The sequence below is a fragment of the Phocoena sinus genome, chromosome 1 (assembly GCF_008692025.1).
Source record: "Phocoena sinus isolate mPhoSin1 chromosome 1, mPhoSin1.pri, whole genome shotgun sequence".
In the NCBI taxonomy this organism is placed as follows: Eukaryota; Metazoa; Chordata; class Mammalia; order Artiodactyla; family Phocoenidae; genus Phocoena; species Phocoena sinus.
Genome location: NC_045763.1, coordinates 39,121,250 through 39,265,428, shown reverse-complemented (window position 1 = coordinate 39,265,428; position 144,179 = coordinate 39,121,250). Strand labels below are relative to the sequence as shown.

General features: G+C 41.6%; 3 protein-coding genes across 8 annotated transcripts; 1 reads left to right on the top strand and 2 right to left on the bottom strand.

The window, feature by feature from the left end:
- Nucleotides 1-8,898: 8,898 nt before the first annotated feature.
- Nucleotides 8,899-10,374, bottom strand: FOXE3 (forkhead box E3). Its single transcript, XM_032640605.1, has one exon. It carries the CDS (start codon nucleotides 10,372-10,374, stop codon nucleotides 9,421-9,423), a length of 954 nt encoding a protein of 317 aa, XP_032496496.1. The 3' UTR covers nucleotides 8,899-9,420.
- Nucleotides 10,375-41,104: 30,730 nt separating this feature from the next.
- Nucleotides 41,105-75,237, bottom strand: CMPK1 (cytidine/uridine monophosphate kinase 1). The gene is made up of 6 exons (XM_032607912.1): nucleotides 74,892-75,237; nucleotides 48,688-48,834; nucleotides 44,830-44,982; nucleotides 43,504-43,580; nucleotides 43,165-43,261; nucleotides 41,105-42,182 (listed from the first exon to the last, which is right to left on the bottom strand). The coding sequence occupies exons 1-6, from the start codon at nucleotides 75,060-75,062 to the stop codon at nucleotides 42,141-42,143; spliced, it is 687 nt and encodes a 228-aa protein (XP_032463803.1). The 5' UTR covers nucleotides 75,063-75,237; the 3' UTR covers nucleotides 41,105-42,140.
- Nucleotides 75,238-75,443: 206 nt separating this feature from the next.
- On the top strand, nucleotides 75,444-137,729 carry STIL (STIL centriolar assembly protein). Of its 6 annotated transcripts, none has more exons than XM_032607272.1 (20): nucleotides 75,444-75,539; nucleotides 75,866-75,969; nucleotides 82,548-82,644; nucleotides 83,057-83,555; nucleotides 85,634-85,720; nucleotides 89,337-89,444; nucleotides 91,834-91,946; nucleotides 92,265-92,452; nucleotides 93,404-93,651; nucleotides 96,173-96,256; nucleotides 97,780-97,866; nucleotides 104,109-104,259; nucleotides 106,770-106,879; nucleotides 112,976-113,090; nucleotides 114,238-115,206; nucleotides 120,777-120,942; nucleotides 122,150-122,378; nucleotides 126,728-126,938; nucleotides 128,224-128,474; nucleotides 136,226-137,729. In XM_032607272.1, the coding sequence occupies exons 5-20, from the start codon at nucleotides 85,677-85,679 to the stop codon at nucleotides 137,013-137,015; spliced, it is 3,864 nt and encodes a 1,287-aa protein (XP_032463163.1). In that variant the 5' UTR covers nucleotides 75,444-75,539; nucleotides 75,866-75,969; nucleotides 82,548-82,644; nucleotides 83,057-83,555; nucleotides 85,634-85,676; the 3' UTR covers nucleotides 137,016-137,729. The 6 variants fall into 6 exon arrangements, 5 of the variants coding, with proteins under 5 accessions (XP_032463163.1, XP_032463153.1, XP_032463183.1 ...); XM_032607262.1 differs by having other exon boundaries at nucleotides 126,725-126,938; XM_032607292.1 differs by having other exon boundaries at nucleotides 91,816-91,946; nucleotides 114,238-114,330; nucleotides 126,725-126,938.
- Nucleotides 137,730-144,179: the final 6,450 nt, after the last annotated feature.

The window sequence follows — 144,179 nt, the reverse complement described above, 5'->3', positions numbered from 1 at the left end:
CCTCTGATTTGCTTTTTCTCACCTCTTCAGCTTTGCATGCAGCTCATTCCTTCCTGGCTCATTCCTCCTAATCCTCTGTCCATTTCAAATGTCAAGTTTTATAAGCTGCTTCCCCCGATAACACCCCACACTAGCCAGGCTGTGAGGGGCTCCTGCCTCTGCTCACAAAATGCTAATTCCCTCTCGTCATGATTTGTTTTCTAGTCCGTCACCCTCTGTAGACTGTGAGCTCCTTGAGAACAGGCATTCTATTGTCTTCATCCTCATCTTTCCTTCTCTATAAAATGGGGACAATAATGTACCTACCTCATTTGTTGTTGTGAAGATTAAATGAGATAATGCATAGAAGGCACTTAGCCCAGTGCCTGAAACTTTGAAAGAAGCTCAATAAATGTTTCTTATCACTGTCTTCATCATCATTAAACATTCTACCTCCTGCCAGGCACAAAATCCAACACATAATAGGTACTCAATTAATGTTAGATATGTGGAAACATGAATGAATGAATGAATGAGTGAATCATACAACATTTTCTCACTCTGCGACTCTAGATAAGGTTGTATCTAGCTTATGTCATCAACAGAGATACGTGTTCTCTAAGGTCAGACATCGTTTCTCCCCCATCAGTCCCCATCCCTGAAGGGAGGAGAATGTGTGCCCCCATCAGAGAGAGTTATTCCCTGGTCCCTGACCCCAGAAGTCACTGCATTTCTCTCTCATGCTCTCTACCTCAGTTTCCTTCTTTTAAAATGGTTCTGACCAATCAAACCAGCCAAACCCTGCCAAAATCTCCCAGGAGCTCTCCATTGCTTATGAGACAAAACTCAATCTCCTTCGCATAGTGAGCCGAACATGTTCAGTTTTGAGATGTCCCACCTCTCTGTTGGGTAACACTTCCCCTCCTGTATTCCATGTGGTCCTGATGGGACTGTCCAATCTCTGTACCCCTCACACTTACCTCCAGGAGCAGACAGGCAACCTGTCTGGATCAAACATAGCATTGCCCGTCCAAGGCCTGGTGATAGGTCTAGGCGGGAGTAAGTTTCCTAAGCTGAGCCAATCACTCCTTCTACAAGATTCGATATATAGACTCTGAGACGCCAGGATATAAGGACTCTGGGGCTCTGGGAGGGGCGCTTCTCCTTTTGGACCAGAAGATTAGCACGTAGGCCTAGCTGCCAGCAACCATCCTTCCTGTCCTGTGGAGAGAGCTGTTTGACAGCCCATCCACAGAAGAAAACACCCTAAAGGGACACAGCTTAGTAACAATGTTAAGTCCTCTGGCTCTGCCTGAAACTAGAACCCTTAGACCTCCCACATATTCTAAAGATATTCCCCTTTTTTGCTTAAGGTCGGTTGCATCAAATTTCTGCTTGGTTGAGTTTAACTTCACAGACAGCGGAGCCACGGGAACGAAGGATCCTGGGTTCCTGAGACCATTGAGGTGCCACACCATCCTGAACTGCCTGCACAGACTTTTTTTATGTGAAAAGGAAACAAACTTCAATCTTGGTTAAGCCACTGTTGTGGAATTTTCTTTGGTTGGCGAGGTTCCGGGGGAGGGGTGTCTGTTACTCACAGCTGAACTTAACCCTAATTAATACAGGGAGGGGTGGGGGAACGTCCCATAGACATAAAGGCCTGGTCTGGGGTGTTAGCCTGGAGAATAAAGGGCTCGGGGCTGACACAGCTGCCATCTCCAAACCTCTGCAGGGTTGACCTGGAACACAAAGGCCAAGGCAAAAGGGAGCCTGAAGGTTGTAAAGAGACTCAATTTCTGTGACTCCACGGAAGGAAAAAATTCCAACAGGGCTGTCCGTCAGAGATTCGATCTGCTACTTTGATGGTAGTGAGCTCCGCATCACTGGAAATGCATGAGTAGAGGCTGGATAATCACTGGGCAGGAATCTTAGAGGCATCCAGGTGTAACAGAAGGAGTACAGGTCTTAGAGCTGGGTCTTAATTGTGCTCTCACCACTTCTTAGTCTCAAATAATCTCAGCCTCAGTTTTCTCATTTGTAAAGTATCCAGATAGCTGGGTTGGAGACAGAGACCAAGGAAATTTCCTAGCGCTACCTCACAGGGATTCCTGAGACCCAGTACTCTAGTTGGAGCGAACTATGAGTCAGGAGGCCTTTGTGAGGTTCCTCGCTCTCTTCAACCTTGACATTTTTGAGCACGCCTGCTCCAAGCTGCCAAGAGAATGCACCTCCTCCTGGTTTGTCCATGAGACTGGAGAAGAGCAGTTGCACCTGAGTCCCGAGGCCTGGGATCTTCTCCCAGTCCTGCCCCTTTCTTCCTGTGTAACCTCTGTCCCTCCCAGGTCCTCAGTATCCTCATCTGACATGTGAGAAGTGCATCTTCTGTTCTGGACAGTCTGGATCCAGAATCAGGGCTCTTTTTTTTTTTTTTTTTGACTGTGTTGGGTCTTCGTTGCTGTGTGCAGGCTTTCTCTGGTTGCGGTGAGCGGGGGCTACTCTTCGTTGCAGTGTGCGGGCTTCTCATTGCAGTAGCTTCTCTTGTTGCAGAGCACGGGCTTCAGTAGTTGTGGCACACGAGCTCTAGAGCGCAGGCTCCATAGGTGTGGCACACGGGCTTAGCTGCTCTGCGGCATGTGGGATCTTCACAGGCCAGGGCTCGAACCCGTGTCCCCTGCATTGCCAGGTGGATTCTTAACCACTGCACCACCAGGGAAGCCCCACAATCAGGGCTCTTAACTACTGTGCCCTACCTATAATTCCAAGTGTGAGCAATTACCATTCACAGCAATACTAATTATCATGTTTCTGCACAGCCTGGCCTTACCCAGGTTCTCTCTCATTCCGGCCCAGGTCAGCCCCGAATGGCACGCTCTCTGCCACATGAGCTGAGGTCACAGGTCTGGGATGACCCCCAAGGTTCCCAGGCTGTGGAGGGATTTGCTTTCAGCCAGGAGTTTGTCTCCCCTTAGTCACATGCTTGCCTCTCAAGGGGCTCTGTTTGATCTTCCCTTGTCCACTCTGTCTCACAAAGCAGGGGCTACTCAGTTTTGGGGGATTAGAAGCAATGAAATGGGAAATCCGAGGCCAGAGAGGAGCAGATCTTAGAATGTGATTCTATGATCAGGAAAAGGGAGTCATGACTGGAGCCCGGATGGGGAGGGCCAGGAGGGGAGACGGCAGCATCTGGCAGGAGGCCTGGAGGCTGGAACAGTAGAGGTCCAAAGAGCTAGCTCCCTGCCCCTGTCAATAATGCCCAGGGCTTGGGGGCTAGAAGGGAGAAGGGGCCATCACCCTGCACAGGTTGACGGCCAGAGCACAGACCCCACCCAGGTGGAGGTGGCAAGTGCCCGGCCTTCCCAAATCCAGAGGCCAAAGCATCTGCGGGAAGGCCACTGGGGAGGAGGGCAGTGAGGGTTGAGAAGGTGAAATTCTGACCACAGTCACTAAGGGTCGCTTTGATAAATAAAAGAGGACAGCTGCCAAAAGAACCATTGTGACCACACAGGGAGGTTGGTGTCTTGATAAGGGCTGTGTGGAAATGCACTTCTAGGAAGTTTTCCTGCAAATATACCTGCACACATGATATATGTACGAGATCTCATTGTGGCTGGTTTGGGAATGTCAAAAGGTTGGAAACAATGCAAATACCCATCAACAGTGGGTTTATTAAGCAAATAATGGCACATCTACATAAGGGAATAGTATGCTGTGTAAAATAGAATAAGGAATTTCTTTATGTATTGATTTGGAAAGAGTTCTAAGATATATTTGGGGGGGGTGGGCTTGCTGTTGTTTGTTTTTTTGGCCGCACCATGCAGCTTGCGGTGACCTTAGTTCCCCAGCCAGGGATGGAACCGTGTCCCCTGCAGTGGAAGTGCAGAGTCTTGAGCACTGGACCACCAGAGAAGTCCCCTAAGATATATTGTTGAGTGAAAAAAGTCAAGATACATGACAGTGTAAATATTATGCTTCCAATTGTTTTTTTAAGGAGAAAATAATGTGTGTTTGTTTTGTTTTGTATATGCAACAAAAATATCTAGAAGGATGAATTAAAAACTAATAACTGATTACCTGTTGGGGCAAATACGGAACACAAATGGAAGAAAGACTTTTCACTGAATACTTTTTTATACTTTCAAAGCCAAGTAAATGTATTGCCTATTTAACAATTAAATAAATACTTTAAAAGAAACAGTGGAATCATTCCAATAATTAAGGCTGAGTGTGCAGCACATAAGAGTAATAAAAACCATTGCTGTGCACTGAACAGTTTCTCTGGGCTCCATCCTGAGGAAATGGGTGGCGGCTGCAGTGTGGAAAGCAGGGACGTCAGAGCCCCACCTAGTGGGTACCTGTGAGCGTTGGCCTGCCACCCTCAGGCAGAGCAGTAGGGAGTCTGGAAGCTAGGACCCCAGACTTCCTTCCTTCCTTGCCTTCCTTCTCTTCTGTTCCCAGCCCTCTGTCCTTGGGACCTCTTGGTCCCACCTAAAGGGTTTTGGAAGTAGTCAGACTTTTTCAGTTTGCCAGTCTGGACAAGGATTAGGATTGAGGAAAGGGGATTTCATAGGAACTGGAGCAGCAGACTCTCCCCTCCCTTCCTTCAAAACCCAAACCAAGCTCACCTCCTCCAGGAAGAATTCCTTGTGAAACTCACCAAGCCCCAGCCCCTCCTCAACTCAGGGAGGTGGTCTGATGCCCAAGATGGGGCCTGTGTCTCCCTGAAGCAGGGTTCAGGCCTCTTGTCTCTAATTCTCTTCATCCTCTAAACCCCAAGTCCAGCCTCTAGACAAGGGATATCTCAGGCCAAAGCCAGGTGTGCCCAGCCCTGGCCAGGCTGCCCAGTGAGGGAGATAGTGGACAGAAAAGACACAGACCCTGTCCTGGTAAGCCCCCAGCCAGGCGGGTCAGAATATCCTTACCCACGGTCGCAGTGGCTTGATTGGTTGCAAAGGCCATCCCACCCAGGCAGAGAGGCCAGGGCACATTCCCCCTGTTTCAAAGGAGCCTGAGGCTGGGCTCAGGGCAGAGACCCAAACTGGTGAGTGACCAAAGTGACCTAATAGCTCCCTCATCTTGTCGGCACTCCGCACACTCTATTGTCACCCGCTGATACTTGACTCTTCTGAACAGGGCAGTGTCTGATTCAGCTCTGAGTCCTCAGCTGGGGAGGGGCACACAAGCAGGGACCTTGGAGAGAGTTGTGAATTGCTGTGAAGGACAGAGAAAGGAAATGCCTTGTCTAAGTGTGTGACCTGGGACTAGACCCCAGGTTTCTGACCCCAGCCCAGCACGCTTTCTTCTCTTTCCCTCTTACAGAGTGGATCAATCCTCTGCGCCTAGGACTGCCCACCCCACCCACTTTCCAAGCCCTTCTACAATGGGTCAACATCAAGGGCTGCCAAGAAGAATGGGGGAGGAAAGAAGATCTGGGAGGGCTTCCCAGGGGAGGTGGGAACTACAGCCAGTTTTCCTCTTCTAAAACAAATCACTGGGCTCCCCATAAGCAAGTGCCTTTCAGCCACCAGAAGCCACCCCCAGCCCAAAATAGCATCCAAATGGATCCTGGCTTCCTTCCACTGATTTCCTGCTCAAATCAGGTGCATACAAGGTGGCCAATAGGTGGCGCTTTTGTCTCCACAAAATTAATGAGGGGAGAAGCGGGGAGAGAGAGAGGAGTTCAGGCAGAGGGGAGAGAGAGGGGTAGTGTCCAAGAGGGAGGAAGTGGAAAACTGGAAGAAAAAGGAAACCAGAACTTGTCATTTGGCTTGGAAAAGTAGCTTTCAAGATCAGGACTGTGGGTGTGAGTTGTGGGGACATGGATATTGGGGTGAGTTGAGGAATTTTATTGGTGTCTGGGGCTTTCCATCTAAGTTTCCACCTCCACTGGCCTCTTTCTCAGAGGAAGAGAATGACTTTGGAGCCAGGGGAAACTGGAGTCCAGTTCTGAGTCAGTTACTTTGCAGCTTGACCTGGGTAAGTCACTTAACCTTATGAGCCCCAATTTCATCATCTATTAAGTGGAGCTAAGAATTCTAATAATGCCACCGTGCATTCCAGGAATAAACTGTACTTGCTTGACTGCATTTTTGTAATACACTACTGGCTTCAATTTGCTGATATTTCATTGAGGAGCTCTGCATCTTCTTTCATATGTGAGAATGACTATTTTGCGTGTTCACCCCTTCTTTATCAGTTGTTTTTTTAAATATAAATTTATTTACTTATTTATTTTTGGCTGCACTGGGTCTTCGCTGCTGCACGCGGGCTTTCTCTAGTTGCGGTGAGCAGGGGCTACTCTTCGTTGCGGTGCATGGGCTTCTCATTGTGGTGGCTTCTCTTGTTGTGGAGCACGGGCTCTAGGCGCACAGGCTTCAGTAGTTGTGGCATGCGGGCTCAGTAGTTGTGGTTCACAGGCTCTAGAGCGCGGGCTTAGTAGTTGTGACGCATGGGCATAGTTGCTCCGCGGCACGTGGGATCTTCCCGGACCAGGGCTCGAACCCATGTCCCCTGCATTGGCAGGCGGATTCTTAACCACTGCGCCACCAGGGAAGTCCCACTTGGTGATTTTTTTAAAGACAGAATTGAATTAGGGTTTTGTTCTGTTTTTTCAACACCTCCCAAGGTGTCAAAATTCTTAAGGCACTCTATGACATGTAGCTTTCCAGACAATGAACTCCGTAAGGGCATAAACACTCTCGTATTTGTATCTGTATTGGCCTCAGAGCCCAGCACAGGGCCTGGCACACAGTAAGCCCTCAGTGCTGTTGAATAAAGGAAAATTAAAGAGGCATTTTTGAAATAAAATCTTTCTGATTTTCCAGTTCAGTAGTGACCTTTCTAGTATTTCTGTGCAGACATTTCCCGTCTTGTCCTCACTATTTCAAGATCCCAGGGACAGAGAGACCTACGTGGCAGAGGCAGGAATTGAATTCAGAACTCAAGAAGCACTTCCTGGCTTCAGTAGAGTAAGAAGGGTCCTCACCTTCCCTTCCGTGGAAATTTTTTGGATTTAGAAGGAATTTTTCAAGAAGTGCTGTGAGGCAGGAGGAGGGGCTGTAACACCATCTGGAGCAGAAGAAAGTTTGCATTTTCATCTCTGTGGAGCTCTACTCCTTAGAGAACTGAGAGCAGGATCTTCGATAACCTGTTGGGCCCCAGGGAGGGACAATTTTCTTATTGGACCAATGGGGACCTAGTCTCCACCTCCACCTCTTTCACCTCTTTTGCAGGTCACCACGAGGACTAAAAGTGAGAATGGGTAAGAAGGTGCCAAAGTACTGTCAACCCAATCATTACTCAGTAAGTCAGGCACAATATTAGACACTAGGGATTCATTCACTCAGTCAGTCAGTCATCAAATATTAAGTGAAGGGCCACTATGCATCAGGCAAATTAGATCTGACTCTTGCCCACAGGGGTTAATAGCTGAGGGAGCAGGGTCTATCCAGGGTATTTCATACCAAGACTGTGCATACCTACTGCCCTACCTCCAAAGAGGGCCTTCCCTGCCTTCTCAGATTTCCTGAACCGGTCTTCTCTATGAGCTGCCTACGCTCCGTGTTCACCCTCAATCACTGCCCTGGAGCCTTAAACTCTTGTATCTAAGAGAGGAGCACCAGGCACGTCCAACATGCAAATCACGTTCACCCGGGGCTCAGACACACTGATCCCCTCCCCCGCCCTTCCCCACACCTAATCCAGGCCCTACTAGACTGAAAACCCTGGGGCAAAGGAGCTTGGAAAAGCCTGATGCTTAGCATTTGGGTCAGCACCAGAGAGCAGGATAGGGTCAAAGGCCAACTCCCGCCCTCATGCTGCAACCTCCTAGTCTCTGCTCAGTGCTGCCCTGTCCTTGGTGCTGGGGACAGTCACGAGTCAGCTCAGGTCCCTGCTGCCCCAGCTCCCAATCCAGCAGGGGAGGTAAAACAGGGGACATAGCTGATGGTGCAGCCTCAAGCTTCATCCAGCGGGGCATGTGTGGTTCTGCAGCCTGGTCCCTCTCCTTAAGGTAGGGAGTAGACTTTTAAACTGAGCCCCAGTCTTGGCACGGTGCCTTTCCTCCAGAATACTGTGCATATACTAATCACCCGGGAACTTTGTTAAAATGTGGAATCTGATGATTCAGTAGATCTGAGTTAGAGCTTGAGATTACGCATTTCTAACAAGCTCCCAGGTCTCTGGGACCTGGACCACAGTTTGAGTGGAAGGCTCTAGAGCTCTTGTCTCATTTCTCTGAGAACTGATTGGTAATGTCTCTTCCCCCACGGATCCATAAGCTCCTTAAGGCAGGGATCTTGCCCATTTGTTTAGTGATATATTCCCAGTGCTTGGCACATTCAGTAAGTCCTTGTTGGAGGAGTAGCCAACGCTCCCTTATCCATGGGAGCTGGGAATAATCCCACACAGCAGACAAACCCACTGGCCAAATACACTCATTTGCACGCCCCATCTCATCTCTACCAACCTCCGCGGCAGGTGATGGCATTTTACCAGGCCTACTATGTGCACAGCTATGGCTTAATCACATCCTAATCCTACTTCATGAACCTCTGCCTAATAACTCACAAGGGGCTCACCCCATGTGGTGACCCAAGATCCTGAGCAAAGCTCCTCCACTGCCTCCCCAGACCACTCCCCCAAGTCACCAGCCGACACACCGGGCCCAGAGGAAGGTTTTTTCTTTCTTTTTAATTAAACTAGTTTTAATTAAAAAAAATAATAACCTAACGATTCCCAAGTTTTCCATATGGTGGGGCAGCCCACTAACTCCCCTTGCAGTCAAGGAACCCCTGATGCTGCTTGTCTCAGAGATGAAGAACTGTCCTCAGGGTCTGCAAGAGCTCAGCCAGGTGCGTCTGTGTGGAAGGGGAGCGCTCTCCCAGTAAGAAACCGAGAACGTACAGGTAACTGGGGGAGGGGGGGGTGCGGGGACAAACTTGTGGGGGGATGAAGGGACAACAGCAAGGGAGTCATAAACCTGGGAGTCTGACCTGGGTTTGACTCCTCGTCTTATAAAAACACCAGGGAAGGTTAAAGAAGTGAGGAGCCAGTCGGGAAGTGGCTTGAGATCGAAGGTCAGGCTTCAGAAGGCTTGGAGTTCACCAGAAACCCGAGGTGAGGGCTCACAGGTGGTGATCCAGGGTCTCCAGACGTGGGACCCAAAAGGGCGCTGGCGGGTGGGGGGCGTGCACAGTGGAGGGCGAAGAAACGGGGGCCTTACAGTTCGCGGTGGGGAGGAGGATTCAGTCCGGTGGAGAGACAGCGGGAGGCTCCCCAGAGATGGGGGTTAGAGACAGATGCAACAGGTGTGCTCAGTCCATCAAGCAGAACTGGGAGCTCCGAGGTGCGCTCCAAGCCAAGGGGGCACAGGTGGGGGCCCCAGGCAGCGCCTCGTCCTGGGGGAGAGGGGCCCGAGCCACTCCGCCGGGCTGGAAGGGCTCACAGGTAGCGCTCCAGCCCCGGCGCGTAGCCCGGCGGTCGCAGGTAGGCCTCCCCCGGGCCGAGCGGGCCGAGCGCGGCCGCCGGGCCTGCCAAGGCCAGCAGCGGCTCTGCGGGCAACGGTCCGGGGCCAGGACGCGTCGGGGGCAGCCCCAGGCGGTCGGGCGGCGGCGAGTAGAGAGGCGGGGAGGCGGCTGCCGCGCAGGGCGGGAAGGCGGCGTCGGGCGCAGCGCAGCAGGGCGGCTCGGGGGCGCCCAGCCCCGCCAGCTCGGGCGGCAGGCTCACCAGGCTGTCGACGCTGAAGAGGCGCGCGGGCGGCGTGGAGCCCGGAACGGCGGGAGGAGGCGGCGCGAGCAGCGCGGGGCCGGGCGCGTAGGGCGCGTAGGGGAAGGGCGGCGGGCCGGCGGCTGGGGCGGGCGGCGCGGCAGGGAGCGCGGGCATCTCGGCGCGCTTGAACCGCTTGCGGCGCCGCAGGAAGCTGCCGTTGTCGAACATGTCGGCAGCCGCCGGGTCGAGCGTCCAGTAGTTGCCCTTGCCCGGGTTGCCCGGCTCGCGGGGCACCTTGACGAAGCAGTCGTTGAGCGTGAGGTTGTGGCGGATGCTGTTCTGCCACTTGCGCGGGCTGTCGCGGTAGAAGGCGAAGCGCTCGGTGATGAAACGGTAGATGGCGGCCAGCGTGAGGCGGCGGCCCGGGGCGTGAGCCAGCGCCATGGCGATAAGCGCGATGTACGAGTAGGGCGGCTTCCCTCGCTGCAAGGGCCGGCGGCGGCGGCGGCCCGGGCCCGGCGCTGGCGCAGGTTCCGGCTCCCCGCGGCCCGCGGCCGCCTCCTCGGGCTCCGGCCCGGGCTCGGCTCCGGCAAGCGGCGACGGCGGCGGCCCCGACGGCGCGACCGAGGGCGGGGCCGGGAAGCCCGAGAAAGCAGCGGGCGGCTCCATGTCGCTGCGCCCAGGCATGAGAATGCGGCGGGCTGCCTGAGCTCTCGGAGAGAGCTGGGGCCGCTGACCCTCCTTATATGGACACGGCCCCCTCCCCCTGTGCCCCAAACCAGGGGCGAGGGCTCGGACCTTCTCCGCTGGCCAGCGCCTCCCCTCTAATTTGCCTTTCCAATCCTCTTACTCTTACTGCTGACAATTCTCCCCCATTCCCATCCCTACCCCCCAACGTTTCACCCCTCCCTTGGTCTCGTCCCTTTGGGTCAGTCAGCCCCAGACCCAGCCTCATCCCTTCCTCATCTCCGTGGGGTCAGTCCCTGGCCCTGGCCCCGGCCCTATCCCACCAGATTCCGTCAGCCCCCTTTCCTTTCTGCTCCTCCCTCAACTTCCACCCCTTTGGCTCAATGCCAATCACAAATCCACCCATTCAGAGCATTCTCTGGGCCCCCTCCCCATTATGCTTCTCCCAGCCAACTCCTGTCCCCTCCATCCTTCTTCTCTCTTAGTCCCCTCTCGGTCCCTCCAACCCCAGCTGGGGCAGAGATGAGAGCCACCTAGGGCTGGCCGCCTTGCTAGCCCTCAGCATCCCGCTACTGTGCTGGGCCGGGAGGTTCCAGGCCCACCCTGGGACATTAGGCAATGGAGAAAGGTAGGGTGAGGGAAGGGGAGAGCAGGAGGCCGGCTTGTCTCAGGGGACGATGTTTCCTGGCTCCAGGGTCAGCATCTCCGATCTCTGCTATCTCCCCCACAATCTTGTCCCATCCAGGCCAGCATCCTTTGAAAAAAACAAAATCGTGAAAAGTGGTCCAGCTAGCAGATTTGGGAACTGGAGGACTGACGGCTTTAAATCAAGAGCCCCCTGGAAAATCTATAACTTGGAGTTGCCTTCTGGCTGCCTCTTCTCCATGCACCTTCTCTTCTAGAAAGAGGGCTCCCTTTCTCACACACTCATGTCATGCACACTGGGAAGATGCACAAAACACAGCCTGCACAGCCCAGAGTTCCAAGGAGCAGTTACGGGGTCAGAGAGTGACCCCCAAGTGCTTCCACAGACTGGAGGTCTGAGAGAGCTGCTTACTGGCCCAGAAATGCCAGACTCGCATCTCACTGGGGAAGGCGGGGTGCTCTTAGTCTTTATTAAAACCTGGCTCTAGGAAATACCAGCACACACCACACGGTTCAGAAGAGATGCAACCCTGAGCCTATTTCAGGAAACTTTTCCAAAGTGACAGGAAAGCCAGACCCGGCTTGGAGGGAACTAAAGGATGAAAGAATCTTGTCTTAAAGAGACTTGTCTGTCTTAGAGGTAGGCAAGTTCAAGGGAACAGGGCTGGGAGTAGGTAAGGCAACTGAAGTGGCCCAGATTTAAGGGGCCTCTCACTCTTGGGGTGGTACAAGTGCAGGGTCGGCATTTGAGAGCCAGTGCCTCCTTAAATTTGGGGCCCTAGGTGCCTCACTCCAGTTCTGGCCCTGATGTGGAGTGCCCCTGGGTACAGATGATCAAAACTAGCTATAGCAGCCAGAGGGCCTAGGACTTCAAATTCCAAACTTGAAGCTCCAGGACTCCGCTCTCCCAGCTCCAATCTCAGCTGATAATGTATCAGCCACCATTACAGAGCATTGTGTATGTGGTAAACACTTACACACATTAGCTCACTTAAACGTGAACACCTTGACAGGTAGGTACTATTAATACCCCTGTTTTGCAGGTAAGGAAACTAAAGCTTTGAGAGGTTAAGAGACTTGTCTAACCTCACACAGCTGGTAGGTGGCAAATGGGATCAAACCCAGAGTTCAGTGCCCTGGCACCAAGACTAGGAACACCGTAGCTTAAAGCCGAGACTGTAGAAATCATTTACTCTGGAGGCCTTCCAGCTCTCACGACTTCAGCTGCAAAGTTGATGCCTAGCCGCTCTGCTGACCTCCAGGTCAGCATGTCCAAGTGTGCATTGGGCATGACGCTCAACCTCGTGCACCCCCGACCCCATCCTCCTCCCCGTCCTGCATTTCAAATCTCAGCCAGTGGACCCCTTGCCCCTCACCACCCAGATCAGAAATATGGACACCATCTCGGTCTCCTACCTGCCCCATCACTCCCCACGTCCAAGCGATCTGCAAGTGCTGTCAATTCTACATGAATCCAAATCCGTCCTTCCTTCAGTTCTCTTGGCCTCATTAGCCCACGTCATTCATTGAGCACTTCTGTGCCAGGCCCTTTGTCAGTGCTCAGGGGAGACAGAGGTGAAGAGACTCACACTCTGGTGGAGAGATGAACACACAAACAACTCGGGGAGAGGTAGGCAGAGGGGGCTGTAGAAGCAGAGAGGAAGGAGAAGATGACACTCGGAGATCTAGAGACAACCCCTCCCCCCGCCCCGCCACACTCACGACAGCGAAGCGTCAGCCTGGCTTATACACAAACAGACCTGACCTCAGTACCCTCTCCACCTTGCATCCTACTGCCTGACACAGGCCTTAGGAGCATAAGATGGTACAGTCGCAATGAACAGCTCACCAAAGAGGAAGGCAAGACAAGCAGCGGCAGCAGCAGGGAACCTGGCTCCGAGAGCCGAGTGACCTGGGCTGCCGATTGCTCGTTTGAGCCGCAGTTTCCTCGCCTGCCAAAGAGGAACAATAATGGACACTCTCAGCATTGTTATGAGGTTCAAATGAGATCGTGTATGAAAGGGCCTGGCCCACATTGGCAACTGGTAATAGGAGATTTCCTTTCTGCTACTCACCTGGCACGTCTGGTATTAAACCAGGAAGGGAAGGAGAGAGGCAGAGCCAGAGAAGTGATTTCAGAGCCTGCATATTTTCAGCCAGGTGCAGCAGAACCCTGCAGCTAGACTCAGGCGCAGAACCAGAGCCACCATCTTTCTCACCGTCCCTTAGGGCTGAAGCTCCCCTCCAGATGCCTCTCCCACAGCCTCCTGGGGTAGGGGGCGGGTTGTGGAGAATGGCTCTTATTACCTCCCCTGGCAGACTGCAATTTTCTTATACTTTCAATTTTCCAGTCCATGTGTAGAGACTGGGACATAGTATATGTTCAATAAATGATACTGAATGTGTGGTTGGCTGTGCTACTCTTGGGAAGGGTGGGGGCAGGGAGCTGGGCCAAAGGGGTGAGAACCCAGACTTTTCCAGTTCTCTGTGTCTGCCTGGCCCCCTCCATTGGGCCTGCTTCCCGGAGCCAAGCAGGCCGGTGTCAGGGAGTGGCCCAAGGGCTAATCCTTGTTTTCAGCGTGGCTGGGCCCTCTTTTCACAGGCCCTGGGCCGGACGGGATGCGGCTGAGCATCCGGGCATAAGATGGCCAGTGAAGGCGGCCCCTTTCTCATGGGCCTGGATTCCAGGCGGCCCAGCGTCTGAGTGGAGCCCCTGGGGCGGGAGGAACACAGTGGCTGGGCCGGGCAGGCCTTTGTCTGACCACGTTGGGTGGATATTCAGGCTGGCAGGAGGGATTAATGGCCAGGGATTGGCCCTGGGGCCGGCCTTCCCACTGCCCTTTGGAGGCCAAAGGCCCAGGTCAGGGCACACAGTGTTGATGGCTCCCTAGATAGGAGTGGAAATTCCCACCCTGTCCAAAGCTGTTAGCATCAGCCCCCAAGGCTCCCTGCCCCCAGCCCCACCTCTACAGAGGCACCAGGAGCCAAGATGGGCTTCGAGGCAAGGAGCAGAGAGGGTGGGGGACTGAGCTTCCCAGCCACTCCGCCTGGGAGAGAGGGCTGAGGCTGAAAGTCATTTCAGGTCCTTGGCCCAAGTTTCACAGCCACTGTAGGAGGACCCCCTGACTGCCCCTCCAGAGCTCTGGAGAGAAAGAACTATGTTAACCCAATGAGGGTTCAAGGGACCAGCCTGAGCTGTCACCAGACCCCATAAGGCTTCCTAGAAAGTTTCTCAAATACCCCTAGTTTGAGACCACTCTAGAGCCATTTATTTCTAAAGCAGTCCATCACAGCAGCCACAGAACCCATAGCCCAGAGGCTTCAGAATGGGCTCAGGAACTCAAGGAACTCTCAGAGACACCCTCACTTCAACCCCTGCCACCCAGGGATCCCAAGGGCTGCTGCAGGACCTCCTCTCTCTTCCAAGACCAGAGCTGTCCAAGATGGCGCTCCTTCCTCAGAAGCCTGGGGCAGGGACTTCCCTGGTGGTCCAGTGGTTAAGAACCTGCCTTTCAATGCGCGGGACACAGGTCCGACCCCTCGTCGGGGAACTAAGACCCACATGCTGTGGGGCAGCTAAGCCCATGCGCTCTAGAGCCCGCGTGCTGTAACTACTGAGTCCGCACACCACAACTAGAGAGAAGCCTGCGTGCCCCAACGAAGAGCCCTTGCACCACAACGAAAGATCCTGCGAGCAGCAACTAAGACCTGATGCAGCTAAAGAAATAAATATTAAATTTAAAAAAAAAAGAGGAGGAAGCCTGGGGCAGACAGTTGCAGCCTGGTGAGGGGGCATATTGGGTGCCCATTTTGGTGTGGCCTTTTCTAACCAGGCTTCTCCTGAACTAGGGATGAAAGCAGCAGCCCCAGCCCTACCCGCAGAGCCTGACCCCTGCAGCGCTCTCTGGGCTGAGGGGCCTGCGCCAGCCTCGGGAAAGAGAACAAGGGCAGGCCTGACTCTGGAGGCAGCATCAGAGAAGAACCCAGGAGGAAGATGCTCCTCTTGGTGCCTCTTCATACCTCAAGCACTTCCATTCAGCAAATCCCAAGGGTCTGTGTCCAGGCTGCCCTGGGTCCTGAGTCAGTGACGAATCAGAGTGTCCTCTCCCTTCACTGTGTGGTCGGTGTGTGATGCGGGCAGAGAAGGGACTGCAGGGACACAGAAAAGGGAGCCCACCCAGGCTGGCAAAGCCAGAAGGCTTCCTGGAGGGGGTAGAACTCCAGTTGCAGGGGTGGGGGGGCGAGCAGGCCCAAGCTGGATGAAGGCTCGTTCTCTGCGCCCCATCTCATCTCATCACTGCACTTACCTTACTGACTCTCTGTGTGTCTGTCTCCCACACTAGACTCTGTATACTTTGAGGGAAGGTACCATGTCTCACTCATATTTGGATCCCTAGCACTTAGTATAGTGCCTGGCACAAGCTGATGGCGGATAAATGTGAATCAGATGGACGGCTGGCTACCAGGACAAGAAAACCTCAGGTGCAAAGGTCTAAAGGCAAGGGGATATAGTCCATTCTGGGAAGCGCAAGACTTTCAGTATTTTTCTACTAAAAATTAGATGAGCTAATATGTGTAAAGTTCTTAGGACACTGCCTGGAACACATCAATACCGTGTGGAACTATTGTAGCTGTTGTTGCTGTTCTTGTTACTATTATAGTTCACTGTGGCTAGCATAGAGTGTCAGGGGACTGAGACAAAGAAGGTAGATGGAATCAGACTGTAGATGACTTATTTGCCGGGCTAAGGAGATTACTTCTTTCTAGAGACAACAGGAAGCCTTTGAAAATTTTTCAGCAGGGGAGTGACAAGATCAGATTCCTTGTTTAGATCAGTGTGACAGCAGAGAGACTGGAGAGTAAAGAGGCTGGAGGCTAAGAGGCCAGATGGGAGGCTGAGCATACGATGCCATGTGAACCAAGGCTCTGCTTCTGTGAAAGCATCAGACCCTTCACACCCATTCACTTCAGACCAGGGCAGAGAGAGGGCCTCCAGCATCCATCTCAGATGGTACCTTAAACCTCTACTTTGTCACACATCCAGGAACTGGCCATCACCCTCTACTCCTTTCTCTCCCTCTCTGACCACCTCCACTCACCAAGACCTGTTGGTTCTCAGAAGTTTCTCTCAGTTGTTGTCTCTTCTCTCGTCCCTCTGTCTCAGTTCTTGTTCAGGCCAGTGTCAGTTCTCACACTGCCGACTGCAGTAGCCTCCTGGCTGGGACCCCTACCTCCCACTCCGGTTCCTTCTCTCCTCAGCAGCTGGAGCCATGCCTCATCGGTTAAACACGTGCAGTGGCTCCCCATCAGCTCAGAAGTCAGCTGAATCCTTAACACGGCTGGCAGGGGCCACACGACCTGACCCACCCGAGGCCCCACCGCCTCCTTTCTCCCCCGTCCCCCTGCACCCTGTTTCCCCCTCAGCACACACACGTTCTCTACAGAGCCATTTTCAGCAAAGTGCGAGGTCCTCTCCCACTTGGAGCAAACCCGCTTTGCCAGCTTTGGATACAAAGGCAGTCTCATTTACTTTTCCAGCCAGCCCCTCGATCTCCTAAGACTTTAATTAACGGGAAGGCCCATCTTTCCCTCTGAAGGATTCCACCTAACCTGCCTGATAGACTCCTCCTTGTCCTTTGAGAACCACTCACAGAAGATAATCATTTTATCTTCCAGAAAACATTTCCCCATTTCTCCTTCGGCAGGCAAAAGGCCCACCCGCGCCTCTGGCCTGAGCCTTAAGCACGTGCTCTGCGTTTGCGTTCCTCTGTGCCCAGTTCATCCCTGGACCCTGTGCCAGGCTGCAGAGCTGCACAGCTCAGTAAGCATTGTCGAGTGACTGACTGACTACCTTGCTGAATGAATGAACGAACGAACGAACGAACAAATGACCACAAGTGTCTGCAAAGGGAGAAGATCCCTGTGCCTGATTTCCAGCTAGGAATCTGCCTCCTGCCCTTGCTGCCTCTCTGCTCAGCTCCGCGGCCCTGGGCTGAGACCCCCAATGCAGTCCTTGCCTCTGCAAGGTCCAGACTCGGTTCAGGCTCAGACGCAGACAAAGTTGGTGCAGCCCTGAGCGTGTAATTCCAGCTGCTCCTAAACCACACACCTGGCATCTGAAGCATGTTCCATGTCATTTGGGACTGTTAGCATTCTGCCATCCACCTCATCTGTACCCTAGGCAATCTCAGGGCTCTCGGGCCTCCCTGCTTCTCATTTCCAGGGTAGCTGAGAGAGAGCGGTGCCGTCAGCCAGGCCGGCTGAGCCAAGGAAGTCGGGCTGGAGAAGAGTGAGTTAGAATCCACCACCCATTCGCTGTGTGATCCTGAGCAAGTGGCACAGCTCCCGTGGTCCATGTTAGACACATAAACCCAGGGCCTGGAGAACTCTGAGAGGACCTGGGCCACTGATTCCCAACCGACAGGCCCTTTAGCTAAAGCACGTCATCTGGAAACCACGTGGCACCCTGTGTTGTCTGTAAAGAGGACGCACGATGTGTCTCACACACAGGTATGAATGCTCTGCAAATGGCTGTCGAAGCTGCTGTGACTGAGAAATACCCACAGTGAAAAGCTTTGTGGTCATTTTAATTTTTCATCCGTTGGTGGATATTAGAAGCACAAGTGCTATCATATGGAGCAGCTGAGAGGTATTTTTTAATCCCCATTCTTTTTTTTTTTTTTAAGCTTTTTTTGATGTGGACTATTTTTAAAGTCTCTTTTTTTTTTTTTTTTGGCTGCACTGGTTCTTTGTTGCTGCACGAGGACTTTTCTCCAGCTGCGGCGAGCAGGGACTGCTCTTCGTTGCAGTGCGTGGGCTTCTCGTTGCAGTGGCTTCTCTTGTCGCGGAGCACGGGCTCTAGGCGCACCAGCTTCAGTACTTGTGGCGCACGGGCTTAGTTGCTCCTCGGCATCTGGGATCTTCTGGGACCAGGGCTCGAACCCGTGTCCCCTGCATTGGCAGGCGGATTCTTAACCACTGTGCCACCAGGGAAGTCCCTTAATCCCCATTCTTAAACTACCACTTTAGTCCAATATACCTTCTTCACAGTTTTGGATATTGAGGTCCAGGAAGGGGAGAGACTTGCCTAAAGTCTCAAAGCAAGTCAGTGCAAAGCCAGAAATGGAGGCTAGGACTCTGTCCCCCAACTCCTCCTTCTCTGCACTTATTCAACGGTATTTACTAGTACCTGCCTGTGGCTGACTCTATGCTGGGCACCAGGGAGCCATTGATGGAGAACCACAGTCCTATCCTGAGGGGCTGACATTATCTGTCAGGGAGAGAAGACACTGAACAAAGACTTTATCCTAACTCCTCAGAGAAGCCATGGGAGGACTGGAATCAAGAAGTGATATGATAAGATTGCTGTTGTCTAGTAATCACTGCATTTGCAATGTGGATGATAGACCAGAAGGGTTTTATCATTTAGGATGTTTTGGGCTTCAAGTACAGAAAATCTCAACTCAAAGTGATTTAGGCTGTAGGGAAATATGTTTTCTCCCTAACAAGAAGGTCAGAGGCAGGATACAGTTAGGGCTCTGGCTCCCCTTTTCTGTGATTCTCTTGGCTCTGTGGTCCCTCATGGGTTGGCTTCATCTTCAGGCTGGAAACAGATAATTACAGCACCCAGAACTACAACACTGAGTTCCAAGTATCCAGAAGAAGAGAGGTTGTCTCCTTCTCTGCCTATTTCTTAGGAGAAAAAAGCTCCCCTCCCCCTCCCCCAATGTCTCCTCAGCTCTCATTGGCCAGAGTTGGATCACTTCCCCACTCCTAAACCAATCACTGGCAAGGAGGAATGAATTACAGTTTTGACTAGGACAAATCAGAACCTACCTACTCCCAGGAATGGGTCACTTTCATATGAAGTGGGTTGCTGTGTGTTAGAGAGTGGATACTGAAACAAAACAGGTTCCCTTAAGAAGGAGAAAGGGACAAAGTCTGCTATAAAGAGAGAAGCGAGGAGTCTGGAAGCCCAGCCTGGAGTCCACTGAACAGGGCAGCTTCTATAGAGCACTCGCCTCTCTGCCTCGGGTGTCTGCCTCCCTACGTGGCTCTCAGCTCCTTGAAGGCAAGGCCTGGGACCCAACCTCTTGTGGATCCAGGCACTGGAGTCACCAGAGAGGAAGAGGAGTGGTTAGAAAAGCCAGCGTATTCCCACAGTAGCAGGCACAGGCTAACATTGAGAAGTGCCCCCGAGCAGGGGCCAGAGAAGAATACCCTGTGAAGGATCACCTGGCTGGGTGAGCTGGGGCAATCATCTTGACCTCCCCGAGCCTCAGTTTTACCTTTAGAGACCTGGGAGAGGATGTTCTCGCTCTCTAGCCACATTCACATCCCACAGAGTCTTCCTTCTCTATCACCTTGGATGAGCCTCAGGGTGGGGGATGAATGGGGAGGGGTTAAGAAGAGGGAGAAGTGGGAGACGGGCAGGTGGAAAGACTAGAACTGGAGTGCTGGAGCTGGCTCCGACCAGCTGGTGAGAGTAGCGCATCTCCTCCCAGCCCTGCTTTCAGTGACATGTTGGTAGTTTGAAATCAGTCACGGTGGGAGGTTTTGCACCAGAAATTGACAAATGCTACAAATCAGAAGCTACTCCTCTCTACTCCGTGCCCCTCCCCCCCAATCCAGCTGTTAAACATTCACCAGCCCACGACTTGGCAAAGCACCAGTGATTAAAATAATAAAGCTCAGACAAGACCGAGACTCTCCTTTGTGGCAGTCGGAAGGCTCCAGGGAGGGAGGCCCTAGAGGGCAGGGCTCCGGGGGAGGGGGAGGAGCAGGCATTGACCTGTCCTCGCTCTGGGACCCCTTAGCTCACACTCCTGGAACCCTGTGTCTGTGTCCAGCACTAGGCCAGAGCCCTGCAGAACATCCCTAACACAGCAGCTCTGTGAGCCAGACCTGACCGCTCCCCGCCCCTCTCCATTTTATTCTGAGTTCTAATACTTAGTTCATATTATTTGATTCAGTAATTCCCCTGCTAGGAATTCACCTTGAGGGATGTGCTCAACGATGCATGTTCATTCAGGGGTGGTCATCACTGTGTTATTTATAATAGGGGAAAAATTGAACCTAATGTCCTGCAGTAGGTTTGCTCTGTTCCTTGAAACATTGGGCAAACGTTGAAAGTAGAACATTTTTGAGGACTTTTTAATGACATGAGGAAATATTTTTGATATAATGTTAGATATAAAAAACAGCATACAAAAGTCACACAGTAGGGCTTCCCTGGTGGCGCAGTGGTTGAGAGTCCGCCTGCCGATGCAGGGGACACGGGTTCGTGCCCCAGTCCGGGAAGATCCCACATGCCGCGGAGCGGCTGGGCCCGTGAGCCATGGCCGCTGAGCCTGCGCGTCCGGAGCCTGTGCTCCGCAACCGGAGAGGCCGCAACAGTGAGAGGCCTGCGTACCGCAAAAAAAACCCCCAAAAACAGTCACACAGTATGGTATCAATGTTTATGTATGTATACATACATAGAAAAAGAATGGGAAGAAAGTATACCACAATATCAACAGTTTTATCTCTAGGTGATAGATTGGGGTTATTTTTCTTTTTTTTTTTTAGGAATTAAAACTATAAACATTATTCACCAAGTTTTGCTCTTGAGATATATGCACTTTGCTGTGTTTATATGTGCTAATACCTCATTTAAAAGTTTTTAAAATTTATACATTTGATACACCAGAAACCAATAGCAGTTGCCAAGGTAGAAGAAAAATGGTGTGGTTATAAAACAGGAGTGAGAGGAAGACATTACCAGGGATTGAACCCGGGCCCTCAGCAGTGAAAGCGCAGAGTCCTAACCACTGGACCGCCGGGGAATTCCTCCATTTGCATCTCTTGAATTGAAATCATATGAGTGTATCACAAAGACGGGTTGATCACATATTTAAAAAATAGATAATAAGCATGCATGAGTTCTTTAACAAGAGAAAAAAATGTTAATTTCCAAAACCGTCCCCAGTTTACAGATGAGGGTATGGAGGTTCACAGAGGTGGGGCAACTGCCTAGAGTCACCCAGCCAGGAGATAGTTCCAAGCCCAGGGCTCGTCCAGTGGCAGCCATCGCTGAGTGTGTTTGGGGCTTCAAGTTTGCAAATTACTGCTTCCCTATAGACTCATTACTCATTATAGACGCAGAAGCTGAAAATACTCCAGTTTAGAGCTCACCTCCCTCACCCCAGCATCATCTAGAGCGCTGGCTCCCAGCTTCGCGCCTGGCACCCTTCTTCCCCCACCACACCAGGCAGGCAGGAAGGCACAGCCTCCACAGCAGTCTGTAAGGCAGAGATCCCCTAGGCTGCCCCTATGAGGCCCAGGAGGGCAATCACTTTCCCCACCCCAGCCCACCCCAGCCCACCATATGTCTCCCTAAGGACTAGAATCCAAGGAAAATTCCGGAACCTCAGGCAGGAAGAAGGAAGGGCTCTCCCAGAGACAAGAAGCAGCATCTGGAACAGTTTCTGCTTTGGAGCAGGCGTGCAGTCATTAGGAGGGCTTTGGCATGTTTGGGGGCAATAACTGCATATTTTCTCCAGGGTGCATCATTAACCGCTTTTGCTCAGAATGTAATGAGTGTGTTTCCTATGAGGTGGGGATGTTTACACTCCTCCCAGGCCTTCCTGGGCTGCTCTTCTGTCATCTGCTTGGCCTTAGGCTCCAGGCCTTCCTATTTTTAGATGGATCCAACAGCCTTAGGACCAGCCGCTGAATGCAACTGTGAGCGTGGATTTCGTGATGGGACCAAGGACCAATGGGGCAGCCTACTAGGGGAAGTATCATTCATTCCAGGGCTTTACTGTGGTCAGAAGTCACTTCTTTTCATCCCTGTTTAAATACTCCACCCTGGGGATTTTCCAAGCTTTAAAAAATGGAGCTTTTTCTTATTTTCCCAGAAGTTACATGGGTGGAAAATACAAAGAAGGTCATCTCCTGTGTCCCCTCCCCTCCAGCCCCAGGCAGCTACTTTCTCTCATTCTCTTTTGGGCCCTTACAAAGGCAGGTTCTTCTGCCTGGAATACTCTTCCTCCTCTCTCCGCGCCCACCCCCATCTGAAAAACTCAGCTCCTGCCACCTCCTCCAGGAAGACTTACAAATGAGGATATGTCTCCTTCTCTGACATCCCCACAGTTTTTGTGCTTCCCTCTGTCACAGCCATTACCACACTCAGTCCTGAATGGTTGCTTAACTCCCTCCCCTGCCTAACTCTGAGTCTTGAGAACCGGCGATGGGAATTATTCCTTTACCAAGAGTCTCAGTGTCCACTATAGGGCCAGAGACAGAACAGATGCACAAGGGATGCTGACTGACTAATTGATGGAAAGAATAAATTAATGAACATAGTAATAGAGCATCAGAGATAAAGGGGGAAGGATGCAGCCCCATTATTTTATAGAGAAGGATACTAAGGCTTAGAAAGGGAAGGGAGAAGGTATTATCAGGAGCCGTTGGTTCATGGCAAGGATGTAACTGGATTTAGTGAGGTCTGGAACCAAGTACTCAAACATCCTCTTCATGTCAGCATCACTTTTTCAGACCACTTTCTCCACAAGGTTGGGGACCTGGCTGTTGGCAAGCTTCCTGCTCTCACAGTTCTGCAAACAGAGACAAAAGGGCAGCAGTTGGAAAAAAGCCCCCGAGAAGCACTTTGAATGATCCAATTTGGGATCCATGCTCACTCCTTGCAAATCACTATCAGAGGACGGCAGCCCCCAACTAAAGGAGGAGCAATTCTCCCAAACACATGAGGGCATCACAGCCACGACCCTTGGGGGAAATCACTGTGAGCAGGGCAGCCACCCCAATTTAAATCTACGAGAGTCACTAGCATTTCTTGAGCATTTCTGTACCCCACGCTTGTTAGATATGTTCATACTCACTCTTACAATAACTCTGTGAAGTAGATATCATTATCCCATTTCATAAATGGGAAAACTGAGATTCAAAAAGGGTAATTGGCCCAAAGTCCAAGAGAGTTAGGGAGCCCAGTAGAACACTTAGACCCACCATCCTCTGTGTACAAATGAAGAAACTGCAACCCCAAGAGGAGGGTAGGGACTTGCCTGAAGTCGCAGAGTAGGTCAGTAGGATAGTCTGGAACTGAAATTCATGAGCACATAGTCACATTACATTATCAGATATGTAACAGGCACCTTTGGAGTATCTGCTCTGCTCATGACAATTCCTTTCTCTTAGAACAGACCACTCACCAACCCCCAGGACTGTGAGGAATGACTCCCAGAGGGGTAGCCTGGCAGCCGTGTTAGCACCATGTGACCCCATTCCCCTCCCAAAGCTGATTGGGCCAGAGTGGGACACCTGCTCCAATTGGTCCAATCACCCTCTCTTGAAAATGTGGAGATTCTTTCCACATGGCTGGATATGATGGGTGCTGTGAACTGTCATGTTTTCCCCCATCTGATCAGAAGGGCAGAGAAGGCCAGTCTGGGAAAAGAAAAGAGCAAAGAGGCTGAGATAGAGGTGGGGAGAACCATCCCCCTGGGGTCTTGAGCTAGGTCAAGTCCTTTCCTGCGTTAGGTCACTTGAGACTCTAAGTCCCTTGTAATCAATCTCCCTTTCTTTGTTTAAACAGACTAATGGATTTCTTTTTTTTAAATTAATTTTTATTGGAGTGTAGTTGATTTACAATGTTGTTAGTTTCTGCTGTACAGCAAAGTGAATCAGGTATACATATGCATGTATTAAACAGACTCTAGTGAATTTCTTGTTGTGAAAGTAGCATCATTCTACAGCATGTGACAAAGCACCTTTACTGAAAAGGGGTCATTGAGTGAACCACATGGTTACTTCAGGCATTTCAGGTGATCTGATGAGGAGGCCAGAGTGAGCTGGAGTGGTTAGGAGGGCTTCCCTGGAGGAAGCAGGACTTCCTCTGTCCTTGAAGGATGAGATGCATGCAAGCAGGGAGAGAAGAGGCAGGAGCACCTCCAGGGGACACTTGAGATGATGCAAGAGAGGCTAATTTGAAGGAGTCGAATGTAGGGCCAAGCAGGGCAGTGAAGTAGCAAACAAGAAAGACAGTGGTCTTCTGGTCCCCTAGGAGCCATCCAAAGCCATCCGAGGTGTCCGGCGGATGCAGGGAAGGATTGGGAGGCATTAGCCCCTGGGAGGGTTCCTCAGGGTTGGTTACAAACCGAATCGCTGTGGTGAAAGCAATTACATCCCACCTGTGCTCTAGGCTGACATCAGGCATTTTGCCATTTCCTGCCGGCCCCTCACTCTCCCACCTCTGTGACTTTGCGCAGTTCTACCAACCTAGGAGCCCTTCCATCCAATCTCAGCCCAGCTTAAAGGCTACCTTATCCCAAAGCCTTTCCTGTCACCACCCTCAACCCCCAAAGTGTAAGCCAGGTTTTCTTTCTGCAGGTTCCCTCTTGGATCCTCTGCTGTGTAGTTTATATAGTAATTATCTGTGCAAGTGTCTGTTGTCCCCAATAGAATGTGATCCCTGAGGCCAAGACTCAGATCTGATTCACTGCTTCTCCGCTGTTTAACCCTGGAGCCGGCCAACAGTACGGGAGAGTTTGCCACACGCCTGAGTGTAGCCACTGTCCACGCTAACCACGCGAAGAAGTGATGTGTTTGCTGCCTCCTACCAACCTCCCTCCCCCACTTACCAATCAGGAGAGAGAGCAGGATGTGAGGGAGCAGGGAGTTCGTCCTCCCATGGGGGTTGGCGGTGGGGGGGGGGGGCTGTGGAGCCAGGAGCTGTGTGTGGATATGCGTGTGCGTGTGTGTGCGCACGCGAACACGTGTATATGCGTGCATGGGTCTGTGCTGGGAGCTCTCTCTAGGTTGTCAGTCAAGGAGGGCTCCTCCCAGAGCCTGGCAGTTGGCAACACTAGTTGTGTCACTAGCTTTGTCAGCCATCCCCCACCCCAAGCTTCATTCTAGTCACATGGTCCCATGATGGGTCAGCAGGCATCGGCCCGGAGGCTGATGGGAGATGTAGTCAATAGCTCCAAAGCCGACCCTGTTTGGCCCGGAGCCCAGGAGGGGCTGGGGCTCAGCAGAAATCAGTCTAGTCCTCTGTCACATGCTGCCCCCAAAGGTCCTGTTCATTTCTGTTAACCTGCAGTTGACATTCAGGTTGATTAGATGCTTCCCTTCCTCATACTGCTCCCAAAGGCTGTGAGGGGCCAGGAGAGAAGGCGGAGCAGCCGTTTGAAAAGAGACTGGGTGTTGAAAAGTTCAACAAAGAAGAAAGGGGCCAGAAAGGCGCTGGCACTCACCAAGCATCTACAGGCTCCGGCTCTACCCGATATCTCATCCCTTCCTCCCGGCAGGCCTAGTTATCCCTTCTCCAGCCCACAGACAAGGAACCTAGTGCTCTGGCCCTGAGGTGGCTTGCCCCAGGGTGAGTGGCTGGGAAGAGGCAGAGGAGCGGGGACTTGAACCCAGTTCACGGATGGCCACCCTCTCGTCACAGAGTCCCGTTGCCTTTAGAGGGTCTAGAGGTGGCACCCCAAACTTCTCCAGCACCTTTTCCTCCCGAAGCTTCGCGGCCCAAACCCTCATCACCCTACATGTCCAATCCTCTCGCAAACAGGATTTTTGTGCCAAATTTCCGCCAACTGGCCTGTCTGGCCTGTGGTCAGATCACCCTCATTCCACCTGCCACGTTCCCACCAGCGTTTACCGCAGTTGAGTCACTTAGTCCTACAGGTGACTATTTGCCTAACGTCTGCCTCTGCCACCAGACTCTAAGTTCCACAAGGGTGGGGGCTTTATCTTTTTCTCTGCTCTCTCCACACGGTTCATTCACTCCACAGATATTTGCTGAGCACCTACCATGTGACAGCTGCTGTGCTAAGTGTTTTAATATAATCGTGAAAAAAAAAAAACCCACAAAAATCCCTGCCCTTTGGAGCTTACCTTCTAGTGTAGAAAGAGAGACAATCAGCAAATCTTAGAGTGGACTGTGTCTCAGAAGGTAATGAGCATGATGGACAGAAGTAAAGTTGGGGAGGATAATAGAGAGAGTAGGGGTGCGATTTTATGTAGGGAGGTCAGGAAAGGCCTGGAAGGAAGTGAGGGAGGGAGGCATTTGGATATACCGGAGAAGGGCCTTCCTGGCAGTGGGAACAGCAAGGGCAAAAGCGCTGAGGTGGGAGGGTCCCTGGTGTTTTCCAGGAACAGCAAGGAGGGCCAGCGTGGCTGGAGCAGAGTGGGTGAAGGGCGGGGCATGAGGGCCGTGCAGGAGCCGCCTTCCCTTTGATTTGGAGAGTGATCTGATTCAGGTTTTAAAAGCACCACTCTGGCTACTGTGGTAAGAATCGGTAGTTTCTGATGCACGTCAGGGATTTAATAGATATTTTTGAATGAATGAGTAGAGGAGAGTGAGAGGGAAGAAAGAAAGAAATATTGCTGTCGAGGGGAGAAGTTGGAGACGCAAACCCAGAGGACAGTTCTAACCCTGACACTCAGTGATTCTGAGTCGTTACGAGGCAGTGAAAGGCGAGAGACTTCTGCTGAGCTGAGCGTGAAGACTCTCCCTGCCAGGCTACCTTAGTAGATGTCCTGGGAGGTCAGAACACCTTGTCGTGGGAGGTGTGCAAATCAAGGTGGATGGCCTCAGGAGAACCTGAGAGCTGCGGCTTTCCAGTGACTAGGGGCAGCCTGTGCTCCCACCTCCGCATCTCCCCTCCCCTCCTGTCCTTTAGCTCAGATGTCGCTAGTGGGTGCAGCAAGATTCCTCTCTCTCCTCCTTGAGGACCTCCATCTGACCCTCACGGATGTCAGGCCCTCTGGCATTTGGTCTACCTTCCTTAGGCAGTACCAATGACAAAGAGATCCAGGGAGCAGACCTGTGAGGAAACACTGCTGCGGAGCATTTGGAGCCATATTTCCTTGAGCCAGGAGGCTGTCCAGGGTGGCAGGCTCTCTGTGGGCAGAGTCCTGGATTCCAGCGAGCCAAGGCCAAGGCAGGCCAGGAATTCCTTGCCTTAATTTTTGCCTCTAATTCCTCCCAGAAATGAGGCATGTCAGTCCTCAGATTCTTGGGTTTTTACGAGGCGATTATGGTGATCACTGTAAATCTCCCGTGTGTTGTTTTCAAAGGGGCAATTAAGTGGAGGAACCAGGCACCATTTTCATTTCTCATTAAGTGATTAGGGCTTGTTTGGCAAATCCCAACATCTGTGGCCAGAGGCAAGCTCTGCCGAGCTTGACTTGGGCAGTGCATGTCCTCCACACACTGTAAGCGTTCCAGCACTTCCCTTCTGCCCCAGCTTCTAACGTGAAGGAGTTGGAAGGAATCCTTTCAGTGTGCAGATAAGGAACCTGAGGCACAGAATGGGGAACTAACCCACTAATACCACACCACTAGCAAGCTCTAGAGCCAGGTTCTGCCTCCCAGCGGGGGACTCCAGGCAGTACACCATGCTTCCTACCTAAAGGAGTTTTCAATAAACTTGTTCCCACTGAGGCAGCTTCGCTTCTGGAAGGAGCAGTGAAGGTTCCGTCTTCGGCATGGGGTCATTTTCGCACCTGATTGTTCTTCCCCCTAGAACCACCACCACATCAACAAAGTATAGCCGACGCTGTTGGTTGACCAAACGACAGTGATTCCCAGCCTCCTATTCCTTTGCACCCAGCCTGTCTAGTGGTTAGGAGAGGCTGTGTGACCCAGTTCTGGCCAATGAGAATATGGGGGATTCTGCTGGGTGACTTCTGGGTAAGATATTCCTCCCCCTTAACGTCACTCCAGCAGAAAGACTTTGGTCTGTACTTACTTCTTCTGTTTTTAGATGTGGTTGTTTGTAATGATGCTCGTAGTTGAGGAGGCCATCTTGTAACTTGAGGTTACAGGCGAGAGGAAGAAAGCCAACTGTTCCAGTCATCTTTTCCTATGTAACAAATTACCTCCCCAAATTCAGTACCTTAAAACGACGGTTAAGTATTATCTTTCACCATTCTGTAGGTTGCCTGGGCTCAACTAGATGGTTCTCACTTGAGGTCTCTTGTGAGGTTACAATCTGGTGGAGGCTCGGGCAGGAGTCATCTGAAGGCTCACCTGGTCTGGATGTCCTAGACGGCTCACTCACATAGCTGACGGTTGATGCTGGATGTCGAGAGCTCAGCCGGGGCTCTTGACCAGGACACCTGCACATGGCCCCTTCATGTGGCTTGGGTGACCCCAGCATGGCTGCTGGTTTCCTAGGGCAAGTGTCTCAAACAGCAAGCATTTTAAGAGGCCCAGACAGATGCTGCAAGACTTATGACCTAACCTTGAAAGTTCAAAATGTCATTTCTACCACATTATATTGGTTAAGCTAGTCACTATGGCCAGCCCAGATTCAAGGGGAAGAGAATTAGATTCTACCTTTTTTTTTTTATTTTATTGAAGTATAGTTGATTGGCAATGTTGTGCTAATTTCTGCTGTACAGCAAAGTGACGCAGTTATATATATATACATTCTCTTTCATATTCTTTTCCATTATGGTTTATCACAGGATATGAATATAGCTCCCTGTGCTATACAGTAGAACCTTGTTTATCCATCCTATACACGCTAGTTTGCATCTGCTAATCCCAAACTCCCAATCCTGCCCTCCCCCACTCCCCCTTCCCTTTGGCAACCACAAGTCTGTTCTCTGTAAGTCTGTTTCTGTTTTGTAGATATGTTCATTTGTGTCATAGCTTAGATTCCACATATAAATGATATCATATGGCATTTGTCTTTCTCTGCTTGACTTACTTCGCTTAGTACGATAATCTCTAGGTCCATCCATGTTGCTGCAAATGGCATTATTTCACTCTTCTTTGGCTGAGTAATACTCCATTGTATATATATATATATATATATATATATATATATATACCACATCTTCTTTATCCATGACTCCACCTCTTAATGAAGGCATGGCAAGGTCACATTGCAGAAGAGCAAGTGGCATGGGAGATATTGCTGCCTCCATCTTTGGAAAATGTAATCTACCATACCTACACCCTGAGGACGATGATGTGGAAGATGGAAAGGGTCATGGTCCTTGTTAGCTATGAGCCACCACACAGTCTCTGGACTTAAGTAAGCAAATAATGTTCTAAAGGCTTAAGCCGGAGTGAGTTGGATTTTCTGTTAAAGTCCAGGCGCGGGGGCAGGGGTTGTAGTGCAGAGAAGCAGCAGCCGCTCTCCAGCCACAGTTGGGCCGTCTCAGTCCTCTGGTGGAGTCACATTCGTAATATTATCACCAGTGAGTAACATGGGAGCATTTTAGGGCCTCGAGGCATAGAAGACCCGCACTCACACTTGAGGTAGAACTTCCCTAAACTAAGCCCTAGATGAGATCCCACCATTCACTCTTCATTTGTTAGGTCTGAGCCAATGGGGACTGTGTTCTCTGAAGTTCTCACCCTCTGACAGGCACCCTCAGAGTAAAGGAGTTTACGGTCCTTTCCTGAGGAGGAGAGAGCCTTGATAGGTGAGGAAGAGGTGCCTGGGGCCAGGAGAGGAGAGTGTGCGCACAGGAGACACACTTGGAGGACCTCACAACTGGGCCAGTGCTGTAATTAGAGGGATAATAAGGAAGAGCTTGGGCTGACATGTCCTTGAGGATGATAAGTTGACTCTTGTTTTATGCCCCTTTTGCTTGAGAGACTTCTATTGATAAAATGACTATTAAGGAATACACAAAGGATGCAAACCACAACAATAAAGATAATGGGTGAGGTAACCTCAGTAGACAAGCTATTACAACAGAACAATAGAAAGCAGGTGGAGGAGTGGTAACTGATGCAGGAGGGCAGAGAAAGTCTTAGGACAGAGTGTGCGGAGAGGAAGATACAGCCAAGGAAGAAGGCAGCCTGTCTTGGCAGAACCAGCAAGACACAGAGCTTAAAACAGGGGATTAATTAAAAATCGACATTGGACAGTCTCTCCCCAACGCCAGGCACAGAGCACCAAGAGGTCAGGGTCTACTCTCCAGGGGGAGATCGGGGCGGGGGGGCTTCTGGAGCAACCTATTGTCCCCAGATGAAAGACCTTCATGTTCTGATATCGGGGTGGGAGTAGGGGAAGCAAGTCCTCTACTATAGACTGACTGACTGCCCAGTCAACCTGAGGCATGCACACTAGTTAATCAGCAAGCTCTTTGGTTCTTCATTTGTAAACATGAAAGGACATCCAAGGATTGCCAAACATCTGAGGAAAGCCACCAAACTGAAAGAGTAAGACAAACAAATAAAATGACCCCAAAGGAAATGGAAATAATGAAAGGACCAGAAAAGAACTTAAAAAAAAATGAAAAAAGTCTTACACTCAATAGAATCCTTATAGAGATTCAAGGAGACAGTGTATCCATAAAATAAAAACTAGACGGTATGAAGAAAAAAGAAACCACCAGAGAACAAGAGAGAGCTCTTGAAAATTTAAATATATATTTCAAATTTTAGTAGGTTTCAATGTTTTCAAGTTAAGGAAATTTCTCAGAGTGAAATAAAAAGATAAGAAGGTAGAAAATATGAGACATAAAGGATCAATACACGAAGTTAAAAATCTAAATGGGAATTCTAGCAAAAACAGATAAAAATGGAGAAATTTATATTTAAAAGTTACCTTGAACAAAGTTCACAAAGTCTCCATATTAAAAGAGCTCAATATGTGCACCCAAAAATGAATGAAAAAATGACCTGCCCTTGGGTACCATATCCTGACTTTTTAAATACAGGGAGATAAAGAGAAGATCTAAAAGCTTTCAGATGGGAGAAAGATAAAAATAAAGAAAAAAAGGTCATAAAGGAATGGTAATCAGAGTGACTTCAGAATTCGCAGCAGCAACACAGGATGCTATGTTAGTAGAGAAATGCTTCAAAGTGCTGAGGGAACATAGCCGTACGAACCATCAACTATACAGATATAGTGAAGACATAGGGAGACACGCCAGGAGTGAGAATATTTACATCCTATGCATTCTTCCTCAGGTGGTTACTCGGAGGGTGTGGGTGTGCTCTAGACAAACACGGACATAAACATGAAAGTGGGAAACATGTTTCAAAAAAGGGTGGACCCCACACAGAAAGCTGTGAAAGGAAGTTAAAGTGATGGATTTCCAGCAGGCTTGGACACTAGCTGATCACATTACAGCATGAGAACAGAGGGACTTGGAAGGAAGTCTCTGGTGAGAGAGGAAGACTAGATAAAAGAGAGACTGGATAAACATGAGGGAGAGATAAAGGCAGTTAGGAATTTGAGGAAGAGAAAAAGTGGTGCAAGTAAGAATATGCAATCCAGGAATCCCCAGATCTGCAATGAACAGTTATAACACAATTACATGAGAAACAGTTTACTCGTTTCTAAGTTTTCAGATGCATCTATAAACAAAGCATAAAAGATTCGCTTGACCAGCTGGTGACAGAAGTAGTCAGGGGTCTGAAGCACGGGGAAGATTCTGTCTGCCTTTCTTGACTGGAAAATGGAGGCGGCACATGGAAAGGATGCGAGCACAGCCTCTAGTGCCAAGAGCACCCCCATGACCAACAGTCACCAAGGAAACAGGAATCTCAGTCCTACAACCACAAGGAATTGACTTCAGTCAACAGTACGGAAGCTTGGAAGTGGATTCTCTCCCGAGCCTCCAGATGATACCTTGATTTCAGCTTTGTGATACTGTAAGCAGAGAACCCAGACTTCTGACCTACAAAACTGAGGTAACAAGTGGGTGTTGTTCAAAGTCACCAAGTTTGTGATGATTTGTTAGGCAGCAATAGAAAACTAAAACACCTGGCATGCCCTTCCCCTCCCTGCTGCCCCCAAACTCTTACTTTATTTATGTCGTATGAGGTGTTTTGGACTAGCGGCTAAGCTCTCAGACTGCAGGTAGGCAGACACGGGTTAGAATTAGAATTTCACCTCTGAGGAAGAGCAGTCACACACACAGCAAACATTCAGTTTACAGAACTATAAGGATTGTGCTTACTCACTTGGAGTCTCAGTTCAGCTCTCACTCCCTCCGTAAATGTCTCCCTGACTCCCCACCTCACTCCTCTGGAAAGTTCATCACACTCTCCCCTGCACTTTGTAATTACTGTACTATTGCATGCTTCATGCTGTACTGGTTAAACGCCCTCACTAGACTAATTTGTTGAAGGGCAGAGATCTTGTCTGTTCGGAGCCTGCCACAGCCCCTGTCATGAAGGAGCTCTGAGAATGTTTATGGAGAAGGAACACAGAGGAACTTTCTAGACCCAGTGAGGAGGGCTGTTCAGGAAGGGGTGATTTCTCTGTTACTAGGGTAGCTACCTGTCAGGGATGCTGAAAGGGGTTGACTTCTGCTTTGCTGTGTATTAAAGCTTGGATTTGTTTCATAAAAGCACATAAAAAGCCGGGAGGCAGGTACTAGAGGGTGAGAGACCTCTCCGGCTGGGGTCAGTGGACGAGGCAGAGTCAGGTGTTGAGCTGGACATGAACCCATCTATTCAATTATTTTAACACACATTGTTAACTTTGGCAGTCCTGCACAGGGAGATGCTGAAGCAGACTTTGAAAAATAGGTGGGATTTTCACAGCTGCTCCTGGGAGAGAAGCTTTGGTGGAGGCTACATTATGATCAAGACCTGACAGATCCACTTCTCCAAAGAGCAGTCTGAGGACTGAGCAGGGGGCTCTGAAGTATATGTTCAGCTGGGAGGGAGGAGGGATGGAGACCTGTGCTTGTTTCAGTGGTTTGAGACAGGGACAAGGTGAGAATGAATACGGTGGGTCCTAGAAGGTTGGAGCTGGGAGCAAGGAGCCTCTCAGCTCTGTTCAGGGATCCGGAACAGGAAGACGCAAGCTTGTGGGTACAAAAACAACTGACGTGCTGACAGAACCAGCAAAAAAGTGGATGCAGTATGGATCCTGGGTGCCCCTTGGTGGCCACACCGAATAACTACACCCGATACCACCCAGGCACAGCCAGTGCCCAGCTGAGTACTTTACTTACCTCTGGACTGGGAAGACCCACTCACCCACCTAGGAGGACCACTTGTTGCACTGGTGTCTGGGGTTGTGTGTCTGTGTGCTTTTGTGTCTGCGCGCTTGTGCTGCCCAACTGTGTAGGGGTATACATGTGCATGAGTGCATGCATGTGCATTTGTCTTCGTGTGTGAGTATGTGCACTGGTGCCTGTGACTGGGCACATGTGTTCGAGTTGTACGTCCACGTATGTACTAGGTGCTAGTACCCAAGCACGCATTTGTGTGCACTGGTACCAGGATGTGAATCTGTATATTTGTATGTATGTGTATCTGTTGTCCCCTTGCTTGTGTCTGAGTGCATGTGTATTAATGCAACTTTTGGGGCCTTGGCTTTCTTTTCTGTCACACATTGAAATAGTTAAGCTCCATAATCTTATTGTTTGTTTAAAGTTTGCTCTTGGATGCAGGCCTGTTCCAGAATAACTAGCAGATGCGAAAAGCATCCATTATGTATTTTTGCAATTAGCCGAAAACCCAGAAACTTTTTCATAAATAACAGACACAATTCTGTGGGTTGCTTATTGCTGGGAGCCGCCTCCTCTCCCCGGCTCTCCTGAGCCGGCCCTGGGCCCAGCCCCAACCAGGCCAAGCCAAGGAGGGTTTGCACACTGTCCCTAGTGAGATGGAAAAACCATTAAGAGTTCAGAATAGAACTCAAGGGACAGCTTACAGTGAGGAGGAGAAAGAGAAGAATAAAGAGGAGGGGTGAGAGGAGGAAAAGTGCAGCTTCCAAAATCTGAGAAGACTGTCACACTGGCTCATCCAGCCTAGCAGTTACCCAGCGTTCTGGTCTAGACCCAGCTAAACAGACACAGGACAAATCCACATTCTTTTAGTTGTCTTTAAGGTCCGTCCATTGTATTTCTCCACCTTATCTTTGCATACTCCCATCTCCCACTGTTTGGAACATGGTCTCCCCTATGCCTCACGCATTCTCACTGCCATCCTTTTGCTAGTGCTGTTTCCCTCTCCTGGAATACACTTCTCTTCTTCTCCAATGCCAACCAGGCACCTCTTGACCACCAACAGCATTACCATCAGCAAACTTCTTTGAGTACCTATCTCAGGCACTGGGGAGGGGACCTGGGAAGCAGAACGAAAAGCTTAGGGAAACTTCTCAGTATTTGAGTTAAGTGAAGGCACAGACCCTCATCACGTTCCTCAGTCTCTCCTCCCTGCTACTATGGACAGAGAGCTGTTCTGTGTCCTGGGTTTCAGGAGGGACCAGAGGATGTGGCTGGGCTGCCAGGTGGACTTCAGACTGAGACTACAACTTGAACAGGATGGTCTGTGAAAGAAAGAATCGCTGGGCTAGAAGACACTAAAGCATCCCGCGGAGTAGAGTCCTAGGCTCTGCTTCCTCCAGTGATCGGGAGCTCGTCAAGTCCTCAAGCAGATCAATTCACTGTTGGTCAGCTCTGACTTTCAAAGGTCTTCCTTATGTTGCTTCTGCTGCCCTTGCTCTGCCCTCAAGCCCACACTGAACACAGCTACTCCATCTTTCTTCAGAAGTCTAGAGAAAGTGACAGTGGTCCCCTGGGCTCGCCTTACCTTTCAAGACAGTGGCAGCTACTAAGAGAGATGAAGGCAGCTCTCCTATGTCAAGCTGGTGGCTATCTGACAACTTCCTTAGTGGGGGAACACTTGTGATCTTCTTGAAGTACTTCTCCTGCCTCAACCCATGAGCTTCAGGGATGGCAGGCTAGGCAACTGCTTGAGCTGTGAGCTTCCACTAAGGTTGTTATCAATTTGTCAATTCATCATGCACTGAGTACCTACACTATGCTAGGCACCGTGGAAACAAAGACCAAGAACACACAGTCCCTTGCCCGTAAAGATGCAAGGCTGGGAGTTTCCAATACTGCCTCTGGCCACTCTGCTTAGTACAGTGGTTCTCAAAGTATCAATATCAGCATCACCTGGAACTTTAAAAGAAATGCAAATTCTTGGACCATACCCCAGATCTACTGAACCAGAAACTCTGGGTGTGGGCCCAGCAATCTGGGTCTAAGAAGCCCTGCAAATGATTCTCATACACTTGAAAGTCTGAGAACCACTGGTTTAGATTCACCTGGGGAGCCTTTAAAATTAAATCAGAATTTCTGGGGTGGAGCCTGAGGCACTGGCTTTTAAAAAATGGCTTAAAAGACATTGACTAAAAGCTCAGCACACTGAATGAAATCCATTAAAAAGTACTGGTTCTGAAGCATCACAAGATATTACTTTGCCTTCCCAAATCCTTGTTAGTAATGACAGAGGTAAAAGCATATTGGTATTAAGGAATGGGAGCTGGGTTCTAGGCCTAGTTCTGCTTCTATGTGGGTGGGTTTGCTACTGCTGTTTCCCTCTCCCGGAATACACTTCTCCTCTTCTCCAATGCCAACCAGGCACCTCTTGACCACCAACAGCATTACCATCAGCAAACTTCTTTGAGTACCTATCCCAGGCACTGGGGAGGGGACCCGGGAAGCAGAAAGAAAGCTTAGGGAAACTTCTCAGTATTTGAGTTCTTATGTGAAGGCACAGACTCTCATCACGTTCCTCAGTCTCTCTTCCCTGCTACATCAATAGCCAATAAAATGTATTAATAATAAAACCTATTAAGAATATACTCTGTGCCAAGTCAGTAAGAGAATAAAAAAATACAGCTAAGACCTCTTAGAAACTTCTTTCCCAAAGACTCCATTGATCAAGAACTACAATGCATATTTGTTTTCTTTTTGTTGTTGTTGTTTTTTTTTTTTTTTGCGGTACGTGGGCCTCTCACTGTTGTGGCCTCTCCCATTGCGGGGCACAGGCTCCAGATGCGCAGGCTCAGCGGCCATGGCTCACGGGCCCAGCTGCTCCACGGCACGTGGGATCTTCCCGGACCGGGGCACGAACCCGTGTCCCCTGCATCGGCAGGCGGACTCTCAACCACTGCACCACCAGGGAAGCCCTACAATGCATATTTATTGAGTGACTACTATGTGCAGGTACTAGGAAACAGAGATGAACAAGACAGACAACATTTTTGCTCTCCTGGCACTTATAATCTAGCAGAGATCAGCAGGAAGTAAACAAAGAAACTTCACAAATTATGCATATGTGTAATAGAGAAGATAAATGTGGGTAATGGGCTAGAGACAGAGGAAGTCTGGTGGGGTATTAGAGGTCACACTTCAAAACTGGGCTTAATTACAGGTAGGCATGGACTACCAGAAAGACAGGAGGCAGATGTGGTAAGGCCCAGAGGTCTGGGCTCTGCTTCCAGACGCACAACTACTAGGTGCAGAGACTGTGGGGCAACTGACTTGGACTCCTTGGACCTCAGCTTAATCATCCATGAAACAGGTCGGTAAGAGAATCATCGCAGCCTGCCTTGCTGGGAAAACAAAATGAGATCAGAGGTAAAAAAGTTTGCCAGCATTAAAAGCACTCTACAGAAACACAATACAGTTAAGAAACCAAAGGTTGTATACTGTTGTATTCCTCACAAACCTGCATCAAACATATTTTGAAGGAACGGCCAATTTTTTTGTAATGTCATCATTTTAGTGCTACTGTCTTCTCCTGTAACTAACCCTCTGATCTCAGTCACAAGGGGTAGCATCTCCGAAATTTGGCTTGCTAATGTGACCAGCTAGCTCAATTAAGATGGCAGATCCTTGCATGAATGTGATTATAGACTGTACTAATGCCTCCTATATGCATCTATTATTTCAGCAACTGGCCATAATCTGTGTATTGTCATATAAAACAATGATTTAGCTCATGACTGTAAATTAAATAGCTCCTTTCCTAAGTCAAATACACAACCTAAACTCAGAAATATCCATGAAATTACTCAAACCACAGGATAAAGATAGAGGGTGTTAAGGACATCACCTTAACACCTGAAATCCATTATGTATGAAGCAGAACTGGGCTCAACCAGCTCTTGCTCCTCTATACAAATGATTTTACTCTCCCTACCCTCATCCCATCCCATCCCCTAAATTTCTGAATCTTCCATTAGTACACACTACCAGCAGCAGCCTCAAGTCAGCAGTTACCTTCTTTCCCTAAATAGCACTTATCCAGACCTAAGTAAAGGCCCTAAATAGAGGAAGGAACACAGATACAGTCTCTGCTCAGTCACGTTTGATACTGGATAGGACACAGACATTCTGACACAGAATTTGACACTAGGTGTTTGTTTTTTTGTTTTTACTTTTTGGCCCACCACGCAGCATGTGCAATCTTAAGTTCCAAGACCTGGGATTGAACTTGTACCCCCTGCAGTGGAAGCGCAGATTCTTAACCGCTGGACCGCTGGGGAAGTTCCAACACCAGAGGGGTTTTGATGCCGCTGTTTTAACTTGGTCATTTTGATGTGGGAATATTGACTCAATCGAAAAGTTAGCCATGAAACTTTAGCATTTTCCCCCTTAAATAATGTAAATAATGTGTTCATTTTGACCACCATCCTAGTTGAGGATAGGATGACAGTTGTGCCTTTTGCGCACATTACCTGATAACTTAAAAGAGGTTGGGACTTCCCTGGTGGTCCAGTGGTAAAGACTCTGCCTTACAATGCAGGGGACATGGGTTTGATCCCTGGTCAGGGAACTAAGATCCCACATGCCACAGGGCAACTAAGCCCATGTGCCACAACTACTGAGCTCGCGCGCCTCAACTAGAGAGCCTGCGTGCCACAGACTACAGAGCCCACGCGCCCTGGAGCCTGCACGCCACAACTAGGAGAAAACCCGCACGCCACATCTAGAGGGGAGCCCGCGCACTGCAACGAAGAGCCCATGAGCCGCAAGAAAAGATCCCACATGCCACAACTAAGACCTGACGCAGCCAAAACTAAATAATAGAATAAAAAGAAAACAAAACAGAGGTTTACATTTTGACAAAGCCACTTTGATGCAGCCTTGCAATGCTCATAGGGACTCTGGCCAAGTTCTGGCAGCTGCTTTGGAGCCACTTATAAAAATGCTTCTTTATAAAACTAATAAACAATCTAGGGTGAGCCACGTACAAGAGCTTTGTGCTTTTCAGTACTAACTGCTGGACCGATTCAACATCTTTCCCCTCTGGCTCAGGAAGCCCTTGGAGCCAGGTGGCTGTGAGACAGCCAGTTCCACCCGCAGTCCTCAAAGGGCTGCAAGTATTTACCAACTAGCAGGGAAACATCCAATTCAGGAGTTTTCTTGGAAGTCCATCCTGAGTCCACTGTAGCAATTTTTTCCCCTTAATTTCATAGACACTGCCACCGAAAGTATATTTCTTCCAGGGAGCCTTCTAAAGGGAACTATATGTGTGTTCCCAAAGCTCACATACATGGCTTTTTAAAAATTTTACATTCTCTTTTTTTTTTTTTTTTAAATTTATTTATTCATTTATTTATTTTTGGCTGTGTTGGGTCTTCGTTTCTGTGCGAGGGCTTTCTCTAGTTGTGGCAAGCGGGGGCCACTCTTCATCGCGGTGCGCGGGCCTCTCATTGTCGCGGCCTCTCTTGCTGCGGAGCACAGGCTCCAGACGCGGAGAGCTCAGTATTTGTAGCTCACGGGCCCAGCTGCTCCGTGGCACGTGGGATCTTCCCAGACCAGAGCTTGAACCCGTGTCCCCTACATTGGTAGGCAGACTCTCAACCACTGCGCCACCAGGGAAGCCCCATTCTCTTTTTAAATGTGGTTACTCAACCAAACAAGAATACATCTGCTATTCTGTAGTACGCTGCCTAACTGCTTGATTTCACTGTGTGTAAGACAGCTCTTAATATTTCTTAGGGTTATCTACCATTAGGGTTGGGATGTAGTAACCCACCTCTGCAGATGCTTTTCCTCTGGTTGGTTAGGGCATCAAAGACCAGTGCTAAGAAGTTGCATAAAGTTACTTCCAAATGTATCACAAAATTAAAAAAACAATTTTCTGTGGCTGCAAGAACTTCACCACCTAGAGAAATGCTGATTTATTACCTCTGTCTCACTGAACAGTACAAAATAATTAAGCCCACTTCTCTTATGCCTGAGTCTTAGAAGGACAAAGTCATGAAACAAAAGCCTCTTTGAAGAATGAATGGGATGGCAGAGATCCCACAGAAGTCTGAGCCCTGGGGATAGCCTGGAGCTGGTATGGCTGACATAGGGCATAGGGTGGTAGCCAGAAATTCAACTTAGTCCTTCAGCTCTCCCCAGAACAGGAAAGATGATGACCTGCAGAATTTAGCTAAAGTCCAGAATTAACATCACAATCAAAATAACCACACCCCTTCAAAGGAAAGCAGACTTGAATCCAAGGGAGTACTTACACTGAAGTCAGAGATCAAGAAATAAAGGGATAAGTGATTAGGACCATTTTTACCTTTTCCTTTGGTACACAATATATGAACTTCCTTTCATTTAAAAAAATTGCTTAGAATAAAGGAGTACTTAATTAAGCTGAAGTATGCAAGAAGGCTAGGGAGAATTGCAATAAGCTATATAAAAATGACTGAAGTTAGCCAACAGAAGACATCTGAAGGTCTGTCCACGTCAGACTGTTAGTTTTAGATAGAAAACTCTTGGAAGGCAGAGTATGTGTTTGTAGCACTGTGGCTTGTGCAATTAGTATATGTCTGCAGATGAAGGACCAAACCTCCAGGGAAAAGACGCTGACCTTGTCTGGCCAAGACTGTCAACCACTATTATCTCCAGGGACCACTGGAATGTCAGGCAACCACTTAAATTACATGGACAAAGCTACAAGGCCACAAAAAACCCCGCATCCTGATACACATTGCCTGCTGCCAATTTCCCCCTCAAAGAGACAAGCAATTAATGCTGCAGGCCAGTAATGAATTGGGCTACTTGTGCCTCAATCTGGATTACTTCTTGAAGGAACAGGATAAAGTCATGCTTTCTGCTTAATTCAAGACGCATACACATCATACACAGAGTGGAAAATTCTCTTGGATCCTGAACTCTGCTTTTGCCCTGTGAGGACCCACATGTTAAATATGATACTTCTTGATCTTCGGTGTGCTTGAGAGAATAGAAATCTGAACCAGCAAACAGCAAAGCCCACAGCACAGAATTTATTGGGATTACTCACTAAATATTGACAATGCATACACATCCAACATCATCGAATAAAAATAATGTTAGTTAATTTTTTAAAAACAGCAAGCCTTCCATTGGGGTCTTTAAAGTCAAAAACTCACTGACGACTGTATCTTTAATAAGTGAAATGACCAAAACTAGTGAAGTCAGATGTAACTCAATCAACTCTTAAACTCAATATTGCCAACATGTTTTTCTACTTAAAAAGCAAACAAAAAGGAAAGCCTCGTAATTTAGCAATTACTATGTTTCTGGGTTTTTGCTCTCAAATGCCACAGAAAGATATGTGATGAAAGGAAGCAAAGCACCTAGTCTCAGCAGTCTTCGTAAAAACCTTAAGTTTGCTTTCACAATATAAATATAAATATTTAGATCCCCATCCAATGGATTTCTTCACTTATGTGAGCAGGAATGTTCTCAGAATCTTAGTCTTTACTCTTGCTTCGTACTACAGCTGTCTGATTGAACTACCACTACCAGTAAAACCCCTCAGTATTGGCTAGATTAAATCACTAGATAAGAATTCATTACAATCTCTTCCAAGAAACCAAGATAATCTTAACACAGATTTTAGTGGCTAATATGTTACAGTACTTATGGATACTTTGTTTTCTATGGCAAGTATGTTGAAAATTCATCACTAATAAGTGAATTTCATAACACACACAGAAATAAATAAATCTATTACAATTTAAGAACATCCATAAGTTGTCCTCACTATTCCCAATGATTTAAATATAAAATGTAATTATACAAAATCAAAATTCCTTGCCCAGTTTAACCCTGTATACCAAACAGTATAAGTGCTGAAAATGAGAAAAATTTTAATAAATCTCACATTAAGAACCTTGGATACCACTTTGCATTAGTGATGGCAGAAAAAGGTAAGGAGAAAAATTTTCCAGAGATTTTTAAAGGAAGAATGAATGTAAGAGAAAATTCCTTTGGACTCTATACTTTTTAAAGAATTCTGTACCTTTTAATACTTCAACATGATGCCAAGAAAAGAATTTACTGAATAAAAGTAGCCAGGAAGGGAATCAAACATTTGTAAGATAAATTTATTATTTTTCTGACCAAAGTGCAATTTTTAAATCTTCTTAAACAACTACGAAAAAAAGTATTCAAGAAAATAAAATACAAATGGGAAATTTAACCATTAGATTTCTTCTGCTTTGTGCTAACCCTATGCTTAGTCTAGAAAACAAACAAAAAAAGCTTTGAAGTCTTACTAAAACACTAACCAAATCATTTTACCATAAATCTACATGCATTTCAAGGTTCCACTACTAGGAATTTTGTTAAGATCAGTTTAATCATTAATAACATTATATAACAGAGCAAAAGGAACACATGTCATTAGATGTGATCCTTGCCCCTTACCCTCAGATTTATGTCGAATAAAACTGACAATTCCACCAGGCTCTGAACCCCCAGTGCCCCCATCCCAACCCCTGGAAGCAAAGACTATGCCCTGCAAACAACTCTGTACAAACTGTAGTAAAGCAAAGCTTACGTTTTCTTACCTTTCTATAGGAAATGGTCAGCTATTTGATAAATACTAAAATACTTCTAGGAATTCATTTCATGACTTTGTTTACCAAACACATTGTCCAAGAACTCACTACACAAAAAGTTCCTTAGAATTTGGTCCATAAATTCACTTAACAGGTTGGAAATTTAAATCCTGCAAGAGAAAGAAGACGTGGGGAATCCCTAATCCAAACATGTTATAATTACTTAAGGGATATACGCACATACTAAAAAGTTTTGCTCACAGAAGGCACAAACTATAAAAGGGATATTCTTTTTGAATAAAAACAAAGAACTAGCTAACACCCTTCTTTGTTTTGTGAGCACCATAGCTAAGATGAAGTTAGACTCGAATTCACTGTCTACTCCTGTGACCAAAAAAAAAAAAATGAAGATAAAAAATCTGTCTTACTACATACTTTCCAGCCATTAATTGAGAAGTAATTATGAAAGATTAAAATTGCCTTAAAAAGGGGTTGTGACAGCAGCTATCAAAGCAATATTCAAGCCTGATTTCAAGGATGCTTTCAGGTTTAGAGTTAGCCTTCTTTGTCAAAAATCTTCACAACTTCATCAAAAACCTGTAAAGGAAAAGGATAATAATAATAATTTAAAAGGCAAATATTGTTAAAACACCATATGGCTAAGTTCCTGTTAAAAGTCAATTTTACATGAATTTTCAAAATGGATTATTAAAAAAAACACATTATAATTTCTTAGTTTCATCTATTTTACTTTAGACAGTAGTACAATACCGTAAATAATTATGAACGTGTTGCTTCAATAATTTTACTAGTGCTTTTAGGACAAAACAAACTTCTTGATAGGCTACCAATATTATAAAAAGTAAAAGTAAACTGAAGGGGCTTATCTTCCTAGTTCTGATTCTAAAACACTAAGTCTCCTGTATTACCTCACCTCTACAGGAAGGGACCATGGATAAAAAACCAAAAATGACTATATGATAAAAAAAAGGTCCAGGGGAAGATGATTCAGGGAATCAGGGAAAGATTAGGTGAATTTAAGCGACACTAGTAGCGGCTGGGCACTGAGAGTCCACAAACCACAGTACAGAGACCCAAGATTCATGAAGGAAGAGGCAAGCATTGGGTCGTGGAAACCCTGTACCTCTGGAGCTACATGCTCTGTGATGGAAGAGATGAAAGAAACCGGGGACTCTTCAGCTAGATGATTTGCTATTCATGTTACAGATTTTTAAAACATGATCATGGCCCAAAATGCGAATTTTCCAGTGCTTGAGAAAAGAGGTTTGGAATTAATACACCACCCACTTTTTACAAAGAACAAGTCTGAAATTGTAAAACCCATTTTAGACTCTATTCAAAAAGAAGTACACCTGAAACTAACACAATATTGTAAACTGATAAAATATACATACTTTAATTTAAAAAAAGAAGAAAAGGCCTAGCTTTTCATTCAGTCTCCAGTGTTTTGAAAAGCAAACTAATCTGTCACGGTATTTCTTTTTCTCCTGCATATTGCTCCCCTCCCTGCCCCAAATCACATTGTTACTTTACTACCAGGCAGGCTACGGATACTCACTTCATCAACAGATTTAGAAGCATCTATTTTCTTGACTTTCCCCATTTCTTCATATAAGTCAATAATTGGCTTTGTTGACTGAAGATAGGTTTGAATTCTGCAACAGAAGCAAATATTGCGAAGCTCTAAGCATACTTCTCTCCCCTGTTTAGGACAGATCGGGGGACAATACAGAATAAAACCCAGTTGGCTCCCTCCCTTATCAGCTTTTTGGACAAGCCATTCTACATATTTAAGCATGACATTTTCTTTTTCTGGTCCAAAATGGGGCACGTGTTTAATCTGTTACTCAAGTTCCAAACTGAGACGTGGTGGCAATGTGTAAAAACTGCAAAGTACCTCTTTTCCAAGCTCTCTCTGTTGTCATCACTTCTACCACTACTCTTTCCCCTCTCAAGGCATCGTTCAATACAGATCTAAAAAGAGAAATATATAAAAAGTTATTTTTAAAAAGATATGAATTTGCCAGTCTTTTAAACCTGAAAAGAGAAGTTCAAAGAGATTACCAACAAAACCCTGCATTAAACCCAATGTGTTTAATTCATTAATCAACATGCAAAGTTGAAACATGTGGTTCAATTTATATAAACTAGGTTAAATAAGTACAGAGCATAATAAGAATTCATTCATGACTCAGTTTTTCCTGTGTATTTTTTTTCAAACCGCAATAAAGAGATGATCTCTATGTGTATGGTTCCATCTATTATTAACTTATTAGGTATGAATTACATGCGTCAAACTTTGTTCCATTTTTGCTTACTTTTTGATAATGCCATAAATATCCAAATATTTAAGAGTTAACATATTTGCATTTGAATAAAGTATCCCTTGTTAATCGTGAATAAACATTCCTTAGTTATAAAGCTGTGGTAACATTCTAAAATTAACTCTGAAGAATAAGTGAAAACATATTTTTGGGGGTTGGAAAAAGAGAGTTACATTTTAAAACAACTCAAAGGCTGCAGCAAGTCTCTCCACCACAGGCACATTTGCAATTCAACCTAAGAATAGTCAACTTCCTTCAAGGCAGTACTGCTGATTCTTATTCTTTCAGGCCGTTGGCATTAATTTAATAAAGTTTATATTACAGCTGTCATACAGAGTCAGGCCTTTTAATTAAATGATTCCGGGGGAAAAAAAAAAAAAGATACCGAGAAATTCATTTAGTTATTCAAAAGTATGTCTGGGTATGTTATTAGAAGCACCAGAAAGAAAAAGACTGCTTTCCTGCTTTTTTTCATTTCACTCTTAGAAGACAAATCAGGCTATCATACATGTTTCTTTAAAGTTGAAAGTTTTCCCAACTTCCCAGAAATGTGTGTTTCTTTTCCAGTAAACGACATCCTAAGGCAAGATACTCTCTGATAATAGTGCCTACTCAAGAAGTAACAATGCAGCTTCATTACCTAACATGGTATGAGTCAATTCTTAACGCAAAACACAAATTCTTGTTATTTTGAAAATAAAGCAAGTTTTAGGCCCACAATATTGCTGATGCCAAATATCTTAAGATAGTGCTGTTCTGTGCATCCAACTTACCAATTCAAAAAACACTGCTGTCAATATAAAATGTAAATATAAGTGAAACAAATCACTTTCTTTTTCTCTAACAGTTGACCATCAGCTGTTTTAAAGCCCATATAGGCAGATAAAGATTTTCATTACCTCATTATTACAGTCAAAAAACAAAACGAAAGATACATCAGCCTTCCCATCCATGGTCTTGTTCCAACCTTGAAGGTTGTCTTGATTTCTTGGAAACCCATCAATCAAGAATTTATTCTTCTGAGCATTGGCCGCCATCGTCTGATCCATTTCCTAATGAAAAAGGGAAGATTTAAGTTCAACACTATATTAATGCAATTTCTTAAGCAGAGTGGTAGCTATATGGGTGTGTTTTATTATTATTCTTTGAATCATAAGCATGGAGGGTGCATAGGAAAAAAAAGACTTAAAGGAAATAACATGTTTGCTTCAACCTGGTAGAGTTATGGTTATGTATCCCCCATTTTATACACACACAATTTTTTTTCTGTAGTTTTAAAATTTTCTACTGTTAAGCATATATTATTTTCACGAAGTTATAAATAGCAAAAAGAGAAAAATAAGCATTAACCAGTATCTTTGCTCCAGTCAATAGAGACCCTTATCTTGCCTTCCCTTTCCTCATCCCAGGTCATTTTGCTATGGTAGGAAGTATGCTGCTTCTATAGGTACTCAGATTCTCTGCAATAATTCAAGTCCAACTGCAAAAAGCTTTGGATATATAAAGAGATTGCTAGCATTAATTATTAGTGTAGGAGTCAATACTCTTTTTTCTTTTTTTAAACTGAAGCTAATTTAAACCTAAATGCCACTGGCCACACCAAAACACAGGTAGCAAAGGAAACAATACATTCAGAAAGACAGCAAGAATTGCACATTTCACCATCCTCTTCCAAAGTCTGAATTTAGGTAGAATGCGGAAATGTGTGACTGGGAGATGCAGATCTCGAATCTCCAAATCCTTACCACTATCAAGCACCATGAGATAAGCACAGATGCATGCCTTTGACAAACTCCAGAGGAGCCTCTACTCTAAAGCAAACAGACCTCCAGTTCCCTCAGTGCTCAAACTTTCCTGGTTCAAGAAGAACAATGGCTGTCAGGACCCCTAATTCCTTTATCTGAGGGTTGGCTTTAACCCAGCATCTAGCTTCTCCAATATCCACAAAATTTCAGAATGCTTTTGGACTCCTGCTATAGCATTTCTATCCCAATTACGGTAGTAGAAGATATCTGAAGGGGTACATCGATATTCTACTCACTCAACATACTCATGCAAGGCCTACCATCAAGGAACATGAAGAGCAAGGTCATGGCCCCCGGCGGGCTCACAGTCCAGTGTGTAACAAATATGTGGAAGTAAATGTGCTAAGTTCTATACTGAGGTATGCAAGGATGCTGTGATAAAACGAAGAAGCAAGCACAAACTACCTGGGAAACTGCCAGGAAGAGCTTTACCGAAGAGGTGGCAGAGGAGCTGAATTCTGAATAATGAAATGGCAGGCAGACAGGGATCAAGGTACTCCAGATGGTGTCAACTGGATGTTAAAGGCTCAGAAATGAAGAAGCATAACAGCTTTGATGAATCTGAAATAAGCTGGTAGAGGTGAACCTTAGGATGCGTGTAGAGAGTGGAAGGAGAAATGACTAGAAAGTAGGTAGGGCCAAAATTAATGAAGAACTTGTTATACCACACTAAGGATTTGGTTTTTATTCTGCAAGCAATACAGGATCACTGAGAAATTTTAAGTAGTAGAAAAACATGCTCCCATCACCTTTAGAAAAAAAAAATCATCCATGAAGGATGGATTAGAAGGGGACAAAGATGGATTAAAGGCAAAAGACTAATGATAAGGCTCTAGTGATGGTCCAAATAAGAAAAAAAGAGGATCTTGGGACTTCCCTGGTGGTGCAGTGGTTAAGGATCCACCTGCCAATGCAGGGGACACAGGTTCGATCCCCAGTCCAGGAAGATCTCACATACCGCTGAGCAACTAAGCCCATGCACCACAACTACTGAGCCTGCGAGCCACAACTACTGAAGCCCGCATGCCTAGAGCCCGTGCTCCACAACAAGGGCACGGGCTTGCAATGGGAAGCCCACACACCACAACGAAGAGCAGCCCCCGCTCACCGCAACTAGAGAAAGCCCGCACACAGCAACGAAGAGTCAACGCAGCCAAAATATAAATAAGTAAAAAATGAAAAATATATTTCAGTGATTGATTTCCCAACATAATGTCTGCATTCTTCCCAATATTATTTAAAAAAAAAAAAAAAGACAAAAAGAGGATCTGAACTAAGATGATAGTACTAATAGAGGAGAAAAAAACTATCAATAAATAGAAGAGGATAAAGAGAAAGATAATTGAAAGGATCTGCTCACTGAGTGGATTCGGGAAATTGAGGAAGAGGTGGAAAATATAGGATGGCTCCCAGATTTCTGGCTTGGGCAGCTCGGTAGATGGTAGAACCATTAACCAGGATAGGAAATAAAGGGTGATCACATTTTAGATGATACAGTCAGACTCGGACATGTTGATTTTGAGATACTTGTGAGACATTCAGATGGATGCCTAATAGTTAGTTAGAAATATAGGTCTGGGGAATTCCCTGGCAGTCCAGTGGTTAGGACTCCGTGCTTTCACTGCTGGTGGTGCAGGTTTGATCCTTGGTCAGGGAACCGAGATCCTCCAAGAGGCGGAGTGCAGCCAAAAAAAAAAGAAATATAGGTCTGGAGTTCAGAAAAAGAGATTTGTGCTAGAGTTATAGATAGATTCTGGGATCATTAGCACAGTGTAAACCTTGGACATGGCTAACAACATCCAGCAAGAAATGTATAAAATAAGAGGAGGACCAAGGACGAAACCCCGAGAAGCATCATGGTTTAAGAAACTTGCAGAAGAAGAGTTATCAAAGGAGATTTAAGAAATAGCAGTCACTGAAGGAGGAAGAGAATCAAGAGAAATGGTGTCACAGAGAACAAAGGAGGAACGAGTTTCAAAAAGACAGGAAGTTAAAGGCTACAAGAAAAATGACTGAAAATATCCCCTAGATTTGATAGAGATCACTGGTAACATCAGCAAGAATAGTTTCAATGAAGATGGAAATAGAGTCTTAGTGCAAAGAGCTGAAGAGTAGAAAATGAAAAAGTAAAAAATGTAGACTATTCTTTCACAATTAAGCATAAAAGTGGAGAAAGGGCATTAAATCCAGAGAACAAGGAGGAGGATTTAGTTACTCTGAATGGAAGCATTCCAATCTCTGAAACAAGAGTTAAGAATGTGTGTGAATGAGCCACTCTTCAAGTTTCTCTGGTTCCAATCAGAAGCTCATGTATCTCTTCCATTGGGCTTCAACTATTTCTTGCTGTGCCCACTCTTCCATTTCTCCTTCACGTTTCTTGTATGTGAAAATATCTGTTAATGACTATAATCTTGAGAATCTATAGTGGAGAGATATCATGTAAATGCAAGGTATCTGTTTTTAGGTTGGACCTATTTTCGTTTGATAGCTGTTAGTCTCAGCATTTCACACTGAAGACTGTGACGCATGCACCAGAAAAAGAAACATCAAGACTGAGAGAATGGCAACGATGGGAGGGTCATGGGAGGGAGAGAGGAAGGGAAAGAAAGAGGGAGGGAGGGACAAAGTCTGGAAGAAAACGGAAAAGGGAAAGGAGGAAAAAGAAATAGAAATGGAAGGAGGATGGATTGTCTGCACGCTGGGAAGGGTCAAGTGTACACATATGAATGTTCAGTTGTAGCTGATCCTAGACCAAGGTAGAGAATGCTTCCTACTGTCCAATTTCTTCCCAGGTGAAAGTGGAACTTCCAGTTCTGCCATTCTCAAACACCATGACCACCCTCCACAATCAAGAAATTCAATACTCTGATTTTTTTCATTACTCAAAGGGAAGGCAGATTTAATTTCTCAGTTCCTTGTTGGTTTTAACTGGTTGGCATTCACACTCCTTACCCTCCTCAACAAACTGATGGTTATCTCAACTGGCACAATCTTTCCATCTTTAATGTACTTCTCAATGAGTTCACCATACTGTGAATCTGGGTTCTTCCTTTCATCACGAAGAAGCTCTCCTGCAGAAAGGTGTGTGTAGCCATATTTCTGAAAGAACAAACACATAGGAAAAAGATCAAAATACATTCAACCCAGGGTTAGGACTACTGTTTGTTTCCCTTCATGGTAACTTTTATATTCTAATTTTTCTATAATAAACAAGCTTTGCTTATATAATAAATAAATAATAAAGAAAAACTGAAGAGAGATTTCATACAATCCAGTTTGCTTAAAAAATATCCTTAACCTATGTAGCATATGGTAGCTATAATGTTCACAAATCATGCAATCAACCCGAAACTTATTTAACCATTCAAGGCATTAACAGCTCATCATATTCTTTCACAAACACAAAGTTTAAATGTTATTAATAATGCTCAAAGAAATGTCTAACAAAAATCTATATAATTCAAGGCAAAACCCCCAAAATCTTACCACAGTTGGCTGTACCCACCTTCTATAAGATCCTCCCTCCCTTAAACTCAACCCATCTAAATTGAACTCATCAGCACTTACACAAACCTCATTCTTCTGTTTTGTTCCCTTTCTCAGTAAACAGTACAAGTCCTACCCCTCCATGAAATTAGCTTTCCTGACCACTCTGGAGAGTGGACACATAATCAAATAGTGTCTTAGAATATCACTGTCTCTCCATCTAAGCCTGTATCTTCTTTACCACTCGCGAAAGTCCATTTCCCACCTCTCTAGTTGTGACTAGAGAGGTCTCATCTGTAAAATGGGAATATAGATACCTATTTTATAATTCAGTGGTGATGATTAAATGAGATAATGTATTTATATAAAATGCCTACCAAAGAGCCTGACAGGTAGCAGGAGATAAAAGCCATCAATTACCTCCTTGCCATCATGAAGATACTTATCTTAAATAACCTGGAAGCATTTTTATATTAAATATACACAGCATTTTTATATTATTACATACACGCATGTGTGTGCATGTGTGTATATATATATGTATTCACTTTAAAGGTTTTTGGGTTTTTTTTTTTTTTTTTTTTTTTGGCGGTACGCAGGCCTCTCACTGCTGTGGCCTCTCCCGCCGCGGAGCACAGGCTCCGGACGCGCAGGCCCAGCGGCCACGGCTCACGGGCCCAGCCGCTCCGCGTCATGTGGGATCCTCCCGGACCGGGGCACGAACCCGCGTCCCCCGCATCGGCAGGCGGACCCTCAACCACTGCGCCACCAGGGAAGCCCGTTTTTGGGTTTTTCTAAAAATAAATTTATTTATTTATTTTTGGCTGTGCTGAGTCTTCATGGCTGTGTGCGGGCTTTCTCTAGTTGTGATGAGTGGGGGCTACTCTTTGTTGCAGTGTGTGGGCTTCTCACTGCAGTGGCTTCTCTCTGCTGCAGAGCACGGGCCCCAGAGCGCACAGGCTTAAGTAATTGTGGCACGCAGGCTCAGTAGCTGTGGCTCATGGGCTCTAGAGCACAGGCTCAGCAGTTGCGGTGCATGGGCTTAGTTGCTTCGCAGCATGTGGGATCTTCCCGGATCAGGGCTCGAACTCGTGTCCCCTGCGTTGGCAGGCGGATTCTTGACCACTGTGCCACCAGGGAAGTCCGGCTTTAAAGGTTTTGACAGAGAGACCAATCAAAGGACTTAAGTGAGATAAAAGATATGAATACACTGTGAAAGGTCAGGAGTATAGTAGTATTACAATTGTGATGGTCATTATTAAGGATTTACAAATGATGTATTAGGTCAGGGAATAGGATAATAGTTGAACTAAGTCACATAAGATGCTATAGTGTTATTCTGCCATTTCCCCGTGGTTGGAATGAGGAAACAATACAGATCTAAGAGACAATTATGAATACTGAAAAGCTTCTTCCTCCACATGAACTAGCATGTTCCCTTTTATTAAATCAAAAGAACTATAAAATCTATTTTCATAATAATAATTTTCATAATAATAAAATAGATTATTTTTACTCTCAAATATCAGAATACTGAGATCTATATTCAATGTTCAATTACAGCAATCATCTAGTCCCAAATTTTTAAGATTCCCTAAATGGGATTTTATCTCATTCATAGTAAGTGTACCATAAGTATTTGATAACTTAAATTTTATCTTTAATTTCAATGTTAAAATTTGAGGCAGCCCACACTCCCACCCCTCCTTCCAGAACAGAATGTTTCAACTGCACAGTTTACAAAACTTAACTCTCTCAATTACTGAGGCTACAGTGAGTTTTCTCTCTCTCTCTCTCTCTTTTTTTAAGATTGCAGAAGCCATTCTTTACTCCTTTTCTATCTCTATTGCTGGCTAAACTTGTTCTTGTTTATTACTAAAGTAAGCCAACAATAAGGTAGTCAGCAAAGAAAAACTAAATAGCTTATTTGCTGACTAAAATTGGATATAAAGTTTGAGGAGAATAAACAAAAACCACAGTATCACTCATGTCTCTCTTAGGCATACAGCTCTTTGCATGAAAAGAAATGATCAAAAGTGTATTTAGTTGTTGTAATAGGCTTTTAAAAACACTCCCATCATTTACAGAAAATGGAAATAAATACAAAAGTACTTAATTATTTAAACTGTTATTTTAAAATTATTTTCACACCACACCATTTTTAAATGCCTACTTTTATCACCAAGTATAAATTTTTGAAAGACGGGTATGGATATGGAAAAGACTTTATGAAAAACAAGATGTGACCTACTTTCCCATTTACTATGTACAATTTTCAGAAAGCATTTTGCAACGGCTGTCCACAAAATTTTACAGCAGCTTCATTTTCCACTGCTTACTCTGGCTCCTGCTTGGAAGTCTATGCTTGCTGGATGCTCTCATCTGGTCTAGAGATTATAGCATATGGTAATATTGAATAAATGCAGAGACAAACAGTGCTAAACAACGGCAAACGCTCAGTGAAACACCAACAATACAGATTGCTCTGTACAGATTGCCTTGGCTGTGTGAACAACATATACATTTAGAAACCCAGCTAGTAATTTAGAAATTAGTACACACACTGTTTGTTTCCTGACATTGAAGAGCTCAAATCTGCAAGCTTACATTACATTACAATGGGTTTTGGCATATCACTTTTTTAAAAGAGAGACTAGTTGTAAATTGTAGAAGTGTACAAATGATATGTCTTTAAAAAATTACACAGAAAACAACCTTATCTGCAAAGTCCAAGGAGATAAGGAATTTAAATAAATATAATCATGTCAAATCTATATATGTCTATTTCTCATCCACATTCCATTTTTTAACATCCTCTATTTACCAGTTACTTTTTTATACTATATTTTTCTTAAGGATTTTGCTGAAGCTTTCCACTTACCACAGAGTTTCTACAACAAAAAAGCAACTATCACTTACACACTAGTTATTATGGTATTTAATTATAGCTAGACTTTAAAGAGCATGTTTTCAAAGCATTCTGCTGTCATTAAGTAGTCACTGATGCCAATTTTGAGGAAAGCAAGAATGGATATTTCCCAGGCTTAACCCAAACTTTTTCACATTCTCTGAAATTTCCTAGCAATTAAAATCTAGTGGGTCACTAATTACAGTCTTAAGACCAACATTTAAACCACAGCAAATTATAAACACTATAAACTATAATAGCTACAATTACAAGCCACTATTCAGCTAAAAATAGTAGTTTTCTAGTGACAAATGTATAAATTCAATTCATTTAGAGTAAACGTCTAAATTTTTTTACTTTCATTTTCTCCTTTAAGAAGTTGAAAAACAACTCAATAACTTCTGTGAATTAGACACTAAGATTTGGAGGGAGGAGAAATGCACCATATTCTCAACAAGTACAGAACAGCACTCTGTTACTACAGCTAAGCAAATGTTGACAATTTTACGGTATCAAATCTCAAATCATCTCGATAACTTCTCTCCCTTCTTAGCAATTCTCTTTCCTCCTTTCTAAATTTAGGTAATGTCGTTCTATGTGAATAGAAACAACAACAAAAAGAATCAAAACCAAAACAATAGCAAAAAAAAAGAGTTCAAGGTACAAATGATGTGTAAATGGCAAGTCCTTGGGGGCAGAGGAGATCCACATGCCAGGCACCTCCTCCTGTGAGTATGGCAATTAGAAAGTGCCATTGGACTGCTACTGAGCCTTGAGCTACATAGAGGGAACACAGCAGAGATAGCAGATACAAATATATATATATATATATTTTTTTTTTTTTTTTTTTTGCGGTACTCGGGCCTCTCACTGTTGTGGCCTCTCCCGTTGCGGAGCACAGGCTCCGGACGCGTAGCCTCAGCGGCCATGGCTCACGGGCCCAGCCGCTCCGCGGCATGTGGGATTCTCCCGGACCGGGGCACGAACCCGTGTCCCCTGCATCGGCAGGCGGACTCTCAACCACTGCGCCACCAGGGAAGTCCACAAATATTTTTAAAGCAACTGAATTAAAACTATTGGTGTCCTTTAAATAGCTGACACATCTATGAAGCATCTAAGACTAAGTTACTTTGCATTCCCCGTAAGATTAGTGAACCTTAAAAATCTAATTCTGATTATGTACTGTGAACAAGGCACCTTCAGCATAACACCTGGAAATGCTATCCGGAGCCATCCAGACTCACCAGTTTGGCACTGCTGCAAACAATGTCTTTAGAGCTTACAGCATCCCAGCAACACTTCACGTAAGGCTATCATTTATTTCAAAAGGCATTTCCAACAGAACTTTTTCTGATTACTTTGAGATGTCTGATAAGCACTTTCCAGTAACATTACCTGCCAGTCTTGGAGAACTTACTTTTGACTGTAAGAACTGCTGTACAGTGCCCAGATGCTTAAAATTGGTGAACTGTTTAGGGTTCCTTCCAGTTTTACCCACAGAGGGTTAGAAAAAGGATTTTTCTTATAATCACCAATTTACAGAGGTTAGAAAGAAAGAAAGAAAGGAAGGGAGGGAGGGAAGGAGGGAGGAATGGGAGTGGATAGAGAGAAAGGGAAGGGGTAGGGAAAAGAGGAAGGAAGGAGGAAAGGAGGCATAGGAAGGAAAGAAGACAGTGGGAGAAAGGTTAAATATAATATCTGACTTAAACTGCTCGCTGATTTCCAATCTCATTTTTAGTCCACCCTCATTGTATTTCCAAATGTGTACATCACGTTTGACCATGCCTATTTAATTACAAATCTACATATTAACTATAAACTATGAAAGTTATAAACCAAGCTAAATCTTTTCTTAGGCAAAATCTTTAGCAGACAGACTCCAAATTAACATGAAGCATATTTCTTTCTCTAATTAAAGAGTGATAGTTTAAAAGCTTATATCCTGCAAAGGAGAAAAGAGGAGGGATATAATCCATTCAACTGCAGACAATTACAGCACTATTTTATTTTCCTCAATGTTTTGCTCTTCATGTAAGAAAACCTTGATTCAGGCAATACATCGAACTTATTTTTTTTTTTTTTTTTTTTTTGCGGTACGTGGGCCTCTTACTGTCGTGGCCTCTCCCATTGCGGAGCATAGGCTCCGGATGCGCAGGCTCAGAGGCCACGGCTCACAGGCCCAGCCTCTCCGCAGCATGTGGGATCTTCCCGGACCGGGGCACGAACCCACGTCCCCTGCATCAGCAGGCGGACTCTCAACCACTGCGCCACCAGGGAAGCCCGGAACTTATTTTAAATCCATAAATATTTATTAAGTCTCTATAAAGTGCCAGGCAATGTGCTAATTTGGGGAAATAAATAGGTTATATTCACAAAGGATGAAATAATGACTTACATATTTACAGTGACTTGAGCCCTACTATTAATTAATAAAGTCAATTTTTCATATTTGCATTAACTTTTCCTAAGGAATTCAGTCTTTACCAGCACTGTCTGCTTGGGGAAGAGGTGATTCTTCAGAGGCAATGACAAGAAGGTAGAACAATAAATAAAACTTAAAGAAAGGGTGATTTAGAAGCCATGAAATAGACTGTTTTCTCATTTGTGTAAGGCCTCACTATCCCTCTGACATTTTGCAGAAGACTTCTCAGAATACTGAGGATTTTGGCATCTGTTCTACATCCCAAATGGACCCTATAGCAACTGTGAATTGGAATTTTCACACTCCAATTTCATTCCAGTTGGTCATTTCCAGTATTTTTACTTCTTTTAATTCATCTCAGCCATTCTGAATCAATCCACATTCCCTATAACAGAAAGGGATGGAAAACAGTCAAAGATGAAGATGAGGCCCAGAAGCCTCCAGGGATTCCAGGAGCTCACAGGCAATAATTTGAAAATTTCCAACATTAATGGATAGGTACAGAGGTCTTGTTAATCTTAAGAAACACTCATCTCATCTTGTTAATTAAATAATCAGTTCTTTTTTTTTTTTTTTTTTTTGCGGTACGCGGGCCTCTCACTGTTGTGGCCTCTCCCGTTGCGGAGCACAGGCTCTGGACGCGCAGGCTCAGTGGCCATGGCTCACGGGCCCAGGCGCTCCATGGCATGTGGGATCTTCCTGGACCGGGGCACGAACCCGCGTCCCCTGCATCGGCAGGCAGACCCCCAACCACTGCACCACCAGGGAAGCCCTAAATAATCAATTCTTACAGTCACTGCAGAGCCTACAAGCAACACACTCATATCACTACAACACAAACGCTGTTGCAGGTGGTCTAAGAGCCTAGAATTCACAGTTAATTCAATTCCTGTGATAACACTCAGAGGATATACATCAAACCACTCAAATGAATCTCTAGCCTCTATTCACTTTATGAAAGACAGGTTTCTTAAACACTAAGCAGTACAGTACGAACTGTACTTATTTTTTTTAAAAAAAGGTGAGTAACATTAAAATGAGAATATCATTTACCCAGGGAATACCAAAAGTAAGAAAGTCACCCTAAGAAATATAACTACTTGGGAATACAATTTGTAAAGAGCCTCACTACAAAATAACCACAACATTTTAACAGCTTGGGTTCTCTTTAAGAACTAGAATTTATTTGGATTTACCAATCAACACTTGAGAAAAATGTGCAAAGGATACCAAACACTTAATTCAGTAATATATGCAAACGTAAAATGTGAGCACTTGCAACATTATCAAACAAATAGAGAAACGCATTTAGAGAAACACAGAGGCTTCAGCAAGGATCAGAAGAACATAAGAACCGTGCATGAAGTCACATACTTAGAACACCGAACTAATAATGTGAGATAAGGGTTTTTTTTTTTTTTTTTTTTTTTTTTTGGTACACGGGCCTCTCACTGTTGTGGCCTCTCCCGTTGCGGAGCACAGGCTCCGGACGCGCAAGCTCAGCAGCCATGGCTCATGGGCCCAGCCACTACGCGGCATGTGGGATTTTCCCGGACCAGGGCACAAACCCGTGTCCCCCTGCATCGGTAGGAGGACTCCCAACCACTGCGCCACCAGGGAAGCCCGAGATAAGGTTTTATAACTAAACTCTGTCACAATCCACTGTGACTCTAGGAAATTTATTTAACCTTTTTTAGACTTCAGTTTCTTCATTTGTAAAACAGAAATAATATCTATACTACCAGAAATCATATCTATACTACATTACACTATCAGCCACAGCCAAATATCATTATTAGCTGTTAAAACTAGGAGTATGAAGAACATACTCCTAAAAACATGGTCTACGCTACTAGATTCAAGACCTACTATGAGAGCACTCAGACGGGTCAGGGAGGAGTTAGACTAACTCATATAGGCTATTCCTGGAGCAAAGTCCAAGATAATCAGTGCCTAAACTACTAATTACATAGCAATAAAGGAGTGAAGTCAAAGAATAACTATAGAACAAGGAAAATATGATACATGAAAATGCAATTCACTATGAAAATACCCTCAAACACACAGGCTCCAAAAACTGGCATCACAGATGTATTTGAGTACATTAAAAATCTTATGAGAACAAGAATGCTTACTATCTTCTTATAAACAAACAGATCAATAGCCTTCCAACCAATTAGCAATGGCTAATTAGAAAATATACATTTTAAAAGATCCTATTCGAGTCAATTGTACCTCAATTTAAAAAATCCTATACAAAACAGTACTAAAAACTTAAATTTAGGGATAAATCTAAAACTAGTATATAAGAATTATAAGAAGAAACTAGAAACATTTAAAATCAGTATCATAAAAAGAAGGCATTCTATGTTCCTGGATAGAAACATTCGATACTGTAAATATTTAAATTTTCCACAAATTAATCTATAAATTGATGGCATCCGCAATCAAACTTCACCTGGGATTATTTATTTTTTAATGAAACTTGATGAGTTGATGCTCAAGTTTATCAGGAAGGGTAAATGTGAGAGAATGACCAAATTCGAAAATAATATTAACAACTACAAATGGGAACGTGTCCTACCAGATGGCATAAAATATTATAAAGCTACAGTAATTAAAACAGCATGATACTGGTATAAAAATAGACAAACGGAAAAATGAAATTCAACAGAGTCCAGAAACAGACCCAAGTATAAATGGGAATTCGATAAGTGATAGAGTCATCATCTAAAAATCAATGGGGAAAAGATGAACTATTTAATAAATGATACTATGCAACTGGCTACCCATCTGAAAAAAAATTAGACTCTTGCATCATCTCATATGCAAAACTAAATTCCAGGTAAATTAGAGTTCTAAAACAATATAATATAAGCAAAAAACAAAAACAAAAACAAAACAACCCTAGGATAGTACCAGGGGAAGATAATCTTGAGATAGAGAAAGACACTCCAAAACAAGAACCAAAACAGCTAAGATTTATGTTTGACCACGTGAACAATAAAAACTTATCACAGATATAACCAAATGACAAGCAATAGCTTGGGAGAAAATATTTTCACCATACAAAGGTGATAGGGTAATATACGTTGTATACAAAGAGATCCTACTAACAAAGAAAATAGCTCAATACAAAAATGGGCAAAGAAAAAACAATTCAGAGAGAACAACAGATGCTCAACCTTACTGGTAATCATGAAAATGCAAATTAAAGCAACGTGATTTCATTTTTCACCCATCAGATTGGTTAAAATAAAGACATATCTGGCTATGGCAAGGGTGGGGGTGGGGAAGAACCAGCATCCTGACAGTTCGTGGGAGTGTAAATTGGTTCAGTCTTTTTAGAGGGCAATTTGGCAGAGTCTAACAAAATTTAAGTTTGCATACCCTTTGGCTCAGTAATTCCATTTCTAGGAGCTGTGCTACTGAAATAGTTGCACATGTGCACACAAAGACATATGTAAGGAATGTTTATGTCAGCATCATCTGTAAACAGAAAATCTAAATGTCCACAAATATATGAATAGTTAAATAGATTACTGTATATATTATGAATGGAGTTGAGCTATCTGCATGTTCTGAAATGGAAAGCTATCCAAGATACACTGTTAAGCAAAAAAATAACAATAGACAACGTTTGTGTGCGTGCATTTTTATCTGTGTATAAATACATCAAAAGAGGACCAGAAAGCCACACACAAAAACGTTGGTAGGTGATTACATAAGGAGAGTAGGCTGGGACTTCCCTGGCGGCGCAGTGGTTACGAATCCGCCTGCCAATGCAGGGGACACGGGTTCCATCCCTGGTCCGGGAAGATCCCACATGCAGCAGAGCAACTAAGCCCGTGCGCCACTACAGAGCTTGTGCTGTAGAGCTCACGATCTACAACTACTGAGCCTGTGTGCCACAACTCCTGAAACCCATGCGCCTAGAGCCCATGCTCCACAACAAGAGAAGCCACTGCAATGAGAAGCCTGCGCACCGCAATGAAGAGTAGCCCCTGCTCACCGCAACTAGAGAAAGCCCGTGCGCAGCAATGAAGACCCAAAGCAACCAAAAAAAAAAAAAAAAAAGAGTAGGCTAAGGTTAAGGAGAACTTTCACCTTACGTACTTTTGAATTGTTTGAATCTCAATGTACATGTATATAAACTTACTAAATTTTTAATTTAAAAAAGCATATATTCTACCCACACATCTCTAAATGGCAAATATCACAGACTGGGTTTTTTTAAATTTTAATTTAATTAATTAATTTTTTTTTATACAGCATCACAAAGTAAGATTGTTGATTTAAGTGTTTTATTAATATCAAATCCTAAGAGAACAGCAAAATGAACTGCCTCACATTAGGAATAAAAATCCTTACATAAAAAACATTGTCTAAGGGCTTCCCTGATGGCGCAGTGGTTAAGAAGCTGCCTGCCAATGCAGGGGACACGGGTTCGAGCCCTGGTCCAGGAAGATCCCACATGCCGCGGAGCAACTAAGCCCGTGTGCCACAACTACAGAGCCTGCGCTCTAGAGCCCGTGAGCCACAACTACTGAGCCTGCGATCCACAACTACTGAAGCCTGCGTGCCTAGAACCCGTGCTCTGCAACGAGAAGCCACCGCAATGAGAAGCCTGCACACCACAACAAAGAGTAGCCCCCACTCACTGCAACTAGAGAAAGCCTGTGCACAGTAACGAAGACCCAACACAGCCATAAATAAATAAATAAATAAATAAATAAAAGAATATACTCCATCAATAATGTGTGTAATGGAATGCTGTAAAAAAACATTATCTAAGTTCAAGAAAAAAGAAAAACAGTACCTGTACAATCACAAACTTATTTAAAATTTAAAACTAAATCACTGTAGAGAATAGCAGCAAAAATCAAGTCAAATGTTTAGATAAAAATTTCTCTGGAAAGTGATCCATTCCTTAAACAAAGGAGAAACAAAAGTATAATATAGCAACACTGAAACACACTGCATGGGCATGAAGTCAAGAGTTATAGAAAGAGACAGAAAACAGTCCAGTTTTATAGCCTAAAAACAGATGGAAATTTAGAGACATACTCAGTTGAGAGGATCCAAAAGGCACAGCAGCAAAAGTTTAAAAGGAAACATATTTCAGTGAAGCCTTACTCTAGACACTAGAGTTCAAAATTATAAGCAAGATGTTCTGGAAATGACACCTCCATGACAGACAATGTACCCACACTACTTCTAGTCTCCAGAATGACCCCTTGGAGCACTTTCAGAACTTTATTGTGCCAACCACTCTCAACTGACTTTTTTTAAAAAGAGAAAATTAATCTAGCTTAGACAACAAAGAATCATCTTCATTTTTAGTCCATCAACCTGTGCTAATAGGAGAAAGTGTGAGGAAAATCAATATTTGGCTTTAAAAAATAGCATGTTTCCAAACTTTTTTGGTGTAAAATTTACCTTCATGATTACATTTTTCTCAATCTAAAATTAAAGTCAGTCTAAGAATATACATTTTTGATGGTATAGCCATCATATCCTAGCCCAGCCTGGGATTCAACGTTGACCATAGACAACTGTACCCATTTATATAATGTAGAACAGGATATAAGGGATTACTGGTTCTTGATTAGAATCTAACTTCTTCACACAAAGGAAATGTCCTAAAAAGTGGTAAGCTTATGGGAAATTTTTATGGAAAGCTTTCTTTCCTGCCACGACTACACAACAGGAAGAATGCTGAAAACCATTTTGCAAAATGGACAACCTCTCCCTCCTCTCTAGCCTGACTTAACTTGGACCCAATTATGCCCTGGAATCAGTCAAGGAAGCATCAAGAATCTGTTGCTCCCACTCTTCCTTTCCATCTACCACTATCTCCTCTCTCTTCCACCCTCAACTCTCAGTCCCAGGCACAATACACTTACCAGTTATACCTTTTACAGTTCTGGCCTCACTTTATCAACCTTTTAATCTCTGCACCACAGGCAATAGAAAGCATACTGTATGTTCTAAAGTGCAAGATATGAGACCTCACCAAAATTTAAAACTTCTGTGCTTCCAAGGACACTACCAAGAAAATAAAAAGACAAGCCACAAGATGGGAGAAAATATTTACAAATCATGTATCTGGATAAGGGACTTGTACCAAAAATATATTTTTAAAACTTTACAACTTAGCAATAAAAAGATAAATAACCCAATTTTAAAAATTGCAAAAGACAGTTTTTTTAATGCAATATTCTGGGGGGGAAAAAAAAGGACAAAGGATTCAAACAGACATTTCTCCAAAGAAGATATTCAGATGGCCAGTATGGGAAAGTTCCTCATTAGTCATCAGGGAAATGCAAATCAAAACCATAATGAGATGCCAGTGCACCCTTCAGGATGGTTATTTAAAAAAAAAAAAGGACATGTGAGACAAGAAAGATGCTCACAACATTAGTCATTAAGGAAATGCAAATCAAAACCACAATGCGATACCACTGCACACCTAGTAGGGTGGTTATAATCAAACAAACAAACATAAAATGACAAGTGTTGGTGAGGATAAAGAAACCACATATCACGGGCAGAAATGTAAAATGGTACAGCTGCTGTGGAAAACAGTTTGGCAGCTCCTCAACAAGTCAGAATTATTATATGATCCAGCAATTTCACTCCCAGCTCTATACCCAAAAGACTCAAACAGATCCTTGTATGCCAGTGTTCATTGCAGCATTACTCACAATAGCGGAAAGGTGGAAGCAGCCCTTATCCAACAACAGGTGAATGCATAAACAAAATGTAATAAATACATACAATGAAACATTATTCAGCCATAAAAAGGAATGAAGTTCTGATACATGCTAACATGGATGAAACCTGAAAACATTACGCTAAGTGAAATAAGCCATTAAAAAAGAAGGACAAATGTATGATTCCACTTACATGAAGTACCTAAAATAGGCAATTCAGAGGCAAAAAGTAGATCAGAGGTTACTAGGAGCTGGGGGAAGGGAAGAATGGGAAATTATTGCCTAATAGAGTTTTTGTTTGGGGTGATGAAAACGTTTTAGAAATCGTGGTGATGGTCGCACAATGCTGTAAATGCAATTAATGCCACTGAACTGCACACTTAAAGTGGTTAAAATTTCATGATATATTTTACCAAAATTAAAAAAATTAATAACATAATATACCAAAAACACTGAATTCTATGCTTTTTAAATTTTATTTCTTTTTAATAATTTTATTTATTAATTTTTGGCTGTGTTGGGTCTTCATTGTTGAGTGCGGGCTTCCTGTAGTGTGGCAAGTGGGGGCTACTCTTCATTGCAGTGCGTGGGCTTCTCACGCACTGGTGGCTTCTCCTGTTGCGGAGCATGGGCTCTAGGCGCGTGGGCTTCAGTAGTTGTGGCACACGGGTTTCAGTAGTTGTGGCTCATGGGCTTCAGTAGTTGTGGCTCACAGGCTCTAGAGCTCAGGCTCAGTAGCTGTGGTGCACAGGCTTAGTTGCTCTGCAGCATGTAGGATCTTCCGAGATCAGGGCTCGAGCCCGTGTCCCCTGCATTGGCAGGCAGATTCCTAACCACTGTGCCACCAGCGAAGTCCCGAATTCTACACTTTAAATGGATGAGTTGTATGGTATATAAATTATATCTCCAAGTATTTTTTAAAAAACACAGAATACAACTTCTGAAAAGTCAGAAACAAAATTTCCAAAACAAGGAATCAATTAATTAAATAATGTATGTAATCTACAGAGTACAATATCATATAGATTATGTAGTAAAAGTGCATTTATTAACATGGTGATATGTTTGTGGTATTATAAGTACAAAGCAGGTTTCCGGAGTATGAGCCTACTAAAAAAAAAAAAAAAAAAATCTCTGGAAAAATATGTCCCGAAATATTGATTAATGGTGGTTTTCTCTGGATGGTAAGATTACTGATAATTTTTACACCCTTCTTTTTACTCATCTGTGTTTTCTAATTTTTCTATAATGTATGTGTACTACTTATATAATTAAAAAGTAACCAAAAGTGGGACTTCTCTGGTGGTGCAGTGGTTAAGACTCTGCACTCCCAATGCAGGGGGCCCAGGTTCAATCCCTGGTCAGGGAACTGGATCCTACATGCATGTCGCAACGAAGAGTTCACATGCCACAACTAAGGAGCCCATGAGCCGCACTAAGACCCGGTGCAACCAAATAAATAAATATTTTTTTTAAAAAGTAACCAAAAGTAAAAGTATGCATATTTTTAATAACAGGACAGGTAGGGTACATATTCAGGCTTAACTTATGAAACTTATCCAATCATTAGGTCATTAGCTCCATCTGGCAACTAGTAACCTATTTTGAATATAAAGAGCATGTATACTATAAACTTTTCCTTAAATCCACTTGCCCTTTCTAGGATTTTTAAATCTAAGTTAACTCCAAACATTTTCTCTAAGTAGAAAGACCTTTCATATATGATAGACTCTAAAATACCATCCTGGGTTTTTAAAAATCTGTAAACTGATTAGTGTGGGTAATCATTTCCTTATGCTGTAGTAAACAATGGGAATACAATGCTCCCCAAAACTACTTTAATCTAAATTACTCTTTGATCTCTTCACTGTAGATCTTTTCTAAAATAATGCTAGCCTTTAAGAATTTACTGAGTGCCATGTACTGCGCTGAACACTGTAGAAGCATTATGCTGTTTCATCTTTATAACAATCTAGTGAAGTTGTCATTATTATCATCAGTTTACAAATGAAGATAACAGAATCAGAAAAGTTAAGCAACATAGCCACAGGTGTTAGACTGAGATGTGAACCAACAACTGACTTCAAAGTCTACATTGTTTCTACTACTACGCTATATTGTAAGAAAGTTGGCTCCAATGTCCCATTTCTTAAATACTTTTAATTTAAAAAAATTCACACACAATTGTTCTACTTCAAAAAACTACTCCTTTTCCTGCCTTTACACGTTCTTTGTTATCACTCTGAAGTTCTATGTAAACATGAAATACAGTGGGAATTTATTAAATACAATTCCTTGGTGCTCCCATTCATACAGCATAGAATGGCAAAGAAGATACACATATTCATAATGATTGGATAACATGCCTCTTGAATGTGACTACACAGGATTACAACACTATCTAACAATGAAGTCTCAGTATACAGAACTGTTGTAGGGCTGGCAAGACCACCTATTTCCATACCTCTCATTTTATGAAAGGGGAAACTGAGATAAGCTGACTTGCTAGTTAGCAGACAGGAAACTGGCACTCAGGTCTCCTGACTCTCAGTGACGATTATTCCACAGTGGGCCTCTGAGGTAATTCCTAGGTGACAGACATGGAAATACAGAGTCTTGCCATCAAGCTACTATGGCCTTCTCATGACAGAATCTGCCGGTGGAAATTAAAAAGGAGACTCCAAGTTCATGGACTTTATCATTTTGTTGTATCCTAGCATGGAGAGAAGATCAGGAACTTTATCCACACACAGAGCCAGGCATATCTGACCCATCATTCAGCCAGATTCTGACCATCCTTCGTTTGCTTCGTTCTTGCCTTTCTCCACCTGTGACACCATTTCCATTTCCACTTGCCTCACCCAACAATCATTAAATAAGTAGCAAATAAAAATTTCCAGTTTAAAAACCTAAATTAACCATCAAGTCAATTCCCAATTACATAATATCAATAAAACATCTTCTGGACTGTCTCTTTACTCCCAGTAGACACCAAGAGAACAGAAATTCATGTTATTATCTACCTTATTATACTTAAAGTCTTATACGTTAAACACATAGAACTTTTCAGTGGCAAACATCAATGACTAATACATCATGGAAATTCCAAACACAAAGTGAGCAAAGAAGCAGTCTTTTGTAGAGCCCCAAACTAAGCATATTCAATTGATTGTTGGTATAGAATATACCCTAATGATAAATGGAACCAACTTACCGGTCTTCTGAAGATAACTGATGGAAACCAAGCATGGAACATGTGGGTTTTTTGGGATCCAGTTCCTCAAAGTGAAAGTTTCTAAGAATGGTACATAATAACTGGGGCTTCTTCCTTTACCAAAGTGCTGTTTGGTTAGCTTTGTTCACCAGCAGCAGGAAACTGTCAGCAAACAGTATATTCAGCCACACCTGTTCTCTATTAAGTTCTAAATGCTCTTATGTTCAGTCTATAAAAATGTCCTTAATTTAACTGAAATGTTAGAATAAATACATTCTCATATGCCAACTGGGCTAAAAGTACTAGCTTTAAGGTTAGCAAGAGTCAGTGTGATCAAGCTAACATGACACGAAGAGTAAGATGGTTATCCCGTCTCCACCTTTTCTCTCTTATCTAGTCTGAAAGTCCCACTACTAGAGTGGTTTCTCTGAAATGCTCTCAATTTCAATTCAGAAGGACAACCATTAAAATACTGTACTCCTAAGTGACTCTCCTCACGTGACCACAGTCCTCTCCTATTAGCATCTTTTTTTTTTTTTTTTTTTTTTTTTTTTTTGTGGTACACGGGCCTCTCACTGTTGTGGCCTCTCCCGCTGCGAAGCACAGGCTCCGGACGCGCAGGCCCAGCGGCCATGGCTCACGGACCCAGCCGCTCCGCGGCACGTGGGATCCTCGCGGACAGGGACACGAACCCGTGTCCCCTGCATCGGCAGGCAGACTCTCAACCACTGCGCCACCAGGGAAGCCCCTAGCATCTTAACTAGGATGTGGTGTTTAATCGATTACCATCACTAGAACTTTAATCCAAAGGATGTAAATCAAGTAGATTTCAATGGGAGTAAGCATAAGGGGAAGAACTGACATTGAAGAGGTGTTCTGAGCTAGGGCAGACTTAGGTAGAGGTGTCTAATTTTGATGGGGGTGGAAAATATACATTCATTCAGAGAAACTCCTCCCAGGACTTCCCTGGTGGTGCAGTGGTTAAGAACTCCCCTGCCAATGCAGGGGACACGGGTTCGAGCCCTGGTCCGGTAAGATCCCACATGCCACGGAGCAACTAAGCCCGTGCGCCACAACTACTGAGCCTGCACTCTAGAGCCTGTGAGCCACAACTACTGAGCCTGTGTGCCACAACTACTGAAGCCTGTGAGCCTAGAGCCCATGCTCCACAACAAGAGAAACCACCGAAATGAGAAGCCCACACACCACAATGAAGAGCAGCTCCCGCTTGCCGCCACTGGAGAAAGCCTTTGCGCCGAAGACCCAACAGAGCCATAAATAAATAAATAAATAAATAAAACGTACTAAAAAAAAGAGAGGAACCCCTCCCAGCACAGCACACTCATGTAGTTGGATACATATATATAATCTCTAATATTTGTATATTTATTAATATATAATTTTATTATTTTTTAATGTATGACTGAGCTGGCCAAAAATTAAAGGAGTAACTCAAATTCAGATAAATCAAGAAAGCACAAATCCAGAAGAGCGCGAGAGTGCTGGAGCTATGGCTGCCCTGGGGACTTTCCCATCCCCAAATCACAGGTGGCTAGAGCCCAGGATTTAATCAGCCACAGAGAGGGGAAAGGAGACAAAGACTGAGACCTAAATAGGATTGGAGGTCAGATCAACGAGCTCCACATAAAGTCAGGACCTCTCAAGGATGATACCCTAGGTGCTTGAACTAGGAAAAAAGAACCTACCATGTAAAGAGTACAGCAAAATTTCCTAACCACAAGCCCATACTGATTAAAGAACCTTCTGAAGGATATACTTCAAGAAAGAAAATGATCTCAGAAGGAAGATCTGAGGTGCAAAAATAAATGGTCAGTAAAGAAAATGGTATGTATGTAAGTTATTCTAAACAAACATTTGTTAAAAAACATTAACAGGTCATTTGCGGGGATTAAAAAAAAGTCAATATAGAATTAAAATCCTAAAAAAAAGAATAGGACAGAAAATAGAGTTGTGTCCTAAGGTATTTGTATTGTTTGGGGGAGAGTAAAAATATTAATATTAGACTTAAGTTAAATAATATGTGTGCTTAAAATTTCTAGGGTAACCACTAAAAACAGATCGTACAGCTTCCAAAGTACGAAGGAATAAATCAGGAAGGAAAAAAATCTTAAGTCAAAAGGGCAGGCAAAATTAACACAGAAAAAGTACGATGATGATGATAATAATAAAAATAATAGTTAACATTTATATAGGAATTATCACATGCCAGGCACTGCTCTAAGTACTTTACATACATTAGCTCATTTAGTCCTCACAACACCCCTCTGAGTTAGATACTATGTATTATTGTTCCCATTTTACAGATGAGGAAATTGAGGCATAGAGAAACTAAACCTTTGCTAAGATCTCACACATAGTAGGTGTTACGATAAGATTCAAACCCAGACAGTCTAACTCCGGAGTCTGAACTCTACATACTGCCTAGTAGACAATACACTGGTATGACACTTTGACATTTGTTCATATCCTTGCAAATCAATTTTTCTTCAGTCTACTGACTAAGAATGACCGCCAAAGTGCAGCTACTGACGCTGCTCAAGATATTTCTTTCATTGACTATTTATAGATAAGCACAGAATAGGCAAGGAGAGAGATGCTAACATATATGAAGTGGCAAACACAAAGTAGGCACTGTGCCAGACATTTTATTACATGGATTCTCTTGGCTAATCCTCATAATCACCCTGTAAAGTAGATTAATATCCCAAATTTTTAGGGGAGAAAACCAAAGAGCCAAAAATTTAAATAACTCACTAAATGGCAGAAATCCAGGTATGACTGGCTTCAAAATCTACTTACCAAATGTTTATTCAGCATCAATTTATGCCAGACATTGTACTAGACACTGAAGATATAAGAGTAAATATAGAAATCTAAGGTTCTCATCCTTATGGAGCTCACGGTGTAATGAGGGAGACAATCCAATAACCATGAAATTAAACGTGAACTACAAACATAAATGTTATAAATGACAACAGAATTAAAAACTGAAAGGACAAAAGAATAACAAACTGACAGATGTTTAGAAGTGCTTTGAGATCACATAATAGAGAAATCTGACCTAGTCTAAAAATGTGAGGGCCAGTTTCACTGAGGAAATCATTTTTAGCTCATGGTTCCCAAACTGAATGCCAAAGTACCCTGGAGCACTGCAGCGAATTCACAAGAGTGCCCTGGGTTTACATTTTTAAGGGAAACAGAGCAACACTGTTAGATATCATGTGAACTATCAGCTCAGGGTAGTTCACAATTTCAACTTTAGATCACACACATTCTTTTCGAAGACACATCTTTGTGACGCTGACTTTTTGGTGGGCAGTTGCTGTGATAAAAATAAGTACCACGTGAAAATTAATGTGGAAAATAAAATGAGTATGGAAGCGTCTAACCTGATTCCAAGGTTATGAGAAACTGGGCAGTGCCAACAGGCATTTACATCCAATTAGAAGTGACTGGGGTTACATAAGAATGAAATAAAGTTGCTACTTCTTCCTTTAATGTATATGTACTGTTTCTTCAAACAGCTACTAAGTTGTTAGAAAATACTTATAAAGTATTGTTTGGATCCAGTTACTCAATAAATACAACTGTTAGATACTTATTTTGGACTAAAGTGTTTGTGAAAAAAAATACTGACACACTAAAGGGACCATGAACTGAGAATGTTTGGGAATCCCTGTATTAAGCTAAGATCTTAAGGATAAGTAGGCACCTCAAACACCATGCAGTAGAATGAACAGGAGCAAAAGACAGGCTCCCCATCCTTGAAGACATTACAATCTAGTTAGGGAGGCAAATCTAAAAGATAAACAGTTTTGTTTTGTTTTGTTTTGGCCACGTTGCACGGCTTGAGGGATCTCAGTTCCCTGACCAGGGATGGAACCCAGGCCATGGCAGTGAAAGCCCAGAATCCTAACCACTAGGCCACCAGGGAACTCCTGATAAACAATTTTAAAACAATTTAATGTTAAACTTTAATATTTGCAAAAATCATATCTTTTCTCATGAAATTCTATTAAGTATGTGTCTTATCTCTACTCTAAATTGAGAACCTCTAGAAGGCAGTACCCCCCAACACAGAGCAAATAGTTTGCATTTAGGGAAGTGTTTTCTGGGTCAATCTCACTTGCGTCCGTTTACTCTCCTTAGCCTTTTCTCAGAATTGAAACCTCCAACTACCCTATGCAAGGGTCACTCTGCTTTAAGTGTTCTCCACTCCCCCACATCTCCTGGCTGCTTCTTTCCTGATGTCCTTCTAAATACAGCTCATACATATCACTGCCCCCCAGGAAGCCTTCCCTGACCCACTGAGCTGTAACTTAAATGTCCCTTATCTAAATGGTCTGTGTGTATATTTCTGTCATAGAACTTATCACTCTGTCCTGTCACAGTCACTGTTTAACGTCTATATCTCACAACTCACTGTAAACTTTTGACAGTAGGGTCTGTGTCTTATTCACCTTAGCAATTATCACGGTGCCTAGCTCTCAAAGAATGTTTTCTGAATAAATGACAAGTAAAGGGAAATTTTTTTTAAGTCTAATCATGCCTTTCACCTTAATGGACTTCTTGGAAAAAATGAGTAATTTACTCAGAAAAACTTTGAAGAAGAGATTACCAGATTTGAAAAAATTAAAATGATTGATAATCATCCAGTGCTAGTAAAAAAAAAAGCATACAACTGCTGATAGAAATGTAAGTATAATGTTTTTGAAAAGTAATCAAACAATTATCAATTAAAATTAAAAACGCACTTATCTTCTGACTTAGCAATCCCACTTTTAGGAATTTTGCTTGCAAGAATAAAAGCATCCATATGCAATATTATATTTACAAGGAAATTTATTGAAGCACTGTTTGCAATAGCAGAATAATTTCCTGAAAACTACCCTGGATGTCCATCAATGGGGGGAATGGTACAACTGTGCTATGGTAACATCCATATTATGGACTATTCTGCAGCTACTAATAAAAATAAGTTAAGTCTATGTGTAGAGGCCTGAGAGGGCCATGATACATTCAGTAAAAAAAAACCAGTACAGTCCCATTTGGAGGTTAAAAAGGTAACTATATGCACTTTTATTTGTAAAAATATTGAGAAAGAGTTAATACCAGACAGTTAATACTGGTGACCTCAGGGTTAGAGGTCACCAACAAATATGTATTACTACTGTAACTTAAAATGGAAAGAAAAAAATGAAGGTTTCAAAAGTAAGAATAGTAAATAATCTGAACATATTCTCCCCTCCTCCAAATTCTTAACAACAAAAATCCCACATTATCATTACCTTAATGAAAGGGTGGTGCTTCAGGAGAGTCGAGGATTCTGTGGACTCTCTTTTACAGATAATTTAAACTTTCCTTTAAAAAAAACAAAAAACCTATCTCTTACTCCAGCCCATCCCACCAAAAGGAGAAAGGCCTGTTCTGAAGCAAGCTTAATGTCCAGTGGATCTTCCTATCTCGTTTCTTTAATGAGTGGTAGTCTGCTTTAGGGATTTGTAATCAGGAGCTTAAAAGTTTTAGAATGCTCATCAGATTTTTACAACTATACCATTTATTCACTGAGAGTAAACTGAAGTGTTACATGAGAAATCAGAGTAAGACAGAGGTTTCATTCAAATACTTCTGGTCCTGAAATTGGGAGTACTAACTGCTCCTTGGGCGCCCCCTGGAGACCGAATTTTAAATTTTTTTACATCTTCAGGACAAACTGGTGCGCTATATATTCATTCAAAGAATACTTAGTAAGCACCTGTACGTCAGGCACAATGTTCAACACTAGAGACAAAAAGATAAATAAAATCAAATTTCTGATTTCTACATACTTAAAGTCAGTATCACCCAAAACTTTCTAAGCATAGCAGGTAGGGTACAATGTCTAAGTTACCCATACAGGTCCTGGAGGAAGTTAAAACACAAGATGATAAAAATGCTTCTGGGGTGCTACCGAAAGCAATTTGGCATGGATATAAACTTTAGCATAATTGTTCATTTAAGGAGAATGTTCACCATCTTTAAAAGAGAGTAGGTTTAAATATCCCAGCTAACACATGCAAAACTGTGGTTGTTATTTTCAGACAAGTTTAGGTTATGGCACTATAATTTTTCTTGGGCCAAAACTACAAATAAAGCTTAATTTAAAAAATTCAAAAATGACACAGTATCTTCCATCATGATTTTTTAGTCACAAGTTATTCCACAATAATAACTCCACTCTGAGCACTTGACTCCTGATTGCACTGCTTTAGAAAATGGCTAATTTTGAAAAACAAATTTGAGTGTGAGAAGACAGACTTAAAAATTAGTTAGAAAATAAAACAAAACTGAAAAAGATCAGTTCAACTAAATGGGCAAAATTCAATCTCAAAGCCTCCCTCAAACCTTTCCTTTCCAGTTCACAACACTTTCAGAAGATGCTGCATCAGATTTGCCTTTTCTTCCTCAAGGTCTGGGAGAGCAAGTAGTACAGGTAGAATTCACAGTTAGAAAAAAAAAAAAAAAACAAGCAACAGCTTCCCTGTGGTGACACCCTCAACCATAACTGCAATGTCCCAGGATATTAGAGGGCCAGATATTCTCAGGTTCTGTTGTAGCAAGGGTCCAAAGATGTACTTCTGGTGGCCTTAGTTGGAAATTAATGTAATCTTCCCAAAGAAACAATTCTGTTTCAGCCACATTTCAGGTACCCTGTTAGCTAAATTAGTAATGGCATGATAGTTGGGGAATTTAACCTTGATTTATATAACGTTTCCCCTACAGAAAAAAATTAGCTCCAAAAATTACAATCGTTTGGGATTCAGCTTACATTTGCCTGTATAATAAAACACTCAGTAAAAATGCAAGAGACTCACAAAAGAAACAAAACAAAAAATCCTCTGACTTAACTGACCATAGACATTCCATTGTTTAATCCACTAGAAGACAGCAACTGCTGAATTATAAGCTATTTGGAATTGTAAGAAAACAGTTGAATTTAAGCTCATATAAGTGTTGAAATCTTAAAGAATAAGATAATACATTATAGAACATATCTCATCATGGAAACCTTATAATTCTTAATTAACAGGTTTAAAATATTATCCACCATTATCAAACAGAGTAAAGAATAAATACTAATTACAGAATGTGGAGATTATTTTTAACCCATTGGAGTAATATGGGTATTATCAGTTTGGGTGTGAACACTTAAAAGTCACATTATGATTCAAAAACAAAATATTTAAATACATTCCAATACATCAGTCATAAACCAATTTATTTATTTATTTATTTTTTTTGCGGTACGCGGGCTGCGGCCTCTCCCGTTGCGGAGCACAGGCTCCGGACGCGCAGGCCCAGCAGCCACAGCTCACGGGCCCAGCCACTCTGTGGCATGTGGGATCCTCCCGGACCGGGGCGCGGACCCCCAACCACTGCGCCACCAGGGAAGCCCCATAAACCAATTTTTAAAAAGTAAAACTACAGTGCACTTCAAAGTAAAAACAACCAACCTCATAAATGAAGAACAGGAACTCTAAAACAGAGGAAAAAATTATTTGCATCTATGCATGCCAGATATTTTACCTCATTTCATATTCATAAATACCATACCAGACAGGTGTTATTTCTTCCTTCTTACAGAGGAACCCAAGGTAAAACAACTTCTCTGGGATTAAAGAGATAGTAAATGGAACAGTTAGGGTTTGAACCCATATCTGTTTGACTCTAGTAAAGTCTTTTCCCCCTCAGAATGGGAGAAAATATTAGTGACCGACAACAGATTCATCTCCAAAATATACAAACAGCTCCTGCAGCTCAATATTAAAAAAACAAACAACCCAATCAAAAAATGGGCGGATGATCTAAATAGACGTTTCTCCGAAGAAGACATACAGATGGCTAAAAAGCATCATTACATCATTGCTAATTATTAGAAAAATGCAAAATAAAACTACAGTGAGGTATCACCTCACACACATCAGAATGGCCATCATCAAAAAATCCACAAACAGGGCTTCCCTGGTGGCGCAGTGGTTGAGAGTCCGCCTGTCACGGGTTCGTGCCCCGGTCCGGGAAGATCCCACATGCTGCGGAGCAGCTGGGCCCGTGAGCCATGGCCGCTAAGCCTGCGCCTCCAGAGCCTGTGCTCTGCAACGGGAGAGGCCACAACAGTGAGAGGCCCGCGTACCACAAAAAAAAAATCCACAAACAATAAAGGCTGGAGAAGGTATGGAGAAAAGGGAACCCTCCCACACTGTTGGTGGGAATGTAAATTGGTACAGCAGCTATGGAGAACAGTATGAAGGTTCCTTAAAAAACTAAAAACAGAGCTACCATGTGATCTAGCAATCCCACTCCTGGGCATGTATCTAGAGATAACCATGATTCAAAAAGATACATGCACCCCAATGTTCATTGCAGTGCTATTTACAATAGCCAGGACATGGGAGCAACCTAAATGTCCTTGACAGAGGAATGGATAAAGATGTGGTTTATATCTACAACGGAATATTACTCAGCCATAACAAAGAACGAAATAATGCCATTTGTAGCAACATGGATGGCCCTAGAGATTGTCATCATGAGTAAACAAAGTCAGGCAGAGAAAGACAAGTATCATATTATCTCTTACATGTGGAATCTATAAAATGGTACAAATGGACTTATCTGTAAAACAGAAATAGAGTCACAGATGTAGAAAACAAGCTTATGGTTACGGGGGCGGGGGAAGGGAGGGGGAGGGATAAATTAGGATATTGGGATTGACATTTACACACTACTGTGTATAGAACAGATAACTAATAGGGACCTACTGTATAGTACAAGGAACTTTACTCAATACTGTGATGGCCTATATGGGAAAAGAATCTAAAATAGAGTGGATATACGTACATGTATAACTTATTCACTTTGCTGTACACCTGAAACCGATACAACATTGTAAATCAACTATACTTCAATAAAAATAAAAAACAAACAAAAATAAAGTCTTTTCTCCTTCCCCTACTATGCTATTTACATGTAAGAGGTTTCATATATACAACAAAAACCTGAAACCATCCAATTGTCATGTCTTTTAAAAAGTGAAAAGAACGAACAAAAATAAGGAGAAAAATATTTATGTATCTTTTGGTTGAATTAGCTCCACTTATAGTCTTACAAATGATCAACAATTATAAATACAGCTGTAAAACACATAATGAAGATTTTACCATCCGACTTTTTCTGGATGCTCTTTAGAGAATAAAATATAGGACAGGAGTGGGTTGTATGAACCTGGGAGAGGAGTAAAATCCCAAAGCTAATAAAAGCCATATCCTGGAAAAGAGGAGAAAACTATTTTAGAAGTTCTGGGTCAAAACTTTTGCTGGTCACCGAGTTTCACAAGGATTCTTTGGTGTTTTACAGCACTACTGGTCTGCTCTTCTGTTTCTAGATATCTTCTGTTTTCCTTCTCTCCCAAGCATTCCCCAGATTCTCCAATAAGCCTTTCACCCACACTGCAGCTAACCATGTATCTGTTCGAAAATTGTTAACGGAATTGAAGCATTAACCTTACCACGCTTTGGGGGAAAAAAGTAACACCATTTTAGACTTGGGAGGCATTTCATATTGAGTTTAAATCTGTGTGCACAGCCTCTACTGTTCTAGTGGGGGCAACCGAGACTCGGAGAGAGAAAGTGACTTGGCCATGGACTCAGTGTAAGTTGGCAGCCGGGCCAGAGGTTGAAGTTTGATCTCATACTCCACGGCTCTTTCCAACCACACCAACCCGGGCTGAGCCTCAGGGCTTGTACTGACTTGGACGGGTTCAGAACACCTAAAGTAACGCCCTGTCGCCCGCGTCTCCTTTCTAGGATAAAGACCAATTAGTAGACGGTTCAGAGTTTAGCGGGCCTGCAGGAATGGGCGTGGTGGAAAAACCGGTCTCCCCTTCAGGCAGCGCTGGGCTCATCCAGCCTCTAACCCAAATCGACGCTGCTGCCGCCTCCGGCCGCCCCACAACCAGCGACACACTGACCTCTGCGCGCTGGGGGCCCCGGAAGCGGACCCTCCCGGGATCCCTCTCCCAGCCCACTCTCGAGACGAACTTGGTCCCCAAAATGTAAGAAAAGAGGGGCGCAGGAACAAAGCAATCCCAAGCGGTCCCCCTCCTTTCTGGGTCCCCCCGAGGCGGGCGGACGTGGACTACCAGTTCCGACATGCCGCGCGCCGGCGGACCCTCGAACCACTGCCACGCCGACGGTGCGCCGGTCGCCGGGACTCGTAGTCCGCGGCTCCGGGGCGGTGGGGGGTGGGTGGGGTGGGGTGGGGCGCGTGGGGGAGGCGCGGACAGACGCGCGCTGCGGGACTGGCCGGCCCGGCGTCCGGTCAAGCACAGGGAGCCGCCGGCTGCCCGGGCCTCACCTCGACGATGCGGGCGCACTGGGTCCCCTTGCCGGCGCCGGGACCGCCGAGGACGAACACGACCTGCGGCCTCATGAGGCGGTGCGGGCAGAGGAAAAGCGGCCGGCCGGTCAGCAGCGGGAAGCTAAGGCCTAGGACGTACAGCAGCCGGCGGCCGCAACGGCGAAGCATGCACCGTGGCTCGGTAGGACGCTGATGCAGCTGACAGCGGCCGGTCAGGCGTTGGAGCGGGAGCGGGGCACGGAAAAGGGGGCGGGCCGAGCCGGCGCCAGCCGCGGTCCAGCCGCCGTGGCTGCCGAGGCGTCCGCGCCGCGGCCGGAAGGGGCGGGCTTCCGCTGCTCTCTCGTTAGCCGCGCCCCTACGTCCCCCACGCGGGGCCACGCTCGCGTCCGCCCCGCCCCTCTGCTGGCTCATTGATTCTTTCGGTCCACGGGTCTTTTATCCTGAGCCTCCTGGTGTCGGGCCTGTGCTGGCGTAAGGGATGTGACCCACGGGAGAGCAAAGCCCATTGTCCCTGCTCGCAAGTTTAAATTCCAGGGGCCAGGCAGCCGACTTGAACAAGTCGACACACGAATAAATAAATGCAAATAGCAATATCGGCTTTGAAGGAACCAAAAGGAGGAATAACAAGAGATGAATGTAATTTGGGTAAGGTAGTCAGACCTCTGAAGAGGTGACATAGAAGCCAAGGCATAAGGATAGCAAAGAGCAAAACTAGGCAAAGACTGGGATAGAGTGTCCCACAAAGAGAGAAAAGGCGAGTGCAAAAAACCTAAAACTTTCAACTGTTAGAGCAATTGAAAGGCCAGTGAGATCAGAGTTGTGTGAAACGAAGGAGGGAATGAAAGGTGGGAGAGTTTGGCCGACGGCAGATCAGTCAGGCCCTTTGGTTAAGGAAAGGAGTTTGGATTATATTCTAATTGCAGCAGGAAGCCCTTTTAACTATAACTCCATTTCCCTGCCCCTTGCATTAGGGAAAAACCTTGAGAACAAAAGGAGTCCAAGGAATGAGTCTTAGTGAACAGACCTTTAAAAGTTGGAGAGAGAAGGAGGAACCTGAGAAGGCAGAGCCAGAAAGGTAAGAGGAAAACCAGGAGAATGTGGTGTTCCCCCAAAGAGAGTGTTTGGGGTGGGATTGTGGTGGTGTAGTAGTGAACACTGTTAAAAACAAATGAGTACAGATAAATTGGATTTGACAGCAGGGAAACTTATGAACTCTACAGTTCTGCCCAAAGCAAATCATACACTATATCTAATTTGAATCCCGATTGAAAAAGGAGTGGATAGGAGATGAGTAGATGAAAACAATACTGAGAATAAGGGTCAAGGCAAAGTTCATTTAGGATGGGCGATAGGGGCCATGCTGTCTAATATGGTAGCCCCCATTTAAAAATGCAAAAAACATTGTTAGCTTGTAAGTCTATACCAAAACAGGTGCCCACAGGCTATAGTTGCTGCCCCCTGGCCTAGCAGAATGCCTGGTGTTAGAAGTCCAATCCAAGCTTAGAGGAACGCTCCAAATCCTCCACCTACCAGGGAGGAGGACCTAGGACATGTCAGCTGAAAGTAAGAATGACTGGTCATGTTATAAAGAGGTAGTAGGAGTACAAAAAAAAGGCCATATTGAAGCAAATATGCCTCTTTTCCATTGTGCATGTTCTCTTAAGTGACTTTTCTGTATCTCTTATGGCATAATTGCCAGATTTGAAAGATGTTAAGGGGATGGGGGTCTGTGGAAAAGGGTCTAGGAAGCTATTCTTTGGCTTTTAGTGAAAGCCTTGTGCCCTTTTTACATGCGTTAGGAGAGAAACAAAAAGATAGTCTTTCTGGCTCCCATGATAGAATCCACCAGTACTAATGATTCCACATATGATTCTGGGTTCAAAACTTCATTGTATACTTAGAGCAATATGTAGTGACTTTTCTCTCTTTGACTCCCTGGAGAACTTGACTACAGTAGGCTAAGTCCTTAGTATCCTCCACCTTGCCCATCTCCTGCCAACCATGCTAGGCAACTGAGGAAAATACTAAAGAAGAAAGATATAAAAAAAAGTGAAACCTAGATACCCACATCCGCCAAGGTTTTTCCAGGAAGTTATTTCCAGGAATAACAAGACTAGGCCAAAAGGACAGTTTATTATTTGTTGGCTCTTTGGGCCTATTCTGGTTATCTGTTCTTACGTAGCAAACCTTAGTGGATTACAACAACAAGAAATGCTTGGCGTGGGAACACCACCCCCAGCCCAAACGTCACACACATTTGGTGACCAGAAGTGTTCGGTTTGAGTAGTGCTGTGGGTAGAGAGAGGAGACACATGGGAGTGTCTTTCCAAGACACCTGTTTACCACACCAGGCAGTCCCATGGAGCCAAGCCAAGGAGGCTAGGATCCGTAAACGACACGGTGCTACTCTGATGCTCGAACATTTAACCCCTCTGCTTGTCTAGAGTGAAAGGTCTAACTCTCAGCGCCTTGGTCCTCATTTGTCCCCAAAGAATTCATTTTGCCTTAGCCTTATATCAGTGCTACTCCTTGGAGGTGGCAGAGAAGCAATGAGTTCCACCTAGATGCAAACAATCAGACCCTCAATAAGAAAATGTCTCAATAAGAATATATTGAGTAAATGGCTTTCACCTGTAAATGGTAGAGGGCCATTTCCTACCTAAATCCATAGATTGAATCCATAGATTACATAAATTTGATTAATATCTATTGAATATCCACTATGTGCCAAGGATTTCACTTATATTACTTAGTTTTTGGATGATATTCAAACTTTTAAATAATCAGTACAATCAGAATATTTATAGAGATTTCTGTGCCGGGGATTTGCTGTGCCAGGCATCAGTCCTTTAATTGTGGGGTCTTAAGGAGGTCCTAGGTGTCCCAGGAGAGGGGAAGAGGGCATTCAAAGTTCTCAGGAGAGAAGCTATATCTAACTCATGGAAATAATTCACTTTTAACCACCAACACAATCTCACCAGTTGTCTGTTGACTAAACATCAAGCCTTGCCTTATAAAATGCTCGTAATGCTATGAAGTTAGTACTGTCATTTTGCAGATTGAAAAAGAGAACCAGGAAGTGGAAGTACTTTGTTCAAGGCCACAGAGGCAGTAGATAGCAAAGTCAAACTCAAACTTAGCGTGTATAGCTTCAAAATATGCGTTCTTTCTATACATTACTGACCCTTTATGAGATAAAAAGTTCCATACTCACAAAATCCCTTCAAAGTAAGTTCTGTTACAGATGAGAAGACTGATCTCAGAAAGATTTATAACAAGAGCTATCCTCAAAACCCACTCCTACCCATATGAGTTTATTTATCAAGTACGTTAGGTCTTTGGGGCATATATTCAGTGTATGCATACTGTTCCCAGAGTATAGCTATGTTCCTAGTGAACTCTTGAGGGTCTTGAGAAGTAGGGCCTTGTCACCATTTATGTCCTGTTTATCATAATTGTCCTTTAGATATCTGTTCCCATACTTTCATTTTCCCACTCTTGACCACACCTGTTTGCTGGTATGTGCTGTTCATTTTTCAGGATTCAGCTCAGATTTTACTTCTTCTGGGAAGCTCTCTCTAAATTCCCAAGACTGGGTTAGGTGCCCCTCTTTTGTTTCTACACCCACTACCACCACCACCACACTTACTCCGTTCCTTGTTTACTTCTGGCCTAACACTGTGGCGTATTGTGTATCTCCATACTAGATTTAGAGCTCCTTGAAGGAAGAGACTATGTCCGATTACTCTTTGTACAACATGACAATGTCTTACTGTTATAACGTGATTTGCTCTCTTAAGGGAACTCCAAGGTTCTTGGAAGATTCAGAATATATATCTTGGTTGTTGCCACTCAAGTTCTATCTACAATGGTCTTTGGCAACTACTTCCTTGTAATTCCAGAAATACCTTTCTTGAGTATACCTAGGAACTGGTTTCTAGGATCAGTCTGGGTGATGGAGCAAAGATAGGGCATGTGGGTGGCACAGGTGGGTGGGTGGCAGGCCATATGCTTTGCATTCAGGACTCCACAGCCATCTGTTATATTGTGATCTATTTCCTGGAGGGATGCTTAGCCCATTACACAGCCTGATGCTTAACGGAGGTTCTACAATGAAGATTCACGTTATTCAGATTTGCATGGTTATTGCTGTAATGCTTTATCAAAGGAGCTTTTATCAAAGATTCTGAGAGCATTGGTTAAAAGAAACATGGTCTTTTAAAGGCTGATGTGCCAAATCTGGCAACAGACAATATGCTAACCCTCCTGGGAGTGACTGTCGGCTAAGCTCAGTCCATACTGCAGAATGGCAGCCTGACCAGTGAAGGGAGATTGTCTTTGGCAGGTCTTACAGTGTTTTTGCCTGTTAACTTTGCAAGCCTAGGTAGTTTGGTTATGCCTACAGTGTCTTTGTCTGCAAAATCAGGATGATGGTAAAAAAAATCAGTGTGGCCAATACTTACAGAGAATTTACCGATGTGTGTTATTTGCTCATTCTAGTCTTTATTCCAAACAATCCAAGCTCTAAAAAATAAGTAAAATAAGTCACATGACTTGACACATAAATTATTATTATTACCTCTCCCAAGAGGTTTGAGTCTCAAGGAATTGTGCATAAATTAACAGATTAACAGTCCCCCTTAAAAATATGATGTTGCTTAAAAGCAAAGCTGTAGTTGTTTTGAAAAAGCAGCAGTCCAGCTTAGCTCAGAAGTGTAAATACAGAAAGGGAAAGTTGGGTGTTTGGAGAAATTTAGTAAATAAGGGCAGAACCGGTAACTGATTCCAACTTCCCTGTTCCTGGTGAAAACAATAGCTCTTTAAATCCCACGACTAGCCTAATAGCAGGCACATCAGGGTTTATAACACTGAACATTTACCAGGTCTTATCATAAAGAGCATGTCACGTGGTCAGGGACTGAAAGGGAATAAGAAAAATGAAAACAATTGATATGTTAGAATGTAGAATTTTGGATTAATTTTTCTCTTTACATTTTTTTCTTTGTAGCATTGTTTATGTGACAAATTCATACATTTTTTTAAAAGTATGACATACTGAGAGGCCCGCGTACCGCAAAAAAAAAACGAAAACAAAGTATGACATACTGGAAATGGTTCTCTGTGAAGCAAATTAAAGTGCTTAGAAATTTGAAAAATAATACCGGTAGCTTTTCTCTGTAGGGGCCAATAGCAATTCCATGGTGTCCTGAAATGACATAAATATATATAAGCAAGGGTCAAAGAATAGCACAGTATATATTCAGTCTATTTAAACTGGCCTGTAATCTAACAAGAATTCATATTTGCTTTGGATAATTACCTCTTATTACTCCCCCATAAAATTGTGCCTTCCTTGTTCTTTGCTTGTCATGTCCTTCCAATTCCCCATGCCATCTAGCACAAAGCTTAATGTGTAGTAGATCCTTGGTAGAAAATTTGTAGAGTTTATTTCACTAAGCTTATTCTCTAATTTAACAAATCGATTCCCTTAATCTCTATGTATGTACAGCAATGTGTTGCTCATTTATTAACACTGGCAGTTGTCAGTATACCTGGACTAATAATATATGGGCAGCCTTTTAATTAACTTTCACATTTATTATGAATTAACTCTTTTATGATAATGTACAATATACAAATGAGGAAAATCAATCTTAGAGAGTTTAAATGGCAGAATTGGGGCCAGATACCCAAAGCCAATGCTTGTTACATCATACCATATTTCAAAAAAAAGTTTTCAATACCTAAGGAATAAGCCCTTTGGACTCCTCCACGTTGTCCTAAATATGAGGCTGAGTCATTCCAATCCAAAAATGAAGTCAGTAATTACTTTTCACTCAATTCAAAAAATATCTACTCTATCCATAGCATTTAACGTATATCCTGCTTAGAAGTCCAGTGGTAATAAAATGTTTAATTGAAGTCTTTTTGAGTTACTATTAAGCAAAAAAGAAGGCATTTATCTTATTTTATTGCTGTTGTTCAAAAAATTAGCATATACTTCAACTCTTCTCTTGCCCCCTCCTTTCTTTTTTTTTAAACAGAGTTTATTTTTAAGAACAGTTTTACACTAACAGGAAAATTGAGAATATAGTAGAGTCTCCTCATACCACCCCCCACCGCCACCCAGTTTCCCCTATTATTAACATCTTATATTTAGTATGGTACATTGTTACAATTAACTATCCAATATTGGTCACTATTATTAAGATCCATAGTTTATTTACATTCTCTTAGTTTTTAACCCAGTCTTATTTTTCTGTTCCATGATAGCCCATTACATTTAGTTATCTCTTTAGGCTCCTCTTAGCTAGTTTCTCAGACTCTCCTTGTTTTGATAACCTTTACAGTTTTGAGAAGTACAATTCAGATACTTAATAGGATTCCCCACTGTTGGAATTTGTCTGATGTTTTTCTCAGGATAAGTCTGGATTTATAGATTATTGGAAGGAAGACCACAGAGGTAAAGTGCTATTTTCATCATAGCATATCAAGTATACATACTATTGGCCTTGATCACCTGGCTGAAATACTGATGGTCAGGTTTCTCCACTGTAAAGTTACTCTTTTCCTCACTCCTTTACATACTGTACACCTTGGAAAGATGTCAATATGCCCAGCCTACACCTAAGGAGTAGAGAGTTGTGTGTTATGCTTGCCTCTTCCTTTTTGTCTAATTCATATCATCTTACATTTCTCTTTCAGATATTTTAAAGTAGTTCTTAAAAGAAAACATAAATCATGAGGGGCCCACACAAAGTTTTTTTCTTTTACATCCTAAATTCACTCTGTAATCAAATTCTGTTGACTTTACCTTCAAAATATACACAGAATCCAGCAACCTCTCACCACCTCCATTGTGGTTCAAGCCATCAATCTCTCCCTTACATTATTGCAGCAACCTTCTGACTGGTCTCCTTGCTTCTGCCTTTGCTCCCTGCAGTTTATTCTCTATGTGGCAACCATAGTAATGCTTTTAAAACCTAAAATCAGATCTTGTCATTCTCCTATTTAAAATCTTCCATTGGCTTCCAGTCTAACTGAAGAGTGCAGGTAAGTCCTTATAATGCCTTATTTGATCTATCAACACCTCCTCCCTCTTCAGCTGTTGATATTCTTCTAACCCACTTTGCTCGGCACATACTGGCCTCCTGCTCTTCCTTGAAGATGCCAGGAAACTCTCACCCCAGGGCCTTTGCACTTAATGTAAAGCATGGCAGCCATCAAAGTGTGCCACCTGTATCTCTCTCTAGAAAGAACTTGACAATTAGCTGCGCAGAGTACACTTAGCCTCTTGTTATGGTCTTCTGGATCTGCCTTAATTTTGTGCTTGCTCTTTATGGGAAGCTCCAGGCAATGACTGAGCACAGCAAGGGTTCTAGTCATTTCTGCCTAATGTGGGACTCCTCCAATGGGCAATATTTGCTCCAGAGTTCCCCACTGGGTCAGCCAACTTTGTCAGACGTGCATCACTGGCTAAGGCTCTTCCTGTTCTCACACCAGAGCTGAAGAACTCACCAGCATTTCTCTTAAAATGTGTGCCCTAGATTCTAGGAATTTTTCCGGGAAAGCAGAGAATGACACTCTATGGAGCATGTATTTCTTGGCTCGTTTGATACATTTTTCAGGATGGTGTTTTCACTCTGTCAAAAGGGTGGATGCATATTCAGAACAAGACAGCCTACAAATGCAGCACAGACTTCAAGACACTCCCACGTTGCTCAAGAAACTAACAAAAGTCTAGAGAAACGTAAGTGACATTTGACATTTCGAATCTGGACTCTGCAATAACTAGCTGTGTGATCCCTTGTTGAATAGGGATAGTAATACCTACGTTGACTGTTAGGACAGTCAAATACGATAAAGGAGAAGGCTCAATTACCAACGATACTTGTGGAGATAACTATAAATCATCACACTAATACTAATACCATATGGTATATATATAATAACAATACTATATATAATACCAATACCATACATCATGCATAATACCAGTTTTCGTTGTGGAGATAAGTATAACTGGCTTATAAATTTGTCACGTTCTTTTCTGCTCAAACAGGAAGGAACTAAAATTTTTTTATGTTATTGAGAGGAAAGGACGATTCTTAGGAAAGAAACTGGAAGAAATCTAACTTCCCCTCTCTTTTTGTCCAATCAAGGGATTTGGTACGCTTCTAGTCGCCGAGCGAGGACCAGGGCAACGAGCACTTCCGGTTTCCTCTGCCATCTCATCCGCCAGGCTGGGCTTTTCACTGCGCGTGCGCAAAGCCCGCCCCACCCCGGAACTTAACCGTTGACGAAATTGAAGTGTTTAAATCCTCCGGAATCTAATCCTGGATCGCGGGTGGCGCCCTCCTTTCTCCACGGAAGCTTGGGATTGGTCGGCATGGGACCGGTGCGGGGCGCTGGTTGGCTGGAGCGCCAGGGTGTCGCGGCGACCGTGCGTGACGCCTTCGGCACCGCCCTTGCTCCCTGACGGGTTGGGCTTCTGACCAGTCAGCAGGCGCGGCGCGGACTTCGGTTTCGCGAGCTTCTGTTTGCCGCCTTGGTTCCCGCGACCTCAACGTCCCAGAGGCGGGGCGGAGTCGGCGGAGGCGCTCTTTGGGGCCGACCTCTGTTCCGGCCCAACAAACAAACCTCGACTCGGCGGAGGTTGAGGTGAGTGGGGATATGTGCTTCGGTTCCCCTGAGGAGCAGCAGCAGGACAGGAGGAAGGAGGGTGGGCAACACTCAGGGCCCAGTGGTGGGTTCAGGCCTCCAGGAGCCTGGACTAATGAAGTGAAGGGAAGCTAGTAGGAGAAACAGGCGGACCATGAATTCCTTGGGAATCGTTTGTACGTAGGTGTGTGAACGTGGTTTGTAATCGATAACGTGCCGTTTAAAGTTTTTACTGTGAAAATTTCTTGACTAAAGCCCTGTGTGCTCGGACAGCTACATAGTAAGGAATCAGTTAACGTTTGAAGTTCGTGGTCTACTGGAAGTAATGTATAAACAACAAAGCGTGAAAATGCTGTGTATGTGAACACAGGCGGTAGTAACACCACCATGGTGCCTAGGAAATGGTTTCACAGAGGAGTTGACATTCGGATTGGATTGTGAAGGATGCTGGGGGTTTACCAGAACTTTCCAAATAAAGGGGACAGCCTGTATGCAAAGATACTCGCGAACTGCAAGTAGTTCACTTTGATTGTGTTGGAGGAGTGAATAGGGGTTAAGTTTGGAATAATAGGATGGGGCCAGATTTTGAAGGTCCTTTATTCTGTACATAAAGAAGAGCCATCAACTCTTCAAGCAGAATAACTTGATCAGATTTATATAGAAATAACCCTTCTAGCAGCACTGTGGGGACATTTCAGTAAATCTGGTGAGAGCTGATGAAGTCAGGAACTCAGGTAGCAGAGATGGAAAGACAGAATTTACATCGGGGAAGAGGGAGGAAGGAAGAGGTAAGGATGACTTGATGCTTTCTATTATCCAGGGAGAATATGTTTTGCTAGGTATATGTGTTATGTTTCACTAGCTTTAATTGCTTGTGTGTTACTGTCAGAATAAACTGTCTCGTGTGTTTTTTTACAATGAGAAGTAGGTCAACATTATCTTTTTACCCTAATGCATAAAGGAAGAGCAGACAAATACGGAGTTTTAAGACTCTTTTGTTTAATGAAGAAAAACGGCACTTTATTACTTCCTAGAGTTACAACTATCGATCTGAATATTGTTATCCATGACAACCAAGTAGCATAGAAGGACTTTAGAGTTTAAAACATGCATTGCCTGGAAGCTGTGTGACGTCCAGATACCTCTAAGAGGGACTTTTTTTTATCAACCTTACAAGGGCACTTTCAATAGGATTTTGTTCTTGTAAATATTTCCAACTTCTGACTTTAACTAAAAAATTCTTCTAAATGACTTCTGCACCAGCATGAATAACTCTCTCCTTCCTTATCTTGCTTTAAACAATTCATTTTTGCTAGAATTGAAGTAGAATGTACAGGGCCTAAAGATTAACTCTAAGATTTAATAAAAAGACATAGCAAATAATGAACTGTAAAGAAAGGACTTTGAGGTTTGTATTTTGCTTAGATAATATCTAGATTTAGATATCCAGTGGGCAATTAGAAATATGGGCTTGAAACTCAAAAGAGAGGCAGAAGCCGAAAGTTTGGTATATACAGATAGGTATGGAAACAATTGAGAGTGGATGAGATTACCCAGAGAAGGTATGTGGAGCCAAAGAAACACCACTGACTTGGCACTGATACAAGTTAGTTTGTGGGTATGCAGCATTTGCCTCCCATCTCCACAAGACTGAAGATTCATTGACTTTATTATAGACCTAATAAACATCTGGCCCAAATTGTTCCTATTTGCTTCTTTGTGGTTTTCTGAATATTACGAGGCTTTTGGTCAAAATCTCATGCCCAAAATACGACTGCCCTACCCAGCTCACTAAATTCATACAAGGATCTTGGGGCAGAATCTGTACTTTCTTTAATGAATAGATATATTGGTGGGTTTTGCTGCCTAGAATAAATATTAACATTAATTATACTGAATACTGTAAAGTATGAAAATGATCAGAATCCACAGGCACTTTATCTTATTAATTATGGATGAAGACACTTCACTTAAGTAACCTAACTTTGTCTGTTATTTTCTTAATATGTGGTTAAATCATGTTTCCTTTTGTTTTTCGTTTTTGTCACTCATTAGTAATATTCTTTTTACTTCTTTAGGATCCTGAGCATGTGAAATTGAGTCAATCATTCACCAACTATCATGGAGCCTACGTATCCTCTCACAGGGACCCAGATGAATACCAGGTATAGAAATATTTTTACAAAATGTTTTCTTTCACAGCTGCTCATATAACTTGGGTTGGAATAGCAGGAAAAAAATAATCTTTAGAACCAGGAAAATCTGGGTCCATATCCCAGCTCTACCCCTTATTAGGTGGATGACCGTGTTCAAGTTATTTAACTTCTCTAAGCCTCAGTTTCCTCATCTGTAAATTGGGGACAGTAATCTCTAACAGAAGATAATTGTGAAGGGTTAAATAAGATTACTAAACTAAAGGATCTGAGACATAGTAGGCACTCAGTAAATATTAGTCTTATTTCCTCCTTCCCTTATTTTAGTTTCACAGAGGGTCTTTTTATTGATGAAATAGTACCTGAACTTTTTTTTTTTGTTTTTTTTTTTTGTTTTTTTGTGGTAGGCGGGCCTCTCACTGTTGTGGCCTCTCCCGTTGCGGAGGACAGGCTCCGGACGCGCAGGCTCAGCGGCCATGGCTCACGGGCCCAGCCGCTCCGCGGCATGTGGGATCTTCCCAGACCGGGGCACGAACCCGCGTCCCCTGCATCGGCAGGCGGACTCCCAACCACTGCGCCACCAGGGAAGCCCAGTACCTGAACTTTTGAGGCTAAAGATCACATACATATTTATTTACATCCTAGACAAATGGGAAAGTGGTTGAGTTCCTTCTTCTAAACCCCAATTCCTTGATGGGAAAAATTTCACATTGGATGTATCAAGTTTCCTACATGTCCCTAAGCCTTTGCCCACTCAAGTGGTGTAGGAAGGAGGAGCTTGCCAGCTGTCTCCTGATTTTCTCAATTTGTCATTACTGTGAGGACCAGGCAAATTGGCTTGTGTTATTTGGCTCTTTGGATCATTTATTGTTCTTTTCTCCCCCAGAGAAGAACAATTAATGCTGACGTGTGAATTTTTTTCTTCTAAACTAGAATTGCATCCATGAGTTACCTTTATTTTCTGTATTATTTTTCTTTGTGCCAGATGTTCTTGATGAAGACAATGGGAAGCATGACCCAAAGAGGCTCTCATATTCCTTTTGCTTAATTTTGGCCCTTCTGTTCTGTCCTGTTGCTACCTCTTATTCTTTGAAAATTTGTCAACCTCTGTTCTTCTCTTTAATTTTATTATTGGGTCAAATCCATTCCTTACATTCTAGGGAAGTTAATATACTCGTGTGATTTAAATTGATTATGCCTGGTATATTCAACTCTAGTTTTTTAATTCATTTATTGAACTCTGGTTTTCAGTAATCTGTGGGCTTTAGGGCCGCAGTTTTGAATTATTTTTGGTTACAGACCCCTTTGAATATCTGATAGCCATGAATCTCATTCCCTATAAGGAAAAATACTTTTATACATACATGCAACATTTTGCACCCAATTTCAGGGCATTTGTATCTCTCTTGTCTCTGAAGTCTACCTGTATACCTTAGATTAAGAAAAAGACTAATAATGGCATTTATTAAAATCTTGCTCTGCCAGGTTTTGTGCTAAGCACTTTGCATACATTGTTTTTATTTAATCCTCACAACAAACCCATGAGGAGTAGGTACTATTATTATCCCCCTCTTTTTTTTTTTAAATGAGGAAACTAGCATAGAGAGATGAACCAACCCAAAGTTATATAGTTGGTAAATGGTATAGCCAATATTTAAACCTGAAATGATTTCTACTCTGTACTGCAAGGAAGTAAACCTGAAGTAGTGTAGGTTGGGCTTTAAAGGTACAATGGACTACTTAGAGCAAAAAGAAATAGCTAACATTGAGCACTTAAAATAAGCCAGGAATTTTTCTAGGCATTTTACATATATTGACTCATATTCAGTATAGCTCTACCAGGAGATACTGATGTTATTCTGTTTAACAGCTGAGGAAACTGAGGCACAGAGACATTAAATAACTTGATCAAGGTCACACAGCCAGCAAATTCTGAAGCCAGGTTTCAGACCTAAGCAGCTGATTTCCAGGCTTTGCTTTTAACCCTTATATCATACCGCCTCTCACCAATTGGTAAATAATAAATATATTAGATATAGAGGCATAGATAACTTGACAGTTGGTCACTTACTACCTTTGTGACCTTGAATACATTTCTTAATTTCAGACTGTCCTCATTTCAAAAAAGGGAGATTAAAAATCCTTATAGATATGAGCTCAAATCAGACAAAGATTTGAAAGCAAATAGCTAAGAATGTGGTGGATAAAGCACTACATCATTCAGTTTCTACTAGTATAAGCTTTGAAATCAGCCACACTTAGATTCAAATTCCAGCTCTGCTACTTAGTTGCTGTATCAAGTTATAAAAGCTACAGTTTGTTATCTATAAAGTGGACAATAAAGTGTTTTTGGAACAGTTTTAGTGAGAAATATTGTACATGTAAAGTGGCCAGTAGGATGCCTGGTACATAGTAGGTGATCAGTAAATGGGCTAATATATGTATATTTTTTACTGCAATTGACTTCTTTTTAAAAAAAAAAATTTTTTTTTTAATTTATTTATTTGGCTGTGCTGAGTCTTAGTTGCGGCACGCGGGATCCTCCGCTGCAGTGCACGGGCTTCTCTCTAGTTGTGGCCCGAGTGCTCATTAGTTGAGGGCATGGGAGCTTAGTTGCCCCGAGGCATGGGGGATCTTAGTTCCCCAACCCAGAGATCGAACCTGCATCCCCTGCATCGGAAGGCGGATTCTTAACCACTGGACCATTAGGAAAGTCCCTGGGGCTAATATTTTAGTTGAGAAGTTTTATCAGATGAAACATGAAAGTAAGATCTAGAACAAGATATTCTTAGTGCATGATATGATAAATATTTTTTCAGTTCAACTATTTCATAATCTACTACCATGCAAATGCACTTTTGTAGGTAGCTCACTGTCAGAGCTTTCTTGCTTTAATTACATGTGATTAAAAACTCTGTGATGATATCCTATATGATTTAACATTGAAACCTTGCTTTACATTGCTTGCGTGATCTTTGTGGAGGGATTATTAATGATGTCCTTTTGATGCTTCACTAATTAAATTTATGTGTGGGACTTCCCTGTCCATCCAGTGGTTGAGACTCCACGCTTACACTGCAGGGGGCACAGGTTCGATCCCTGGTGCCTGATGCCACGTGGCACTGCCAAAGAAACCCCCAAAAAACACAGAACAATAACATAAAAAACTCATGTGATAGGGCCCAAGATACCAAATTTGAAAACCCTGAAAAGTTTTTGTGCTTTTCATGATTTTTTAAGTGTTATCTAGAAATCAGTTCAGAAGGATGGATATTAATTTTAAATTTAAATGTAAATACATGGTTTATATTCATTTTTCAGTTACTTAAAGAAGATTATATAGAATTGATATTCCCGGTTCTTTTTAAAAAGACTCGCGTGTATATAAATATATATATGGATAGGATAAAAAGGACAGAAAGTCATACCTAAATTTTGAGTGCTTATTCTCTTGATAGTAGAGTTACAAGTGATTTTTCTTTCCTTTTTACTTTTTAAAAATATTTTTCAAGCCTTCTAAAATTACAAAAGTAATCTGAAAACCCTATCATTTACAGTTAAACTGTTTCTTGTAAAATTTCTACTGTTTTTCATTGTGCTTTGATTTAAAAAAAATTTTTTTTTTAAGGTTTTCTTCAAGCAGGATGGTGCCTTTCTATTTTCCTCCATCAAAATGTGCGCTTTGGAACCCAATGCCAATTGGAGATTATATCTACTTACATCTCAATTACCACAGGTATAAAATGTTTCTCTTTCCAAATCAAACCAGGTTAAACAGGAGTCCAAAGAATATGTAAGGCAATGATTACAGTGACCCAATTTTTTTTTTTTAACTTTTCTATTCAGGAGCTCCCCTCATACAAAGTATTCTTTCTGCTGCTTCTTAAATCTGTTCCTTGTGCTTTTGAGAAGTAATCTTAATTCCACAGTTAAAATATTCTGCAAATCTAAAGTTCTAAGTATTATAGGAATTCAAAAGAGACAAAATATAATAAAAACTGAGTTTTTCGTCATGTTTCCACATGGTGTCTTTGAAGAACACTGAGAAGATTGATTTTGAGTTGAATAGACCATATTAGAAGGAACATAAAATATTTTGGTTATGGCCAGGATTGTGAAAGAAAGACATAGAAGCTTAGTCTTCAAGTAATAGAAAATAGAGATCCACTGAGATTTTATATTTAAGAAAGTTACTTGCTAAAAGCAGAGTTCTAAGAAGGATGGATCATAGTGGGGAGACCCTAGAGTCAGCCTAATGCAAGATGGTTTTCTGTAATCCAAGGAACGTAGATTTATTCTGTAGTGGTTTAAGGTGGTGTAACTGGAGTCAGACTTCCTGGAGGGTCAAATCCTGATTTTACCCTTTCTTATTTAAGTGACCTCAGTAAAGTAGCCAAGGATCAGTTTCCTTATTTATAAAATGGGGATATGACACCTGTTTCATAGTACTTTTGTAAGGATTAAATGAGACAGGCTGTAAAGCAGCAGTTGGCACAGTGCCTGGACATAGGAGGTAGTCAATAAATGCTAGCTCTTATAAGGGTTTAGAGCAGTGTAGCAGTGTTGAGACCAAGAGGAAAGAATGAAACAAGGTGTTTTGAAGAAATGTATAGCATTTGATGATCAACTGAATAGAGGAACTAAAGGAAAATTACAAGTCAAAAAGTATTTAAGGGCCTCCCTCATGGTGCAGTGGTTAAGAATCCACCTACCAATGCAGGGGACACAGGCTCAAGCTCTGGTACAGGAAGATCCCACATGCCACGGAGCAACTACGCCCATGCGCCACAACTACTGAGCCTGCGCTCTAGAGCCTGCGAGCCACAACTACTGAGACTTCGTGCCACAACTACTGAGCCTGTATGCCTGGAGCCCGTGCTCCACAACAAGAGAAGCCACCGCAACGAGAAGCCCGTGCTCCTCAACGAAGAGTAGCCCCCACTCACCACAGCTAGAGGCAAGCCTGCGCGTAGCAACGAAGACCCAATACAGCCAAAAATAAATTAAAAAAAAAAAAAGTATTTAAGTTCTCAGAGAAGGGTGGTATCATTGACAAAAACAGAGTGTCTTGTGGAAGTTTAAATATTTGTCAGACTTGTTCATTTTCTACTTGTCTGTTAACCTATATTTTCTATTGCCATCTTTCTCTACTTCATTTTGAGTAATTTCTTGTGCTCTTCAGCTCTTCTGATTTTATCTTTAGCTGTGCTTAGTTGCCATCTAATGTGTTCATTTAGGTTTTTTTTTTTCCCCTGGGGTAGTTTAGAACATATACCTTAATTTGATTTTAAAAAAATATTTGGTTGGGTTTATTTTTATTTTTGGGTGTGTTGGGTCTTCGTTTCTGTGTGAGGGCTTACTCTACTTGTGGCGAGCGGGGGCCACTCTTCATCGTGGTGCGTGGGCCTCTCACTGTCACAGCATCTCTTGTTGTGGAGCACAGGCTCCAGACGCGCAGGCTCAGTAGTTGTGGCTCACGGGCCCAGCTGCTCCGTGGCATGTGGGATCTTCCCAGACCAGGGCTTGAACCTGTGTCCCCTGCATTGGCAGGCAGATTCTCAACCACTGTGCCACCAGGGAAGCCCTCATTTAGGTTTTTAAATGTGGGAGTATGCTATATATGTGAAAGATTATTTATAATATATACACACAGTTTATAGAATAATAAATTTGTCTGGTCTTTTTTCATAGTATCTTGTTCCTTAGTCATATTTTAGAGTCCTTTTTGTATTTCTTTAAACATGTGAATTGTATTTATATTCTGTATTCAGTAATGCTAGTATCTGAAGTCCATAGATCATATGTAAACAAATGGATGTGACTATTTCAATCAAACTTTGTTTACAAAAACAGGAGGCCTCATAGGTTCTTGATCCTAAAATTCATAAAATTAAGAATTTTATGAATGCCTGGAGAACAACTATAACTTCAGTGTCTGCTTATTGCAATTCTGCTTTCCAGGTAGCCCTCCTTACCCGCTGCCTTTGACCCTAGGATTTCCCAACAGTGATCTTTCTGTACATTTTAAAAGATGTGTATTATATCTTAGGCAACATTTCATGGCAGGAAGGTTTTTTAAGCTGTCAGATCCACCACATTCGTAAAAGACATTTGTTATTTTTCAGAAATCCAAAGCTTGTGGTAACTGAAAAGACCATCCGACTTGCTTGTCGTCATGCTAAGCAGAATAAAGAAAACTTGCCATGCTTTTTACTTGGTTCTCTCACAGTAGATGAAGGTAATATACTTTGAAAAATTATTTTTATGAGTATAATAGATTTTATGTTTACTGTTTCAGTCAATTACTGTAATGTACTTTGGCTAATTTTCTTTACTGTATACCAATGTTATGAAGATGAGTAAAAGGTGACACTACTCATCATAGACTTTACAGTTTGGTCAGGTGGATAAATATATATGTAAGTCATTTTTTTTAATGAAAGTTTAATGTACTCTTAGTATGAACAAAATACTTTCCTGTAATCTAGGCTTGCTTGGTTAATTTCACATTTCATAATTGGCGTGCTATATAATAACTGCTATTTTTGTTCTTCAGATGAAGAAAGTGTGACATTGACAATAGATCGTTTTGATCCTGGTCGAGAGGTACCTGAATGCTTAGAAAGAACCCCTACTGCTTCTCTTCCTGGGGACTTTGTGATCCCTTGCACAATTCACACTCAAGGACTTTGTTCAAGAGAAATAATAGTGCACAATGCAGATGACTTCAATTCAGCTTTTAAGGTGAGATTTGTTGACATGTGATTATTCCTTATCCAACACAAGAATCAAACTATGTGTACTGTGTTATATTTTAATAAACCCATATTTAATAGGTATTCATTTAATTTCTCACTAAATGATGTTGGCCTAAAATGCAATTAGATATGGTTTCTGAGGACAGAAATCCTAGGTAGGTAATATGGGTAGCATTCCAGAAGAGGAAGCAACATGACCAAGATAGCAAAGTGCAACATGTGCTCAGGGTAACATTGAGGGTGGAGATTTTTGCTGGATTTGTGGGCAGTCAGACTTGAATATTAGTTTGTTTAGATCATAGAGAGCCTTGTCTGCCAGGCTACGGAATTTGAACTTTATCTAATGGGCCATGTTTTTCATTGAAAATTTCTGAAAAGAGGAAATACTGTTAAATCAGGGATGGTTAATGTGATAGGGAGGGCTGACTGAAGTCAGAATAGTTAGGCCATTGCAGTAGTCAGGTGTGTATTAGAGGGGGGTGTATTAGCCTATAGCAGAGTGGTGGCAGTGAGACCAGAAAGGGCACAGTCTGCATGAGCAACTACAGAGGAAGAACTAACTTGACAATTTGGAGTAATAGAAAAGAATCGGAGAGGAATGGACCTTAGATTCTCTGAGACTGAGTCAAAGTTAATTTATGTCCATTTTTACCCACGTAATAAATATTTATTGAAAGCGACATTCTCCAGTAAGAGTTTAAAATGCTGCTGGGACATATAGGTTGGAAATATATGATGGAGCTTGGTATATAAATCTTTTTTGCTTTAACATAATGATTCACGTAACCTTTTGGTCACATGGAAGAAATAAGAGAATTGAAATGTTGCAAATCAGAAATTGTTTAATTTTATTAATATAAGATATATGAAACAAAACCTTCAGAGATAAGGACAAATTTCAAAGCTTTAAAATAATTGTATAATATTGATTCCTTAGGCTCTGCAGCATCATGTATGTAGCAAAGATTCCTTGGATTGTGGTAAACTGCTTTCCCTAAGAGCTCATATCACTTCCAGGGAGAGTTTGGACACTGTGGATTTTGACTTGGATTGGGCAGCAGTAACTCTAGCAAATACCTTTAAATGCACACCTGTGAAGCCCATCCCCATTATTCCAACAGCTCTGGCAAGAAACTTGAGCAGTAATCTGAATATTTCTCAAGTTCAAGGTACCTATAAATATGGGTAAGTAAAAGACCTATTCATCCAAAATTTTAAATATTTGTCACATTAGTATATTTTCATGTTATTCACATAATATGAAATAATTGTTTGGTCAGTTTACATGCCTGAGATCTGTGACAGCTAGATAAATAACCAAGGAAGGTGAAAAAATTGTTAATTTTTGCTGAATATAGTTTTCTGATAATGAGCCTAATGGAGGCTGGAGAATTATCTATAATATGCAGGGGTTTTAAAATAATTAATTAATTTATTTATTTATTGGCTGTGTTGGGTCTTCATTGCTGTGCACGGGCTTTCTCTAGTTGCAGTGAGCAGGGGCTACTCTTTGTTGCGGTACGCGGGCTTCTCATTGTCGTGGCTTCTCGTTGCGGAGCACGGACTCCAGGCATGCAGGCTTCAGTAGTTGTGGCTTGCAGGCCCTAGAGCTCAGGCTCAGTAGTGTGGTGCACGGGCTTAGTTGCTCCACGGCATGTGGGATCTTCCTGGGCCAGAGCTCGAACCCGTGTCCCTTGCATTGGCGGGCAGATTCTCAGCCACTGCACCACCAGGGAAGTCCTATAATATGCAGTTTTAATTGTGAATAATGAGCACTGCAGATAAAGGAGATTATTAAATTATAATGTATGATACTCCTGCTTACCAAATTGTCAACCACTTGAGGGTGGAGTTTCCTCACATAGCTGAAGCAGCATCCTCTCTAGCTTCCTATTAACACTCGTAGTTTCTTAGGAAATGTAAGCCAAATTGCTTGCTTTCTGATCCTCAGCAGGGCTGCTTCCCTGAATCCTCATCCACTTTCTTTATCCATTGTCTACTGAGCTAAGTCAGACAATGTAAGCACCAACTGCTTTAAAGTCTAAGCAGTTCACTTCTGGCTTCCTTTCCCACTGACTCCACCCTAGTTCCTGTTAGGTCTCTAGAGCTCGAAATGTTTGGCAAAGTAAACTCAACTTCAAGTCTTGTCTACCAAATATGCCTCTTCAAAAGAGGATAAGAAAAAGGATTTTCTTTTCAGAGTGTCCCTGGAACAGCAAGAAAGTTCCCACATGCTGATCACAGCACCTTTCTGGTTGGGGTGGCACAAAAGAAAAAGCGTTGCTATATTCCAAAATCATGGAATGGTCAAAGGTGATAGTGATTAAAAAGTGTTTGAATTAAATTGAACATTTAATTCTCTTGGAGTAATAAAATACTTCTCAATTGGTACATAGAAATTTGTGTTAAAATTAACCAAAAAATTAATTTATTTTCCTTAGTACCTGAGTCCATCTAGTGAAGCATGAATTTACCTTTCTTTGAATTATTCCTTTGTGACCCCTCGGCATGCCAGTAGTAACCCAGGATGTTCAGTATTCTATCTAATCACCTATTCCTCTTGCCCCTTTCTACCTAGAATTATTTATGACGTTTGCCTTTTTCTTTGACCACATTCAATTGTTTACCCTAATATTTATTAGGATCCATTGTGGAATAGTATTGTGTTATACACTGGCATTAAATATATAAAAAAACCGTACTTACTGTCCACTAAGTATATTATCATGTAAACACGATGTGGATAAACGTAATAGGGTTTTATATATAGTGCTGGGAAAGCAGGAAGGTGTGTCCAAATTGCCTGGGAAAATCATGGAAAGCCTAAGCTGGTTTATCAGGTTGTCAAGGCAGAAGAGCTCTCAAAGCAGGTGTAAGGGTCATTGTTGATACATGAATCTCGTGCCAACTCAGGCTTAATCATATTGTCACATGGCTTGATAAATTCATCATCTTTGTGTTTTAGGGTTATTATAGCAATAAAATGTATCCTCAGTGATACTATTAAGACTTTATATCACAAATGGCATTGTTTTTACTTTTGTGTTTTAAAGCCATAACAGTAAACTCTTGACAGTTGTACTGTACTTATCAAATTCTTAAAACTTATTGTCAGTAATAAGTATATTATATTAACAAAGTATAAATGTAGTATAATGTCCTTTTAGGGAAAAGTGAGCTTTGGGGTTCTATCATGATGGTTGCAAAATTCTTTGATAGCGGTTGGAGGAATATAGTACATGGAAGATTGAATATCCCTCACCTAATTCAGCCTTCTTCAGTGAGAAGTCACATCTGTTGCAATCTTGTCAAGTCACCTGCATGCTTGAATACTTCCAGCAACAGGAAATTCATTTCTCCCAGGGAAACCTATTTGGTTCTGCACTTGTTAGCCTTGATTTTAATACTTTTGATTTAAAATTTGATACTTTTTAGAGCAAACTTTTTCAAAAGGTATGTAATCTTCAATGACCATTTTAATACATAGAAATTTTAAGATATTAAATCTCTTCCATGTCATCCTCATAATTAGTAGAATATTTTTCTACACTTTGAACTGTTTTCTTTGTGTGCATGTGTATGTAAAAGAAATTATTCATTTGAATCCTCTCCTCTGCCTAAAATATACTTCTTCAGCACTCAGATTATCTCTTTTAGGTAAAAGTGCATATTTCCAATTGTTTTTACATGAATGTCTTCTGTTTAGATATCTTACCATGGATGAGACACGCAAATTGTTACTTTTGCTGGAATCTGATCCCAAGATTTTTTCTCTCCCATTAGTGGGAATGTAAGTATTGCATTACTTATGAAAACCTTTTCAGCCATATATGTATTCAAATGTATATTATAAGCATGTGAATCATTTGTACTATGAATATGTCATTAATATTTGGATCACCTTATAAAACCATAAATGCTAATGATGCTTAAGCTTTCTTATTTTAACAGCTGAATCAGTTAAAACAAGATTTTTGTCCAATCTTAGGTAGAATTCCAGTATATAAAACAAAACTGAATTCTTCTGGTTGAAGTTGAAGCCTTAGAGCCCTGTTTCTTTAACCTTATTCACTACCCCTGTCCTTAAGGCATCTTGAAGAACTCAGGACTCAGGATAACACTGTTTAAAATTCACTGCCAGGCAATTTTGCAGAAATTCTCTTTAGTGTTCATGGCGATCTCTTTTCGAGTTGGTGGTTAATGACATTTAGATAGATTATTCAGTCAGAAATTTATACTAATTCAGTATTTAATGAGTGCTTACCCTATAAATAGTATTATGTTTCATACTGTGTTGGGATTTAAAGCTCCTCAAGGAATTAATAATTAAAGGTGAGGCGATAAAATATTCAAATATTCCCACATAGAAAGATAAATAATAAAGTATATGATTTACTATGAAATAAACAATTTAGACAGTGAGCACTATTACTGTTTGCAAGAGAGATGATAGGGGACATTTTCTTAGAGAAGGCAAACTTGAGCTGGACCTTTAAGTGTATAGATAATAGAAGAGAGAATTGACTGGGAAGGGAACCCATATGTGGGAATGGTATGTGCAGACAAAAAATGAGAGTACAGAAATGTTCTGTGGACCACGAAATCTTACAGACTTTTTGCTCTGGTCCTGGTAGTGGCTGTGTGTTATTGCTGCTAAGTGAATATCTGTTAAGAGTTTTCTGAGACTTCCCTGGCGGTCCAGTGAGTAAGACCCCGTGCTCCCAATGCAGGGGACGGGGTTCAATCCCTGGTCGGGAAGCTAGATTCTGCATGCATGCCACAACTAAGAGTTTGCATGCTGCAACTAAGAGCCAGTGCAGCCAAAATAAATGAATAAATACTTAAGAAAATAATAAAAAAAAATTTTTTTAAAGGGTTTTCTGTTTTTCAGCCTACCTGTATAATTATAGACTTAAATCCTCTCAATAACTCTATGGTTTTAGGCTGCTAACTTCTTTCTCCCCTAATTCAGCCTATTCTTTCTAGTGCAGGCTAATTGATTCTAATTGATTTCTGCTTTCACCTCCATTGTTAACCATTTTCTTTCCCACAGTTTTACCATCATTTCAGTGGAAGAGGACAGAAAGTAGTGCTCTGTCTCTGAATCTGTCTATGGTTATATGTCTATAGTCTCCCTCTTAATTATCAGCATGGTTTAATGTTCATAGATTTCTTATTTATGAGCCCTTTAATCTGTTCCTGATGAATGCCAAGAATTTCTGCCACATTACCTTGAGAAGAGCATAATCTAAAGGATGTTAAGTACTAATTTATAAAATGACTATAGTTTTTAATTTCTATTTTTTGTTTTAGCTGGCTGTCTGGAATTATACATATCTATAGTCCTCAGGTGTGGGCTTGCTGCTTGCGATACATGTTCAGTTCTTCTATTCAAGAAAGGTAAGTGATATTTTTTTCTGTAGGGTTTTATTTTGATCTTTACCTCCATTCATGTTTTACTGGTGTTATTTAAAGTTCATGCAATGCCTTAACCTTTTATAATACTTAGAAACCAGAAGAACAGGCACACTAAGGAAGTCAAACATTATATTAAATGGGAATAAAACCAGACAAAAAAGGTGACATTGTGCTATACTTGGAAATGTGAAGGAATTTACTTGCCTAATGACAGTACTGTAACACAAAAGACATACTTTTTATGAGTGGGAAAAAAACCCTAGGGATCATCTACTCTAGCATTCTATTTTATAAAAAAGATTAATTTTCATGGAAGTGACTGAAAATGAGTTTGAATTTGTTTCAAGTGTTTTATTGTTACCCTGTGCTGCTGATAGTACCTTAACAAACACTTGGGATGAAGTTTAATGTTCTTGGAACTAAAGCACAAGCATTGGAACTAATAGGGAAACTTTATTTCTAACCTCAACTCCTCATTTAATTTTGTTATTTTGTACATGTTGCCATTATTTGCCTCTTACTTTCTTCATCTATTAAATGAAAATTCGAGTCTGTTTCTGTCTGCTTTGGTGGCTATAATACACTTTTTTAAAAAAACTTTAATGAAAAGGCAGTATAAAAAAAAAAAAAGGCAGTATAAGTACATGGCAATAAATCAGATATATATAAAGATACATAATAAAAATGTCTCTTCCATCACATTTCCCCAGATCCTATCCCCAGAGACAATCACTGTTAAAGGAGTATCTTGTGCTTCCTTCTTGAAATACCAATGCATAGACAAATAACACCCTTCCCTGGTCTGTAAAAGTTAAATCACAAATGGGATCAAACCGTTCTACCTTTCTCTGTTGCTTTTTCTTTATATCATTATACCTTGGAAATCATTACTAAATCTTGGCACATACAGATTTAATACACATATTTTACAACTGAATAGTAAATAATATATACTATATTTTAAAAACTACTTTTGCTTGCGGACAACTTTGTGTATACATCTTTGTGTGTATATACTAGTATATTTGTGGAATAAATTCCTAAAAGTGGTTTTTCTGGGTCAAATAGTATATCACTTTAAATTTTGGTAGATATTGCCAATTTGTGCTTCAAAGACTATCAGTTTGTAATCTTTCCAACAGTGTTTGAGAGTGCCTGTTTTCTCCATCCCCTCACTAACACTGTGGAACAAGTATTTGTTGAGCACCTACTATGTACCAAGCACTATTCATGATATTGGCAATAAACAGTAAACAAAATAAAGACCCTGCAGAGATAGGCAGTAAACAGAAAAAATAAGTAAAATAAATAGTATTTTACAAGGTGATGAGTGCTGTGGAGAAATAAGCAGGGGAGGTGGATGTTGTGTCTATGGTAGTGGCAGGTAGGGTTGCAGTTTTAAATAGGGCAGTCAGGCAGGCAAAGACTTGAGATGGGGGAGTAAGCCATGTGGCTGTCTGGGGCAGTATCACAGGATGATGGGTACAAAGCTGTGGGTGAAAGATCACCTTGCATCTTCAAGGAACAGCAAGGAAGTAGCGTGGCTGGAGAGGAGTGAGGGAAGGGAAAAACAACAAGACCTTAGAGAAGTAACTGGAAGGCCATTATTAGACTTTTTTTTAAAAATTTTTGTCTGCGTTGGGTCTTTGTTGGGGCGTGGGCTTCCTCTAGTTGCGGGGAGCCGGGGCTACTCTTCGTTGTGGTGCGCAGGCTTCTCATTGCAGTGGCTTCTCTTATTGCAGAGCATGGGCTCTAGGTGCGCAGGGTTCAGTAGTTGTGGCGTGTGAGCTCAGTAATTGTGGCTTGCAGGCTCTAGAGTGCAGGCTTAGTAATTGTGGCGCACAGGCTTAGTTGCTCCATGGCATGTGGGATCTCCCTGGACCAGGGATCGAACCCTTGCCCCCTGCACTGGCAGGCAGATCCTTAACCACTGCGCCATCAGGGATGCCCCCATTATTAGACTTTTGATCTTTGCAAATCTGATGTTTTATAATCTCATCTTCTGGGAACCTCCTAATCATGTCTCTTGCCATTATTCTGTTGGGTTGTGTATCTTTTTCACATTGCTTTGTAAAAGCTCTCTTTTTCTTTTTCACTCTCTGTATATATACATTTATATAATATGTAAAGTATATATTTCTTAAAATATGTGTTATATGCTGCAAGTATTTTATATATGTGTATATAAATATGTTATAAAATGTGCGTGTGAAAAAAAAAAAATGTGCGTGTGTACATACATATATGTATTTGTATTGGTATAGATATGTGGCAAAAATTTATTTCCCCCAGATTGTCATTTCATTTCACTTTGGTTAATATTTTTTCCCAGACTTTTTTTTCTTTTAATTATATGTTCAATACATTCTAAGCCAATATCCCACTGTGTTTGTGTGAATACGTGTGTATTAATTTATTTATTTATTTTTGCTGTGTTGGGTCTTCGTTTCTGTGTGAGTGCTTTCTCTAGTTGTGGCAAGCGGTGGCCACTCTTCATTGCGGTGCACGGGCCTCTCACTATCGCGGCCTCTCCCATTGCGGAGCACAGGGCTCCAGACACGCAGGCTCAGTAGTTGTGGCTCATGGGCCCAGTCGCTCCACGGCATGTGGGACCTTCCCAGACCAGGGCTCGAACCCGTGTCCCCTGCATTAGCAGGCAGACTCTCAACTGCTGCGCCACCAGGGAAGCCCCCAGACTTTTTTTAAAGTCCGATTTATCCATCTTTTTTTTTTCTATTTTGCTTAGAAAGGATTTTTATTGAAATGAAAATCTCTTGTTTTTTCTCCAGAAGCTACAGTTCTACTTTTTACATTTTATTTTAATTATATAATATAGTTTTATTTGCAATAAAAGAGAAATTAAATATTCATTTTAACGTATTAGTAATATTAAGTTTTATTATCAGTGACTGGTCTTGCTTTAATTATTTATTGATAGTAAATGCCTCGTGAAGTTAGTTTTGAAGCTCTCTCTGTTAAAATGAAGGTTAGGGAATTTCTTTGATACCTGGACTCTTTAATTACTGCCGGCCTTTAACCAGGGAGGTATCAGCACTGCTTGGCATAGCTTAGGTTAGTACTTTACAGCATTCTGATCAGTGGTCTTGTCTGACCCTAGAGAGAGGAATTGAGCAGAATAGGCATTCTGCCTCCTAAACCCTCACTGCTTTGTTTTGTTAATAGTGTAATATATCCCCAAATTATCTTTCATTCAACATTTTACAAAGTAGAGAAAACTACTAAAAGTTTTTTTTTTTTTTTTTTTGGGTTCACGGGCCTCTCACTGTTGTGGCCTCTCCCGTTGTGGAGCATAGGCTCCGGACGTGCAGACTCAGCGGCCATGGCTCACGGGCCTAGCCGCTTCATGGCATGTGGGATCTTCCCGGACTGGGGCACGAACCCGTGTCCCCTGCATCGGCAGGCGGACTCTCAACCACTGCGCCACCAGGGAAGCCCTAAAAGCATTTTTAAATAGTGAGTTTTGGTGTGTATTTTAAGGACTCTTGATTACTTTACAGATATTTGTTGAGTCATGTAGTGAATAATAAAATGAATGTTCATTTTATCAGTGCTTATAGTAGTGAACTATTGTGAATAATTTAAATATCCACTTTTAAAAGTCTAGGTGAATCAATAATAGCACATCTATAAATTGTAATACTGGATAGTCACTAAAAAAGAATAGGGAGGTCTAAGGTATAATATAGAACAGTGACAGGGAAAGAAATCCAAGATTGTCAAATAATAAATACAAAATGCAATTAAGGAAACAATCCCATTTACCATTGCAACAAAAAGAATAAAATACCTAGGAATAAACCTACCTAAGGAGGTAAAAAACCTGTACTCAGAAAACTGTAAGATGCTGATGAAAGAAATCAAAGTTGAAACAGATGGAGAGATATATACCATGTTCTTGGACTGGAAGAATCAATATTGTGAAGATGGCTATACTACCCACAGCAATCTACAGATTCAGTACAATCCCTATCAAATTACCAATGGCATTTTTCACAGAATTAGAACAAAAAATTGTACAATTGGTATGGAAACAAAAGACCCCGGATAGCCAAGGCAATCTTGAGAAAGAAAAACAGCTGGAGAAATCAGGCTCCCTGACTTCAGACTATACATCAAAGCTACAGTAATCAAGACAGTATGGTACTGGCACAAAAACAGAAATATAGATCAATGGCACAGGATAGAAAGCCCAGAGATAAACCCATGCACCTGTGGTCACCTAATCTGTGACAAAGAAGGCAAGAATATATAATGGAGAAAAGACTGTCTTTTCAATACGTTGTGCTGGGAAAACTGGACAGCTACATGTAAAGGAATGAAATTAGAACACTTCCTAAAACCATATACAAAAACAAACTCAAAATGGATTAAAGACCTAAGTGTAAGGACGGACACTATTAAACTGTTAGAGGAAAAAACATAAGCAGAACACTCCTTGACATAAATCACAGCAAGATCTTTTTTGACCCATCTGCTAGAGTGATAAAAATAAAAAGAAAAATAAATGGGACCTAATGAAACTTTAAAGCTTTTGCACAGCAAAGGAAACCATAAACAATATGAAAAGACAACCCTCAGAATGGGAGAAAATATTTGCAAATGAAGCAACTGACAAGGGATTAATCTCCAAAATATACAAACAGCTCATGCAGCTCAATAACAAAAAAAAACCCAAACAATCAGAAAATGGGCAGAAGACCTAAATAGACATCTCTCCAAAGAAGACATACAGGTGGCCAAGAGGCACATGAAAAGATGCTCAACATCACTAATTATTAGAGAAATGCAAATCACAACTACCATGAGGTATCACCTCACACCAGTCAGAATGGCCATCATCAAAAAATCTACAACAATAAATGCTGGAGACGGTGTGGAGAAAAGGGAACCCTCCTACACTATTGGTGGGAATGTAAATTGGTAGAGCCACTATGGAGAACAGTATGGAGGTTCCTTAAAAAACTAAAAATAGAACTACCATATGACCCAGCAATCCCATTCCTGGGCATATACCTGAAGAAAGTCATAATTCAAAAAGATACATACACCCCAGTGTTCATTGCAGCAGTATTTACAATAGCCAGGACGTGGAAGCAACCTAAATGTCCATCAACAGATGAATGGATAAAGAAGATGTGGTACATATATACAATGGACTATTACTCAGCCATAAAAAGGAACGAAATAGTGCCATTTGCAGAGACGTGGATGGACCTGGAAACTGTCATACAGAGTGAAGTAAGTCAGAAAAAGAAAAACAAATATTGTATAATATCGCTTATATATGGAATCTAGAAAAATGGTACAGATGAACTTATTCGCAAAGCAGAAATAGAGACACAGTTGTAGAGAACAAACTTAAAGATACCAAGGGGGGAAGGAGAGGATGGGATGAATTGGGAGATTGGGATCAACATGTATACACTACTATGTATAAAATAGATAACTAATGAGAACCTACTGTAGAGCACAGGGAATTCTACTCAGTGCTTTGTGGTGACCTAAATGGGTAGGAAATCTAAAAAAAGGGGATATATGTATACGTATAACTGATTCACTCTGCTGTACAGCAGAAACTAACACAACATTGTAAAGCAACTATACTCCAGTAAAAAATAATTTAAAAAAAAACTATATCACAGACCTATTGAATATGTGGTTTAGAAATACACTAGTAATCATGTTGTGTGCTTTTAATTAAATGTTATTTCTCTTTTCCCTCAAAAAAAAAAAAAAAGGAACAAATGCAAATAGTGTGTATAGTACCTTGTTTTTGTTAAATTGTATAAAATGTTTGCATATGCCTAGGGGAAAATTCTGGAAGTAAATACTGTAAACTGGAGAGTGGAATGGGATGTTTTCATTTTCTATTTTATACATTCCTGTTTTTGTTTAAAGTATTTACAAGGAATATGTATTCTATAATAAATGTATTTTAAAAATTAAAAATTAGTAACATTAAAAAGTAAGCATAGGGAATTCCCTGGTGGTCCAGTGGTTAGGCTCCACACTTCCATTAAAGGGAGCTTGGGTTCGATCCCTGGTCAGGGAAAAAGTAAGCATAAATTTGCCCCTCAGTTTTCTTCCAAAAATTGGACTGTTTAGTTAGTCTATTAACTAGATTGAGGGACTCACATAGAATTCTTTGAGTGTATTCTTGTTATTCTCAGTAAATTTTAATTAAATGGCATTTTTTTATCCAGGGTTTTTTCAGAATCTGGAAATTTCATTATAGTTCTCTATTCTGTGACACATAAGGATCCTGAGTTTTATGAATGCCTCCCTTGTGATGGCAGGTTACCTGACCTTCGATTCCAGCTACTAACTAGTAAGGAAACATTACATCTTTTCAAAGTAAGTGATTTGATTTCCTAGCACACTTATGACTATTCAGGGTTGTACTCAAATTATTAGGCTTTATTTGTAATCAATCTTACTAAATATTAACTTTATTCATTTATGATTAATTTTGTTTTGTAAATTTTAGGCCATAACTCCAGCACCAAATTCTAATGCAAGATCAAACGTTATCTACAGAGTAACTTTCCCATGTTTTCCTAAAACCTTTGAAGACTATATCAAGAATTTAATGTATATGTTGTATCATTTTATGATATTGAGAGTTAATTTGTGATCTTAGTGTTTTCTTTGTCCTGATTGTTAATTTTTAAATGTATGGGTATAACAAATGGTTTCTCTTACTTAAAAGTCAGTGTCTATAATATATAACCCTAGGAATCAGAATAGATTAATATGACTGGCAAAAATATTCGTTTGGGTTTTTCTGTAAGATCTTATGGAAAAACCTGAAAGAACTTTTTGGCCAACCCAATACATTTAGGTGATGGTCGCAGAAAAAGTAGATCTTTGAAACCGTAAATGTCATTATGTAAAAATATTCTAAGGCCAAAAATGAACAATAATTCTGCTTTTTTTTTTTTACAAAAATATTGACTATCCCGGGCTTCCCTGGTGGCTCATTGGTTAAGAATCTACTTGCCAGTGCAGGGGACACGGGTTCAAGCCCTGGTCCCAGAAGATCGCACATGCTGTGGAGCAACTAAGCCCGTGTTGCACAACTACTGAGCCTGTGCTCTAGACACCGTGAGCCACAACTACTGAGCCCATGTGACGCAGCTACTGAAGCCCACGTGCCTAGAGCCCATGCTCCACAACAAGAGAAGCCATCGCAATGAGAAGCCCGTGCACTGCAACAAAGAGTAGCCCCCGCTCGCTGCAACTAGCGAAAGACCACGCACAGCAACAAAGACCCAACGCAGCCAAAAATAAATAAATTAAATTAAAAAAAAATTTTACTAGCCCTAAATAACCATGTGTTACCACTCAGATCTTATTTTGTGCCTTTAATTTCATTTATAGGTTGTATTGATTCATGAATCAAGTTTTTGTGTTTAAATTATAAACATAATCATCTTAAATGAGGTCTATTTCCATTTTAGAGACATATCTCACATATATATCACTCATTTTATTCTTCAGATTGTATGTTCATTTCAAAGTTACTATTTTAACTGAATCCCTGGTTACTGAGTAAGTTACATAGTAAAGATAATTAGGTTTTTACTTTCATTTATGTAGTAGGGAGACGGATAGTTTTTTAAAAAGGTTGCATAAAAATAGAACCATATGATTCAGCAATTCCACTTCTGGGTATTTATCCAAAGGAAAAAAGAACACTAATTCAAAAAGATATGTGTACCACCATGTTAATTGCAGCATTATTTACAATAGCCAAGATATTAAAGCAACCTAAGTGTCCATGGATGGGTGAATGGATAAAGAAAATGTAATTTATCTTATATTATATTACATTATATCATATTAATATAATGAGAAAATATTCAGCTGTAAAAAAAGGAAGGAAATCCTGCCATTTGTGACAACATACATGGACCTTGAGGGCATTGTGCTAAGTGAAATAAATAAAACAGAAAGACAAATACCGTATGTCACTTATATGTGCAGTATTTAAACAACAAAAAAAAAACATTTCATTGAACTCACAGACACAGAGAACAGATTGGTGGTTTGCAAGAGGTTGGGGGGGGCAGTGTTTGAGGGTGGCCAAAATGGCCAAAGGTGGTCAAAAGGTACAAACTTCCAGTTATAAAGTAAATAAGTAATGGGGATGTAATATACAGCATGGTGAGTATAGTTAATAATGCTATATTGTATTTTGAAAGTTCTTTTTTTTTTAATTTATTTATTTGATTTACCTTTTGGATGCGTTGGGTATTCGTTGCTGTGCGCAGGCTCTCTAGTTGCAGCGAGCAGGAGCCACCCCTCGTTGCGTTGTGCAGGCCTCTCATTGTGGTGGCCTCTGCCGTTGCAGAGCTCAGGCTCCCAGCGCACGGGCTCCAGCAGTTGTGGCACAGGGGCCAAGAAGCTGTGGCTCGTGGGCTTCAGAGCACAGGCTCAGTAGCTGTGGCGCATGAGCCCAGTTGCTCTGCAGCATGTGGGATACCCCCAGGACCACGGGTCGAACCCGTGTCCCCTGCATTGGCAGATGGATTCCCAACTACTGCGCCACCAGGGAAGTCCTTGAAAGTTCTTATAAGAAAATATTTATCATTCTGCATGGTGATGGATGGTTAACTAGATTTATTGTAGTGTGTGTTTCACAGTATATTCAAATATTGAATCATTACGTTGTTCACCTGAAAGTATTATGTCATATGTCAATTATATCTCAGTTGAAAGAATGATTTTTTTTTTAAAAAGATTATAGTTTCAGAAATCAGAAGTCGCCTTCCCCCCAGTGTTTCAGAGCTACTTGTCATCTAAATAGAATTCTCTGGTGTCTATGTAAGTCACATCTCAAAGTATGACGTACTTTATTTCAGAATGTTGAACCTTCTGACAAAAACCCAGTCTATTTTGAACTGAGTGCTGAAGGCCAGAATGCAGAAAGAGAGTTTTTTAACAAAGTTTCCAAGAATCTTTCAATTAAGAGGTAAAAGATATTTATTGTCATGTGTACTTTTTAAATTAATTTTATTAGTTTTTTGGTGAGTAATTAAAGTAACTCCCTAAATATTTCTGAGGAAACTATTTGTAAATCTTTTACCATAGGTATCATTGCTTTAAATGCATTGCTTCATACTCAGAAGTTGGATGATAATTTTAATGAAGTGACAACTCTAATATGGTTCTCACTTGAGTTGATTTATTACATAGGGGAACAAAAGTATTTGTCGAGACATTATCTTGTTTAAGAAGAAGCATCCTGTTTTTGTTTAGTTTGCCTTCTCTTCTTCCCTTCCTTGTAGTATTAAACCTAGGCCTATCTGATAAACTACTATAAAAAATAACTCCTCTACCTAAAAAAACTTTTAAAGCAAATGCACTTGGAGAATATTAAATAATGGTTGTGAATTTTTGGGTCCATATATACCTTTTGTGGTAAAGTAGATATTTCCTTTGTATTAGGGTTCTCCAGAGAAACAGAAGCGACAGGATATATATACATAGAGAGATTTGTTTTAAGGAATTGATTTGTGCAGTTGGGGAGGCTTGTCAGGGCCAAATTCTGCAGGGTAGGCTGGCAGCCTGAGAAAAGTTGCAGTTAGAGTCCAAAGGTAGTCAACTGGCAGAATTCCCTCCTCTTGGGGAGGTCAGTCTTTGTTCTATTAAGGCATTCAGCTGATTGGATGAGACCCACCCACATTATGGAGGATTATATGCTTTACTCAGAGTCTACCGATTTAAATGTTAATCTCATCTTAAAAACACCTTCACAGAAACATCTAGAATAATGTATGACCAAAAATCTGGCTACTGTGGCCTAGCCAAGTTGACACATAAAATTAACCCTTCATATCCCTATTCTAGCTTTCTCATTTATTTTACTATGTGCCTGATAATGTGCTAAGAGCTGGGGATATAGTGGTATTAAAAACAGATGCAGACACGATCCCTTTCCTCATGGAATTTATAGTTCAGTAATGGAGTGTTGAATTTTCTGTATTATTTGAGAGGTCCATTAAATTAAGTTAATATTTGCCAAGTATTTAATAACCTCATTTAAAAGTTACTTTGGAATGCTGGTTTATTCTTTGATTCTGTAGCTCAGAAACTATTGTTATTTTTAACTTGCACTTACAACTGATTTGTCCTTTTCTCAACTTTTTCATTATAACCTTAACCTATCTTTGGGCCTCTTTAATACTATCTGTTTAGTATCTTGTATGAGAAACAAGCAGGTATAAGGTTCATTATAGATTATTGCAATTATTGAGAAAATAGCTTTGTTTTTTTGGCCGTGCCGCCTGGCACGCAAGATCTTAATTCCCCGAACAGCGATCAGACCCGCGCCCCCTGCGTTGGGAGCACTGAGTCTTAACCACTGGACCACCAGGGAAGTCCCTAGCTTGACCTTTTTTTTTTTTTTTTTTTTTTGCGGTACGCGGGCCTCTCACTGTTGTGGCCTCTCCCGTTGCGGAGCACAGGCTCCGGACGCGCAGGCTCAGCGGCCATGACTCACGGGCCCAGCCGCTCCGTGGCATGTGGGATCTTCCCGGACCGGGGCACGAACCCGTGTCCCCCGCATCGGCAGGCGGACTCTCAACCACTGCGCCAGCAGGGAAGCCCCTTGACCTTTTTTAAATAGCATTCATTCATCTGTCCTTAACACTTGATTCTGTAGGTGGAAGTTAACTATGATACAGTTTTAAAATAAGTGCCAGCTATGCCAACTATTTATAGAGGCTACATAACATAATAGTTGTGAGTTCAGGTTATGGTATAAGACATATATGTGTTCAAGTCTTGGTTGTAAACATCACTATCCCATCTGTAAAATGGGAATTATGACTATATCCATATTGGTTTCCTATTGCTATTCTAACGAAGTACCACAAACTTAAGTGACTTCAAACAATACAAAGTTATTATCTTCTAGTTCTGGGGGTCAGGAGTCCAAAATGGATCTTTGGGGCTAAAATCAAAGTGATGGTAGGGCTGCATTCCTTTTGGAAGCTTTAGTGGTGAATCCATATTCCCTTTTCCAGCTTCTAGAGGCCACCTGCATTCCTTGTCTTACTCCATCTTCAAAGCTAGCAGCATAGCATCTTCAAATCTCTCTCTGACTTCTATCCTCCTCATATCTCCTTCTCTGCCTGACCATCTTGCCTCCAACTTATAAGGACCATTGTGATTACATTGAGCCTCCACATCTCAAGATACTTAATCATATCGGCAAACTCCCTTTTTCCTTTTACACTAACATATTCACAGGTTCTGGGGATTAGAAAGATGTCTGAGGTATATGCTATCTTTGGGCATTTTAAGTTATTCTTTTTTTTTTTTAAGAAGATGTTGAGGGTAGGAGTTTATTTATTTATTTATTTTTGCTGTGTTGGGTCTTCGTTTCTCTGCGAGGGCTTTCTCTAGTTGCGGCAAGTGGGGGCCACTCTTCATCGCAGTGCGCGGGCCTCTCACTATCGCGGCCTCTCTTGTTGCGGAGCACAGGCTCCAGACGCGCGGGCTCAGTAGTTGGGGCTCACAGGCCTAGTTGCTCCACGGCATGTGGGATCCTCCCAGACCAGGGCTCGAACCCGTGTCCCCTGCATTAGCAGGCAGATTCTCAACCACTGCGCCACCAGGGAAGCCCTTAAGTTATTCTTGAAGCGGGTTAGATCAGCAGAAAACTATATTCTTACAGACTTGCAGGACCACCTTCATTGTCTTAAGGTTTAAGGTTTTATTCAAGCTTTTATTGAATGTTTATGGAAGAAAAAGCCAAATTAAGGGGACACTTGGAATTTCTTTAACATTGTTGAAAAACCGTGTCTATTTTCTTTTTTTTAATTTATTAATTTACTTATTTATGTTTGGCTGCATTGAGTCTTCATTGCTGTGCATGGGCTTTCTCTAGTTGCAGCGAGCGGGGGTTGCTCTTCATTGCGGTGGCTTCTGTTGTGGTCAAGCACAGGCTCTAGGCCCACGGGCTTCAGTAGTTGTAGCACATGGACTCAGTAGTTGTGGCTCTTGGGCTCTAGAGCGCAGGCTTAGTAGTTGTGGTGCACAGGCTTAGCTGCTCCGCGGCATGTGGGATCTTCTGGGACCAGGGCTCAAACCTGTGTCCCCTGCATTGGCAGGTGGATTCTTAACCACTGCACCACCAGGGAAGTCCAGCCGTGTCTACTTTCAACTCTGACCAAAGCTTTGATAAGGATCAGTTATTTTTACTCTTTCTTTTTTTTTGCGGTACACGGGCCTCTCACTGTTGTGGCCTCTCCCGTTGCGGAGCACAGGCTCCGGACACACAGGTTCAGCGGCCATGGCTCCCGGACCCAGCCGCTCTGCGGCATGTGGGATCTTCCCGGACCAGGGCACGAACCCGTGTCCCCTGCATTGGCAGGCGGACTCTCAACCACTGCGCCACCAGAGAAGCCCCAAGGATCACTTATTTTTAGATTTTAATTTTAATAAAATGTTTATCTTACCTAGATAACTGGTATTAAAATTATACAACATTTTTTTCTTTTTGTCTTGGGTGCTAAAAAAGCTCAGAAATGAATATTTTTTGTTTTTTGTGTTTTTTTGGCTGTGCCACGCAGCATGTAGGATCTTAGTTCCCTGACCAGGGATTGAACCTGCACCCCTTATAGTGAAAGCGCAGTCTTAACCACTGGATGGCCAGGGAAGTCCCTCAGAAATGGATTTTATTGCTCAGCGTTGGGAAATTTTATATGTGTGTATCTATGTGTATATTTGTATATGTTTATCATAAGTAAGTATGTAGCAAATATTGATTCCTTGCCACAAACTCAGGTATACCCAAAATGTAACTTTTTTTGTTTTTATTCTTTTCTCTTTTTTGGTGCAGCATGTGGGATCTTAGTTCCCCAACCAGGGATCGAGCCCGATTCCCCGGCATTGGAAGTGCAGAGTCTTAACCAGTCGACCACCAGAGAAGTCCCCTACTTTTTTTCTTTTTAAAAGTAATTGAGGGAATTCCCTGGCGGTCTAGTGGTTAGGACAGCGTGCTTTCACTGCTGGGGCCTGGGTTTGATCCCTGGTTGGAGAACTAAGATCCCACAAGCCGCGCGGTGCCACAGCCAAAAAAAAAAGTAATTGAAATTAATTTCTATTTTGAGCCCCTATTCATTTTGCTTAGTTATAGAAGCCAAATTTCAGTTAATTCAAGGTCTGTTTCTTCTGAGATTATATGTAATTTAGAGGGGACTAATGCTCTGCCACTACTGGTGATGTGGGGTGACATGATTATCATCCATCCACACCACTCAGCCATCTGCTGAGGTGTTTTCTTTCTTTCTTTCTTTCTTTGGTTGCACCAGGTCTTAGTTGCAGCAGGCAGACTCCTTAGTTCTGGCTTGTAGGCTCTTTAGTTGCCGCTTGCTGGCTCCTTAGTTGAGGCATATATGTGGGATCTAGTTCCCTGACCAGGGATCAAACCCAGGCCCCCTGCATTGGGAGCGTGGAGTCTTACCACTGCGCCACCAGGGAAGTCCCTGAGGTGTCTTCATTTGCATCTGGTTTTTAGCAGTTGGTTTGTGCAGGATCCTGCTGCAACCTCCTTACCCTATTCAGGTCACTGGCTCTCTGGGTCAATCCCATGCTGCACTGAGGCATATGGAATATCACTCTGTGTTCTCCATGTCCTTCTTGGGTGTGGGAGGAGAGCTTTGTAAGATTGTTTCCTTGCAGCACCTTGGCACAGAAAGAACTCTGTGTTTGCCTCTACAGACTATCAGGGTTTGGGACTAAGGTCTATTCTGCTGTCAAATCTTCCATATCTACTTGGGGGTTTCTGTTGTTCTCCTGCTAAGGAGACAGGACCCTTTCTTAGGAGTTCCATTGATGTCTAAGCTCTCTTAGCTTCCTTCTGGCTTTTCTTTTGTCTTCCTTACCTCATCTACTGAGATTTTATTTAGTTTAGGATGGAAAAAAACTGGATGCGTATAGTCTTTCAAATTTTAGTCTTAAACTCTAATTTCAGCTTTTGAAACTCAGTACCAGCACTTAAAATTTTTCTGTGTTCTATTGGGACATGGCACCTGTGACACAATAACTTCAACTGACTAAATGGAAGGAGGTATTTCAATTAATGTCTCAGAGTTTTTTACCATCACAGATATAAGTACATAGGAAAATGTAATTCCTTACTGGATTTTTCTTTCTAACACAGTGTTTAATGCAGTATGTTTAATACAGTGAGTATACATCTCTCTTATCAGATAATAAATTTTTGATGGCAAGCTCTGTATCTTATTAATTTCTATACTCCCCTAAGTGGTTAATCAGAAAATGCTCAGTAACTATTGCTTTATTATGACATTAAGATTAACTGGGTTATGGATGCAACTAGAGATAATCATACTAAGTGAAGTAAGTCAGAAAGAGAAAGACAAATACCGTATGATGCCACTTATGTGTGGAATCTAAAATATGACACAAATGAACCTACCTGTGAAACAGAAACAAAATCAGGGACGTAGAGAACAGACTTCTTGTTGCCAAGGGGGAGGGGGGCGGGAGAAGGTTGGGTTAGGAGTTTGGGATTATCAGTGCAAACTGGTATATATAGAATGGATAAACAACAAGATCCTACTGTGTATAGCACAGGGAAATACATTCAGTATCCTGTGATAAACTATAATGGAAAAGAATGTATGTGTGCCCGCACGTGCGTGTGTGTGTGTGTGTGTGTGTGTGTGTGTATATATATAGATAGATAGATAGATAGATAGATAACTGAGTCACTTTGATGTACAGCAGTAATTAACAACATTGTAATTCAACTATACTTCAATTAAAAATAAATTTAAAAAAAAGAATAACTGGGTTAAACTTGCCATGATCAGGAGAAGAGGGTAGATTATTAAGCATGAGTCTGACTGGCTCAGCTTTCCTGATCATCTGGCACTGGCCTGAAAAAATAAAATAATTTTTGGTTGTCAGATACTAAATTAAATGATCCAGATACTATTGTGGCTTATTAAAGGACTTTATTCAGCTTCAGAAAGAAAGAACAAATGAAAACTAAATTACTGAAGATTTATATTTTCTCCCCTCTGTTCTTTAGGTCTTCTCAAAAGTTACCTCCAGGGAAAATGCCAATAAGTGATCATGACTCTGGTGTTGAAGATGAAGATGTTTCTCCAAGACCAATTCCTAGTCCTCATCCAGTGAGTCAGAAGGTATCACTGATCTTAGAACTCACCTTTGTGATTAGAAACCTAGAAGTCTCTTCATGTTAAAGCACTCAATAATATTACCTAAAACTTCCTTAAGTTCATTCTAAGATATCTATAGCTATCTATATGTATATGGCTTTGACTGTATATAAAAAGATATATATATATTCCTCACAGGTACATGTAATTATTATATGTAATAATATATATGAATATGTGCACATATTGTAATAAGTATATATAATTATTATTCCCAGAGAAAACTGAGGAACAGATTGGTTAAGTTACCTACCTAGGATTATATAACTATTAAGTAGTAAAGCTGGAATTCAGGAAGTTTGGGATTTGGTAAACCTAGTGATTTAGGAGGTTTAGTTTCAGAATCTGGTGCTTTTAACCCATATAGACTCAACATTCTGTACATTAACCAGAGCTCAACATCGTTTCTTATTACCATATTCTGAGAAAACATTCTATTTCCTTTTGGAGATTGCTAATAACCTGCCATAATTTTTTTATTGAGGCCAACTAGTGGGTTATTTTAGAATTGTTGTGTCTTAATTACTTATTAGAAGAAAAAGGAATGAGAAAGGCTTTTTAAAATTAATATTAAATTATAACCAAATTCGCCACAGCTAGTATTTTGTTTATTCTTTTTGGCTCTCTTCCAACTCTTTCAGTTGGTATCAGTAAAAGGAATAGCAGTGAATAATTTCACTTAGTAGAATATTCTGAATACTTATTGGAAGACCCTTATTTAAGATGCAGAAACATTATTCTTTACTAGATGTGTTGAAGCATCAGGTCTGATAATTTTTTTTTCAGAGAGGGTAAAAAGAAGTCTGTTATAACATAGTTTCTCATATTGTGTTCTGTGATCTAAGCAACATTAATCAGTGTTCCAATGAAAGGAGTTTCATTGTTAAATAAGTTTGTGAGGGCAAGGACCTTATTTATTTTGTTCACAGTTGCATTTCTAGTACTAGCACATGGATGCCCAGAAAATATTTGTTAACTGTCTAAATAAAGAATAAACACTTTTTAATAAATAACTGGATGTAATTTGGAAAATACTAATCAAAGGAAAATGAAGCATATATCATTATCCTAAAAGGTACTTTTTCCTCTTTAATTTCTTTCCCACTTACAGGTTTCTAAGATCCAGCCATCAGTTCCTGAACTTTCACTTGTATTGGATGGCAACTTCATAGAATCAAACCCTGTGCCTAACCCACTGGAAATGGTGAATAATGAAAATCCTCCTTTATTGATTAACCATTCTGAACACTTTGAGCCATTGCAGCCGCAGCTTTATGATGAGAAACACAGCCCAGAAGTTGAAGCTGGAGAGCCTTCCTTGAGAGGGCTACCAAATCAATTAAACCAGGACACTGCTCCTTTGAGACACTGCAAAGTAAGACGGCCATCTACCTGTAAGAAAGGGAACCCCCATATCAGGAGCAGTGTTAAACCATCTTCTTTTAATGGACCATCTCTTGAGGCATCTGAAAAGCTTCAAACAGTTTCTGCTGGAAATGTACACAAAGAAGAGTATCCTGTAAGATCCTCCACATTTAATTCCAGGCAGTCTTCCTTTGCCCCACAGTCCCACCCACACAATTTTGGTTTTTCACCCCATAATTCAGGAAGACCAATGGAATTTCAGATACCTACTCCCCCACCACCATCTTACTATTCCACAAGTGTTTGCAATTGTTTTCAGCATCATGGCCGTATTCAATATAGTCCAATAAATTCTTGGCAAGGAATGAATACAGTAGGATCCACTCAAGACCTCCAGTCTGAAGCCCTTCAAAAACATTCATTATTTCATCCAAGTGGATGTCCAGCTCAGGATCATAATGCATTCTGTTCCTCAAGTAGGCCTGTAGCCTTGAGACCTCAGGGAAACATGGGGGGTTGTTCTTCCCACAGCAATGTAGAACCATCGCCTGTGGCAAGACTACCTCCACACGTGGACTCATGTAACCCATGGCCTTGTGCAGTATGCGTGCACACACCCAAGACTGGGTCAGATAATGGAATGATGGGACTATCTCCGGATGCGTACAGGTTCGTCACAGAGCAAGACAGACAGCTGCGACTACTTCAGGCACAGGTTTGCTAGCTTTCTTCTGTTAAATTCTTGGTATTAATAGGGTTTTGAAAAAATAACTGGCAACTCTTCAGTAATTATAGTTTATGGAGTAGAATTGTAGAATGTCAGAACTAGAAGAGACCTTGGAAACTGAATTCTAGTCCCTGTTGTTTTACAGGTAAGTAAAATGAGGATTAGAGAGAAAGAATAATTTACCCAATGACACATTGCTAGTTAGGAGTAGAACTAGGCCTAGAAAGCAAATCCTCTCTTCTCTGTCTTGTGCATATCCTAACCTACAACATAATTGTATTTTTCTTTCACTTTTTGCCTCTAATGAGAAGTCTGTATAATTTACTAAACTTTATATACAACTAAATATAAAGCCTGCACAGTAGGTTCTGATACTCCGTAGTTTGTCAACCCTATAGTGTGTAAACTAACCTTTAGCCAGTGTACCCTTACAGAGTACATGTAGTGCCTCCTCTGTGTATCTATACTAGGCTTGTTCTACTCATTTTATTCTGAAATGCTTCCTTTCTTCAGGCCTTTATGACAAAGTTCTTATATGCTTGCACAGTTTAGTCTTTATTGTATTGTGTCTTTTTCTTTCTTTGCTAACTGACACCCTTCTTCCACATACCTACCGCAAACCCCCCACTCCTTCCTTTCCCCCTGGTACCAATGGAAACAACCTGAAGTAGATACTTTCATAGTTTTTTCCATGACCCTATAACTATACTAATATGTGTAAAATGGACATATATACATGTGTGATTTTTTTTAAAAAAGTCTTTTATAAAATTGGGGTCATAGTGTTCGCATTTTGCAAAAACAAGATAATGACATTTTTCAAATTCTACTTTAAAATGCTTTAGATTAAGACACCCAAGAAAAATTCAGCTTTGCTGTTTTTTTGAACCCAGGTATATCCTCTGAAATTGTTAAAATGTAACAAAAGATTATAAACATTTGGCAGAATTTTTAATGTGGCTAAATATTTCACATTGAAAAGAAATTTTTCTTTCTTTCTGGTCTTTTTTTTTTGCGGTACGCAGGCCTCTCACTGTTGTGGCCTCTCCCATTGCGGAGCACAGGCTCTCGACGTGCAGGCTCAGCGGCCATGGCTCACGGGCCCAGCCGCTCCACGGCATGTGGGATCTTCCCGGACCAGAGCACGAACCCACATCCCCTGCATCGGCAGGCGGACTCTCAACCACTGCGCCACCAGGGAAGCCCTTGATCTTGTTTTTTTAAAAAAGATAATAGCGGCTAAGAAGGTCTTCTAAGCTATTTAGAAATCTTAATACTTGGGATTTATATACTTAAAATATAAATTATAGACTACTGGCTCTGGTGTAGATTATGAGTCATACTTGGAGAACACAAAAGATGATGTAGAAAATGCTTCTATGATAAATTCACATAGTATTTTGCTAACATATTTTTTAAAACTTTTTTAAGGTAACATCTTATTTAACTTTTTTTTTTTAAGATGTTTTTGATGTGGACAATTTTTAAAGTCTTTATTGAATTTCTTACAGTATTGCTTCTGTTTTATGTTTTGGTTTTTTAGCCACGAGGCATGTGGAATCTTAGCTCCCTGACCAGGGATCAAACCTGCACTCCCTACATTGGAAGGCAAAGTCTTAACCACTGGACTGCCAGGGAAGTCCCTATTTAAATTTTTTGAGAGTATCATAACATTTTCTATATACGTTTCTATAGAACTTTCTTATTCTGCATAGGCTTCCCTTGTTATGTACAAGAAATCGTCTAATTGGTCTCATCAATTATTTCAGCAGCTTGAAGTTTCTGCTTTTGCAAACAGTGCAGCAGTGAACACCCTTATACTTGTATCTTCTGTATATATGCATGTACCACTGTGGCATAGATCTCTAGAAGTAAAATTTTGAAGTCAAAGGGAACACACATTTAAATGTTCAACGGTACCCAAACTTGCTCCTCTTCTAATATTCAAAGTCTTATTTTGGTGTAGTGGTTAAAGAGAGTGAGCTCCTTGGGTTCTAATCCAATTTTGGTGTGACATAAGTTATACAATCTTGGGCAAGTTACTTTATGTGTCTGACTTAAGTTTTCTCATCCACAAAAGAGGAATATACATAAGTGTATGGAGTTCTAAGGGCTGAATGAGTTACTGGGTAGGGGCCAAGAATAGTGCCTGGCATATAGTGCTCAGTAAATGTTAACTATTATTATTATTTTCATTATCGTTATTATCTCAGTTAATGACATCACTTCTCATCCTGCTGCTCAGGCCAAAATCCTATGCATAAAAACCAAGGCTTTTACTTTTCTAGCTGTATCCTGAACTTAACTATTCTTTACCATCTTTCCTGCTACCACTCTAATTCAAACCATCATTTTCTCTTCTCCATACATGCTGCTTCCAGTACTGTTCCCTCATGTTTTCCTGCAGTTGGAAACATGAGAGCCATCTTTGTAAAGCCCAAGTCAGATCATAGGGATCCTGCTTAAAACACAATGGTTTTCCATTGCAATTAAAATAAAATCAAAATTTCTTACCTTGACCCTCAAAACCCTTTGGGTTCATCTTCTGTCTCCCTCTCCTCGCTCATCTCTTGCCACTGTCTTCCATGTTGACTACACTTCAGCTGCAGTGGTATGCTTTTTGTTCTTCAAAAACACAAACATCTTTCCACTTTATGTGCTTAAGCTTCTAGTCCCCTTTGCCTGAAACATTCTTCTAATTCTACTAATGGCTAGCTCTTTCTCATCATTCAGTCAGGCCTTAATTACATGTGTTAGTTTTTTGTCTCTAGGGAGCTCTAGGCAGGGAGCTTCATCACTGTATTCTTTAAAAGATTCATCACTGTATTCTTTAGCACCTTGAATAGTACTTCACTTAAAACAGTTGTTTAGGGCTTCCCTGGTGGCGCAGTGGTTGCGAGTCCGCCTGCCGATGCGGGGAACACGGGTTCATGCCCCGGTTCGGGAAGATCCCACATGCCGCAGAGCGGCTGGGCCCGTGAGCCATGGCCGCTGAGCCTGCGTGTCCAGAGCCTGTGCTCCGCAACGGGAGAGGCCACAACAGTGAGAGGCCCGCGTACTGCAAAAAAAAAAACAGTTGTTTAATACATATTTTGTAACTTGAATGAGTGAAAAAGGCCACCAGAAAGGCTATACCAATTTAATACTTCAAAAATTTTCCCATGTCTCTAATACTGGACATATCTACTCTTAAATTGTTATCAGTCTTTATTAATAGAAACTTTTGATTTGCATTGTATTATTATGAGTGATCATTTTATTGTTTATTGGCCATTTGTATTTTCTTACTATAAAGTCTCTGCTATTTACCCATTTTTCTATTAAGTCCTTTTCTAATCAATTTATAAGAGCTTATTGTATATTAAGGAAATTGGTTCTTTATCATCTGTATGTGGTATTTCTTACAGTTTGTCTTAAGTGTTTTGTGTTTTAATCATTTGTACAGAATATTCCAGCTTAGACATAATTAGATTTATCAGTCATTTTCTTTTTGGGTTTTGTATTATGTTTAGAAGAGCCTCTTCCCTTTAAGATCATAAAAAATTTAGTCTTCATTACCACCACGCCCCCAGGATTATATTTGTTGCTTTATTTTGGTATATGAGATAAAAGATTTTTTTATTTTTAATCCTTAGATGACTGACTCCATATATTTACTGAGTAATATATCTTTTTGTTAATGATTTAGAAATGCATTTTTTATTGTCTAATTAAAGTATCATGTGTTTGTATCTGTTTCTGTACTGTGTTCCCCATTGATCTGCCTGTCTATTCCAGCACTATTACCATTCAGTTTAATCTCTATAGCTTTATAATAAATCTCTTATCGAGTACTTCCTAGGCAGTCTCTCTAAACCTCACTTTTCTCAGCTGTAAATTGAGCGCAGTGATTGGTATTATATGTAGATTTGATGGTTAAATGAATTTATATGTATATGTATATATATTCACACACACACACACCTGTCTGTCTAGATAAAGTGCTTACTGTAGGATGAGGCTATAGTCAACACTCAACAAATTACAGTTATTTTGTTTATCTCTTAGTCCTCATAACAACCTTAGTTTTAGGTAATGTTGAAGCTCATAGTAGCTAAATAGCTTTTCCAAAAGGTAACAGAGTAGGATTTAAACTTATATCCTCATGACACTAAAGCCCACGCTCCAAACCACTATAAGTACATATGCCACTTTGTATTATTAATGCAGGTCGTATTTCTATTGATCTCAACAATTATTGATAATACTTATTTTCCTATATTAATAAAGTTAATCTACTAAAGTTAATGAGTTGAACACAACAGTATAACTTACAGGGAAATAGAAAATTACAGTGTTTAAAAAGGGAGGCTTTTCCACTCCTAGGTGTATATCCAGGTGAAATGAAAAAATATGTTCACACAAAAACTTGTATACACATGTTCATAGCAACATTATTTATAATAGCCAAGGATGAAATAATCCAAAGTCCATCAACTGATGAATAGATGAACACAGTGTGACATTATCTATACAATGGAATATTTCAGTCATCAAAAGGAATGAAGTACTGATAGGTACTACAGCACAGATGAACTTTGAAAACGTTATGCTAAGTGAAAGAAGCAAGATGTAAGGCCACATATTGTTTGGTTTCATTTATATCAAATGTCCAGAATAGGCAAATCTACAGAGACAGAAAGTAGATTAGTTGCTGCCAAAGGCTAGGTTCTGGGGCCATGGAGAGTGACAGCTAGTGGGTACAGAGATTTTTCGGGGGTTGATGAAAATATTGTAGAGTTAGATGGTGGTGATGGATGCAGACTTTGTGAATATCCTAAAAACGATGGAATTGTATACTTCAAAGGGATAAGTTTTATTGTATGTGAATCACATCTCAATTTTAAAAGGAGGAGGGGAAGCTTTTGGTGTTTGAACTTCAGCTTTGCTACTTGTTAGTTATGTGATCTGGGCAAGTAACTTTATTTTTAGTGCCTCAAGTTTTTTTCTGTGTAAAGTGTGCTTAATAGTAGTACATTCTTCATGGGGTCATTGTAAAAATCATACATAAGAGCTCTTATTGTAGTGTCTTGTAAACAGGAAGCATTCAGTGTTAGAGACTGTTATTAATATTTCCAGTTTCAGCATGACCAAATGCGGGCAATTCTGGTTAACTTTTATAAGATGAATCTTCTGTAAAAAATTGTTCAAATTTGGTATATGGAGTTAGAGTATGCCTCCTATCTTACTTTTGGTTTGTAAGTGAAATAGGCATAAAATGTTTGAAGTGTTAACATTAAGGCTTTTCTATGTGAGTGTCAATTTATGAATGCTAATCTAAACACCTGTATGTTTTTATTTTTAAATTTATAGATAGCCCACTTAAGTTCTTAATAACTAATGACAATGATTTTCGACATTGAGTAAGTTTTATGGTATAATGTAGTTGAAATGTGAGAAAATATAGTTAAAAGTCAGTTATTTATAACGGGGTCACTTTGTAATTCATTTTTAAACTCTTATGCCAGTTTGGTTGATTACTTCACTGTCAGTGTAAAGTATGTTTTTAATTGATACAGATTCAGCGTTTGTTGGAAGCACAGTCTCTGCAGCCCTGTTCCCCTAAGACAACCACTGTTGAAGACACAGTGCAAGCTGCCAGACAAACGGAGTTGGTTTCCATGGAAGCACAGTCTCCCCCTGCTTTGCACATGAGAAAAAGTGTAAGCATTGCTGTAAGCACAGGTAATTTCATTTTTTAAATTTGTACATGGTACACATAATGTCAAAACCAAGGTGATGAGAGTATAACTTAAGTCTTTGTGTAATTTTACTCTTTCTGAAAACTATACCTGAAAACAGATTGGAAACCATATAACATAATATATTGTTTTTGCTGCTTTCTCAAGATGAACCCCCAGTTCTAATGAGAGAAGTCATCTGTGGTTTTGAGGGATCAGGGAAGGTTTCATCTATGCAGTGTTATTGATTCTGGGCTTTGAAGGGAATGTAGAATCTTAGTTGGTGGAATTGAGAGATGGCAGAACAGATGGTAGAGAAAATAGGGCTCAGTGGGAAAACACAGAGTTCTGAGTTGTCTAGTACTCTACACATTACTATGTCATGGAGAGGCTTTACTGCATATTTCACAAAGCCATGTCTACTTCATTTGGTAAGCAAAATAGAAGGCCTTTTTTTAAAAAATTTATTTTTGGCTGTGTTGGGTCTTTGTTGCAGCACGCGGGCTTTCTCTAGCTTCGGCGAGTGGGGGCTACTCTTCATTGCGGTGTGTAGGCTTCTCATTGCGGTGGTTTCTCTTGTTGTGGAGCACGGGCTCTAGGCGCGCGAGCTTCAGTAGTTGTGGCACGCAGGATCAGTAGTTGTGGTGCACAGGCTTAGTTGCTCCGCAGCATGTGGGATCTTCCCGGACCAGGGCTTAAACCCGTGTCCCCTACATTGGGAGGTGGATTCTTAACCACTGTGCCACCAGGGAAGTCCCGACATTTGATTTTTAAATACTCGCCTGATATTATGTATGTCTGATACATCTCTAATATAGTATCATAAATATTGTATTTAAGAATCAAAATCAGAGAGCCTAGGGATTTGCATTTTATATCTTTTCTCCTGTTTTTCAGAACAGCAGTTTTCAAAACACATATACACCCCAAATCGTATTTAGAACCTTGATAGGTAAAACACATCATTTGAGAGCCACACCTCTTGAAGAGGTAGGGCCCAGAATGTCCTCTTTCCCTTTGTACCCCAGTTTTCTCTCTTTTCACCTTTCACTTACCTCTTCATGGCATTTCTGAGAAAATATAATCTGAAAACAGTTCTGGGTAATTGTGTTAAACTAATATAGCTAGTGTTACTTAACAAAGGTTTGTCAGAGAATTATTTTTATAAGTGAATGTTTGTTTCAGTATCTGTTAAATCATCTAACGTCTAGGTGCCAGCTTGTTTTGGAATGCGGCAGGTGATGATCAAGAGCCTGAATCTCAGCTGAGACAAGATGATACCAAGATTTCCAGTGAGGACATGAATTTTTCTGTCGATATTAATAATGAAGTCACAAGTACTCCTGGTAGTGCATCTTCATTAAAAGCTGTTGATATTCCCAGTTTTGAAGAGAGCAACACTGCTGTGGAAGAATTTAATCAGCAACTTTCTATATCCAGGTAAGATCTCTTTGATTCAGTATTCATCTTACCTCTTTTTTTCTTTTTAAATTCTAATATTCTTCTGGTACTCTAACTCAGAAACTGTTTGTTTTCTAAAAGTATTTTCATTGGTGTCTTTCCTAATGTGATTCCTATGTAACAGACAATTCTTTTCTCTTTTTTTTGAATTTTCTTTTTTGGCCGCATTGCGTGGCATGCGGGATCTTAGTTCCCTGACCAGGGATTGAACCTGTGTCCCCTTCAGTGGAATCGAGGAGTCCTAACCACTGGACCATCAGGGAATTCCCTGTAACAGATAATTCTGAGCCTTCTAGAACCATTCCCAGATGTCGCTCATTGGATGTGCAAAACAGTCTGGCTGAATCAGAACATTTGAAGAAAATTTCAAAAATATGTATGCTCAGGCCTCACTGTAGAGATTCTGATAACACTAGATCCCAGTTGGAGCTGGGGTCCTGAATTTTGTAAATTTTTAAAGATTTACCATATTGCAATTATATATGTATAGCTAAGTCTTTATTTCTGAGAGATACAACCTGTTACCTGAGATATACTTCAGAATAAGCTGGTGGGGATGAAATGGCTAGGGGTATAGTTGAAGTAAGGTAGACTGAGTAGGTAATTTTAAAAAGTGATGGTACATAGTGATTTGTTAAACTATTCCCTCTTGTGTCTGAAATTTTTCATTATGAAATTTTCATTAAAAAAAGACAAGGATTGTGAAGTAATTTAGATCCTTAGCAAATTTGGAAATAAATTCAACAAATATTCTTTGAGTTTCTGGTATGTGCTGCCACAGAACTAGGCCCTAGAGATTGAGCTGTAGGTCAGACAAAGCTCCTGACATCATGGAATTTCCATGAGTTGTAGAGACAAACAGTAACTACATCGGCAGGAAATCATATAATGACAACTGCCTGAAGAAAATAAACCAGGGTGACCAAGTGGAGTGTAACTGGGATAGTGGCATGGGAGTGAGGGAGCATTATTAAGTAGGGTGGTGAAAGAAGCCTTCCCTGAGGGGGTAACATTCGAGCAGTGGCTTGAATGATGAGAAGAAGCCAACCATGACAATATCTGGCAAAGAGTGTTCCAGGTGGAGGAAATGGCAAGTGTAGATCCTGAGGTGTGCCTGAGCTTGAGAGTTCCAGAAACAAGCAGGAAAGCCATTGTGGCTGAACTTAGTGACTGAGAGAGCACAGGAAATATGGTCAGAGATAACAGGCAGGAACCAAATTATGTAGGGCTTTGTAGGTTGTAAAAAGGAGTTCTGAATTTATTTTGTGTTCGTTAGAACCAGGGAGGATTTTAAATAATGGGCTGGTATGATCTGATTTTCATTTTTTAAAGGCCATTCTAGCTGTTCTGTGGCAAGTGAACTGATGAGGATTAAGAGTGGAAGTAGGGAGACTCGTTAATAGACTAAAGACCAAGTGAGGTGAAGGTGCCTTGGAATTGACTGTGGTGGAAGGAATCAGGTGTAGAATAAATGTTAAAGGTAGAGCAATAATGTAAGTTAAAACACTACAGGGTAATATCACATGAAACAGTTTTAAAAGAGGTGAATTCAGTGGTGGGGGGGGCATGGGGCAGGCAGTTGATTACTTTTTAAAATTATAAGCCTTTTGATAATATTTGACATTTTAAATTATTCTGGTTACAATAATGATTAAAACAATAAATACACCCCTCCAGAAAACTAGAAATATTTATCTGCTTTGCTCAGTAGAGTATATGTCTTAACCTTACAATTCAATTAAGTACTCATAGTATGTACCACAAGTGTATTAAAAAGATCTGTATATGTGTCTCCCCGACTAGACTGAATTCCTACAGGATAGGGATCCTACTCATTTCTATATCTTTAGGACTTGACCCAGTGTCTGGTTCCCCATGTTAGCTCCTTCATAAACGTTCAGTGATAGGAAGAGCAATTTGGGGTGAGCCCCAAAATAAGTCCACATTTTATTTGGAATAATTATAGAAACTGAGAACAAAGAGGCATGAACTGTGGTTATCCTTATTTATTCTCCCTAACTTCTGTAAACTGTAGACTATCAGGAATTAGGAGGTTTTACCCCTGAAATAGTTTTTAAGTCAGAACTTTAAAAAGTCTCCAATCCAGGGACTTCCCTGACAGTCCACTTGTTAAGACTTTGCCTTCCAATGTAGGGAGTGTGGGTTTGATCCCTGGTTGGGGAGCTAAGAGCCCACATGCCTCTTGGACAAAAAAACAAAACATAAAACAGAAGCAGTGTTGTAACAAATTCAACAAGGACTTTAAAAATGATCCACATCAAAAAAAAAATCTCCAAGCCATTGTGGTTTTTAACTTCAGAAACAGATCTGAGTTCATTGATAGAATGCAGTTAATTGCTTTTTCAGGGCAATTAACTAACTCTGTTGATTCCAACATATAACAGATGTAAATCTGATCTTTGTTCAGCATAATATATGACTTGGATTAAATAGTATCTCCAGTGTTGTATGTGGTGGTTTGGGTGCTTCTTTAGGAGATTCTTCCCAAACATCTGGTCTGATTCATGCTGTGGTTCCCAGTGCTAAGTATTCATACATGGCACCTGGCCACTTGGGTTCCCTGCCCTCTTTGGATGTCTTGCTGAATCAGTCTAATGTTAAAGCAGTTTGTGACAGATAAAGTTTTTGGCTTGCAGCATATATGGTAATTGGCTGCTTTTTCCAGGGGAGAGTGGTAGATGATATTTCTTTTGACACAAGCTTGCTTTTTTTTTTAAGAAGTCGTGCTTTGGACATACCTACTAATACTTGCCATATTAGAATCATCTTTAAACAATTTTTTTTAATTTGAAATCTTTAATGTTTTGGTTCTTGTCTTCTTTTTTAGCTTTTATTTTTGTTTGATAGGTTAGACACCAAGACACATATTTTTAAATTCTTGAAAATGCAATATAGTAGAGTGATTAAGAGCATGGTGCCAAACTGCCTGGATTTGAATAACAGCAGTGTGACCATGGGCAGGTCTCATAATGTCTGGATGACTCTGTTTTCCTGTCTATAAATGGAGACGGTGAAAGTAGTACCTGTCAGCATTGTTGTAAAGATTAGATGAGTTAATGTATTTAAAACACATAGAATAGTACCAGAATTAGTACCTAATTATTGTCATCATTTAGCTAAAGGTAGAATAAGGCAAACTCAGTAACTGACATGGACTCTCCTTATAAAGTGCTTTTGCAAATGTCTGCATGATAAAAATCCTGCTCAGTACAAGTACTTTCCCAAAAAGCCATAAAATCTCTAAAGGCTGGATTTCTGCTTCTACATTTGCATTTTGGTATTTTCACTAAAGTGAAATTAGTTAACATGGTTGAAGATAAAGGTTCAATGTGATATTTAGGAAGCAAGGGGATAGCAGCAGGAGATGAAGAGAACTAGCAGTTATGGACCACCCACTATGTTTATCTGGTACTATGCTAGGTACTTTGTATCTCCTTTAATCCTGTCTCATGTTTTTCAACCCAGGGAGGTGGATATCATTTTTCGCATTTGATGAATGAGGAAACTGAGGCCCAGAGAGATTAAGAAATTTGCCCCAGACACAATGAACAAACTATATTATAAATGAGAATATATGTGACCTAAGAGATAAAAGGAAGTGCTAATGGGGGTTGAAAGAAGCAAGAGGACATACCCAGTTAAGGTTTTAGAACATCATAGAGGAAGCAAAGTTTTAAAATGTCCCTCGAGCAGTAGACAGGATTTTGGTGAGAGTGTGCCAATTTAAAGGCATTAGAACAGTAAGTCTTGGCTCAGTGGCACTTGAAAATACAGGTAAATTGGGGCCCTTCACCACTTCAGAATCTCTGAAGGGAGAGGTCCAAACAGTTGTATTTTTTAAAACTTTACAAGTGATATTGATGTGTAGCCAAGATTGAGAACTGTTCTGTTGTAGACAAAATTTATGGGCAGAATTCAGAGTACTGTTAGTAATCCAGCTTGTTCAGAATATAAAATAAAACAGGCATTGAAAGAGATTGGCTGAAAAGCCAAGTTGACTACCAAATTTCAGAGAGCTTTGACTGACAGTATAAGGAATTGTGTTTGTTTTAATAAACCTTTTAAGGTTTTTGCTTGTTTTTTTTGTTGTTGTTGTAAAACAAAATAACATAGAATTTACCATCTTAACCATTTATATACAGCCAATCAAGATGAAATGCTTATCTAGTACCACTGAGAGCTGACGGTACAAACCAGAATGCTGCCAAGTCTTACCCCGTTCTCCCAAAGTTACTGCACTTCAAATATACATTAAAGATACCTTGATAACTAACACTTACTTTATATATGTATGTCCTTTCAAGCAGCTCTTCTCCACTTGTGAGAAAAGAACCTGATGTGCCTGTATTCTTTCCAAATCCTCTGCTGGCGGAGAGTGTAAGCATGTGCTTCCAAAGTGGACCAACAGAGGGCGCCACTAATAGCTCTGTAACATCAGGGGAACCCAAAACTGAGCAAGTAATGCAACCCTTGCCTCATCAACCATCTGATAACCAGAAACGATTCCAGGATGTGTTGGTAAGAAAATGTAAAGCATTTCATCTTTTGCGTGATGGTTATTTAGTCTGGGGTATGTGAGTTAAGCCTTTCCTATCCTTAAACTGATTGGGACCTTGATATAAAAAGTTTTTCCCCAAATTAATGATATGTCACTTATTTCTTTTAGCTTTTCATAAATTATGATAACCTAAATTCAGTAACTCATTGTAAGCATGCCAGTCATCAGATACTTAGATAGCCAGGAAAAAAATGTCTTGTTTTAAAAGTATGTTGACATTATGCCAAATTCAAACTAAAGTTAGTACCAGAAAAATAAGCGAGAGTTTGCAGGAAACTTGAAAATTGGAAAGTAGTAGAATATTTATGATAATATTTACTGACTTTAGTTCAGATAAGCAGATTTTTATTGAATACTTAGCTTAGTGTAAGAAAATGAACTAAGTGGATAATATACAGATGAATATGACCATCTCTGCCTTTGAAAACCTATGGGAAATAGCCCATGGATACCAGTAACAAATAACTATAGGACAGGCTGAGAAGTGCTGTAAGCAAAGGCAATACACAATAAAAAGGGGTAATTCTGGTTGGAGGAAATAGTCATCTTGGAAAAGCTAGAATGTAAACTGGGACTTGAAGGTCGAATGACCGTGGCTGTCACTTACCAATTGTAGACTTTGGAACATTTGATTTCTCCATTTATAATTGAAGGCTAATTAAACATACGTCATAGGGCCCTAAGTATTCATGAGTTAACACATATTTGTTATTTGCCTGCTAGGTCCTAGACTGGTGCTAGCAGCCGTGTGCTCAAGGGAATGAAATATGATTTAATGTCAGGAAGGCAGAGATAGGATCACAGGTCATTCTCATTCAAAGCGAGAAAAGAGAGGAGTCAAATTCTCAAAGTAACATAAAGATCAAACTTATAACTCTGAAACATTATCATTTTTCAAATGAAGGCATGATTTTAAACTTTTGTTTGTAAAGAATTTACTATAAATCCTTAAAAATACTTGAAATGTTACTCAAATGATTTTAAATCTTTTGGTTTTAAAATGAACAAATTCTGAACAAACATTCTAAGTTTTCTGTAGGATCTGATGAAATCATTCATTCATTAAGATGGGCTTCTTTTATAAAAACTCCATAAAACTTGGCAAATGTATTTGATATTTTGTAGAATTTAGCAGGATAATATTTTGCTCTTCTCTGGCATTACTTACCACTATTATTTGCATTTTTGTTTCCTAAGACTGTTAATAGTGATTTTTCAAATATGTCCTTTTTCTTTTTTCATCAGGGTCAAGGGAACCACCTATTGAATAACTCCCACAAGGAAACTGAGCAGCCATCTACCAAAGCAGTAATCATCAGTCACGAATGCACCAGAATGCAGAATGTTTACCATACTAAAAAAAAAAACCATGATTCAGAACCAGTGGACAAAGATTGTGTTCTTAATGCAACCCTTAAGCAACTAAGAAGCCTTGGAGTAAAAATTGATTCTCCTACTAAAATGAAGAAAAATGTACATAAAGTGGATCATGCCAGGTAACTTTAAAATTTGTTTTAAAAGATAAAGAAAAATTTAAATGTATTGCAGCTGTCTCATGAAAAAAGATATAAGCTTGCCACTCAATTCAATTGGCTTATCCTTTTTTCAGGGTCTACTATATGATGAATATAAGAGATTGTTTCTACCCTTTAGATTTTTCTAGTAGAGGAGAAGGTTATATACCTAAGTAATTTGAGGGATATTGGCCAACAATATGCTCTGGGAGTCTTATAGAAAGAGAAATGAGCTTTTGCTCATTTTTGATGTCTGGAAAAGTTTTCCTGGAGGTGATGGAGTCTGCGCCAGCTACTGGATGTACAGTTAATGCAGTTGTGCCATCTAAAAGGCAAAAACATTCCTTTTTGTGCGACTCCCCTGGTGGCGCAGTGGTTAAGAATCCGCCTGCCAATGCAGGGGACACAGCTTCGAGCCCTGGACCGGGAAGATCCCACATGCCGCGGAGCAGCTAAGCCCGTGCACCACAACTACTGAGCCTGCGCTCTAGAGCCCACGAGCCACAACTACTGAGCCTGTGTGCTACAACTACCGAAGCCTGCACGCCTAGAGCCCATGCTCTGCAACAAGAGAAGCCACTGCAATGAGAAGCCCACGCACCACAACACAGAGTAGCCCCCTCTCGCCGCAACTAGAGAGAAAGCCTGCACGTAGCAACGAAGACCCAACGCAGCCAAAAATAAATAAATTTTAAAAAAAGATTATTTCCTTTAAAAAAAATTCCTTTTTGTAGAAATGTGTTTTGAAGAATATAGTTATATGAACCTTACTTATTGCTCACCAGTTCCAACTGGCCATGTTCCTCTGTTTAAATTCCTCTTCATCAAAGATCACCTCAACACATACTTGTTTTAAAGAGGATAAAATCTGGAAATTATGTTATTAAGGCTAGTGTGCTTTCTATTAATTATTTTTGATGTCATTTTCTAGTTATAAAAATAATACAATTTCATGATTTAAAAAAATATCAAATAACATGCAAGAATATCAGATAGAATGCAAAAGCCCCCACGTCCCAGACTCCTCAGTCTGACTCCTCCTAGGTTATTTCTCTTAACTATTTCTTTGGTATTCTTCTAGAAATGCTCTAGGCATGTTCAAGTATGTATCTGTGTGATAAGTGTTGCAATTTGGGGTTTTTGCTTAACGTTATATCTTAGGTACTTTTCTTTATAGGTATATGCAGTTCTTTCTCATGCATTTAAACAGCTGGATAATATTCTGTTGTGCCCATGTACTATAATATAGTGAACCCAAGTTCTCTGTTATTGGACTTTGAGGCTGAATCTCTTATTTCTTATCTCAAACAATGCTAAGTGAACATCATTCTACATATACTTGTGCAAGTGTCTTTGTAGGATAAATTCCTGGAAATAGGCAGGATCAAAGGATATGTGCATCTGAAGTTTTGGTAGATGTTGCCATTGCCCACCAAAATAGTTTTACTAGTTTATACGCCTACCACCAGTGTAGGAATGAGTCTAGCATTTCTGAAGGTTTTATTTCAATACTCTTGGGATAGAGGCTATATACATCTGTTAAAATGCATAAATCACCCTGTTATCTGTGTGGAGCCCTTACGTTTTGGTATGGCTGCCTGTAGGGAATAGTTTTTTTGTTTGTTTGTTTGTTTGTTTTTGCTGTACACGGGCCTCTCACTGTCATGGCCTCTCCCGTTGTGGAGCACAGGCTCCGGACGCGCAGGCTCAGCGGCCATGGCTCACGGGCCCAGCCGCTCCGCGCCATGTGGGATCCTCCCAGACGGGGGCACGAACCCATGTCCCCTGCATCGGCAGGCAGACTCTCAACCACTGCGCCACCAGGGAAGCCCGGGAATAGTTTCTAAGTAATGTATTTCTTCATAGTGGCCACCCTGTTTTAATCTCTTAAGTGTGAAACATTGAAATGAATAAATTTTCAGTATATAATGAACTTGATTCTGTTTTTAAATGCCTATAATGAAATGGAAAGTAAAGCCTTTTTGATGTATCAGAGTGGAGTAGTCACATTCTTCTCTTTATTTAAATGACAGTTTATATTATATATTTATGCTATAAAAATAGTACATGCTCGGGGTTGGAATTTTACAAAGTGAAGAAAATGTCATCTGAACTAATAACACCCAAAGAAAATTAGGAAACAAAGTTGCTGTTTTACTATATATATAATTTTGTTTATTTTTCCTTACTTACCATTACAAAATAGACGTTTTCATTTAATATTGTGGGCTATTCCCATTTTTAATATTCAATTACCTATATGAGTTGAAAAATCCATAGATATACATTCATAGATAGGATTTTAGTTTCATGTAAGATGATTTTCTCAAGGAAGTAAAAGCTGATGTGAAAAAAATTGTTTTCAGTTCAAAACAATATATTAAATTAATCATTTCCATAGACGGGTAAACTGGCTAAATTTTACAATGATATAGCTATATCTTCAGATGAAAACTTTTTAAAAAAGCTTTATTTTATGTTATAAATTGTGTAAAATATTGTAGAGCTTTGGAAATAGAGTTTGATATTTGTTTTGTTTCCATTGTCAAAGTAATATGTTTATTTTGGAAACCTTGGAAAAATTAGAAAAGTAGACACGGAAAACTCATATTCAGGGGAATTCCCTGGTGGTCCAGTGGTTAATACTATGTGCTTTCCCTGCTGAGGACCTGGGTTCGATCCCTGGTCGGGGAGCTAAGATCCCACAAGCCGCGAGGCCAAAAAAAACCAAAACAAAACATATTCATACCAACCAACTTCATTTATTATTAAAAATTTTGCTTTTGTATTTCCTTTTATTTTTCTAAAATAATTTTAACAGCAACCATTTATTGAGTGCTCATAATGTATGAGGAACTGTGCTGAAGTTTTATGCAACATTATTTCAGTTAATCCTTGCAATAATCTATGTGATAGATACTATTATTATACATGTGTTATAGATGAGGAAATTAAGTACCAGTTTACTCAAGACCCCACACCTGTAATTTTAAACTTACTCTTCTAACTCCAAAGTCCATAGTTTTTTTGTTTTGTTTTGTTTTTTTACTATTTTGCTCTATGCTTATTGCTTGTTTAATTTTTTGGTGGGGTCTTAACGGTGGTGTATATTTTGCTGCTTTGTGTTTTGACCATACTGTACATACCCTCCCAAAAAAGTGTTTTTGGTTTTACACTGGAAAATAATCATGTTTTCAAAGTTGTTGTAACGTCTTCTAAGCATCATCTTTAGTGGGGAACTAATAAACCAGTAAGTAGGGCATAGTATTTGTTTACTTAACCCTTCCCCTCTTGTCAGAACTGAGTCAAATTGTTTTCAATGTCTTACTATTTTAAATATTGCTATGATAAACATCCTTTTGCCAAGATTGCATTTTTTAGGTTTAGGATTATTTCCTTAGACTAGAGTCTCAGAAGTAGAAAGACTAAGTCAAATGGTAGGAAAATTTTAAGGCCGTCACTACATTGCTTTCTGAAAGAGTAAGATTTTTACCTTCCTACCAGCTATATGTGTTAGTAGTTCACCAATACTTTTACTCATTTTACTTCAATAAATATATAATGAGCTGCTACTGTGAGCCAGCTATGAGAAATATCATGGTATACAAGATAACCTAGGAAAGACATCTTTCCCCTCATAGATCTTATAGTTCAGTGGAGAAGATGCACAAATAAATAGTCAATTATAAAATACTCTGATACCTGCTATGAAAAGGAAGGATATAGTATATCATGGAAGCACATAGGAGAGGTACCTAGCATATTTTCATACTGTATTATAATTACCCTATATTAAAATTGACCATTTTAAAGATCTGTGCTAAATTAGACCAAAAATTCTTAAATTATCTTTAATTTATATTTTATGCATTATTAATGGATTCTCTATATTACTGTGATTAAAAATGAAACTGCACTGAAACTATTTCTCTAACACATATAAGTCATATTTTGTTGTCAGTAGTCTTAGGCTGAGAGGAGATTCCAAGCATAAGACTATCTAAAGCCTACCTAATTAATTCACGTTGTTTCACAGTTTGTCTTGAACTTAGTTCTTTTAGTATAATCTCCTACCACTCTCTACTACCAAATTCCAGTTTACCCATCTTTGGCATTTGCAAAGTTCCTTGCTGTTAGTTTTACCTGGGATGCTCTTTTTTATCTTTCTGCTTGCCAGAATCCTTATCCTTCAAAGCTGAACTCAGACGTCACCTCCTTTGTCGATGTTTCTGGGACCTCTCACCAGAATATTGATGTTTTGTACTCTCAGAGTACCTTGTTTCTAATAAATTGTATAGCATGTTCTTGTGATAGCCTTTCCAGCAAGATTGTGTTTTATCTGTGAATCCTCATTGCCTCTACCACATTTGGTGGGTCTTCATGGATTGATAAAGGAAGGAAATCCAAACTACTCGGGTCATCACTGAAGTTTACAATGAACGCCTTATTTTTATAAGTTCCTCTGTAATACTTATTGTCAGTATTTATGGCCTTGTGTTGTTATCTTTTAACAGATATTGGTGTAATATAGTTGGTGTGCTGAAAGTTCATAAGGCAGTTGTTTAGAATTTAAGACCCATTTTTCCTATAGAAATAGTGTATAAATTGTAGTTTGGTATTCCAGAAAAGTAATCTTTGTAATCCTTGTAATGCCTGTTGTTGTCCTAGTTCTATAAACCAGCTACCTTTGTCATTGTAGCTATGTGAAAACTTATTTCACGTTCCAGTTCTGGACTGCAGGAGCATATCTTCTAGCCAGAAGAGTAGCTGAGACAGGGGAAGGAAGATTTCCTTTCTGTTTTCCTGTTCCGTAACACTGCAGATTAAGAAGGTCCAAAAACAGGAAAACAATGAAAGAAGGTCCCAGACATACCTAGAAATTGTAGGGAAGATGGAGGACTGGCAGCAGCCTCTACAGGCATATTCCCAATTGGAGTGACCTTTTGAATTCAAAACAGATCCTTAGCAGTCTCTCTAGTTATTTCCTTGCTCTCTACTTGAAAATGGTATGTTTTCTCTAGTTGAAAACCCTATGTAGGATAAGTAGGAGGTAACTAATTGGGATTCAAACAGGACAGTAGTCAGGGTTGGTTTTCATCTTTAAGTAAGCTGGAATAATTCCCTTAATTGATGGCATGTGACTCTCATATTTAAACATAAATGGACTCTCATCATCCTTTTGTGACTGTATATCTAATGAGATTCTAATATAGTATATCTGTGATCAAGGCTTTTAGGATTTGATCAGTGGGATGGCCTACTTTTGCTTTTCATCTTAATAACCCTAGTGTTTATATGCATTTGTCCTGAGTATTATTGATTTGTTTTGTTTTCAAAGTAATGGTGTTTCCTCCAGACCCCAAATCGAAACTAGCTAGCTGTGTTAGACAATGAAACTTGAAGAACCTTTTGAACTGATATTGATTGTTTTTATGGATTTATATGGATCTTTTAACCGTTCTATAAAAGATCTATTATTACTCAGCCATAAAAAAAGAATGAAATAATGCCATTTGTAGCAACATGGATGGACTTAGAGGTTATCATATTAAGTGAAGTAAGACAGAGAAAAACAAACGTCGTATGATATCACCTATATGTGGAATCTAAAAAAAATGATAGAAATGAACTTACTTATAAAACAGAAATAGACTCACAGACATAGAAAATAAACTTATGGTTACCAAAGGGGTTGGGGGGAGGAGATAAATTAGGAGTTTGGGATTAACGTATACATATTACTGCATATAAAATAGATAAACAACAAGGACCTACTGTACAGCTCAGGCAACTATATTCAATATCTTATGATAACCTATAATGGAAAAGACTCTGAAAAAGAATATATATATATAAATAACTGAATCACTTTGCTGTACACCTGAAAATAACACAACATTGTAAATTAGCTATACTTCAATTTTTAAAAATGGTTTTAAAAAAAAGATCTAATTCAAATTAGATCTACTTTTTCTTAATATTTAACATTTTGAATTAGAAGTTTTTATTTGCCTTCATATTATTTACATTAATATTATCTATAGATATATATTTTTAATATGTACAAATCTGATTTAATATGCAAATTGCTTATAATTTTGAGGAAATAGGCAAAGAAAGTAGAAAAATGACTTTATATTCAGAAGATATTAGCACTATGAATATATCATAAAAGAATAATATCTAGATAGATTGGTACTATCTCTTCCATCTTGTTAAGACAGTCTCCAAAGCAGTAAATACCAAGAAGGTTGAGGAAGAATTCCAAGGTAGTTATAAAGAACAGCATTATTAAGCACATTCTTCCATTGTTTGGTAATGACATCACTGGTTTTAGGGGATATTGATGGTTGAAAATAGTTTCTTCAGAATTTCAGGTACTTTTGAGAATAAAAATACTTGATAGTTATTTGGGTTTTGTGAGGGTAGGGATGCAGGCAGTGGCTGGCATGTATAAAACAGCTGAATTTCTTCGTTGGATGGTATGGAAAGTCATAGCATATTGTTTGACTGGAATATAATAATAATATATTGTATATTATATATGTATTATATATATAATATAATAGTACACAGAGGACTCTGATTTTTAGGGAATAGAAAAACTCTGATAGCAAAATACAAATTGCTGAATACAGTGTAGTGAAACAGTGGTTATAGAGTCCCAGAGAGTAAGGCAGACCTGGGCTCAGCTTGCCAGTTACTAGCTGTTCAACTTAGGGAAATTAGTTAAAATCTCTATTCCTTAGTTTTCTCAACTGTAAAATAAAGATAATAATACCTATTCATTCAGTAAATATTTATTGAATGCCTACCCTGTGCGAGGCACTGTTCCAGGCACCAAGGATACTGCAGTGGTGGGGGAAGGAGACAAAAAATCCCTTGCCCTCATGGATTTTCATGAGGGAGCTAGACTATAAATAAGAACTGTGAGTTAAATATATAGGTAGCCATAAGTGCCGAGGAGAAAACAGAAAAGTAGGGGAAGAGAAATGTGAATTGTTGTAATGGAGAATAAGGTTGAAATACATGATAGGGACAACGTCCCAGAGAAAGGTTTCTGCAAGAATTAAATAAGGCACTGAATGTTTAGCAGAGTGCCTGGCACATAATAAGGCATCAATAAAAATTAGCAGCTATTATTGTATATGTGATATACAGGAAAAGGCAAGTCAGTTGATTACTGTTAATGAGTTAAACCAACCAAAGTGAGTGAGGATTATATCTAACAAAAGAAAATTGGTGTATACACACACACACGCACACATGTCCATATCCAGAGACTGGTTGATATTTTTCATTCATTACAAATGGAATCTCTTCAACTATGAACAATGTAACATTCTGAGCTACTCACCAAATCTTGTAATGTTATATTATCAGATGTGTTTTCTGTTTGATTTTATTTATTTTTATTTTACCAATATTAAAAAGCTTTACATTTTGGGGTCTTATATTTGGTCTTAAAACCATAACTGATATAAATTTAGGAAAATTAATTTGTGTTCCACTTTCAGTCTTTGCATCATGGATTACCTTCTAGGTTATCATAGTTACCCCTTGAATGTATCTGGATCATCAAGACTTAGATGTCTGAGCTCTCAGATAAAAAGCACCATCAAGCTTAAAGCTGAAGACTTACTGTTACCTTCATAGAATGGAACATATTTACAATTACACTGTTTAGTACTCAAAATAAGATAAATGATGGCCTGCTCTGTTCTGTCTTTCAGTGTGTTGGCATGCATCAGCCCTGAAGCAGTGATCTCTGGATTAAACTGCATGTCATTTGCTAACGTTGGCATGAGTGGCTTAAGCCCCAACGGTGTGGATTTGAGCATGGAGGCAAATGCTATAGCTCTGAAATATTTAAATGAAAATCAGCTGTCACAACTGTCTCTCACTCGATCAAACCAAAATAACTGTGACTCATCTTTTAGTCTTCTACATATTAATACAGACAGAAACACAGTGGGCCTTAGTTTAATTTCACCAAACAACATGTCATTTGCAACCAAAAAATACATGAAGAGATATGGACTGATTCAAAGCAATGACAATAGTGAAGATGAAGAGGAGCCTCCAAACAATACAGATACCAAGAGTGAACACTTAGTGAATCAAAACCTTACATGCATAGCTGAACAACTTGATTGTCAGAAAGAGCCTTCTAGCAATGCTTGTGAGGTAACTACTTGTTGTAACTGTGACTCCATGGGCACCCACACAGATATGCCAGTATTGAGAAATATTACAAATGAAGTTGTTCAGCCAAAAGCAACACCACAGTTGAATGAAAACCCAGATTTCTTGTTAAAGAACCTTAAATCAAGTCCTGCAGTGAAACTCCGAACTGGAAAAGCAGAGTTCATCCAACATCCTGAGAAAGAAAATGTAAGGGACACTCCGATTTTTCCTGAAAGCTTGAAACCTTCTGACACTTTAAAGCAAATGAATAGTATGAATTCAGTAGGCACCTTCTTAGACGTGAAGCGTCTCAGACAGTTGCCAAAATTATTTTAAACTTTTAATTCCCCCGCCCTCCTGATGTGAGGATGGGATGTCTCCTGAAGATACTTATGGAAGCCAGAGCCTTTTGATAGTTTTGGAATTCCTAGTCATTCTAGGGATCACTCTTTCTTGGTAGCAGCTGATGGCAAAGAGCTGAACAAGTGACCTGATTGTCTATGAGATGGCTGGCTATTAGGAGGGCTAAATGCCCTTTGTTCAAATAGTGGCGTTCAGCATCACTGGATTTTTTTTTTTTTTAAACAAATCCTAAGATCAGTTATTTCAACAAATTTAGATAAGCAGATGCTATCCAACTATGAATCTGAATTGCTCTTTTATACTGTACATTTTGAAAAGTGAGTCTGTTTTCCTAGCATTTTGCATCTACCCAGCATCACCAAAAGAATATAAAGTTATCATGACCCTGAGTAAATTAGCTAAATCAACCCCTATTGAATTTAAGGGGAAAGTTTTATTTTTAAAAGTAACTTAAGATCTTTTATACAAGGAGTATAGATGTTGTCTTAAGATGCATATTTGTTAAATACTGTGGAAGTAAAACTTTTGCACTCTTGTGGGTTGGTGTTAATGTAACATTTTCAACATATAGCACTAGCTATCACATAATAAGAAAATTACTGAGTATGAGTGTGTTTTATAAACTTTGTGAGTTTTTCAGATGTTTTAATATTTTTTAATGGAACTTAATAAAAATGTCTAGATGGACTCCTTTCCTTTGTCCTCTGCTGTAGCATATCCTTCTCCACTTTAAAAAAAAAAACTTTTTAGACTCCCCAAAAATTACAAAAATGATACAGAGTGTTCAGGTGTACCCTTTATCCAGCAACCCCCAATGATAATATCTTATATAACCATAGTAAATGATCAAAACCAAGCAATTGACATTGGGTACAATATTCGTAACTAAACCACAGACTTCCGGTTTCACAAGTTGCTGCACTCATTTATTTACTTTTTGGTGTATAACTATGAAAATTTATCACTTATAGATTTGCATAACCACCACTACAATCAGCATACAGAACTGTCCCATCATCACAAAGAAACTCCCTAGTTCTACTCCTTTAAAATACAGCCTCCCTCCAACACTAACTCCTGACAACCAATGATCTGTTCTCTATCACTGAAGTTTTGTCATTTTGAGAATGCTAATATAAATGGAATCATAGTGTGTAATTTCTTGAAATTGGTTTTCACTCAGCATAATATCCTTGAGATCCATCCAACTTGTTTAGTGCATCAGTAGTTGCTTCCTTTCCTCACCTTCTTAAAAAATAAGTTTTAAATTGTTATTTCTGAATGTAAATGAAAAAGTCCTCATTCACTTGAGAGAGAAAGCTCTTCTGCTGAAGTTAAATTAAGACGTCGTTGCCTTATATCAAAATTTGATATGTAAACTGGAGAGAAATGGACTTTGGGTCTCTAAATACCCAGCTGGGGCCTTCTAAGGTAATAATCTGATGAAACAATTTATACTTAGCCAGCCAAAGTATGGCAACATGATGCTCTCTGCTGTTCCCCACTGGAGCTAGGCACCAGTTAGTGTACACCTCCCTGTTACATTGCCCTTTCAGGTTAAAATCAAGATATAGAAGTGTCACTGATGGTGATTCTCTGTGTTTACCTTTGTTCCCATTGGCAACGTCTGGGGCTTCGGTTATTTTAATAAATATTTTTAAAATCCACTTATAGCTTTCATTGGAGTAAATTTTTAAGTAATGGAATTGTCATCGCCACTTCAAGTGTGTTCTGTTTAACTTTAGCCCTCAGTGTTTCACCCAAGAGTGAGTGTAAGTACAATTTATATTGCATATTATTTAAAAAACTGAGAGAATGCTGATTCACTGACAGCCTCATTAACTATACCATTATCTCTGGGAATCCTGTAATTTTCACACTAAACAAGAAGCTCTCTATCTGAGCAATAAAAACTGAACCCAAGGCTTTTTAGGCTTTTTTTTTTAGCAATACAAACTGAACCCAAGGCTTTTAATTCCATCACTGCTGTTAGCACATCTAATTCAAGGCCTCTGATAAGACACTTAAGCAGTTTTGGAGACTGAATTTAGACTGTAGATTAATTCAACAAAACATGTCTCCTACTAACATCCAGAGAAGAGGGACCATCACTGAAGCCTCTCTAGAAGTTCTCTAAGAAGATAACTCACTCTGGAAGTTATCTGACAAATTAGTATCTACAATAGCTTTTCGGCATCTTTGGAAACAGCATTAATACAGGAAAAGTTGGATGAAAAGACTTTGGAGATGATTGCCTCTCAAGTGACGTTTGTCTGAATTTTTTTTTTCATCCAGTCCCACAGAATACTGTTTATAGATATGTGGGTGCTACGTCAAATGGAATAAGGAAATGATGGAGCTTCTATTACCTGGGAAAGAAACCTGTTAGTCTAGGTCCTGGCCAGTCGGCACCTCCACACCCTTCATCAAATGTCCCTTCACTCAACCTCTGAGCCCCTTGATGGTTAATTACTCTATGCTCACTTGTCCTCTGCCTTACCCTGCCTGTGCTAAATAAGCTCCAGAGAAGTGGATGTAGACATGTTAGACATAAGTCTTGCCTTTGCCAGCTGTAAAGGCTCTAGGGAAAACATACACACTGGAAACAGTGGCACAACCGTATGAGACAGTGTATGATGAAAAGCCAAAACGAGTGATTCGGACTATGAGGAGCCACAACAGTGTAATCACGATAGCTTCCATCTTTTAAGACTTAACTACATGCTCACAGGGCGCTGTGCAGAGCACTTCACATGCCTACGAGACACAGATCTTGAGCTGAATGAATGATTTTGAATACTACAGTCAGTGCTATTTCAGGTATGTGCTGTCCTCCAAGCTGCCGGCCTTATTTTCTGCCAAGAAGTCCCCCTGCCCTTTAGCCAAGACCAGAAACTACTGGTTTTTTAGTCAATAGTCCTAAAGAAGGGAACCCCAGCTCTGTTAATATTAAAGAGTTCACGTCAATGATTTTACATCGTGGTAACCTCTACTGAGATACTGTAACGTCTCCAGGAAGTTAGTGGAGCAAAAGAGTTTTCTGTGCCCTTGTTTTCTAGACATTTCTCTCTTTTTTTTTTTAAGATTAATATATTTATTTATTGGCTGCGTTGGGTCCTCGTTGCTGTGAGCAGGCTTTCTCTAGTTGCGGTGAGCAGGGGCTACTCTTTGTTGTGGCGCGCGGGCTTCTCATTGCGGTGGTTTCTCTTGTTGCAGAGCACGGGCTCTAGGCGCACAGGCTTCAGTAGTTGTGGCATGCGGGCTTCAGTAGTTGTGGCTCGCGGGCTCTAGAGCGCAGGCTTGGTAGTTGTGGCGCACGGGCTTAGTTGCTCCGTGGCATGTGAGATCTTCCTGGACCAGGGCTCGAACCTGTGTCCCCTGCATTGGCAGGTGGATTCTTAACTACTGTGCCACTAGGGAAGCCCCTAGACATTACTCTTGAGGGCAGAACCTTTCCTAGCTCCTAGATTAACAGAGACCTTTATGCCCGCAAAATAAATTTAATGATAATGTCTTAGATTTGCAGACTGCTTCACACTCTTCAAAGTGCTTTCCCACACATTGCCTCATATAATCGTCACAACAAAAACCCAGCTGAAGTATGTATGGCAGACATCATCAACCTCTTTCTACAGATGATGAGACAGACACAAATAAGGTATAAGGTGGGCCAAGGTCACACATTTATAGTTAACAACCTAGTCCTTCATAGCATCCAGCCCAGCAGTAGCCATTCCCTCCATTCTTCCTCTCCCCACCGGCACCTTTTATACCCCTAGTCATTCAGCAGGTGTCTAATGTTGATTCTGCTGGGCTCTGGGCTGGGATGCTGAGCATACCGTGATGCACAAGACAACTTGTCCTGTAGGATCTCGATCTAATGGGGGAGACACATGCAAACATTAGCAATACAGTGAGGTCAGGGCTTATAATAAAACTATATGACGTGAGGATATATTAAGAGGACGGTTATTTTGCGAATGCTCCAGGTTTTTCCAAAATCTTACAGGAGCAATATGGAAGAGAAGGGGAAGATGTGATATTTCTGATAGAGGGAACAGCTTGTTGGAAAGCATGGAGATCTGAATAGGTATAGCATTGGAGGAGGGGGTTTGGGGCAGGAAACCAAAGATAGGAAGGGAAAAAAGACACATCTAGAAAGAACGCTGAGTTAGGAGTCAGCAACATTTGGGTTCCACTTGTCCCTCTGCTCAAAATTCCATAACGTTGGGCAAGTCACGTCATATCACTAGGTTTATTTCCCAGTTTTTTAGGTGAAGGGGTTAGCCATGTATCTCTAACATTCTGTGATTGTATGAAATGTTAACACAGAAATAGGCTGTGAGGAGTGATTTATAAGTCCAGAGGAGGGAAAGGCTTCTGCAAGAGATAGCATTGGAATTGGGCCTTGAAGCATTTTGAAGGATTTCCACAGTCATCGATGAGGAAAAGATTTCCTTACTTTTAATAATACCTAATTATTTAACACTTTAAAAAGAAAAAGAATTCCGTTTTCACCACCAAAATGTTGAGTAATAATATCTGTTCAAAGAGGTACCAACATCTCTTTCTCCAGCTCTGAATTAATACATTCCCTGACTTTAAGGAGCTCAAACGCCAGTGTGGAAGAAAACATCAAACCCACAGAAATGGGCTTAAGGGTTTGCAGGCCTGGGTGATGTTCCCTATCTCCTCTCCGCTCCCCAAACGGGAACTGTTTGGATCACAGAAAACATCCTCACAGGAAATCCTGCTTTCCCACCTCCTGGTAAGAGGCTGAACTCCAGGAAAAGGATGGATTTGGGGAGAGCCCTGTGTCCTGCCTCTTCACGGGAGGTCTGGGACCAGTAGGACAAGAGGAACTAATTAAAAACACAATGGAAAAGGCGATGTCAGGTATTCAGAGCTGCAGGGCCCTCAGAAATCACTTGGTCCTCACTGTACAAATGAGGACATTAGGGCCCCAAGAAAAGGGACTTGCTCAAATTCACACAGCTCAGTAAGCACAGAGCTCAGGCTGGAACTCAGGACTCCAGCCTCTCAGAGCATGCTGTCATATGCCATGGTATTTGAGTCAGTAAATCAGGTACCAAGCATCAAACCTAGCCTTGCCTCCCCCGCCCCCCATTTGCCTTTCTACCATAAAGGAACGAAAAGGCTATGTGTGCACGTGGGCACGTACACACACACACACACACACACACACACTCCAATTGCTCCCTTTGCCTCCACACCATCCATGGGCTCAAAGCTCAGGTTAGATGCCTCCCCACCCTGCAGGAAACCTTCCCAGAATCTTCTTGTGAGAGTGATTTTTTTCCTCTCTTGACTTCTCATTACCCTCTCTCTGGTCCTCTTTTTGTCCTCTTCCAGATGATTACAGCCAGCTTGTATGTTGGTTGTGAGTACCCAAGCTGGGAGCTTCTTGAGGGCAGGGACCATGTATGATCGCCTTGTCCAATGAAGAGTCACAGGGACAAGGTCTGTTGAATGTCCCCATTATGTCTGGGACCTTGTGCTAGACCCTTGGGAGCAAAACCAAGAAAGAGAAGGTTTCTGGTAGAGACCTGCCGCTGTAAAGATGCATCTATGCATGCATGGACATAGGTGCAGAATCCACTCATCGAACACTTATCTCAGTCTCGTTAGACCTCACGCAGTCCTGCGAGGTAACAGCAGCAAATGTGCAGTTTCTCATGCAGTCACAGAGGTACTCACGACCACAGAAAACTGGAACAAAAGCAGAGGAAAAGACCTGCAGCGAGAGGCAAGATCCTGGTTGAGGGCTGTGGTAGGAGCATGTGATGGGGGAAAGGAAGACAAGATTATTCTTAGAGATCTTTCTGAAGATCAGAAACTGCCTGTTACAGAGTCAGTACAGTTTGCTTACTGCCTTGCGGATCATTCAGGTCACAGAGGAAAGCACAATTACATTTGTTCTCCCATCTAATCACCGTAACAACTCGGTGACTTAAGAACGATAGTTAACATTTACTGACTACATCTGCTATGTACTAAGCCCCTTACATTGTGAGCTTACTTATTCCTCACAACAATATGAGGTAGATACTCTTATTATCCCCCATTTTAGGGAGTAGGAAACAGGAGCAGGGGGGTTACGTAATTTCCCCCAAGGTCACACAGCCGATGTGAAGAACCAGGTTTCAGACCCCGGCAATCTCGCTCCAGAGCCCTCGCTCTTCACTCGAGCATTCTATGGGGACTATCCCTGAGAGGAAATGGGCACTCAGTGATAAAGTGCTGTGCCCAAGGGGCACACGGTGGAAGCCAGGATTTGAATATAGGCCTGTCTGGCTTCTCTTCTCCTTTTTCTCCTCCTCCCTCAGAGCAGAGGGTTGAGGGAAGCATGTGTTTCCATTCCCTAAAGATCCTGTTCCTACCTTGATAAGGTGATACCAGGTCATACATGCTGGCTTCACCACAGCTGAGTCAATCCTGGTGAATACTTGCTCCAAACGCCCAGAATCACCCCCAGGAGGTGCGCTGTGACTCTCGCCTCCTTCCCCTCCCCCAACCCCAGCACGGAGAGTACCACCGAGCCAGGGAGAATCCAGCGCCCCACCCCCATCAAGGCCTGCATTCCCTGGGCCACCCAGGAAGGGGCTGCGACTCACAGCCTGTGTAATCGCGGACCATTTCTCTCTCCTACAAGGGCCAGACAGGACGCACTTGCACGTTCTCTGGGGCTGTTTTCTAGAAGCCGGAGGGCTGACCAGTTCTGTTTCCTCTAAGTTCATGGCCCAGGTTCCTGCTGGGTGGTGTCGCTCTCCCGCAATTTCTTTCTCCAGTTCTGTCTCTGTCGCTCTTATTTCTTCAAAATACATTTGTGGTGCTCCTGCTCTGTCTCTGTGATAGGCTGGGACGTGGACAAACCAGACACGGTCCCTGTCTCCGAGGCCCCCATTGGGGTACACAGGAACCCGTCGCGTGTGGTTGGCACCACAATGGAGGGAGGTTTAAGGGCCACAGGACAAGGAGCTGGAGGCAGGAACTCCTGCTCTGCTGGAAGTCCTAGGCCAACCAGAGTCCCTGGCTCCCTCTGTCTTCCTCCAGGAGATTCACCTGGTGTTCACCCTTGTCCCCGCCTCCTCCTGCCTCCCCTGTGCAGCAGGGCCC

Bases quoted from the DNA above. Each gene is read 5' to 3' on its own strand.
- FOXE3 (XM_032640605.1), bottom strand. From the start codon at position 10,374: ATGCCTGGGCGCAGCGACATGGAGCCGCCCGCTGCTTTCTCGGGCTTC.
- CMPK1 (XM_032607912.1), bottom strand. From the start codon at position 75,062: ATGCTTCGCCGTTGCGGCCGCCGGCTGCTGTACGTCCTAGGCCTTAGC. The intron at 48,835-74,891 runs GTGAGGCCCGGG...TTGTTCTTTCAG, and splicing joins AGTGCGCCCGCATCGTCGAG to AAATATGGCTACACACACCT. The intron at 42,183-43,164 runs GTGAGTATCCGT...TTTCCTTTACAG, and splicing joins CTTCTAAATCTGTTGATGAA to GTTTTTGATGAAGTTGTGAA.
- STIL (XM_032607262.1), top strand. From the start codon at position 85,677: ATGGAGCCTACGTATCCTCTCACAGGGACCCAGATGAATACCAG. The intron at 96,257-97,779 runs GTAAGTATTGCA...TTTTTGTTTTAG, and splicing joins TCTCTCCCATTAGTGGGAAT to CTGGCTGTCTGGAATTATAC. The intron at 128,475-136,225 runs GTAACTTTAAAA...TCTGTCTTTCAG, and splicing joins CATAAAGTGGATCATGCCAG to TGTGTTGGCATGCATCAGCC.